We start from the raw sequence: 144,179 nt of genomic DNA on the forward strand, positions 1-144,179 counted from the left end.
CCTTGCCGACCTAGCAGGGTAGGTTGGGTGCCCCGGACATGAAGCTGTACGCTTTTCGTGCACAGGCGCAATTCTTGCAATATTGGGTGCACCAGACGCCATTTCAGCCTCACGTAGCTGTGGAAAAAGATGCGGTTGCACCTGTTCTGCTCAGGGTGGCAGTGTATCAGAAGTATAAATGTCCCACAGATTGCATAGACACTCCTGTCTGAAACTCTCAGATGGGCTTGGGATGGGCTACGTAGAAGAGCAGGTGCACAGATCTTATATGCACCTTCTATCCCCCTGGCGCAAAATCCCATGCTTCCCAATGTTAGAGATGAAATAAACAACAAGGTAGCGCGCAAGCAATGTCGCTTCATACTTTCGCTATCTTTATCGGGGGGGGGGGGGGGGGGGGGGGGTGTTTAGGGACCCTCCAAGCGCGGAGGAAGGCCAGAGGGTATCTTTTGGTGAGACGTTTTTATATCACAAAATCCGCGCAGCCTTCAGAGAGTTACATGCCGACTTCCCATCCCAGCCTCCCCCACTGGCTGCTCTAGAAAACTTGTTGAGTACACCATTGTCACGCAAGCTTATCACCAGACTTTATACTCATATGCAGAATGACGCACCCGTGACTACCTCCAGTGCTCGCCTTAAATGGGATACTGAGTTAGCTCCCCCTCTGACCAGTTGTTATATTGTTGTGCTCAAACGACTGAATTATCACCTAACTATAAACTTTGGCTAATACATTTCAAATGTATACATCGCTGCTATAGAACGCCCATTTCTTTATATAAAATGGGACTCAGAGACAATGACTGTTGTTGGCGGTGCGGGCGTCCGCTGACTCCTTCCTTCATATGGCATGGGAATGTCCAGTCATCACTGAGTATTGGTTTCAAATCTTTGAATCCTTAAACCACGTACTGGGTCTAGAGGTGCCCCCATCCCCGCTGTTGGGACTGCTAGGGTATGTCAGAGACACACATGTTAAAAAACGCAAACTACATGCACTATTATTGCTGTTCGCCAAATGGCAGATAGCTCTGCATTGGGGGAAAAAGAGGAAACCCACAACCAAAGACTGGGTGAAAGAGGTCTCGTATGGGCAGACTCAGCTAGCCACGTACTGGGAACTACTGCCACCCACCTCCAGGCCCAGGGAGATATGGGAACCATTTATTAATTGAGTTCGTGCAAGGTCTACTAGACCCGATGTTGCAGTGGATGCTGGAGCTAATGTTGGGCCTGTATGACTCACATATTACTGTACCTAACTGTGTGCATTCATTGGGAAATGGAGGAGCTATAATTGTGTGCGGTATCAGTGAGTATTGTGGAGGATCATCGTATATTACTGTCCAATTAAGAATCGTCATGGCCGTCTGTTTATCAGACGGCACCTGCTGTCTGTGTATACTGTGTTGTGCATCACTGGGCTCACTGCAATATTGTGTTTTAGAACATTGTTCTGTCTAATGATTAGATCATACAGATGGCTATTTATACACCACTGTTTCCTTTTTTGTTGTTGCCTGTTTCTTTTGATTTGAATTATAGCAATCTTGAAAATGAATAAATAATTTGTTTTTAAAAAAGAACTGTTCATGGACAATCAACTTCCTCCAGATACTCAAGGCCTGCTTCATAACTAATGCTCTACTATGGACATACTATACATGTGTCAAATCCATTACAGTCACTGAACTTACATTGAAAAATTAAGTGGGTATGAGAAGAAAAGAAGTGGGTACTGTTAACAGTGTTTAATCTATGGAGAACTCTGTGGACTCTACGCAGGCAGTGGAACTCTAACGAGAAATACACCACAGAGTATTAAAAAGTATCTACTATAGTGTACACTCTATGCAAAACATGTCCTAAGAGCGAATATTCACTTAAAATAACCAAGGTCTGAAGGTGTTGAAGATCATACTACCTGCAGCGGTACTAATGTAGTGAAAACTTTACAGATACCCCATCTTCTGAAGCATAAGAAGCACGTGTATGTAGCTTAGGGCCATATGTATCAAAATCAGCATTTGCGATTCTCAAATAGCGTTTTTTTGTGAATCGCTATTTGAGAATAGTAAAATGCAATGTATGTAGGATTTGCAAAAAATGTTGCAAGTCCTACTTATTCCTTAATTGCGAATCTCAAATTGCGATTCGCAATTAAGGAATACCTCCCCATTCATTCCTATGGGCCTAGAGGCCCATAGGAATGAATGGGAAGACATTATCAATTTGCGATTAGCAATTAGCGAATCGCAAATTGAGAATGCAATTTCAAGGGTGCAAGGGTGTCAAAGTATAGATGAGCAGTCAACTGGTCACCTGGATAAGTATTAAGATAAAGGTAACATGAAATATAAATGTACCGTTAGCTACAACAAACATGGATTTATCCCAATATTTTTAAAAACACCTTGTGATGTTATGTGTATATTTATTTTTTGTATTATACATTGATATTTATATATATATGTATATAATCGTATCTGCTTTTATATATTTATATATTCAGATAATGAAAGATGACCAAATATTACCTATGACTGGAATGTGGCAGTGCGCTCATTAATTGTATATACAACAGGGCCCCATGTGCTCTTTTATACATGTATTTCACAATAGTATTTTCATGTTAGGATTACTCTTGTGTGCGAGTATACTGACAACAGACTTAAAGGTGGAGTTTGATTGCACATGAGGAATTTCCCCTCCCAACAGATAAACATCCAATAGCCATCCATGGTTGGGAAATAGGAATGGCAACTGCCACACCGACAAGCAAAGTTTTGCAGCATTGCTTTAATCTGTTCAAGGAAATTTCAGATGATAATGGTTAGTCCTCTAGGCGCTACCATAACGTCACTACCCCAGCTCGAAAATTACAGGGAATTTTATTCTGTGCCGGCTGGAGGCCTGAAGGAGCTACCATTCTTTGACCTTTACCCTAACTCTCGGACCGTTCTTTTAACGTTTGTCAGTGATCAATATGGATGTGCTCTTGGTGTGGCTTGTCTTGGTCTTAAGGAGATGCATCAACGTCAGACAGACGTTGAGGAGTTAGTGGATGTTTGCCTGCCTTGTTGGTGTGGGAGGCTTGTATCCAGTTCCGCAGCCTAGCACACTTGACTGCAGTGTTTGTTACCAGGATCACTTTATAAGGGCCTCTCCAGCACTCCTTCAAGGACGATTTGCAAATGTGTTCTTGACATGAACCTAATTACCGGGCTTCAAATCCTACCCTGAAGATTCTCATGCAGCTGGAGTACTAGCATCAATCTGATGAGAGATAGAACACACCACATAAGATAATAACCAGGTCATCTGTGATATTCCCAAGAGCAGCTGCAGAAACAGATCTAATTGCATGGCTCTCCCCATTAGCACCTTATGAGGATACAATCCTGTTCGCTTACAGTGGGTACTTTGAATGCTCATTGGTACCAAAGGTAGAGAGTGTCAGGCCATTTGAGAGATTTGTGGGCACAGTCTTTAGCCAGTTTAGCTTTGATTGTTCCATTAAACCTTTCTACAATGCCTGACCCCTCAGGCTTGTACCTACAGTGGAATTTCTGTTCAATCCCTAAGGCTGTACACAGCAACTGCATTATCTCGCCCTTAAAATAAGTTCCTTGGTCCAATTTGAGAACTGTAATCCAGACTCACGGCATCAACTCCCGCAGCAATAATTTAGCAACTGTTAGGCTGTCACATTTCCTGGTGAGATATGCCTCCACCCATCGTGAAAACAAGAACGCAATGATGAGGATATACCTCAGTTGGTTACATCCGGGCATCTCCACAAAATTAATCTGGAGACTATTGAAGGGACCATCGGATTTCCCAATATGGCTTAAAACCACCACTATTCTTTTACCCGCATTCTATTTCTGGCAGATGGCACAACGCTGGCGCAAGCTTTCTGCATTGATCAGAAATGGAGATTGGACCAATAAAGCCTGAAAGTGGACACCATTCCATCTCTACCACCATGGGTTTGACCGTGCATGTGCTGCACCCTCATGGGCAAGGAGAATGGCTTCCCATCATCGGGGCACCCAAACGTCACTGCCATTCTCCACATACCCCATCCTTTCCTATTTGGTCTTCTCTAGCTCTGTGGCAGTATGTTGCAGTTCCCTAAGCTCATTTCATCTACATAACGTTTGCCTCTGGTGACAAAATCACTGCCACTCCTATATGCACCACACTTCACCAAAACACTTTCCCTTGACAATTACAAATCATCCAACAGATTTGAGACATACAGTCCATTTAAAAAGGGAGAACCAGCAGAAGTCATGAAACTTTGCTACAACCACAAATGACCAAAATCATGCACAACTCTGAACCCATACTGGCTGTCAATGTAAATGGTGACTTGTGAGCCTTCTGAAGTGCAACAGGCTCTGGTAAAGGCAATTAGTTCAGCTACATGCGCGGACGTTTCATAGGATGCTTCCACGGCTCCGCTCAGTGTGCACACATCATAAGTGGTTCTTAAAGACCACGTTGGTCTCTCAACCCGATCATTAAAAAGAGTATGGTTAGATTCAGGAAGGGATACATCCAGTATGTCGGGTCTCGGTTTTGTGCACAACTTGGTAACACTAACACAATCATGGTCAAATTCGCCCTAATCATATTCCTCTGGGGTTAGCAACAAAGAAGCAAGGTTCAGTGTGTTATATCTCCCAATGGACCCCTTTTCCACTGCCAAAATGATTCTCTTGAAGCAGGTTAAGCGTCTGTTTGTCACATGTTGAGTTCGAGTACGGGTCATAAGGTTCTTAATCGAGTAAGGTACCATCACAATTAGATGGTACCAATCACTATCCCCTCAGTTTGCTAAATTCTAATACTCACCGCTGTCCCTGCTTTGAGACAACCAGGCAATGCATTTGCCACTAGATTATACAGATCGAACAGATCGTACTAGATCGAAAAGTAGCTAAGAAGTATCTGATGGGGCGCTTAGTCTGCCCATAGGTTTGAGTTAGCACGGGCAGTGCATACCTATCTCTTTCATGACAATAGAGTACAAATTATTTCATATAGCCTGGAATTCCAACAGAGGGTGCCCCGCAAAGTAGGTTTTTTACCCTCCTAGATGACTTTCATGCTTTCATCATTCTTTGCTATCAGGAAATCTTAGCAAAGGCTTCGCCACAAGTTAGAAAAGGTTGGGTTCCATCTGTATTGCATAAGAAAGGAAAAGGACAAACGACCACTGGCACCTCTCTTACTAGGAGGCACTTGAGTGACTCTAGCTTCTCTGGTAGCTTAACTTCAGATCCCAGGAGAGGCTGCAGGTTTCCTCAAGGTTGTGGCACCTCTGCCGCTTCACTAAGTGAGTTGTCTGGAGGTGGTGTCGGCAGATGTACTGGATGAGAGGCAGGGGGTTCCAAGGGTAGGAAGCAGCATCAAGCTCAGACCGTTGCGTTGGCAGTAAAACCTAAAGTCACCCCAACACTCAACTCCTTCTTCAGAATTATGGCCATGAGTAATAAAAGCGCTACGGGGGACGAAATGAACACATTATTTTAGCCAAAGGCTTGGCCCAAGAAAGAGATATGAGCCCAGAGGGCATGACTCCATTAATGGAACAAAACAGAAATGACCAACCTGGAGAGTTGCAGAGTATAATGAGTTGACCCATGTAAAAGGAGGGCAGGCTCATACGGTGGACCCGTCAGGTGTCAGGTGTTCCTTACGGATCTGACCGGGCGATCCACAGAGAGAAAGTGTGTATGAAAGGTTAGCTTTTGCGGTCTCATTGCACAACATATATGAGACATTGGCAGGTCTGTCAGAACAAGATCTCAATGAGAAAACCACTCTAGTCCTGGAACACGTTTGGGTACCCAAGCAGATGTGGTTACCCCTCCTTAGCTGGAACTACCTCCCTCCCCCAGTACTGTGGAACCAATACTTTTGGATCTCCAGCAGGGGATGCAGAGGTGATTTGGGATATCGAAGACCAATCAAAAGGGTATTCAGGGTGTGTGTTAGGCATTGGAAACCAAATAGGGAGATGTTTTGGAGGGGACCACATATGGAGAGGATGGAAACTCCTCTAAACTAAGAAAACTCAAGCTGCAGAGCCAGAGCCTACAGGAGGGGCTGTAAAAGCTGGAAAACCATCCGTGAAAGAACAATTTAAGAATTCTGGATGCCACAGAGGGCAGAGCCTTGAAGGGTTATAATTCTTCTCTGGGAATGGGTCTTGAATGGTAAGACAGAGGTCGATCATGACAAGGAAATTCAAGGCGTCCACCGAGATCATGACAAGGAAATACAAGGTGTCCACTCAGATCCCTTGAACCAATCAGAGGGCCGGGAAAAGCCCAGAAAGATGTTAATGAACTTTTTGTCGTACAGCATAATAGAAATGATTGAGTTTTGCACTGAGAGAGGGGAATTCATAGGGAATTTACTTCCCCTATGCTATCAGTTCGGATATATGTCGGGCTACGGAACAAAGTCAGTGGGAGTTGGGCCAGAAAATAGTGGAACTGCAGAAGTTTGGGGACAGGGTGAAATTGGGGTTTCCGGCCATGCTCAATGTGATGTGGAACAATGAAATGCATAATATAAGCCATTGATCATATTGAGAGAATACAAAACTCGTCACATGGCAATAATGGGTAAGCCACACCTTCTGGGATAAAAGACGCTTTATTATTGCAGGATTAGTTTGTTTAAATCGAAATTATTCTTCCTCAGGTTGTTGCTGTTGGTTGAGGGCATGAGTGATGTACAGGCATTTGCACATTTAAATATATAACCTCTGAATTGGGTAGAGAAGAGGACATAGTGATCCTGACATGGAATGTGAATGGCTTCTGGACTAGGAGGAGACAAAGGTGGATCTGTCAGTATTAGCAGGATAGCCCTGCCCAGATTATAATCTTGAAAAAACTCACCTGCCTAATTTAGAGTTTAAGCCTCTTTTAGCAGTCAAAGATGGGTCCTTTAGGGGCTATTTTTAGAACAATTGTCAACAAAGGGAGTTGCCCTTATTGTTAAAATGAACACAAGTATAAATATGCTAGACTCTAGAACAGATTTTTCTGGGAGATGAGTAATAGGTAAGTTGTGCGTGTGGCTGATCATGTTTGCATATGTGTGGTTTTATGGACCTAATTGTGATGATGCATCTCCACATAGGAATTTGATTGAGAATTTGCTGGATTTTCTGTCACCGGTAGTCTCGGCTGTGGCACTGGGTGCAGTGGCTTTCCCATTGTATGTGGGTGATCTTATGCTTGGGAGCTCGTCCATGAAAGCATCTTTCTCCTCACCATCTGTTTCTGTCTCTCTTTCTGGTTTCTCCTTCTCTTTCTTTTTGTTCTCAATTAAGGGATATGTCCCAGTGGTCTCAAGTACTTCCTTTGTCCCTTTTCTCTGCCTGTCCTCATCTTGTGCGCTTCTCCATGCATGAGACCTACTGCAAATTTATTCACACTACTTTCTTTTCTTTTCACTTGCCATTTGCTCCCAAAGATTTAGGGGCAGATGTATGACCGTTTTTGCAGTGGCAAACGGGAATTCGTCCCATTTGCGGCTGCAAAATTGGGTCTGCCCCATGCACAAACCATATTTTGCGAGTCAGTAACCTATTACAGACTCGCAAAATATGTTTTGCGTATCTCTATCAGGAAGGGGCGTACCAAGGACATCCCTTCCTAATAGCGAGTCTCAATGCAATGTATGATTGTTTTGCGACCGCATTTGCGACCTCAAAACACTCGCAGTTTACCACCTACTACAAGTAGGTGGTAAACCACTCACAAAAGGGGAAGGTGTGCCCTGGGGTCCCCTTTCCCTTTGTGAGTTCTTGCAGAAATATTTTTACCTGCTTGCAGTGGTCCCAGGGACCACTGCCAGCCCTTAAAAAATGAAAATGAAAAGTTTCATTTTTCTTTTTAAATGCATCCAGTTTTCCTTTAAGGAAATGAGCTGCATTTAAAATAAAACTACTTTATTTAAAAAGCAGCCACAGACATGGTGGTCTGCTAACCCCAGCAGGCCACCATCCCTGGGAGTGCTAGCCAAAGTGCATGCCTCATTAATATTCAACCTCAATTTGCAAACCCATTGGGAATTCGCAAACAGTGTCTAACAGACTGTTGTACATTCCATTTTGCGAGTTGCAAATCGCGAGTCGCAATTCGACGCAATTTGCAACTCGCTAAATGGAATGGTCATACATCTGGCCCTTAGGGCTTTGAATTCTGTGGGCTTAGGCTGTAGTTTTAAGCCGTATATTCTCCTCTTCGAATTTTCAATGCAAGGGATATGGAGCTGCTCAATGCGAATCATAACTCCCCATCTTTGGATGTGTATTTGTGCCATTGGCTAAGCAACATGCATGAGTGCAACCCTTTATTGGCCACCATCGCCACCATCGCCAGAGCTGGGGTACCTTCAGGGGCATCATCAAAAATGCAATAACTACCGCTCCCACAAATCCAAAGGTCAAAGCCACAAAATAATTCCTCTCAAAATCCATACACTGTATTTCACCAAAATGCACTCACTACGGCTCCAAATATGCACTGTTCTGCAAGTGATTATTTTTTCGCATGCATGCAAATCTCTATTGATACTATTGCCGTTCTGCTTCAGCTTCCTCGTCTTCCTGGGACCAGGATCATATGGGGACTGGGTCAATTTAAATTTCAGCTAAAACCGTCTGGACCATGAAGGTGCAGTAATCAGTTCTATAGCCAATTGATTTGTCAATTACTGGTCGGCTCCAATCGGAACCATCCCCTTTTCTACCAGATCTGTCGGTGTGCAAACTTGTGCTAATTGATCACACTAAAAGCACACAACCCTCTAGGATCGAGAGATGTAGTGTTGATACAGACATTGGTACCCCCTGATTGGACCTGTCACTAATACAAATGAGATTAAGTTCAAAGATTAGTACTGAGGCATTCTCAATAAGAATGACAGACAAAGGTTGTTGTTTGAAATTTTTATATAAAGAGTTAATACTCAGGATACATGAAATATGCCATCAGTAAGTTAAACAGCAAAGCGTACAAATCATAAGTATAAAGAACCCAGTGCAGTTGTGTATACAATCCGGCATAGATTTGCCTTCTAAAGGCGGGGAATAGGGGGTTCTGGGGTACAGAAATTCATGAATCTCACCGCAGCTTTTGACTGCATGAGTCATTGTAAACTATAGGAGATAATGGAGACCATAGGGGTTGATCCACTAATTCTTACAGTTATTCGCAAGTTATATTCCCAGACGTCCTCATCTGTTCGGTATGGCAAGGAAGGGGAATGCACTCGTCCATTTCGAGTATTAATGGGGGGTTAGAAAAGGTTGGGTCCATTCCTGTTTTCATTATATACGAATGGGGTTGAGGCAGCAGGGGCAGGTATAACATCGAATATCCCGAAATTTGGCTCCTTTACCCTCCCACTGCTTGCCTATGCTGACGATACCGTCCTAATTGCCAGAACTGGTAGGGCCTTGCAATGTATGATAACGACCTATGCCTCTTTTATGACATCCCTGGACCTAAGGGTACATGAATCCAAACCCTTTATACTACTAGTAGACCCTATAGGGCACGGGAAAGCTCCTTCTTTTCATCTAGGGGCCCACAGATTAGAGGTAGTTGATTCATTCTCCTATCTAGGGGTCATGTTTGAAAAATGTCACACCTGGGTTAACATGGTTAAAAATAGGGCGCTAGTGACGGAAAGTAGCATGGCAGCAGTCACTAAATTTACTAAGAAATTGGGCACAAAACCCATAAAAGTTATAAAGAGTATATACAGTGCTAAGACAATCTCAGCTACTTTTTATGGAGCAGAAGTTTGGGGGTCGTGTCCAATTAAGCAGTTACAGAACCTTGCGGATACATTTTTTTAAACGGTTTGTTTCTTTTCCCGTATCATACTCCAGTTTTAACTGTCATGCGGAAGTGGATCATCCCTATGTTGGTGACTTAGTAAGGTTCACCCTAATAGCTTTATGGCACTCAATCTGGAGGAGGAACACGGTAGCTTTGACCCAGTCCATTATAAAGGAATGCCTCAAACTAGACAATGTGCACAAAATAGAATGGCTGCACCATGTAACATCAACTTTGAATTCTAGGGGCTTGGAGGACTTGTTTAGAAAGTCTCTTCTCTTTGGCATGTCCCTGCTGGAGCATGATAAAGTGCATGTGGTAATCTTTAATGTCATGCCGTGTGTGTTCATACCAAGAGTCCTGAAGTTCTAGGGTCCCATTCTCACAAGAAGGTCTTATTCTGATGAAGGAGCTGGCCTCTCCTGAGTATCTGTCCACAATAACCGATTATCGCTTCACTTGTTTTTTCCTACTGTGTGCGATACATAAAGGGTATAGGCGCACCTTTAAAAAAACTGACTAAGGATGGACATGATTTTCATTTGTCTCAATACAGCTAAGCAAGCTTTGAAGTCATCTGAAGCCAGATTGCCAAAGTCAGCAACATGGCATACTGTTATCCCTCTCACAGAACTGAAAGTGTTGTGTATGCCAGTTGTGTGGGCACTTTTGCCATCTTTGCACAGCATAAGCGTGACTCAGAGGCCCCACCTAGAATCATTGGATGCTAGTTACAGTTTGGCCAAATCCAAAACAGTATTCTCACAAACTGAGGAGGAGAATAGCAGTAGTCTGGGCGTATGAACATTTTTAATTTAGAGTAATGTTTACAGTTCTCACTAATCATCAAGAAAACACTTCTGATAACCCCCAAAGTAAACATGCCACCATGGAGAAGAGATGGAGTTCATGTCCTCAGAACTATTGTGTTTGAATATTCCACAAACCTGGAAAAGATCCCGGAAAAGATCACATCTCAGTTTATATTTTCTCACACTGTGCATTCCAGACCTCCTTCTCAAAGTAATTTATTGCTAAGGCATACCTTAAATATCTGGTGAAAGAAGGTAGACCCAAAGTTAAGAAGAAACACATTTTGGTCCACGTCACAGTACTGTGTGTGCCCTAGGAGATCCAGTTGTCACATAAAGCCACACACTTGACTCACAGGCACCACACTTCATGTGCGTCGGAGGTATGGCGGAAGTGGCAGATGGAGCCAGACACATGGAGCAAACAGACCAATGGTACTGGTAGCAAGTTGAAGTCAAGAGTCTGTGGGGTATGAGAATGGGTTAAGACACCCCCTATCAGTATCAAAGTGAAGAATGCAAACTATGTAGACATCTGTAAATGGCAACGCTAAGTTTGAGATGATGTCCCCCCGCAAGTGTTCAGACATTTGATTTGTATGGAAAAAAAATTGGGGCAAGCAACCACTCCCATAATACGTTTCTGGTCTATGGCAATAGTTATTTAAGGGGCTAAGATGGGGGGTAATGGCCGAATGGCAGAGCTGTACAGGTTAAGAGACAGTGTTGCTGAGACATCACTCTCTACCCCATGGATGTGCGCTAGCTGGTTACCTCTGTGCCACCGACTTGGTCCAGTGGTACGCCACCATCCACCATAGGCTAGTGGAGAGCGTGCTATGTGGCCCTGCCGATTGCACAAGCTGCCACGGCGGGACCTCAGACACTGTACGGTATGCATCCTTAAGCCGATGCTTCCTTGGGTGCAGTCTCCTTAGCTGGTTGCGGCAGTGGGCCTCTTCCCACCAGTGCTGGCCACATGCAACAACAAACATTGGCATAGCCAATAGGTCTCGCTTTTGGGACCTTCTAAGTATTTAGTTATGCAGCACAATATCCTTAGTACAACAACAGCAACTGTTGCATGGCTAAACACTTATAAGGTCCCAAAGGCGAGACCTATTGGCTATGCCAATGCTTGTTTTCCATGAAATTACTTAAAATAGGTTCTGTCAGTATCTTGAGTAACTTTTCTTCATTAAGGAATATCTTGCACATAAGTCAAACGAGATACCAGCAGAAGACTTATTCAAGGATTCAATGTCTTGTTCAAGGAGAAAATGTTGCGCTGTGAAACTTTTTTATTCGAAATAGATTCTCTTGTGCAAAAAATTCAGACAATATTTTACATTGCGCAGAATGGTGAAAATTTCACATTTAGTGTAATGAAAAAAGGCCTTGGCATACGAGACGTACAGCTCCTTTTAGCTGAGCCAAAACTAGGAAATTCTGGTTCGTCTAAGAATGTCCATACCTTAAGCGCCACTTCCAAGAACCGCGCAAGGACTTAGATTGCGTCCACTGTCGAAGCGTGGAAGATGCTTTGAAAATGGAGCTAGAAGGGCAGCACTGAAAACTGGAGGGAAATGTGCTACACTTCACACTGTAACCGTTTATCATCGTTACTGCAGACCCATGTAGCAGGTGGCGGCAACCATATCATGATTTATTTACTCATTGTTGCTGCGCTAATTGTTGTCAAAGACTTTGCAAAGTCAGCAATTTTTTCAAATCTATTTTACTAAATTGTATTTTGAACCAAAACGCTTTTTATGGAAACCCATTTTTCATATTCGAAAGAGTGATATAGGGCCATATGTATGAAGGCAATTTTGTGATCGCAAACGCCGAAATTCGCCAAATTTCGGCATTTGCGATCGCAAAATAGCTAAGTGGAATGTATGTAAGCAAAACAGCCTCGCAAAATAAGAAATCGCAAATTTGCGATTCCCTATTTTGCGATTGCATTTAAGGAATCGCAAATTGCGATTCCTTAAATGCAATATATGAGGCCCAGAAAAAGTGCAATTTGGCCACAAGGAATCGCAAATTACCACCAACTTCAAGTTGGTGGTAATTTGCGATTTGTTTGAAAAATGCTCTTTTTTGCACTTTTCAAAGTGCCATGTGGCACACATACATGCCCTTAGGGCATATATGTGTGCCACATGGGCACTCATACACATTTCAGGGGTACAACAGGCCTTTAGGCCCATAGGAATGAATGTGGAGGTATTCCTTAATTGCGAATTGCAATTTGCGATTCGCAATTAAGGAATATGTGGGATTCGCAAAATTATTTTCAAATCCTACATACATAGCATTTTGCGATTCTCAAATAGCGATTTTTTCTAAAAATCGCTATTTGAGAATCGCAAAATGTAACTTCCATACATATGGTCCTTAGTGTTGAGCCTACGCAGACCAGGAGTGTTCCTCGAGGAGCTGGCTCCATGCCAGGTTTGCTGGATGACCATGTAAGAAAAATTCACACTCAATCTAAATGTGAATAGTTTAGTACAGTCAGAGAAGTGTTAGAAATTAGTAAATGGAGCAGGAGACTTTAGTGGTTCAAAATAAAGTTTTATTTCATATAATTACACTTGATGAAGAGATCATTATATAGATGGGAGGGGGAGGGTGGTGTCAGTGTCTTTAGTATTCACAGTTCAGGGTGGAGGAGCATTAGCTCCACTCCCGTGTGAGGAGGCTGAAATCCAGAGCTGTCTTTAAAGCTGGGAGGGAGAGGCGGGAGAGGAAGAGGGTGACTCAAGCCTCAGCTGGGGTTGTGTCCAACGCAGATTAAAGGAGTCACATTGGGGTGGGTCATAGGGGTTTTGGGAAGGAAGTGATTAGCCAAGTGCAGAGAGTAAGTGTGAGGTTGTGTGATGGAGAAAAACAGCGAATTATATTGGAGATCAAAGTGAGGAGCTTGAACCAGGCTCTGCTGCTGGCAGGAAGCCATCTTGCCTGTTGCCAGTAACAGGAGGTGGGTGGTGCTGTGGGAGATTATAGAGGTCACGGTGTTGCAAGCTGATTACTTTCTCAACTTGGAGGAGTGCTTTGGGAGCTGACTAGCAGGCTTTCATATTAGACCACTCCCTCATGTCGTGTGTTGATGCGTAATTTTGTGTTATGGAATAGTTGCTAAGAGTGAACCTTTTTGACAGCATCTGTGCAGAGATGAATACGACATGAAGGCATCCTAGAATCAAATAGGTGCTTTGGTTTTTGCCTAAGGAAAACAGTAAAGACACCAGGAAAGAAAAAAAGATCTTCTGGCAAGGGTTGGAGCCCAAGAAAATAAAGTATCTGAGTGTTCAATACAGTGAGAAAGAGATTGGGGAAGAGGAAGCCCACACGGTGGAGCGCGGCAGGGCCCTAAAAGCCTTCCCTCTTAAAGAAGGATACCGAACAGGCCGCAGCCACACTTTTTACTCCTACGTCTATCTTTGACGACGCACTAGCCTGCAATGCCCCCCACACACACACAGGCGCACACACTTCCACTCTGAGTGAACCTGAGGGGGCTTGTTAGGGGTTCGGATGAATTGGTTCACTTTAGGTGTCCCGAGGGCTTTTTGCCGAGTTTTGAAATAGGAGCTGCACACCTCTTTTTGATTACTTCAGCTCATGCTCTTATCACCAGAGCGCGGTTAGGGTACCCATTTCATGCAGAGAACTGGTTTACTATTACAAAAGCCCCGCTTACGTACGACTAGGGACAGGAAACAACACGGCCTGCCCCTGGCACGAGACAGACAAGAAGGGATATGCAAAAGCATGACCTCAATAGGGAGTGAAAGGGGGAGGGAGGAAACGCGCGGGAGGAAAAGTGCATGCGAAAACTGAGGAGGGAGTGAAAGCAGAAGGGTGGTGAAGATGGCGGGAGAAGGAAAGTGAAAATATTAAAAGTAAATGGAAGGAGGGTAGATGAAAAGATGAGTAAAGAGAGAGGAAATGCGGTGTGAACTTACTTGAGCTCCAAAGACCCGGGCTCCGCAACCTCAAAGTCCCGACTTTCGCTGCTTCGTCAAAGTCCTCACGGTCCCAAGCTTTTCCCTCACCTGTTCAAACCGATGATTTTCTGATCCATCTCATTTTACTGCAATTCCTTGCTCAGAGAGCGATCAATGCGTTCAAGAAAACAAGATAAAAAGTTTTCTTTCCCAATAGGCATGCGAGTGAATTCCCTCACAAAAAACACAATCGGCACTTTCTCTGGTAATAGTAACCACTGCCAGTCTGCAGAAGGACGCTGTGCGTGCAAAGCGACGCTGCGAGGCTGTGTCCTAGTCCAGGGGCGGGGAATGGTTAACCTCGCGCGTGCGAATTATGGGATCAGGCCGGAATGTACAATTAGTGCACTTGTTTGGAGAGGAAACAGATTACAGAGAGAATGCCAAGTTTTGCGAGGGTGTGTACCACAATGGAAGACTTAGGACAGCGTTTAAAGTGAGTTAGCCAAATAACCAAAATTAACAAGCCCAGGAGTTGTGAGGAAACAGATTACAGAGAGAACACCAAGTTTTGCGAGGGTGTGTGCCGCAATGGAAGACAAAGGACAGTTTTTAAAGTGAGTTAGCCAAATAACCAAAATTAACACGCCCGGGAGTAAACGACAGCGTTTAAAGTGAGTTAGCCAAATAACCAAAATTAACAAGCCCGGGAGTTGTGAAAGTGATCGCCTGCTGCCGCCAGCGCGCACGCACTAAGCAGCAAAAGGACATTTTTAAAAAAGCACACGAGTGTTGCGCGCACATTAGTGATCGCGCTGGAAGGGAGACAGATGGCGGCTGCGCGCGTGCACGCGCGAGTAACCGCAAGATTGAGGCATGCGAGGTCTGGCAGCACTTTGAAAACACCAATACTAAATGTCTTGCAGAGCAGCGCATGCGCTGGTTCAGGCAAGACCTAAAAAGAGGGCCCCTAGGCACAACTGATAGGAGATAGGAAGAACAGGGAAACAAAATCAAAAAGACAAAGGACGAGTCTTCATACCTAAATATCTTTTTAGTCAGCGGAATCTCTCACCATCTCACAAATGCTCACAAAGAGTCCTTGAGGAGCCAAGAAACAAAAGCATCTATATATACAGCCATAATGTCTAGACATATATAGACCAAATGTACATCAACTTCTTTAAATCTTGTTTTTGTGATTTGTATTTGTAATATTTATGTAAAAAATATTTTTTGTATAGTTTTTTTTCACAAAACATACATTCTTGTATGTATAAAAAAAAACCTATACTGTGGAACCAGCACCAAAAGAAATATATACCTCTGGTCATGCAAATCTCACATACTCTCATTCATACCTCATTCATTACCCACTAAAACAGAAACATTGAATATAATGAACATCAACAGAACAAGGTGTATCTTGTATACGAATGGGCCTAAAGAGACAATCAGCTCTTTCGTTAGAGCAAAGATAGTATCTTTTCTCTAAATGTTGAAAGTAAAAATTTCTCCAATAGACCTATTTAAACATTCCAAACAATAACTGAGTATATTGGCCCTCTTGTTTTTTTTTTTTACGGAGTTTTATATAGCGCAAACTTGCCCCGGTATCGGGTATCAGAGCGCTTTACATAGCACCAGTTGCGTTACATTCATTTTTGATAGGCACAGGGAGATTGCGTGATTTGCCCAGAATCACAGGATGTTCAGCGTCATTTCCGAGACTCGAACCCGGATAGCCAGATTCGAGGTCGACCGCCCTAGCCGTTAGGCCAACACCTCTTCACCTCGTCCTGTCTTGTCTTCTTAGACTGTGCTGCAGCCTCTCCACTCCTGCTCTGGACACGGGATCCTGGCTCCTTCCCTCGTTTGCGATGGTGGACCTCTTCACACCACTGCTGGTGTGCGCTGCCTTAGCTCTGGATACTAGGGACGCTGGGTCCTGGTTCCCCTCTGGGATAATGGGAGCAGGGCTTCTTTCCACCAACGTTGGCCCCTCCACATCGTTTCGGCAGAACTCCGGGCCCTAGTGTCTGCGCTGCTGGTTTCTCCTTGTTGTGGACTTGTAGTCTTTTCCTGCATCAGAATACATCTCTGTCAGCATATCTTTCAATATACCTTTATGTAGTTTTCTGTTTCTATTTGCCTCTTTCACATCCAACTGTATATCTGTCGCTCCTTCTATTCTCTCGTTCTCTCACTCTCGCTCCCTTTGTAGCTCCTTGTGTATCTCACTCTCTGTCCTTCTCAGTATCTTAGAAACTCTCTCTGACCCTGTGTCTTATTTTCTCTTTCTACCCCTCCTCCTTCTATTTCACCCCCTGGCACAGTCTGTCTCAGTATGAGAGTATTCCGCTCTCAATCTTCCCAGGTACTGAGCAGATAGTACTGCGTTCTGGGAATAATCTGACCCTGCATCTTCAAGTACAGTAGTTGTGGCATAAAAAAATAACAAGCATTGCTAACACAAACAGGTCTGTTTTGGCCTTGTCAATGCTTGCTTTTGGTATTATTATTTTTTTTTTCTCGAAAACAATTGTTGTTTGGGAAGCTGTGGGGGCCTAGCCAATATAACCAAAACACTGTCTGAAAGCATAAATATTTGTGGTACCTAAAAAGCGCACATTCCTACAGTAATCCCTGACACTGAAGGGACTACCTTAACCCCGACACTGAAGGAACAGAACGCCGTGAAGTAACTCAATAGTTGAATGGGATGGCCCATTGCCTCATGCTGTATGCTGTATGCTGTAGTGCGTGGGAAGAAAGATGTGAATGACAGAACAACAGACCAATAGATGTAGGGGGCAGACTGAAAGCCTACATGTGTGTGTAAGTGTGATATATATGTATATATAAGTGTTAGTAAAATCAAAAGGTCTTAGCCAACACCAGCAAGATAATGTACCCTTCAAAAGTCTCAGGATCACTGTAGTAAGCATAAAGTGGGCCATTGGGTGCGGAGAGAAAACACATTTTGTTTACCTAGTATTCCATTATTAACAATCTCCAACACGCAGCATTACAAAATATCCCTTTGTTTGGTGACCTCAAGTCTACCACCATATGGTCAAAGGATCTCCAGGACAAAATGATCAAGAGAAGTCAGAAACCTAGTGGTCATCATGACTTCAGACCTATTCTTGATACCACATACTAACAATATCACAGAGTGCCTCCTACACAATGAAAACATAGCTACCCATATCTTGGATACCAATAGAAACTGCTAGCTATCCTCAAACGTATAATCTCCAAGCTGGACTATGCCAACAGCAACCTTGCCACACCCAGATTAAACATATACAAAATACAATTCATCCAAAATGCTGCTGCAAGACTTCTCTGCATTCACTCAAGAGAACACATGACTCTAATCATGCAGTCACTCCACTGGCTCCCTGTAGCTGAAAGGACAACGTTTCAGACACTCAGCATTGCCCACGGAGCCTCCCAAGGAAACGGACAACTGTACCTACAAGTTAAATCAAGCAATACAAACAAAATAGGACACTGCACTCAAGGCTTGCACCATATATCATCATACCACCTTACCACAGGAAATCCATGGAAGGCCCTGCTTTCTCAGCACAAGTCGCCAAGCTCTGAACTCACTACCAGCACACCGTTGAAGTATCCAAGAGCATATGCACCTCAGAAGGCAGTTTAAAAAATTGCTATTTCCAAGATAACTACATCATACCAATTCCTGGGGACTGAACCTGGAAAGACAATTGCATCTCCAAGTTCCATCTTTAGCTACCAACCCAACCAGCAAACTACTTCCTATATCCAGATAAGCTAAGAAGGGCTGACCTATCGTTTGCCTGTGTATTACATAGTTATGTCAAGTCATACATAACATTATTAGCCCACACTAATACCATAACACTCAGAGGTAAGCAGCCAACTGTATCTTAACCCTCTTACATTTATATAAAACATATATCTGCTATGACCGGTGTTCATCTCCAGTACTCTACTATCTAGTAAAGCAGCCATCCCCAAATGAACTGTCATGGAATAACTGAAGAGATCTGTCAATTCAATTCAATTCAATTCAAACGACCTTTATTCGGATTTTATAAAATTCATAAAAGTACATACAATAAAGACAGTCCCATTCTCTATGCAAATCTATTTACAGTAATCATAATCCTTAAAATGTATTACAGCTCTCGTGAATCTAATTTTTATGGGGTTTTCCATCATTTTGCGTACACGAATTATCAGTCTCAAGAAAGTACTAGTTCGAAAAGTTAATTCATCTGTATCCAAAGAAAGCAACATTAAATAAGACTCCCCTAAAGAAAGGGGTCTTCGTTTTCTAAAATATGGAGTTAAAAACCAGTTAATATACTTTAAATAAAATTTACAGAAAAATAGGAAGTGCAAATCATTCTGTGTGCTTATCCCATCACACGGACATGGGTTATAATGTGCTGTATGATGATAACCCAAAGGAAAGCCCAATAAAAATTTCACAGAGCCTGACCTTAGGCGGAATAACAGTGATCTTTCCCAGTTGGTCATGGGGAGAGTAAGATAGGGTGGGAGCGGTTGCCTACACAGTTCATTCCCCATGTATGTCACAACAGTAGATTTGAGTGATTCCCTTCCCATTCTTTCTGAGTTATAAAGTGCATACAGTGCTTGTTTGACCTCATTCTTATCTTTGGGCTCGATCTTGGATGGGTCGGAGAAAAGATCTCCCCTACCCACGGCATACAGTGTCTTTAAAACTCCCGCAAGCCAGGGGATAGCTAAGCCCTTTTCACATTCAAGACAATCGTTTATAATATCCTGTGTTAGGGCAGCTAAGTTGTTCCTCCAGATCCTAAGCCAGAATAGAGCTGGCCTTGTCCTAATAAAATCACATCTATAGGGGAGGTTTAATTTCTTGTGACAAATAAACTCAGAGGATGAGATTGGGGCACCCAGTATTTTTCTACAAAATCGTTTTTCTTCCTGTTGAATACTGGGACTTAAGCCCAAACCCCAAACCTCTGCCCCATATGTGGCTACTGGTATGCACTGTAAACTAAAACATTTTTAAATAGGTCTAGTGGCACCTATTTCTTTTGGGCGTGGCAAGCTCAAGACGGAATTGGTGGCTTTCGAGAACTTGCCCGTGGCGTGGGCCAAATGCCCACTCCACGAATCGTTCGCAGCGAAAACCAACCCTAGATATGGGAATGTATTCACAGATTCTAATTTATCTGTCCCTACATGTATGGTATTGAGCTTCCGTTTCCCTGGGCCACATGTCATGATAAAAGATTTTTTAAAATTCACACGCAAGTCTAGAGCCTCCATATATTGAACAAAAGTTTTAACAAGTTGGCGGAGGGCATTAGGTGTGCGGCCCATAAGGACTGCATCATCTGCGTATAAAAGAACCGGTAAGAGATCTGTCACATATTGATGGTCAATTTCAAGACTTTAATCTACTCCACTACTGCAGGTACAAAATAACTGTAAACTATGACTGCTTCATTACATCTCACAATGGCACTCAGATATGAGATGACACTAATGATCGGTCATTTGAGCAGAGGGAGTGGGCAGGCCATAAATACACCCACATACACACTCATACTCACCCATCTTCATGCACACTCACACCTACATATTCACAAGCATGCACACCCACCATTCGCAAGCATACACACACCCATTGACAGCACGCATGGACACTACACATTCATACACACATGCTGTTGTGTATTTTCTATAAACCCTATATAGCATCTGCACGTTTAGACAACATACACTGTAGGATTGGTGTTAGACTGATTCTAGACACCCCCACCGGGTATGTTGTCCAGTGTACCAGCTAGCTCACAGTGCCCCTAGAAACTCCTCTTATCAGGTAGAAAATAGTTCTTGGCAACCATCAAACATGACAACCCTGATCCCTCAGGACCGTGGAAACAGTGCACTACTTTTCGCTCAGTCACTTGTGCTCACTTATTCTCATAGAGTTACACAAAATAAAAGGTAGGGAGGTTTTTCAATAAGTATTTATTGAACAGTTGTTATTCGAGTGTAAAATAGGTGTGCTGTAACAACCATTAGACAGTAACAGATATAGATGATTAAAAGAACTAAGAAAGTAAAAGGATGGTAGATCCCTACCATTTTGCTATAACCATCAATATAGACAAGTACACAAAATACATGACAATAAAAATGCCCCATTACCTGAAGTGATAGACTGTGGGACCCTGTCTTGGTCTCGAGTTGGACACCCTGCAAGGGATGCTAGACCACTGCGAGCTGGAGTATCTGCATGCAGGATCCTTAGCGTCTCGCATCAGTGTGTGTGGGCAAGGAAGTCCTGATATCCTTTCTTTGTCTCAGCAAGATGTGTTTTTTTTATACCCAAAGGTCTCCCCAGAGGTTCTACCTTGCTGTGCCACTTGTCAGACTGAGGATGACATTGGGAATTAACTTTATAAATGATATTATACAGGAGATGGTAGTCCTGCTGAGCTCCCAAGAATCCTCATGCATAATGTATGACACCTTTACCAGGAAAAATCCTGCATTCTGTGCACAGTGTTGTATCTAGGTAAAAGGTCAGTCCCTAAGAACCGTTATGTATGTAATGTAAGGCAGAATATAGGTGATAGGTTAGGATGCTACCTGAGCCTCTATTGGGGTACCTATATTGAGTATAACAATGCAAGCACCAAACATTAAAATATAATACTAATAATTCTCAGGTGGGATAAGGAAGCCTCAGAAGATCCAGGAGGGTTGCAGCAGCCACCTGTTTGTGTTGGCTGATGAGGAGGCAGCAGTCCCTTTCTTGCCACAGAGTGGGATGGGGTCAGTGAGAGTTGCTGACCCCATCTGAGTCTGTGATGATTGTCACTCGGCCTCGGGCACTTCATTATCACCCAGGTCCGAGTGTATCAGTGATGTGACCCTTCGCCATGCAGAGGAGGTTCGTCAAGTGCTTTGCCAGGCTGAGGACCTCACTGTGATATGAAATCCACATGAAATCCAGTCTGGCAAAGCTCAACTCAGCCAACCAAGTGCCTGCACGTTTACTGCATGTACAACGCCTGGCTGCTTGACCTGAAAATGAAGAGTGTCCATCAGGGCGACCTCTGCGCAGTCTGACAGACACTCTTATTAGCAAAATATTTGCTCAGTCTGACAGACACTCTTATTAGCATAATATGAGGGGCTGGGCTCCTCATGGGGCAAGTTAGGCTATATATAACTTTCAATACAATGTTTAATTTTGAGAGCCACTGTGACATCGTTCACCGGATGGCTCCTGAAACTCTCTGAGATGTTCAATGAAGGGGTATTGTGCAGCTGCAGCGCCACCTAGCGAGCGGTCGGAAGCACTGTACCGTACCCTGTTATCTCCAGCCCCGGAGCAACCAGACCTGGCTTCATAAAAATCCCCACCCCCCACCCATCGTGAAAGGCGCCATCCTTTGAAACAGCAAACAGCAGTCTGTTTAACTACCCGTAGGACCAACAGCCTAAAGCTGTACGACTGGAACAAATGCACACGACGACAATGCAAATGAATGGAGAGGACACGGAAGTGAACTCAGCCAATAGCAGTGGAGGTTTACCCTGCCACTGGCCAACCAGAAAGTGGGGAGGGGGACGGCCAATAGCGACTGAGCCAAGGATATCTCCCGGCCGGCAAACCAGTCTCACTCTTTTGAGTCTGTGTCTAGGAGCGTGTCTTACTACCGTATGTAACTTCTCCGGGCATCGGCACCTCCAAGGTTTCATCTTCATTTTATTCACTTCTTCCTCCAGCTAGGATGCCGGCCGGGTCAGACAGCGCTTACTTCCGGCGGACCGGTGTGTTCTGGATGGTGCTCATCACCGCGTCCATGAGCTTCTTTGCAGTAAGTGCACACGCAGAGCGGCATTTACAGCTGATTCCGGGTTGGCTTGGCCCAAGAGATTTTTGCAACCTACGCCAGAGCCCTCAACTTTCCCACTTCCATACTAGAGGAGCTCAGCCATTCCCGGTATTGTCTTCGATTCCGGGACTTGTAATCCTGGGTTTACGAGACTACACATTATGGTGACCAGATTTTGAAAGCCAACGTCACATTTTTTTGCCAACTGTTCTAGCCTTGGCGTACAGCATGACTTTTGAAAAAGAGAAAACATGCCTTACGTGTTTGTCCGCGTCATCGTGTTGGTGAGCTCAGCAGGCATGCATACGCTTACAAAATTATGCAAGCGTTTTTTTTTTTCTGTCAGCCCATCGAAGGTGGATTGGTTAACCAAACAAAGCACGGGGGGGGGGGGGGGGTGTAGGGGGAGCAACACAGGAGAAAGTTAGATTAAGTTTAATAAACTTTTGCCTTTGATTTAATTTGCGAATTTGTAGTTGCCATCAAATTGTGACTAAAAAGACGTATGATTTTTCAGGTTTCGAAACCAACAAATGACAGAAAATGCCTTAAATGAAAATTACATTTGACAATTAAAGTCTGTGACTTCCAGCCTAATGGTCATTTCACATGAGATGTGACCCATATTAAAGGAATCTGCTCTGCAGTGTCTTACTGAGACTGCCTCGTGAGCAACAAATGACATGACACAAGTCGGTGACCTTTGGCCACTGCTTTTAGGCTTAACCTTATTAACCTGTCTATTCATCAGGAAATATACTTGCACTGGTGTTTCTTTGTAGATTCAGCACCAGCAGGCATTGCAAAGCACTGAGGGGTTTCGGAGTTTTGTGAATACATCATTCCTGCAAATGGTAGTGGCACTGACTTCTTAGCAAGTTTAATCTTCTTTTTCCCAAAAATGCAAGGTGACTCCAATATATCAGTAAGGTTGGTTGGTATGCAGCTTAACAAACATTTAGGGCTTAATTACTAGTCTGGCGGGACCCAGTGGTGGTGTTCTCCAGACCACCCTATTACAGTAAGGGTTGTTGGACCGCCAGTTAACCGCCTTTCCCTGATGGTGTTGCGGCGGTCAGGAGGCAGTAGTATACTTGGCAGGACAGCCGCGGTCCCGCCAAGCATATTACAAGTTTCCTCTCTATGGTTTTAATGGCGGTTCCACTGCCATGAAAACCGCAGCGGAGAGGAAACAAAGGGGGCCCTACAGGGCCACCTTGTGCCTCGGTGCCATGTGGATGTACACAGGGGGGCACAACATGTGCCCCTCTGTGTGCATGCCCACTAGTTCCTGCGCAGGATGGACTTTACAGTCCAGGAACTGTTTTGGGCATGCCCATTTTCAGGGCACTGCCATGGGATCGTCAAAACAAAAGCCTGGCAGACATATTTACACTCGTAATCTGGGGGACGGCCCGACCACATCTTTGGCGGTGGGGCAGACCCTGTGCCGCACCGCCAGTTGTATTCAGGCCCATTATGTGTATCATTGAACAGCGCATATGAATACACATATTTTGTAAGGGAAATTGTAATTTTTCAGAGAAATCCTTGAACTGTTCAAAACAATTGGAATTCGATGTGTTCAGATTTTAAACTCGTTTCCTAGATTGAAAGGCAGTTAAATAATTTACATATGAGTCTGTAAAACTGAATTGCATTATTATAAAGACAAATTTGAAGACACACGGAAAAGTATTTTGTTCAGAATGGTGAAACTGTATGTGTGTGTGCACATAAAAGATAATGCATACAAGAATGGTATTGATGATCTAATAGCCCTAACAGGATAGCAGTTTCACAAAGAGGTATCCAATGATCCATATTGAATTGAGGTTCCTTTTGATTAGCATCTCCAGAAAGGAGTTACTCTACTGCATTAATCACACAACTTTGTACACAGCACCTTATGATCCACTGATATGTCCTTTTGGTGACATCAAGTCCAATAAAAATATTGCTGTAAATCCAATATAAGTGAATTCATTAAACACCTTTATGTAACTGTTTAGGTCATATCTGGGTGTCAGTGCAAGAGCATCTTTGTAGAAATAGTTTTTTATAGGCTTGTGTGGCCTCAGTAAGTGTAAGGAAGGTGAGGGTTGATGGTCAACTGTCAGGAGAGTTGACATGCAGTGTGCGGTAGCAGGTGATGTTGGTCAGTCAAGTATTTATTAATGTGCAAATCAATTAACTTGGTGTGAGCGGGCACCAAGATGAACTCGATCCGTGTATTTTCGAGATGACCAGGAGTCAAGAATGGCATCTTCATGCTCTTAGTCAGTGCATCACTTCTGAAGGTGAAGTTGTCAAGGAAGATGGTGGTGTTATAGCCGATGGAGGGTACTGGGATGAGATCAGATATCTCATGGTTGGGTCCAGGGTTGCTGGTAGGTTGTCATACCAAGACCTCATTAATTTGGGCAGTGGTCGAATGAGGCAGGTTCCTTTAATAAACATGCACTGAGATTCTTAGCAGCTGTTGTGTCGTTTGTGTAGAACTGCTGATTCTGTGCTTTAGCAATCTGTGTGGCTAAGTAGAATGTTGAGGTGGTTCAGTGTGCTTCTTATTAGTGCGCTAGTGAATAGGTTGTTATATGGTGTGAAGGAGAAGCGCATGTTGAGGGTGTTTTACTGTGGAGCTTTGGCAAGTGTGAGATGTAGGTCTTTTACATACCTAAACAGGCGTCTCCCTCCTCTTTGTCTTTCTCTAGCTTAAAACTTCCTTGGAGATGCGAATGAAAGCGGAAGACGGGCTCGTAATGCAGCAACTGGCCCATGTGCATGACCGCCTGTGCTCCTGCATGCCCTTTTTGGCTCCTTCATAGGTAGGAACGGTGGGGGCAGCTTGAGGGGCTCATGCACCCCATAAATCCCAGATGAGATTCGCAAGTCTTCTTTGTGGGCCATCGCTGGATTTGAACGCTTACACTGGGTTTGGCTGCTCATATCAGCTCTCTGGGTGGTAGAGATGGGGTTAATGGATCATCCTCGGGTCCCACCATCCAAGTTCATAAAGTGAGCTTTAGTAATCTTTCAAATAATAAAGAATCTGCTGGATGAAAGTATGCAGAAGATGAAATATGTTATCTGATGATTGTTAGAGGTGTGTTTGAGAGTACTCGATTTTTCATACTGTACCCACACTTAATTCTCACGCCCTTTACTAAGTTCTTCCTCATGCTGTGGCTGGAAGTCTGTAAAGAGATGGGGGCGTAAAGTGGGGGCAATTACTGCCAGCAGTGGAATCCCTCTTGGTGACCGACTCACAGCAGATCTGTCTAGCTCAGAGATCACATAGCACACAACCTCAGAAATGATTGTTAGGCAGGAACCTCCAGTTATTTTACAATCGCAAGACTTATTAGAACTGCCATAAGGTAAGGGATTACATAACCTGCTTAAAGCACTACTCTGAAAAGAGTTGCTTTCGCTCTCATCCTGTCACCTTACGTTTAATTCAGGTGCGCTGTGCTTGGCAGGTCTCCAGTGATTCTATAACCACTATCTGGGTACAATAAAATGCTGGAATTAGCATTCTGGCGTTTGCTGGTTCTGCATGTAAGCGATTGTGTTTAAGATCATTGCTGCTCATTGCACTGCTTTCCACCAATGGCTGAGCTTCCTCATATCACTGACCTTTGTCCGTTTGCTGTGTGTGTGGAATAGCGGTTCAAAGTATCGATGTAAGTTTTTATGTAAGCAACTGTCTCCCAAAAATCATTTATGCAGTGCAATCGAGATGCAAAAGCGTAGTGTGTATTCAGCATTACTTATTTTACCGAAAAGTTGGAATCTTAGCAACTGTTTTCCAAAAAACCTTTAGGTAGTTAAATCCAGCTGAAAAAGCACGATCCTTTGTTGCTAGATTGCAGCTGGATGACCAAAGAATTTGCCACAGTATGAAATGAGATACACTGCAGTATGCTTGTAGTTCAAATCCCAACAAAGTTTACGGCTCACAGATTTTATTCCAGTATATTACTTTTTTAAGAGGTAGCTCTAAAATGAGTTTGAGACCCCAGTGTCGTGGTTTCTAGGTGCGGCTTTTTCGATCTTACTCGTGATCAATAGAAAAAGAGCTTATTGTTAAGAGAAGGACTTTGACTCCTCCTACATGGTGATTGTCTTGAGTACATAATTTGATTGGTCAGAAGTTGTATGCTTCCATTGAAAAGAATGCTTTTGTTGCATTTTTTTCTTTGTGAGAAATCTCGTGCTCTATACAGCAGGACTGTGCTGGTCAGAAGCTCTATACTTGATTGGTCAGAAGCTCTATACTTGCTTGGCCAGAAGCTCTATACTTGCTTGGCCAGAAGCTCTATACTTGCTTGGCCAGAAGCTCTATACTTGCTTTGCCAGAAGCTCTATACTTGCTTGGCCAGAAGCTCTATACTTGATTGGTCAGAAGCTCTATACTTGATTGGTCAAAAGCTCTATACTTGATTGGTCAGAAGCTCTATACTTGATTGGCCAGTAGCTCTATGCTTGATTGGTCAGAAGTTGTATGCTTCCAGTGAAAAGAGTGCTCGTATTGCATTTTTTTCCTTGTGAGAACTCTCATGCTCATACAGGAGGACTGTGTTGGTCAAGGTTGTATGAGTAGTCTGTTTGTTTATTATGAAAAGTTATAATAAAGTCGGTAGGCCTGATGTATTTATTGTGAAAGTTCTATGTTTGTCGCTAGGCATTTAAAGGTGGATTGCTATTACTCTTTGTTGGTAAAACTCTTATCATAAACCATGGGGATTGAGGATTTGCTTAATGGTAAATCTTGTTAGGCCCTCTCAAAAGAGCCAGTATTTTATTTCTACAACTGTAATTTTTTTAATGAAAAATATTTTTTTAATGTTATGACAGTACAATTGTGAAAGACAATGAGCCTTCAACGGTGCATTGTTAGTACACTGTTAAGATTGTAGACAGGTGTTTTGTTACATGAAATCTCGCAAGTTAATATCCAGCCATCACCAGCCTAAAACGTTCCTGTGTCTTTGATTGGTTCTGGGTGAAACTGCATGCTTATTGCTTTTATCAGTATCCTGGTTTGAGATCCTTTGATAAAGTGCTGCATGGGGCATTTGATGTGTGGTGGAACAGATACAGATTTCTAACTGTTCAAGAAACCATCAGTACTTTGCGATTTGAATGAGTCTGCAAAATATATTTATTGAAAAACTGTGATCACAGATAAATGTCTTACAGGTCTTCCAAGCAGCTGCCATGAAGATGAGCTTACAAAGGCAAGGCAAAGTCCAAATTTCTAGCAAACATTGGAAGTACTTAAAACAGTCCAATGATTTGTAAGATTAATACCTTTAGGAAACAGGTGTTTGAATGAGATCATGAGTGTCAGTGAACCTGTGTGCAAGTCCCCTTTAAATGCATCTGAACATGGAGCTCAGCTCCCCATCTTTCTGCACAGGGACACTTTTGAAATTCCAAGTCTGTGGTGCAAAGCGCAATACCTGATTTTTTTTCAGCGAGGCAAGGGCTTTTTGTTAGTTTGTGAATACTGCCTAATAAGTAATGATTCTTGCTGAGGGATTACTGACCCTTCCGCAATCCACCTAACCAGAAACAACATTGTAGGGGCACCAGGGAAGGTAGAAAGACTTCCCTTTTCTCAGGTGTCTGTCCTGCATGCCTGCAAAAAAGAGGTGGACAAAACTCTTTTGGAAGAATCTGCTCGCAGACTTGCTGCAAGAAAAGGGCTACCGGCGCTTCTGCGAGAACTTTCACATCATCAGCATTAGGGTGGCAACATAAATGCTTCTGATGCCATGTAAGGTGTGGTCATCTGTGGGTTTGTTAAGGTGCTTCACTTTCTCAGAGGGTGGGGGTTAGATGTGTTAGACACGTCCTTAGCTCATCAGAGGTTCATAGCTGCCAGCTTTTCAGACTGCTTACGTGTAATAACATATCCACGTCTTCTGAGTGCATAAGAGTGACATTCCAATGCCAAATGTGTGACACTTCGAGTGAGTTGTTAACACAACTAAACTAAGCCATTGAAGCCTATGCAAACGGACAAATATAATAAAGTATCCCTATTTGGGAGATATGAAGCTTTTGAAAATGCTGCCACACTCCTGCAATGGGAAGTCAACAACCTAGTTCCCTTTTCTAATATGATTTTGTACTGTTAACAAATATGACACCATTTTATAAAACAATAAAGTCTGTCTCTGACTGGGGATCATAAATGCACCTTGAGGACTTTTCAGAGTTGCTGGTGTACGGGGCATCCACGGACTCTCAAAATTACGTCATTCAGCTGCTGTAGAGCACCCAGAGGACTTTGCAGAAGGGACAGCCGTAGAAGGTAGGAACATGGCCCAGCCTTGGACGCAACTGTCACAGTGCACCATGAGATCTTCATTGAGAAGTCAGAGTGAACACAACCAACTTCCACTCTCACTGGGGACAGTCTCTGTACCCCGAAGCCGCAATAATCTGGTGTCTGCTTAGCGTGTGCCATCCCATTGGTTTGTGTTACTTCCCCAGACACGCACTTCCCCAGACATGCACTATCATGGAACCCATCTCCCTTCTGAGCCCTCTACTAACAAGTGGTCACTGATGTCCACTGTCTGCTGCCTTTCATTGGATTTTCATAATGCCCTCTTCCCTCCGCGTCACTTCTGCCCCACCCAAAAGCTTCTGCCCAGTCATGCTCATAATAAGGCTGAGATTTTATGAATATGCTGCGCACACTGAGAGTTGTTAGTGACTGGCTGATTGCGCACTGACTTACAGTGAGCTACTGTAATTAAGCTTACTTCTGCAAGGAGGTGGGAAGTCAGCGAAGGCTTGAGCCACGACCGAGCCATCTGACTAGCTGTGGCTCAGCTCAACTTCGTCCTGGACCCACAAGCTCAAAACAAGCAGAGTTTCCAAGTGAATTTTGCCTGCCCCCACGTTGTAACCTCAAGCCCCGAATTAAAGACAAAACATGAAACTTTGTCGTAAAATAGGAGAGAGAGAAGGAGATACCCATTAAGTGGATGAATTGCACAATGAGAAACGAGAAACCCTGGGATCAGTCAAAGCTGACTGCTGGAAGCCAATCTCCATGAAGGATCCCAGTAGGGTAACATCCAGCAGGCATAGAGTACAGGCTTCTCATTTGCACTAAGGCCAAAGGAGTCTGAATTGTTTGTGAATTCCTGTAGCCAGTGACAAGTATCGATAAAGTGTGGAGGGAGAGGCAGTGTCCAAATCCTAGCCACCACCACATGTCATGACAATTTGTCAATATATGCATGACAACCTCTATTTTTTATGACCCGGTAGGGTCTTCTTGTATAGCCCGTCAGAACCAGCTATAGTTTTGTATCGTCGCCTGTGTACCCAGCAGCTACAGGCTCACAGCTAACACTTGGTAACACACAGCAGCACGGAGAGAACCTCAAGCAATTCTGAGGGGCACAGAGGAGTTTTAAATGCGTGACTAATGCATTTCAGCGTAGTTCTGCTGGAACCAGCATTGACATGGGTTAGTCTCACCTGGGTTGAATGTCACATGGTTGGGGTGGGGGCTGTGCTAGCAGATGTCAGGCACATTGCTCCCAAGGTGTTATGGGCGCCATGTAAAAATGAACACATAAATTAGAGGTCTCCATGTTAAAAGTCGCAAAAGTGCACTCACTGTTTCTACAACTTTGCAAAACTTAATATTTGTAGGACGCAAGATCTCAGAAGCCTTTACAGAAGCAGATCTGGAAACTTCCGTATGGGCACGATTAAATATACATTTGTGCATTTGCTGTTATAAAACCTGCTGAGCAAGTGCAAAATCAGTTATTTAAAAAATATATATATTCTCCAGTTGGAAAATATATTCCTCCATGTGGAAATTCCTTTCCCTTCTCCCTCACCTTATGTTTTTTGCGGTGGGTGGTCCATTCCCACCCTTCAAAAAGTTTTACTCCAGCGCTTGTCATTTCGACAGGAGGGAATTTCTGACGTTTCCTCAGTGAAATTGGGTTGGAGAGGGCTCTAATGTCATTCTAGCCCTCAAACTGTCGCTTCCTGCTTGCTTTTAGCCTTTTGAGAAGATCTGCTCGCTCCAACCTCTTCATGCGAATTAATCATTTTACGGGTGTAAAACACACTTTTGAACTTGTAAGCCATGCTTACATGCATAAATCACCTCGACTATCTGGCCCATAACATTTTGACCTTGGCAAGACTCAGGAGGGTTCACTTTCTTGTAAAATAGAGACCAGAAATTGATCTGTAGCTTGGCGTATGTTCATGGTTATGTCTCACATGGGGAATAAGGCACAGTGAGATGAAGTAATGTGAACAAAAACCACAGTAGGTGCTGACTGGAGAAGGTAAGCCTGTGAACTGTCTCATTGATCCTCAGTTTGCAACCCCGGCACAGGACCACAGGCATCTGGGTTTATTTACAGTAAAATTGGTGCAATCAAGTGAATGCTTTACATTTGCCAAAGCGATTCACTATTACTTCATCAGAAACTGAAGTAATAAAGAGCAGTGGTACAGTTAGAACACTGGTGTGTACTAAACTCTCCTCTAATCAGAACTCTGCAAATTAAAGGTGTTCGCGTATTCGAAGTCCTACTGGGATAAAGAGAATCTGTCCTTAATAGAGGCCATTCGTAAATGGGATAAGTGAATACTAAAATATTTGACAAAAATACAACTCTGATATGCTCAGCACTTGTTATAATCAGAAATGTGGCATAATCAGATCCCTGATGAAATCTAAACCCTGACATAACGTAAAATGAGCCCTGGCATAACCATAGAGGGTACTATCAGAGCTCTGGAATGAGAATGTTGGCATACTTTTTCACATTACTGCATGCCATTATATGGGACAAGTGGGGTTTTATACAGGGAAAACAAATTATGAAGAATTACTTTACTTGGACATGCATATATTGTATACAATTCCACACCCCTGACTTGTTTTATATTTGGCTTCTGTACTACAGGGGTGCTGTTCCATAACTCTGTATACATCTGCTACAATTCCACACCCCTGACTTGTTTTATATTTGGCTTCTGTACTACAGTGGTGCTGTTCCATAACTCTGTATACATCTGCTGTTGCTATTTTTCAGTGCTGCAGTACGGAACTTACTGAGGATCAAAGGCGGAGTTTGCTCTGCTGGGGGTTAAACATGTGACCTGCTGTGTGCAAGATGACCATTAGGCTGTCCATTGTTTACTAAAATACAGTGATGCATAGAAATTCCTTTGTCTGTACTCATAATGGCACGTGTTCAAGGACTTAACTTACCTGTTGCATTGCGCTTTACTTTAGGCCGTGACCCCCTTTTGACCTCGATCATGGTCTTTTCCTTCTGTGGATGACCAGCTCTAGGGGGCTTAGGGTCTCTAGGACTTCAGTTGTAACTGTAAAAGCTTTCTTTGGTTGTATACTGGCTCAACATTTCTAAGTTCCTAACTGTATGTAAATTATTTGCAGTTCAAAAACTAGAAACACTCATGAGAGGAATGGTTGCTAACCACTGCTAATCACTCGATTAGCATTCCAATCCATCGTTTTTTTTTGTGTGGCTTTTTTTTTTTGGACCACCTCAGTTCAGACAAAATGCAACCTTGAGAAGTTACCAGTGGTTAGATAACTTGCAACTATTCCTCCCCTCTTGTGTGTGAGAGTTCAAAAACAATTCCAAGTCCAATTTGCTTGTTAATCAAGCATTATTGACTGCAGTGGGGGTTTTAATAGAACCGTAATGTAATGTTATTTTTAGGCTTTAGTGAGTAGCTTCGCTGCAACATATGCACTGAGGGGTGCAGTGGTGCATTTACATAGGGCTGCGAGAACACTATTTTGGCCGTCCAGATGCGAAAGCACTAACACGTGCACAGCAGCTCTGAAGTCTGATGGTGGAATGGAGGGTTTTGGTTTCCTCAATAGGGGGAGTTGATAGTAAACTCTTTTAGTGAGTCTGGGGATATGTTCCCAACGTGTTCTCATTTTGGGTGATTATCAATCCAAGATATTTGGTGTATTTGAGAGGATGTGACCTAACGGCTAGAGCGGTCGACCTCGAAGCTGGGGAACCAGGTTTGAGTCTCGGCAGGGACGTGCAACATCGTGTGATTTTTGGGAAATCATTTAATTTCCCTCTGCCTAACAAAAATGAATGTATCCGTCTGTAACACACCTGGTGCTCATGTAAAGCGCTCTGATACCTTTGGGTTGGGAAACAGCCTTAACAACAAGGTTTTTACCTCGTTGTACCTTTACCACGCATTTTTTAGCATGCGTATTTTTACCGAAGATATGCATTCACAACGCATGCCAATACCACGCATTTATGGTAAGTTGGGGAGGAGGTCTATATATTGTTTTAAAATCTAAAAACCATGTGTGGTATTGGCATGCGTTGTAAATGCATATTCGTTGTAAAAATATGCATGCTAAAAATGTGTGGCAAAGGCATACATTGTATTTACCTGCGTTGTACCGTCATACAAGCCTTTGGGTTGTGTTTGCGCTATATAAAATAAAAAAAATAAAGGTATTAGAGAAGAAGTTGTACCCAGAAAATAGAGGGTTTTTAGCCATTTTTGCGCTGTTTACCTAATCAAATGCTACCCCTTTCCCATCCTGACATCGTTCCTATATTATCCTCTTGAACTATAACCACTTCATTATAAGCACACATTATCTGTAAACTCTCTCCTCTAAACTGACTAGCATAAAGGTTTTTTCTGCACGCAGTGCACTCCTCTTCGCACTAGCTAAGATACCAGGGAACGACAGAGTATTTCCCTTGAAATAAAGACCTACTGAGCTACTGTAGTTTGTGCTTCTGAAAGTATTCCGGCCCAGTCTCTTATTCGAGGCCAGTAGGCTTGCTTGGGACTTTATTTATTTATTTATTTATTTATGTATCTGGTTTTTTTAATCATGTACTTTACCCAGAGGTGTCGGAGCGCTTTGCAATAGAACAAAGTCCATTAGGTCAGACATTATAGATAACATGGTAGAGGTGACAAGACGTATAACTACTAGACGTATGCACGAGTGATGGTTACATATTTACAAAATAGAGAAACAATAAAAATGACACATTGAAAACTAAAGTTGGAGACAGATAACTTGTGCAAGGACGTATAACTAATATAATTATGCAGAGGGATGGTTACATATTTACAAAATACAGATTCACTGAAAATTACACATTACAAACTACAGTTAGAGTGATTAGGATTTCAAATCTACATATTCCACAGTTGAAGTGGAAGGACGAGCTAGTTCTCCAGGAGCGTGAAACAGTCAGCGTCAGAGAATTATTTGTAACAGTGCCTTTGGAAGAGAATGGTTTTAAGGTTCTTTTTGAAGATGCGGAAAGAGGTGGTAGTGCAGAGGTATGGAGGAAGTGACTTCCAGATTCTGGTCGCACTACCGGAGAAAGATTGCGCCATAAGTCTTACCCTTTTGAAAGTCGGAGGTTCGAGCAGTAGGGTTTCAACATTGCGTGAGGGTCTGGATCCATCTGACATTTTGAGTTTGTTAGCTAGATAGCAAGGGGTGGAAGTATGAATGGCTTTATGGGTTTTACAAGCATTCTTGTAAATTGACCTGGGATCAATAGGAAGCCATCGAAGAGTTATCAGGATGGCGTTATATGGTTGTTTCTTTTGTCCCCGTAGACGAAGCTTGCCGCTGAATGAAGAATTGATTTTAAAGGAGAAAGGTGGATCTTGGGGAGGCCTGCTGGGAGTGAATGACAACAGTCTAGTCTGGAGAGTACCAAAGGTTGAACAATGTTTTTCAGGTCTTGGTCGGGAATGAAACATCAGATACCCATGAGAAGGCGTAGTTGGTAGCGTGTATTTTACGCCATGGTGTTGAATTAGGAATGAAGGTTAAGTCTCTTGTCCAGGATAACTCCTAGGGATTTAGCACTATCAACTATGGTAGGTTTGCATTAGAGAATGTTCAGATTATCTATCCAAGATTGTACAGAAGGTGGGGAGTTTGAGATAAGAAGGAACTCTGTTTTTAAAGGATTTAGTTTTAGGTGGTGAGATGTCATCCATTCTTTGATAGAGTTTGGGTTGGTGGCGTGGAGTGAAATGTCATGTGCAGAAAACACCTTGTTGTAGAGTTGCGAATCGTTCGCATAGAGGTGATAATGGATGCCAGACTTTAGTAGTAGTTCTCCTAGAGATTCCATGTACAGATTGAATAGCGTGGGAGCAAGGATGGAACCTTGAGGGGCACCATGATCATCAGCCTTTGATTTTGAGGGGTTCTAATTTTGATCTGAGATCTGCCTGTGAGGTATGATTCAAGCCATTTATGAACTACGATTTCAAGTCCCATTCGATGTTTAGAGTGTTGAGAAGTGTGTAATGGTTTACAGTGCCAAAGGCTGCAGAGAGGTCAACCGGGATCAAGAGGTAAGAGTTACCGGAGTCAAGTACACAGAGGGCATCTTCGATGACCTGTCTGTGCTGCAGCCTTGATTGAAGCCAGATTGAAGTTCATCGAGGAGTTTCTTATCCTTGATGTGTTTGATGAGTTGCTCTGTTACACATCTTTCAGTGTATTTATTAAGGAAAGGGAGGTTGGTGATAGGGTAGTAGGTATTAAGGCCGTTCACATAGGCACATGGTTTCTCTAGGAGTGGGGTAATCTGACCCATATTGAGTACATCAGGAAAGGAACCTTATCTGAGAAAGAGGTTAATCAGAAAAGGCCAAAAGGGGAGCGTGTGGGTGTTAAGGTATATTGAGAGGTCGCTTGGATAGGGTCCAGAGAGTGGTTCAAGGGTTTTGTTTTTAAAATGTTCTTGAGGATGGTGTCGAAAGTAATGATGTCAAAGCTGTGCAAGGAACCTTTGGATTTGCATTCCTCATGTGGGATTGGATGTGAAGTATGGTCAAGGAGCGAATTAACTTTTGTATCCAAGAATTGAAGACATTCTTTTGCTTTCTTGGTAGGGTCATCAAATTTTATGTTGGATGTATTGATGGTAGTTCTGATTACATTGAAAAGTTTCTTCGGTGTTTTCTTGACAGAGTCAAGGAGGGTTCTGAAGCAATTCAAATTTTTCGCAGAAATTGTATGTGATAGCGTGATCTAGCATATCGGAGATTAGAAAGATTAATAGTACAGAGTAACTGTCTTCATTTCTTCTCCAGGTATCTTAGATGTTTTCTTTCATCATAGAGGGACTTATTGATCCTTGGGGCAGAGGGCATGGGCCTTTTCCTTTTGCTTTGAAGTGGACCAAAATTGTCTATCAAGACAGAAAGGTTGGTGAGACTTTAGGTAGTCACGTCGTTAACGTCGGAGTTGGTGCTGAAGTCTGGAAGTGCCATTTTAGCTGAATTGCTGAGAGTGTTAACATTGATGTTTTTTGTGTTGCGAAACCAGGTAGAGGTGCTTTGGGTTTGACCTAGAGTAGCAACATGAGAGAGGTGGAGTGAGAAGGGAATGAGAAAATGGTCAGAGCCAGTCTACTGGTTATAGGATCGTCTACTGTTATCAGGTGAACTTTGGAGATAAGGTCAAGAGTAGAGCCCTTGGAATGTGTTGATTTAGAATTGTGCTGCGCAAGGTCTTTTCTGGAGAGAAATTAGGAGAGCTGGTTGGCGTCCGAATCAGTTGAGATACCCCAATGTAGATTAAAGGCACCTAGATAGATCAGTCTATCTATTTGTGAGTATTGGTCATTTGCAAAGTCGATAAAGTCCTCATTGAAGGTGGAGCAGTCACCTGGTGGATGATAAATGGCGTACATCCTCATGGGGGAGCTGTGCTGACCGAGAAGTTCAAAAGTAAGGTATTCAAATGTAGAGAAAGACTTACTGGGTAGTTCTCTGAATTGAAGAGAATTTCTGAATATGATTGCGACACCTCCCCTTATTTTTGCCAAGGCTGTCAATCCTGAAAATGGAATAGTAAAGGGGGAGCAGAAGATTGAAGAAAGTGTGGGAAGTTTATTAAACCATATCTCAGTGAGAATGATTAGATCAAGTTTGTATTGTGTGATGGTGTCTGAGATTTCCAACTTGTGTTTTGTTGCAGATCTGAAGTTGTGAAGCATACTACGCATCTCTGGGGTGGCTGTTTTAGCAATAGGGGTGTGTGGGCTTTTAGTAATGATGGGAATGAGGTTTCTATGGGTTGGTGTCTGGGTTCTAAATGGTTGGTGTTTGGTTTGGACCAGGGAGATGATAGATATAGTGCGTTGATTTGTGTTGTCTGGAGAAGAAATTTTGGGGGAGTAGGAGGTATTATAGCTAGCAAGTAGATTGGTAATTTCAATTGGGGATAGATTATGCACAGCTCTTTTTGGGCGAAGAGCAAACTTCTTGGAGTTACATTTATGGAGTATTGTGTTTTCACCAAGGGAGTAAGGAATCAAGTACAGTGGGCATTTTAGAGCTTTAGTGGAAGATAGTGGAATTGAAGAGGCCTAATTTATTGAAAAAGGAGTGCAGAACAGTGTACGTAATGTTAAGCTGCTTAGCAGAGGCAACTTAGAGTGCATGCTGCTGTGTAGAGAGAGATTCTCAGGGCATTCTTTGAAAGAGTAGGCCTACTGTGTAATAGTTAGGCAGAGGTAGGGAAAAAGCTGTGATCGGAAGAAGGTATGTGGGCTAAAAGGGAGGGATGGGAAGAGAAGAGGGGCACAGGGTCTGAGTAGTAGGGAGTTAAGAAAATGGGTAAGGTGGCAGCACACAAGCCAGTCATACGTGCATTAAACGGGTGTCACTCTCAAGCTTAAGTCTACTACTTTTATAGCTTGGGTCATTTTCCGAGTGAGGACTGGGGTCTATTTCTGCCTGCTAAAGCTGTGCACTATTGTCAACAACTCTCACTTGCTAGTGCGTGCCCTTTTGCTCAACACACATTGACCTGCTGAGCCAGATGAGATCTAGAACCAGCAAAGACTGTTAAATGTCTTGGTGTGAAGTTTGACAGCCCGCTGTCAAGTCAAGTCAAGATAGCTTTATTCGGTATTATAAAAAGACCATAAAAGCACATATAAAATTCATACCACATAAGTAATACAGTTAAACATTAAAAGTGCTAAAAAACGTGTATAAAAAACATTATAAAAAGGAGATCAGAGGAAATCAGTTCATTGAATATACTATTAGCTACATATATGTATAAGGTCAACACTAGTATTAAGTCATAGTGCCCCTAGTTCTAACCACGTATTTCAGGTATTTAGCAGCTGTATCCACAGTAAGTTCGTCATGTAACATATACAGTCTAATTAAAGCAGGTCTGCATTGGCGCAGGCCCCACATCCTTAGTAGGGGTAACAAAATTCTCTTTCTCCCCCACTCATAATATTTACAAAAAAAGATGCTGTGGATGTTAGACTGAATCGAGATATCATCACATGGACACTTTATCAGTAACAGCGACCAGTCATTTGGAGTCGGGAATGTTATCAACCTGTAAAAGCAGTCGGTTCTCATCCTAGTTAAAAGCATTCTTGTATAACTGGAATTTTCCGGAGCCAGATATGGATGTAAGCCAGGTCCGTGTAGAATGCGGCGATGAGAGATGATTGTTGACTTGTTACCATCCAGGTGCCACCGTCTATCTTCCAACAATTCAAGGCAAATGTCTTTTAAAGATTTTTTCGATATTAATGAGCATGTGCTCGGGGTTGCGAAGAGTTCAGGATGCCCAATGGAGGTCATAAAACTTTTAATATATTGAAGCCAAGAGATTTTCTTAACCGCTGATTGATTCATACAGTCCTGAATCACATCCCTGCTGAAGGCTGTCTCCTCCGAGGACCAGATCTTGTGCCATAACATGACAGGGGTACCCTTTATTAAATCTGTAATGTGCACTCGATTTAACTCTTTATGGCAAATGGTGGTAGAAACAGATCTTGGAACAGCTAGCAAGTATCTGAAAAAGGCATTTTCTGCCAGTTGAATTTGTGAGCAATCGGCCGTCCCCCATATGCCGGCGCCATAGGTTGCAGTTGATACGCAATTAGCTGCATACATTTTAATCAAAGTATCTATGGGTTTCCCACCCAGGCGTTTGGCAAATTGTTTTACTGCTCCAATAGTACGGGTGAAGGCCAAATTTCGTGAGGCTATCGCTGTTGACCAGGTTCCTCTGTTGTTAAAAGTAATGCCTAGATATGAAAAAGTTTTGGTCAAGCTTATCTTAGACTGATTAACGAAGGTTTTGCAGTCTATTTTAAAATTTCTCTTAGGGGTACAGCACATGGTAAAAGTTTTTCCCACGTTAATCTTCAAACCTCTGGACCCCATAAAAGTTGAAAAACCTGTTAGTGCCTTTTGAAGGCCCATCTGAGTTCGGGATATTATTGCAGCATCGTCGGCGTATAAAAGTATTGGCACCGGCGAGCCATTTATTTTAGGATAGTCAACTTCTAGGTTAGTTAAAAAGTCTGCCACTTCGTTGATGTAAAGATTAAAAAGAAAGGGTGCCAGGATGCATCCTTGCCTGCCCCCTTTTTCTATGGGAAATTTCCTGGTGCATTCGCCGTTTTTGCCATAGCGGACCATTGCTCCTGCACCTCTATAGAGTTCCTTGATAAAATTCAGAATGGGGGGATCTAAACCTAACTTAGTTAAAGTTGACCATAACAATTTGTGATCCAAGCAGTCAAAGGCCGAGCTTAGATCAACAAATGTCATGAACAAATTGCCTTTTTTTGCCATCGTATATTTACTGGTTATTAATGCCAGATTCAGGCCCTGCTCAACTGTGCCCAAACCTCTCTTGAAACCGTACTGAAATTTTGATAGAACCCTCTCGTCGTTGGCCCAGGATTGTAATCTAGTCAATAATACTCTCCCTGCCACTTTCATCAGGGAATCAAGCAGGGAGATAGGCCTATAGCATTTAGGATCCTGCCTATTGCCTTTTTTAAAAATCGGAATTACAATGGCTTCTTGCCACGTAACAGGAAAACCTACTTGACTATAGGCATTTAAAACATTTGTGAGAAGCGGAGCCCAGAGATCCAAGCTGTCTTTAAATACATCGATGGGAATGCCATCTGGGCCTGGAGCTTTTGAGTTTGCGCTCTCACAAATAGCCAGCTCGACTTCTGCAGACGAAAAAGCTATATTCAAAGGGAAGGTATCTACGGGGTAAGTTACCTCTGGCTGTGGGTCAATAAGATTGTTTACAGGGATTTCACGATGATTCATTTCCAATAGATCATTCTTTTTATATAGTACCGTGAAATAGTTGACCCAAGCGTCCTCGGCTATCGCAATATCGAGGGAGTCAATCCTACTTTCTATGAAAAACGGGGCATTGACTTCTCTCCAAAAGGAGATGTTATCACGCAGGGTGCTAGCTCTAATTAGTGCTTCCCATGCATGCTTTTTGAGTTCATTTTTCCTATTTAAGAGAGCCTGTTTGTACGCTAACCTCGCTTCTCTCACTAGCTTAATATCCTTTGGGAGTGTCTTAATGGCCTGTAATAGAGATGTATGGGCTTTGGTACAGGCAGAATTGAACCAACGGTTCAGTTTCATCGTTTCCCCGTCTTTACATTTCCTAATCAATTTACCCTTTATGGTGTCCGCTATCTTACTGTAGGCCAGCTTGACCATCTCAGGGGAGGGATCTTGTTCCAAGCACGTCATAAAGTGCTCCTGGTCTTTTATAATTATTTCTTTTAGAAAGTTTATGGGATCAACTTTCGCCCACTTCACAGCATAACCATTTCTTTTGGAGAAAGAAATGGAGTGACAGTATAATTTATCAGGAAGACTCAGAGCGTGACCATCATCATGCAGGGCCATGTGCAAACTGATACTTATTGGGAAATGATCGCTAATTGCTAAATTTTCAATATTAAATCCCTGAACATGTCCCTGTCTATTATTAGATATCAGCATAAAATCAATAATGGTCCCCGCCCCATGCCCATGAAAAGTTGTTTGAAAATCAACTGCTGGCTCACATAGTTCATTTGCGTATCCGAGATCCCATTGGTGCATGAGTTGGTTTAACATATTGCCAAAAGTGGAATGCTCAAAATGAGAGCTCGGTTCACCCTTGACATCAGTTATACCACAGATATCCACGCCACTATGGGGGCATAAGTGGCAATTGAAGTCACCCATGATAAGGATACAATCCGCCTTTCCTGATCCCAAATTCAAGATATTAGTTAGGTCCTCAATGATGTCTTTCGGTTCTTCTTGCCAGATGTTATTATAAAGGTTTATTAGAAGGAGATTCATCCCCTCACCTACAACCGAGAGGCCTTGCAGGGATTTACATACTCTATCATTTGGCCCTTCCCAGACTACTTTCTTCACTGTGACTTTCACCAGATTGGAGACATAAATGCATAGCCCCCCAGAGCCCCTGCCTCGATTTCCCTGCGTAGAAGGTGTAAAGATGGTAGTGAAACCCTCTATGTGCGACTCCTCCTGATCCCAACACCCTTGAAGACAAACAATGTCATATTTACTTACAAAGGATAGAAATATCTGATCGTTCAATTTCTTGTGTAGGCCCGCGACATTCCATGAGGTTAAAGCCAAATTAGCTTTCCTCCGTGTTTTTGAAGGTACTATTTCAGAGTGTTGTGGGCTCAAACATTTATCTACATTGGGCCCTGACGGGTCTAAAGAACCTTTGTTTATTGTTTCTGGTATGAAAGTTTCAGATGGCTCGTTAGGTGATGGGCAGAGAGGGTCAAATTCCAAAGTAGTCAGGGTTGAAGTAGTGAAGGGCAGCTTCAGTTTGCACAAATCGGGTTTATTACCTAAGGTTGGGAAGCTGGACACAGTACCACACTCCTTATTAGACCTTACATAATACCCTAGTGGTCAATCAACCATATCAAGACAATCAAACCTATTTCTCAGGGGGATGCCCCTCCATCCATCCAGGTTGTACTGATTTCTCCTTGGCAACCAAGGTCTAGGTTCCCAATCTCTCGATCTGTATCTATTTCCATTCCAGTGGCCCACTTGATTCCAAGACCAGCACATTCCCTCCTCCCAGAATTGGGATTCTGCGTTGTTGTATGCGTTCATTGGTGGATAAAAAAGGAGAGACGATGCGCATCAATCCCCCCCCTTTTTTTCTAAGTCAGGCCAGGAGCAAATGTAATCCGCCGTGGCAGAATCACCACAGCTGACTATAACGCAGTCGCCCTGTATATTTTTTCTAGAATCCCCAATCCATGCTACTCTTCGGACTGAGGTAATTCTACTAGAATATGGGGCTTGGAGAGGTCTGTTTGTACCTAACCACTGAAGGACCTTGTTACGGAGGGACCAAGAAGGTTCATCCGTATTATCCATCAGCTCAGGGACCCCCGTGAGGATAACTGTGTAAGGCGTCGCCTCAGGGGGAAGATGTACCGGCCACCTAGGCCTAGCTCCCTTCTTATTCTCTTCTCCCCTTGGTTGTGTGACCTGCACTTTTGGAGTAGGGTGTAATGTAGAATTTGGCTTAGCTGCCACGGCAGAGACCTTCGTTGAGGCTGCAATGGGCCTATAGGGCTTAGAGGTGACTTGGATTGTATTGGGCTTTTCCTTTACTACCCCTGCAGTGGTATCAGTGATGTCATGTGCAGGTATATGCACGATCTGTACGTCTGTAGGTTTTATAGATTCTACAATTGGAAATCGGGTATCAGTTTGAACTGATTTAAAAGGTATACCCGGGGCGTTAGATTTAACCCCCCTGGGTGCGTAGAGGCCAAGGTTTTCTAGTTGAAGGGTAGAATATTCAACTTCGCCAGCTGTTTTTCGATCTTCATTAGGCTTTTTTCTACTGGATGTAAATAACGTTTAAAAAGCTCCCCCACGCTATTTAGTAGTTGGGCATTTGAGGCACATGTATCACAGGTACCACTGGCCAACCGCGTGCTAATAGAGTTCACAGAAATATCACGAATATTAGGTAGGGAAATGTTGTTATCATTTTGTGGGCATTGTGCAGAATGAGTTGCATCGGAAGCCTGAGTATTTGCAGAAGATATAGGTGGAATAGGATTAAGCTTGGTTCCGTTTGTCTTCTTTATCTTCTCTTTCTGTTTGGCTATAGCGCCTTCCCTCTTCCCTTTATCCTTTATCTTTTTCTCAGATGACACCACGTGGGTTTGGCATTGGGATAAGTCTGGTGTTTTTTCTAAGTATCGGATAAGCATGAATCAAGGGACAGCTGGGTGGCGGATAAGTCGACAGTGCTAGGAACAGTGTAGATCTCTGCAACGATTTTATTTTGCATTGCAGGAGAGGTGGTCGGCCTTAACTGTGTAGGAGTTTGAGCAAAAGCGAGAGGACCTAAAGAGGACCTCCTCGCTATTTCCAACTCTTGCGAGACCCTCCGCTCTAACAAAGATATACTTTGATTGATCGCCTCGTTGGTTCTGGTAATAAAAAGATCTATAGGACCAGTTATTAGGGCAGTATTCTGCGCAGTTTTACTTCTTGATCCTCTTATGGAAGTCATTTCCTAGCAGGAAGGAGAATCAGCGCACGAAGTCTGGTCGTCGTTATCAATCAGTATGGGTGACAGTTAGGTGAGACCAATTACACGGTGCAATTAGATGACACAGTTTAAGTGAAGATTGCACATAACATGGCCCAGTCCAGTCTTACCCGGTCTTGAACGGGCTAAAACTAGCCCTCCCTTGGCCCGGCGTCCCGCGAGGCGGGACTGATGCGATTTAAATGCGCCGCCTGGTGCTCCCCGGTGACACGGACCCCAGCAAGGGCTTCTGGGGGATGTAGTTGGCCCCTCGCCGGTCTCCTCTCAGCTGCCCCGCTCTAGCTGGAATCAGAGCGGTCAGGCTGCGGGAGACAGGCGGGCGGGTCCGTGAAGGCAGTTAGGGGTCTGGAGAGCTCCGCAGTACACTTAGAGCAAGACTTGGCAAAAACAGGAAGGGCAGCAGAGATTCCCCTGTCTATATCAGCGCATGTTTCTGCTGCAGTTTCAGCTTTCACCTACCACATCAAAATGCTGAGAAAAGTTCTATCTTCTCAGTTCTTTGATGGTTAACACTTGGAAGATGCTGCCCTGATAGGTTCACAACTAGACTAATCCCTGTACCTCTGCCTGGAGTTGCTTCATTTTTTTATCAATAAATGTTGGAGCAGAAATGTCCTTTGCATGTTATACAGTTGTGTCCCTTGTCCGAAGTACTTACCTTTGAGTATCTGGTACTCTGGTTTTAGAATTTTTGCTAACCTGGTGTGTACATGAAGGGCTACACCTGCTTTTGTCATGAGACTGGCCCTAGACTTGCCTTGCCCTAGAGGAGCACAGTAAGAAAGTCCTCAGTAGCGACAAGGACTCCTGTCCCTGTCACCTTTTTCTACATATAGCAGGATTGTGACAGTATACCACATTTTTACTGATCTTAGCAAAACCAGGCCTTTTTACCTGTTTAAAGAGAGGTGAAGCGTGCTAGCCCACGTGTGTAAATTTCCACTACTAACAGCAAACCCGGAACCCTAGTGTAGTGGATTACACATTGCATGAGTGAATGAGGGGACTAGAGTAACACATACCCTGTGGGTTCCATTTTGGAAGTCCCTGGCCTGTTCATGTTTACAAGATGTCCGGGAGCTTACCTTCCCAGATGGTGGGAGCGCAATGCTGACATTCCTGTGACAGGGAGGAGGGATACGTGAAAGAGGAGACTGTCTTCCTTTCTGAACTTCAATCAGATCTTTTTAATGAAAAGGGCTGCTGATTAGTCTTCCTGAATCTGCAATTTGTTGGAAGGTGCAGTAAAAGGTGGGAATAGTTCCTGTTGTCCAGGTGTAAAGGGTCATTTAAAAGAAGTGGCCAGCCTATTGTTTCTCTTCCTGGTCACTCTCTGGTATGGTGGCTGATAGTCAGGTGCATACTGCTCACACCTCTTTGTGCCTATGTTGTGGGTGTTCCAGCCTGGAGACAACCCTTCTAAGAAGTGCATCACTCAATATGAAGCCTGAGTCTGAAAGGCAGCCTGAGAAGGACTACTGAGCAACCAGAGCTGCCTAACATCCAGCTTCCCAAGCGTGAAGGGACATACCCAGGATCTTGATCTGGTGGAAGAACTGCCTGTCTTTTCCTGGAAACCTGAGGTGTCCTGCCTGAGCAAGAGAGAAAGAGCGAGCCAGCCCTGCAGGAGGAGCTGACAAAGAATGTGGACAGAAGCAGTTGACCCTGTGGCTATTGCCCGTCTACCAGAGACTCTCTACTAGCATGAGTGAGGCTCTAAACTAATTGTGGGAACCACAGGACCTCTAAATCATGACAGAGGGGCTCCTACCATCATTCTTGGCATCGCTGCGGTGGCACTTGGCTGAGCGGCCTGATTGGCCTATTCTACTGAAGCAGGGATTGACATGCCTTACGGAACTTGTTTTGTGCCTGTGATTATGGTCAGTGTGACTGAGGCACAGTCAACCCATGACTGAGTGGTCACTTCCACCAACAAAGAATCCAGCAAACCTATGATGCCCCCACCCATGGGTGCCCTGCTGACTAACTCCGTTGTTAGCCTGGTACTGACTCAGAGTGTGCTTAGTAGACTACGCGGCTCTGAATGTACAGCTGCTGCCTCGAGGCACGCTGTGCCAAAGCACTGATTGGCTGACAGTTACTATGCCACTGTCTTAGGACTTTGCAGCTCGGCTTAGCCCACCTAGCCAAAGTCTCTCTTCTGCGTGACTGGACCACGGCCCAGCACAACTCCATGAACACAGAATGAGAACAGAAGGTTCGCCGCAGCGTCTTCTTCCCAGAGAATGGGTGAGAGATGATGCGGCTGCTCCAGCTTTGGGAACCGCATAATGCATGGAAGAGCTTAAATGTTGTGACTTGAATTGTTACTATTCATGCTTGCTCTTAGTTACCTGTTCCTGCTGCTCAGCCAGTATGGATGTGATGTAATGGAATGCTGGAGTGCCTGGTGTGATTGAGAGAGTGCCATTTGGAGTGTGTGGGATGAGCAGCAAGGAGGCTGCTCCTGGTGGGGCTCTCTGCTACTTACTTACCATTTTAATAATCCAGTACCTAAATCTTAATAAACTTTATTCTACAATCTACTCTATGGCTACCTGGACTTTAATCCATTACAACATTTATCTGTAGTAGCTAACATGCCAGGAGACTGTAGGCTACCTGAAGGGGGATAGGTGTGAGAGTGCTAACCTGCTAGCTTAGTGGACTTGAACTGTCCATTGAGTTTTGGATACATTTTGTGTTGTGAGTAGTAGTTTGCCTTATAGTCAGGGCCCCTGAAATTACGCCATTTGGTGGCTGCACCATTTTCTACATAATTATGGATTCGCCACATAAGCCTTTATCTGCTGCATAATGGGCAATTTTCAATCAAAAACATTTGCTGTGGCACGTGTTGCCACACAGTGGAAGGCCCTTTGCAAAGGTTGATTGCTCACCTTAATGTTGATCGTTTCTATAATTGGCTGCCAAAGTGGTACTAGTTAGTTGAAGCCTTTGTCCAGATAATCTCAACATGTGTAAAACCTTCAAAATAATGAGGTAATACTAACACAGAACGAGCATCATTATGCAGCAAAATTTGGTTTTTCATGCTATTTACAAAACCTCTCGGCATAATTTGTCCCTCCCCTGCCGCATAATTCCAGTGGCCCTGCTTATAGTGGAATAAAGTGATTTCCATAAAGAGAAGCTCTTGGCTGAGAAATTAAATGATTGTGCTCATAGGTGTTGTGTTGAGATTTGAGTTTTGTGCGCCCACGCTAGCCTCCCTAAAGCCTGTGCTGGCTCGCCATCACTACCACTCAGAACCAAGTGCTGAAGGGGGTGTTCTTGGCCAAGATTTTCAGAGACATATTAGGATGGGTCCCAGGATAGTAGAGGCAAACAATGCCTGCCAATGGCTCCCAGAATCGGATCTAACAATAAATTGCATTTTCAGCACTTTATAAGGTGAATGGCTGAATTGTCTCCTACCTCTGTCACATCACCCATTTTTATGTTTGTGAGTTATAGGTTACACAGGTTTATGGTACAGGCACTAAAAATCACTGAACTATTTCAAAGTTAATAGATGTACTTCGACAGGATGTAGTTGTAAAAAATGGAGAAACAATTTAGGATTCAGATTACCAGAATCAATGCGTATCGATCATGGATACTACACCGAAAAAGCATGAATGATTGAGTGGTTCAGCATTCTGAAAAGCTTTTTGTCTGCTGTTTGTGCATTAACTCACAATTTAGGTTGGTACCACAGCCCTGCCCAGGTTACCTACTAGAGATGCAACTGCTTACCGCATTCTGTCACCCAGCTACAACTTTTTTGCTCTTTTTTTTTTCAGTGGACAGTATTTTGGCCTGAACACGTGCCGTACCAGCAGCTCGGCCCTCTAGGGTCCTTCGTCAAGTACCTGGTGAGAAGCCACTACCCGTGGCTATATTATGGGTAAGTCGGATCATACAAATAATCACAACACATTGTGTGGCTTCTGTAGTTAGAAAAGTGTTTCAACTTGTGGAAATGGTCAGCTGGTTGTAATTATCTCAGATGGTAATTTGTGCAAATAGTATCAATACAAAAATGTTGTTTTTTGACCTTCCCTTTTCCCGCTCTGAAATTTGAGGTACACCATTTAAGCAGTGTGAAATCGTGAGGCAGGAAATGGGTGTCTCACCGTTTTAGCCTAACCTTCTCACCCAATAGCTTTAGGCTGCATATCTGCCCATGCAGCACACCTTGTAAAGGTCTTAAGTAATGAACATTAATACGTGGAGCTGAGTGATGGCTCTAATCATCCCTTCAAAATGTTTTATTGCGAGCTGTGTGGTGAACTGATCTACCAAGTCTAGTGATGAGTCTTGACAGTCTCAGGAACCCTATTTGTTTTTCAATTTAATTTGCTAAATGAGTCAGCTGAGTAATCTACCGGTCCAAATTGCAATTTTCAATATCTATTGGCTAATTCCAAAGGTTTTACGTGCTCTTATGAAAAGCAATCCTTAAAATATATGGGTATTTCAATGGCTAGTATAGACCGTGGAGCATTATTACTCTTCAGCATTCACACTGAATTTTAGGTTGGGTTAAAGTGTTATTAAACGCAAAACGTTCACGCGGAGATTAAGGCGTTTGAAATTAGCATTTTATGGGGAAAATAATTTTTGTCATAAGAAATGATTTACTTCCTCCCGGAGGGATGCTTTCCGGAAAGGGTGCGCTAAAGATTTCATTGCAAATTTCTGACTTGTGACCACCGGCTGCCATCATTTCGGCAGGTGACCATCCAACAATGAGTCGGCAGTCCCACCTGCCCGATTAGGATAGGTCCGCAGTGCAGGCAGTTGTAAAATGCCTTTTTCTACTGCCGTTTGTGCTGCGCCCCAGGAAAAAGGCACTTTGTGCACATCCATGCACCATGTGTCAGGCACCATGCCTTGGCGAGGTTTTTGAGTGTTTCAACACCGTCATGATAATGGGGACCAGAGAGTACAATGACTGGAGAGAGTAGGGGAGAAGTTGTATTTAGACAGTCAGTGCTCGTGCATACTCAAAAGAAATCCACTTCCTAGCAGCACAACGTGCAGTTTGAAAACTCTGACCCTCACGATTATGGCCGAACACTCTCCGAAATACACACAGGCTATGGTGTATTGTGGGAGAGGAGCAGTACCCAAGACATGTCTCCTCTGGAGTTCTTGCATTAAGCATGAGGGACTATTTTAAATCCCAAAAGTACACTGAATTTCAGACGTTCAATTCGTTGTCATTTTGGATAGAATGTATGAACGGGGATGAGGCTACCAACCCTGGCATTACAGGAGTGGTCGGGGTTAATTAAGTGGTATATAGGGGATCCATGGGGTATTGAGGCCTATATCTATGCACATGCCACTTTAAGGCTCTGTTTAGACGATAAGAGATTTAAAGGTTTTGCGACAGTTAATATGTGCACTTCAGTGTCTTTCAAGCACTTTTATCCCAGGAGAGTTCAATTCCGTTGCACTACCATGCTGCTAGTATACTGTTTTGTTATCATTGTACTGTACATTTTTTACCTCAACCTCTCTTACTGTATGTTCTGATTTTTAGATTTTTTTTAATGGATCATGTTATATCTAATCTTTAAGGTGTCCTGTATCGAAATATGTGATGAAATTTGATAATTTATTGCCTCTGTATATTTCTGTTAACAAAATTGTGAATGAACTGTTACCCACACCTTGGAAATTATAAAAATAATAATAAAAAAAAATAAAAAAAATGCTATTCTTTGTAATTGCAATTTGTGCTGGGATGTTATGGTGCTAATCCGTAAAACCAGAACCAGTGGCAATGAGACCCAATGAGAAGTTAATAGACTAGTCTCACCAACACGATAGTTTAGGAATAACCAGGTTTTCGAAGATTTCTTAAACCTTAAAAGTTTTCACATTTTCCAAAGACACAGCAGAAGCACATTCCAACATTAGTTCGTCACCATAGCTCAGCGAAGACCACTGAAATCAGGGAACCGTTGGAAAGGCCTTGTCGCTCGATCTTTAAAAGCGCAACAGGTGATACCGTGCAGAACGATTAGTCAAAACAGAACCACTATTCGATAAACATCTCGACTTTTCAAATTTCACTATACTAGATCACCACTAATCCTTTATGGGTTCTAGAGTAGGGTGCTGTTCACCGAAATAGTGCTCAACACCTCATCAGGGGTAGCAAACACTATATAAATGCAAACCTTGTTTCCCTCTTCTATCCCCGAACTACCCTTCTCTCTCCAAATAACTGAATAACACACCCACCACTCAAATGACTTTCATATTTCACTATACTAATTCAACATTAATCCTTTATGGGTTCCGGAGTAGCATGCTACTCACCGAAAAAGCGCTTTGACACCTCGTAAGAGGTAGTAAGCGCTATATAAATGCAATTACAATACAATAATCGTCTGTAACTCAGTTTACATTGAGAAATTCCCATAAATATTAATTTAGCACCATCGACATCTAGTGGTTCTAGCACATAAGTAGAAATATTTCTAATTTTAGATTTCTCAAATTCTACTGCACTGTCAGAGACTGCGCTTGTTATTTAGGAAGGCGCTTGAAACTCATGCACAGTCCTCTGCACAGGCTCCCTTTTTCAAGAGATAATAGCTATCCTAGAGTTTTGCTGTCAAGTAAGTACCGGTGCCACGTGAGGAATATACCAGGTTTCGTAAGCACCTCCTTTATATATGTTACTGTATGTACTATAATTTATTGGCCCAGCTGTAATCAATCAATCAATCAATCAAAGCATTTATATAGCGCACTACTCACCCGGGGGGTCTCAAGGCGCTGGGGGGGGGGGTCCGCTACTGCTCGAACAGCCAGGTCTTGAGCTGCTTCCTGAAGGCGAGGTGGTCTTGGGTCCGGCCAAGACCAGGTCCGGTCGTGCGATAGTTTTGATTTGGGTTCTTTTTGTCTGCCAAATGTGAATCCTCTAACTCTTCTTTCTTGGATGTTTCCAGGTTTTGGGTAGCTTGGGCAGTTCATCTCCTAGAGGGCTTGTACACCCTCTCACTATGCAGGTAATTATCCATTCACTCAGTAAACTCCAGTTCACTTAACTTGACATTTATGCTGTTCATGTAAATAGTTAAGAATTTGTAAAGTGTGTTTCTCGAAATAAGACTAATGGTTATAGTAAAACAAGCAATTGTATTCGACCATTTTGACTGGTCTAACTTTTAAAGTTTTCAGCATGAAAATGAAAGCCAGGAAGGGTGAACCATCCATGGGCTTTTTGGCAACTCATAGAAGCGAATCACAAATTAAATAGCTCCTGTCTAAATTCTACCGGAAACACCGAGGTGGAAACAGCATTCTGCTAGGATTTCTCAGACAAACTTATCCTTGAATTTGTCACATGGGTTCTTATATACATGCCAACAACCCGATTTTTTAAAGTAAAAATTGGCTTTGTTGTGGCTGTCTACTACCTGAAATGGTCTCTATCCTAATAGAAGTCAATGGGGAAAATTCATTCCACCGGTATGTTCTATCAAAACCTTCCACTTTACTGCTCTAAAATGTTGTCATCGTGTATTCGGGTCTGATAGGTTGTTACACATTAATTGCTAAAACATGGTTCATTGTTTATCCATCAGTCTACGTAACAGCTTGTATTGCCAGGATTGTGGGGGCACCTCCACCCCAAAAAAAAGATTCTCTGGGAGAGCAGGGTGGCAAAAAACATACGAGCATTTCATAAGTTGCTGCAAAAAATATGTAATGACATTTTTTGAAGCAGCATCTTAGCAGCACCACAAAGTACAGGTAAAACGTATGTACCTATTTCAGGTACTGATGAAGACCCCTAGGATTAACTAATGAGAAGCTTGAAATCTGTAAACAACATCCAAGATGACTGGAAAAATACGTGATGGATTAAATAAATAAAATGAGGAGATGCTACCTATACCACAGGCTGGCACGTCTGTAGCTTCCTCTCCCTGCGATAGGATGTTAAGTCTCTAACCCAGACCAGCATTATTGTTGCCCCTTCCTTTCCTCAAGTACAGTTATAGGACGGGTTTACTAAAGGGACCACTACTCTTGAAATACAATTGTTGAAATCTTTTCATAAATGATGTTGTACACTCAAGGTGTGTGCACTTTCCTTGGTGATGCTCATAGTGCAGTATGTAGTACTTATTTGTATTTGCTTTCCTTCTGACTGCCTTTTGAAGTTTTTGTATGTAAAATATCAGCTGAAAATGTCAAAAGACGTATGAACTGGTGTTTCTCTTCTTCTGCTTGAATGTTACTAGTTGGACTATCTTTTTACAAAAATGTCTACATTTGCAATTGTGCTTTACACGGGCAGACGCTTCTGCATACCTAAATACAGTAATGGAAGGTGTTGCGGAACTGGGCACCTTTCTTGTATCTGGCTTTTTAACCCGCCCATACTTCCACAGCTCTTCAAACACAGTACATGCAACCATCCATCCCCAGATTGCTGAGGCCATAACACAGACAGGGTTTGGCATTCAGAGAGGGGGGGTCACTTTAACAAACGCATTGGTTTGTGCAGCAAGGATGAGAACGGTTCTACGTTGGTCCAGTTAACTTCTGTGCTTTTGGACATTTGAGTAATCTCTGAGAGAGGCTGGCTGTGTTGAAGCATTGGCCATCCTAAAAGCATAGCTGCCAAGGTTTCAGATAGCAATGTGTGACATTTTCATGACTTCAGTGTAATTTTGAGTGACATTTCAACGACTATGGGCCCGATTCCGCTAAGAAAGCCCTCCGTACGACTTGGATCCGTAGGGCTTTCCGAGCGAGACGTGCATTGGGAGTCTGAGCGAGCAAGTACGAAGCATTCGTATGCTTATGGACTCGGTTCGCACAGACTCCCATTGAACTCTGGGAGCATGTGTACCGACGCTTATACAGGCTCTCATAGCAAAAAGGGGTGGGTGGGGAAAAACGTACACCCTGTGGCTGGCACCCTATGGTGCCGTCTACACTGTGCGCGCATGGATTGGGGGGACCCATGGGCACCCCCCGCGACAGATTTGGAGGGCTCAGGGTGAAGGGGGCCTGCTACAGCCACCCGAAGTACGCTTCCGACAGCAGTTTCGTCTCGCTGAAACCGAGTCGATGCAGCTGTCCGAATCGTGCATCGTACTCACTCGGTCAGAATAGTACTCCATTGCGCGGCATGATTGGGCTACGAACGAGTCGTACGAACTGGATCGAGTCCAGAAACAATTCTGTCAGTGCGTACGCGATCTTCGCATTGTCCTTGGTCGTTCGGACTTGTGTACTATTCAGTTGGAAAAAAGGGCTACGATTCGGATCCAGAAAAGTCTAATCGTAGGCCTTTCGAACAACATCCGAATCGGGTCCTATGAGTGACACTTTCTTTCAAGCAATGACGACGAGGGAAACCTATATTAGAAAGTACTCCCATTTGAGCAATGAGATGGTCTTTAGACCATCGTGTTGAAATACACGTAGTTAAGCTAAATGGACCGCATTATAACAAATATAAGCCCATGTCCAACTTGTAGGGGGAAGGGATGAGGCGGATGGGATATCACAATGACCATGGCCCTGTGAACATCGCAATGTATAAATTCATGTGAGTTGGCAGGATTTCTTTACATAAAAGAAGGACTCATACGACAGAAGATGTAAACAAATAATGCTGAATCGGTAGTAAGCAACATCATAAATATGACCATAATACTTTTACGCTGTAGGTACATGACTGTAACAACTGTTTTATATGAGGAGTACATAGTTTCATGAGTCATTGAGCATAGTACTCTCCAGTAACGTTATTCACATTTCATGTCATCTAATTAAACAATCAACAAAAAGTAACGTTTTCACCAAAAAAAGCCAGTATTTTTTACCTTCATTTGTACACACTTTAACTGTAATTTTAAGAAGAAAACTTTAAAAAATATATTCAATCTGCATTAATTATCCTTGACTGATCAAGTAAACAAAGATAGGAAAGCCCATGTTAAAAATAAATTCAGATGATTCACACATTTCAATAGATCCGATTCAGATGGGAGACTCCCGATTTTTAAAGTCAAAAATTGCTTTATTTTGGCTGGTTCCCACCTGAAATGTGGAAAAGGTAATCTCAAATTACAACACACCTGGTATGCTTGTTTTTAGAAGTGAGGGTAAAAAAGGTCCCAATCCCTTACTAGCCAGAAATTGAGCGTAAATGTTCTTCTTCTTGGTTCTTGCCCTTGACAGGGGGAGTGATCCCTAGCCCCCTAAGATAAGCAGGATTGTTGCAGGTTTGTCTGGGCAAGATTTTTTTTTCTGAAATATTCTGGAAAGAATTCCAATTCCCCACTTGTTTTTTAAGGTGATTGTAGATTTATTTGTACTCTATTCATAAGTGCAGGTGGAAAGAAACAGCCAACATCAGGCATAATGCAAGGACGGGATGCGGTGTTCTGGTCATGTAGGTCTACACCTACGTGACCAGAACACCGCATCCCGTCCTGGCATTATGCCTGATATTTGAGAATCTTCAAGAAACTTTAGCTACTGACGACGCTGATAGATTTTATTAAACTTCCACTTGCCCTGAGGAAGCCCCAGGCCGGATGGCCATGTAACGGGGCGAAACACGTGTTGGCTGTTTCTTTCCACCTACTCTTATGAATAGAGTACAAATAAATCTACAATCACCTTAAAAAACAGCGCGGAATTGGAATTCTTTCCAGAATATTTCAGAGAAAAAAAATCTTGCCCAGACAAACCTGCAAAAACACCTGGAACGGTTGCCTGGACCTGGGCTGCTACTATACTCACATAGCAGGAACCCAAGTCATCTGTACATCAAAACAGCTCCCCTCACATGTATATTTTTCCACAAGCCCAAATACCAACAGAAACTAACAGCAATTGAGGAAGTGCTGCTATACATACTTACAAGTGTCAACACCAGGCTGTGTCCCCCGTGCTTGTGGTTTAACTGGGTTGCGTTTGGCATGCTGTAGACAGCCCGGAAGACGCTCTCTTTGAGCCTTGCAGCACTACTGTAAATCAGTCGACCTGGAACCGGACTTTCGTATAATTTTTAAAGGGCCTGAGGCCCGAGAAGGGGGACGCTCAATCTGCCTGACTCCCAAGAGTAAGGGAGGAGCTGTGCTGCTCCAGGTGCTTCTGAAACCGCCTGCTGCAGTCCACTCGGAACCCACGTGGAGTGCAGGTGAATATTGCCAATCTATCTGGCATGGGTGCCCGAGCCACGGCAATCGGCCTGGGAGGGAAAGGCTGCTGAGGCAGGCGGACGGTCAGTGGTCTTCAGGAGTTTCCAAAACTCAGTGCCAGTGAGCGAAACCTCTACGGCCATGCGTGGAGGAGGGGCTACTCTGGCAGCAGCGGGTTGGGCCTGCCCATTTACACAAATGTTTCGTAGGTGGCCTAAGGGCTCAGGAAAAATTACCTACTGTTAAGGAACGCAGTGGGTAGGTTATATTATTAAAGCTGGTCCCCTGCCAGAGCTCAGAGAAGGAGATAAAGAAAGACAACCCCAGAAAAGCCATAAAGCTCTAAGGAGGCGTGGCGATAATGTGCCAGCAGCGCCCTTCTGGCGTCATAGCTTTGCCAAAGGCCATTCCGGTCTAGCTAGTAATAAGCAGCTCAGCTGGCAGCCCCCAGAAAGTCTGCAAGCAGCGCACACTTTGCACAGCCTACCTGCCTGCGCAACTCAACTTTGCTTTTTTTCTAATAATTTAGTAGCCAATGCTCAGGCTGCAGCGGTTGAAGGGCACAGGCGCCAATATGCGTGACTAACCATTTCAGTGCGGTGATGCGGACCACCATACTGAAATGCGTTAGTCTGACCCCTGATGCGTGGTACTTGACAGGGCTGTAAAAGAGAAACCACAATAAACAATTTACTCCTTTAAAAGGTTTTATCTGCCTTCCTTATCAATGCTTCCTCCTTTAACCAGAGACGTGTAATATGTCAGGTTTTCTTATTTTCCAAAACTTGCTTCAAGGCCAAATAAAATGACAAGTGTGCTTTATTCACGGTGGCAGCAGCCTGCAGTACGTAATCGGCCTTGCCGCGACTGCATGAGATGCTGTTTGGTGAGAAGACAACTGTTCTTGTGACTAAATTGGTGACACTGGAACTGAAAACATGGAGGTTAATCTCACCTTAGATCCCAGGATAAAATTGTGCCGTTCGAGGCAGATCTCTTAACCCCTTCCATGCTGATGACGGCCCCTGTCCGTCATGCAACACGGTGGGCGTGTGCTGATGACGGCTGGGGGCCGTCATGATCCCGCCCACTCTTTAGAAGTGCTGCACGGGCGCAGAATCGCAGCCGCGCCCAAGGGGTTAATTTTGCCTTGCATGATGTAAATATTTAGTGCAAATATTATTAAACCCTGCTTACTAGACATGATCACCAACCATACTCCAAATCCTTATTGGGGTCAGAGCTACAAAATGGTTGCATACAAAAGATTGGTCGACATGTTTGACTTATCTTTCCCAAGTCCCTCAATCATTAATGCATCTAACCACTACCGGGATTGAGTGAGAAAATTTATGTGCCCCCTCTCAGGGTGCTGCTTGCTTCAAAGCTCTTCTCATAGGATAGAGACTTGGGATCAAAGAAAGCTTTTGCGCTCCCTTCAAAAACAGGCGTATTGAAGAGTAGCCATTTTTGGAGATATAGAAATACTCTCTGCTAGTTACTCTTTATTAGCAACACTTTTATGTCTTTGATTTGGGCAAGTAGCATCAGTATTGGATTGCTTTCTGTGTGCTCTGTTTCCTGCAAGGGATGGAGGGTAGAGTTGTAGACAAGCATTTTAATTGCTGCAGGCTTTTATGGAAAGAGCTGAGATGGACAAGTAAGTAAAATATGCCTTAAAGTCAATGGCACGGCTCAGATCACAAACCTAGCACTGCAGGGGTGAGCAGCACTGCCCATCAAGGCTAATTCAGTGTCCACTTCTGCCTTTTTTAAGGTATGCATTTTTATTTGCATAGTTAATTAAAACCATTGCAAAAGGCCAACATTATCAAAAGAAAAGAACACAATTTATATACATTTACAATGCATTCCTTCATAATTATTAATTTTAAAAGTTTCTAAAAAATAAAAATATATCATTTCTAAAATGAAGCAGCTTTAACAGCGAAATGTATAATTTCTGTCCAATTGCTGCCACAGCATTCCAGACCATCCAACCAAACTTTTTGCCGACCATTGACAAGTCCTTCTAACCTTGGCGAACCACCCCTCTCTTCCGTATGACATGCCTTCTGCCGAGTGGTCCTGCTCGAAGTGGTACAAAAGGGGGTGGTGATGGACGGAGCATCTGAACCAATCAAACACCCACACCCAGTCAACAGATCTAGGTTTAATCCATCACCGTTCTTTAGCCCACTCTGCCACCCCAGTTCAGACATGGCTATATGCAAACCAGTCTGACCCTGTGCCTCATGGGAACAGTCCAGCCCGAACTGCCAAGCCTGCTCGGACATGGTGCACTAAGGCAGAGTTATGAATAGAGCACAAAAGAACAACCCTGCCCATAAGATATTATGGTCCCGGAGGGGATCCAACCAATAATGAAGGGGTGATATGTCTAGGAGCCAGTACTGCACGTAACAAGAGGCAAGTCAGTCTAGATATACTCAGAGAGGATATATTTTTTTTTGTACATATATTTATTATTTTTCTTTGGTTTTATGTATCAAAAAGGTACAGAAATAATTTACATTGTTTGAGTCCACATTATATTTACAACATCAAATATACATGATGGGGGGAAAAAGATCAAATGGAGAGGAATAGTCCTAAGCCTGTAACATAGCCTACCCAGTAATGTACCATACAGCATTCATTCTCTCATGCTCACTCATTCCATTTCAATCAGTCTAGTGTTCTTTCATTCAACTTTCATTCACTTATATAGTCCTGGTATTTGCAACATGGAGATGTTAAGTTTGTTCCATGGATCTAAATATTGTTCCAGGGGGCAGACGACATAAGGGGAAATCCTGATGAATATGGATCAGTATGTCGTTGTCCTGGAAGTGCAAGCCGACGCGCGTTTCGGTGGTTGGCCAGAGGGGCCGCACCTTCGTCAGGGCTAGGAGTTGTTAGCTGGGAGGGGGACAGGTATAGGATACCGTGTTAGTAACAACACAGGAATAACTAGCAAGATTCGTGAGGGATTTCACACTCTACAAGGATGGACTATCTTGATAGACACATAGTTGTAGTCAAGTAGTCCATGGACAGGGTGGTAACACTATCTGGTTTCACTAGTGCGGTATAGTGCTTTCCTAGAGAGATTTCCGGTTGCTCTCCGGGAGCGATTTACAGTTATTGTAATTCCATAAGTAATGTTCGTAATTGCCGACTGGGGGACCGGAGTAAGGTTTCCGATTGCTCTCCAGAGGCGAAGTGCAGTAATAGCGGAACCATAAGCCGTGATAGTTGCTGTTGGCAGGGGTCCTTAGAGTGCTAAGTATTCGTCCTTCAGTGGGATTCCGTCGGCACAAACCGGCCGACCAACCGCAACGGGGGACAGGTACCTAACTAAGGCAGAGTTACCAGACCCTCTCCCGCAGTGCAGCTGAATGTCGTTATTGCAGCGTATGCAATTGACACCAATTGATGGGTTCACTTGAAGAAGAAAAAAATGCAGGTGAATCATTATTAATTCACTATTGCTCGGGATTGGTCTAAAAGGAGTTTGTGTAACAAAATGTGCAGCACTTGGCAGGAGAGTTGCCACTTCTGCTATATACGCACCATCTGCGTTGTCTGTTGAAGAATTAGAAAATGATTTAAAAAAATGTATTTAACCCCACAAAGCTAACTGTATTGGCTATTACCATTGTATGTTTGAATTTTTGGTCAGTTGTATAAGCCTGTGCACAATTTATATTGTGCTTGTGTAATTTACTAAATTTTTCATAAAGTGAATTGTGTTAAATTGAATCAGTTATAGAGGTGTGTGATTTTCACATGTTTAGTTTTACTGTGGGGACTGTTTCTATCATAAAAAATATTCAGCAATAGACTGGTTCGAGCTCAAAATGTCTTAATGGAGATATTTTCTACCTGAACCTGTCATCTCGCTAATATCGCAAATGAGTTTTGGTACCTGACATATGCCTGTGAATTCAATTTTCATTCTAAATTATATGTAATTTATGAATAATTTTCCTGAAATTTTGCGTTTTGTAAAATGTGTAGTTGTATTACTGTATTGTTGCAAGCATGGTAGCATGGTGCCGGTCCAGTCGGGGGGTGTTAAAACTAGGGAAGGCGGTGGTACTGTCGGTTTTTAAGTCGAGCCTAGGCAGTGAACATGCACGGTCTTTGGGACATGCTTTATTTACTAGATGGGCTTTCAGTCCACTAATAGGCTTGTGATTAGCTGGTTCCATTATCACTCTTGTGATCTTGCTTTCTATTTGTTATGGCATGCCTCTTTTAGTGTTTATCCCCCCTCAAGAGCAGCGAGCAAGTACACTGTCCCTCCATTAGTTAGCATTATACCATGTGTTTGTGGAACTTTTTTTTTTCTTTGTGGTTCCAAAAGGATTCATATGATCGCTTGTGTTTCTTCTTTTGATGTTTGGTGTTTGAGCTCTTAACACCGGAGCTGATATTATCAGCATGGCGCCGCTTTCATGTTTCACCATTGCGACTTTGATTATCAGCACGGTGCCCCACAGCTGGTCATTGACACATGGGCCCCCTGGGCTGCTGTTTACTGGACTTAGCACTAACATTAAAACATGTTAAATAAACAGCAATCATTTATTTAACCCCTCTACTGCGCCCGCGATTTTGCGGCACTTCTGCAAAACGGGCGGGGCCGCGTCAGCCATTGGCCGACGGCAGCACCAGCGAGGTAGCGTTGCCGCCGGTCGATGGCCGACGGCAGCATGGAAGGGGTTAAAGGTTCATTTCAGTCAAAGAAAGGAAGCAACTAGGGTGTACTGCTCCCCAGGTTGTCCAGTTCTGAATTGTGCAATTCAGTTCACCCACTAGATGTACATATTTCACTTCCCCTACACCCACTTTAGGACCACCCCCCCACCACCCTGCCAGTCGCTGATCCTGCAGGTGCGCGTGATAGGGCAGGGGCGGGGCGCGGATGAGTCGGTAGGCAACAGAATATGGAAAATACATTTTTGAAATCCTATTCCGTCCCGATACGCCCCGCCCCAAGAGCCGAGACTGCATCCTGCTGGCAATAGTGCGGCCCTCGGTCACACCAGACAAAACTTTTCAGTCCACAGGAAAATGTTTTTAAGTACCCATGGCATAAAGGGTCTTCTTGGATACTGAAAAGCATTGCGGTTCATCTGCTAGCATGAACTGGTGCGAAATGTTTACAGTAGCGGCTGCTATCAGATGGGTGTGTGGGGGTGGGGGGAGGAGAGAAATTAAATTTAGAAAAGGTTTAATTTTATGGGCCGTCCGCCGCCTCTGCACTGTCCTTGTTCTCTTCCTGTCCCAGCTAGCAGCAGGAAGCACCCGGGCAGACAGGCACCCCTGAGCCAATCACATCACTGCAATGTAGCGTGTTGATTGGTCACACTCAGACTGCATCAGAGAACCTGTGTATGTTTTGACCAGGCTGTGTAATGCAGCCTGTTAGGAACATGCAAAGTACGCATGACTGTTTGGCCCAAGAGGGCCCGCCAAACGGTTCATGCGCATTTAGGGACTGCAAATCACTCCTCCCCTGTCCAGCCCCGACCCACCTCGCCACTGGCTGCAATAGGGGAAAAAAATTATAATAACGATGTGTTATCATTTTATTTTCTCCTTTTCAGCAGTGGAGTGACGCTCCACCGCCTTAGCGGAGGATCCGCCTCTGCGGTAATTTCCTGTCAAAGGGATGCCACACTTTACCCTTTAACAAAACCGGACCGCTCACCACGAACAGCAGTGTTTTACGGTAATGAATACGCGGCCTCCAGGAACAACCTTTAAGTAGTGCCCTGTGCCGCCCGTCTCCTGTTGGCCACTGGCCTGAAGGCCCCGCCTAAAAAGCCTAACGAGAGACCAATTCCGCAAATTATTTACCCGAAGAATTGCGCTCTTTTAGGTGCAATACCATACAACCGCCACCAGAGAGCATCGCGAACTTACCAACCAGGAGATGCACACTATACGGCTCAGTATGAATGACTGCAAAAAGCACCTCCGGAGTGTAGCATTTTGCTACTGGCATTTGTGTGTTGTGCAGTGTTGCGGGTATTTTAGGCCTCGTCCTGCCAGCGACTACACAGACCGTCGCAGTTATGGTGTTTCCATTTCAGTACACAGCCCGAGTCATTCTGTGATTTGACAGGTCAGATATGAAAACCGATAGATGAGGATTGGAAGAAAATATTAAAACCAGTAACAAGCTATGAAAATTGTGTAAGTCTCAAATCTAGCAACATAATTTGTCATCCTGTAACCTGTAGTTCTGAATTTGCAATTATAAAAGAAAAGCTACATGTACTATAACGCCAAAAAAAAAAGAAACACTGGCATAGGCAATGGTTCCGGTTTTTGTATTGTTAAAAGGTGCTGCACAAAACAGGTGAGACGAGGGTTGGCCCGATCCAAGCTTCCCTGGTACAATGAAACTTACAGAATGAACGGCAGTAGAGCAAGTGTATGATGGGCCAGCAGTGCAGGATTCAAGCCCACGCAGGACCGATGCCCAAGGGCCTCAGCGATGCAAGCTGCCCCTGGGAACGGCACAGGAACTGCAGGCTGGTCTTGACACTGGACTTGGGGTGGACGATGCAGTCTGCCTAGAAAGTCGCAATTCATGCTTATGTTTTGTGGCGTTGCTTTAAGGTTCTTGGGTTTACGGCGCAGCCTAAGGGATGTGTTTTTAAGAGGGGTATCTGGCCAGCGTCGGATTGGTAACGTGGGCACTCGGGCAATTCCCGAGGGGCCGATGTCCGAGCTCTAGCTGTGGGCTGCTTATTTTTAGCAGCCTCGGGGGGGGGCTGATTTGGACAGTTTCTGCGGTGTTCGGTGCCACCAGCGGCCCAATGGGTGCCTGGGTGGCTTCTCTGGAGGTAGATGGGCGTCCATTACCTCCCTTTTATCAGCTGCAGAGGTGTCACTTTCCCTGGATGTGCCTGGCCCATTAATATATGCAGAGTGTGTGGGGGCAGGGAATCTGAGCAAAAGGGGCCTCACTTGTTTCCAAGTGGGTTTCACCGGTGTAAAGTAATCCGTGCATTATTTTAACGCCCCCACCTTTTTAATAACATTTCGCCGAAGCAGTGTTTTGCGGAAAGGTGATATGCAAATGTGGGCCACTTCTTTTTTTTTTTTAATGCGTGCACGGGCCGATTTTTAATCCCAATACAACCCTGGCGTATCTCATTGGGTAGGGTGTATAAGTAGCACTCACTAAAGCCTTTACAGAGGGGAGTGAGCAGATGGAGTAGGGGCAGGGCACGCCTGCAGAGATCTGCTGGTACGTATGACCAGGGTGTATTGTGTCTATACCGATGGTTATATTGACAGCTCTTCAATAGTTGGTATGTGTTGCTCTGAAGTTGGGGTGGCCTGGGCCGAGGACAGCGTGCTCTTCCTTTGATGGTGTTGTCCATGAGCTTTAGGTGATGGTTGGCACACGCTTTCCACAGAGGGAAAGGTGGACTAGAATTGACAGCAATGGGCAAGCAGGATTTCTCGAAGCAAAATGGAGGGATTGCATGCGTAGAATAAGGTCAGTGTCCTTTGAGGGATGGATAGTGGGAGTTTAACGAAACCTATTGGGATCCGGCTCCAGATGGTCGGTGGCAAAATACTCCATAGGGCATGGATCAGGTTATACATAAGATCAGGGCACAAGTCCTATGAAAAGAAGTGGGGGGACGGACAATATGCCAATGACCTCATGACGTCACGTGCTGAACGTGCCCCGGTGTCTGAAAATTACACCGGGACATGTTCAGCATATTTCTGTGGGGCCCAGCTTCTTGGCAGGGGGGATGGCGTCCACCCTGTGAAAAGAGTGGGGGGACGCCGTCCACCCGCGTGGACCCCCGACTCGAGCCCTGCATAAGATGAGTGGGACGATAACAGAATGGTTGATGGCAGTTTTGAGATTTGTGGGTATGGCAAAGGTGCAAGCGAAGGCAAGTTCAGGAAGTTGTTGGAAGAATTTGATTTAGGGGCAGTGGCTATCTGGGGGCAGCCTACATGTGGCCTTGGTTATAGTGGGAAGACTTAAGTCAGTAGATAACTGGATGTTGCAGGCAGGGGTTTTCGTGGGGGTTGTTTGGGAGGAGCTGGGCGTTGTTGGGGAGGAGCTGGGTGGTGTTGGGTTAACTGTTTTAGAAAGGTGTACGGCACGACAGGTGCAGAATAAATTATCTTAAGAGTCAAAGGGTTGGCGAAGGGAACTAGAGATGCTTACATGGCAGATGGATTAGTAGTGAAGTCAACTGCTTATACAAAAGGTTAGGCAGGACAGCAGATTTTTGTGCATTAAGAACAGATAGATCGCAAGGGCGAATTCCACCGGAGGTTTTTAGTGCACAAAAGGAACAGGTGAGATATTGCAGTGTTGGTAAAACCATTCAAAGAATTTGGTCATTAAATTTGACTATAACATAGTTAGTTGGTTTTGGGTTTCATGAAAGGGATGACATTTTGTAGGAACCAGCTATATTTGGCAGGATGGTGGGTATATTTCCACCCAGATGCAAGTATGGATGAGGATGGTGTTGGAGCATGCCATATTGGTTCACAATGGTGCATAAATATTGGAGAGTTTTATGATGCAACCTGGGTAATATGGCGACTACAGCAACACACTCTATGCCTGTGTCACCCAGAAGCTCATCAGGAAGCTACAAAACATTCAAAACGCCGCAGCCTGACTGTTCCTCAACATCCCCCGCCGCAGCCACATCACAGAACACCTTTGAGAACTCCATTGGCTCCCAGTCAACAAAAGAATCACTTTCAATATCCTCACACACACACCTACAAAGCCCAATACGATGCACGACCAGCATATCTGAACCACTGCCTCTCATTCCACAAACCCACCAGACACCTCAGCTCTGCCCATCTGACCCTGAACATCGTCCCACGGTTCCGCAAGACCAGAACCTGGAGAAGATCCTTCTCTTACTTTGCTGCCAAGACCTGGAAGACCCTGCCCCTCCACCTCAGGAAATCCTGGTAGCTGACCCAATTAGGAAGGATCTAAAGACCTGGCTTTTCGACTGAACCCCAGCATCCAGACTGGTCAGTACCCCCACCCACTTCTCCCCTCCTCAGTGCCTTGAGATCCTCACGAGTGAAGAGCTGAGTGTAACAAACCCTGATTGATTGATTGAATGTGGACTTTTTGGGTATGTTTTTATGCTTGTTTGTGTTTCTTACCCTGAACTCCGCCCTGAGGGCAGCAGTGCGTGGCGGACACTGGAAGGTCAAAGCATTACTATTCTAACTCCAGTCCTAGAATATTTGTAGAAAGGTTATACATTCCCCAAGTATTTTAAGGAACGGTTAAAAAATAGTAATCTTGAATGACAGAAAGTACCTCCCTGAGGGCACAGCTGTGGAAAAAAATAGGAAACCATGTTTTAATATATACACACACATACATATCGTTACCACCATATGACCTCTGATTACCAACAATTCATAGGGCGATATTTACCATATATCTCCACAAGAACAGTCCTGTTTCCCTTTCTGCCACAAAGGGAATCCACAGCACATGTACGGACCACAAAGGCACTCCCAATAACTTTTTAACAAAGTTCTCTCTTTATTCCACCATGAACACCACAGAGTGTAACGGACCTGTGTCCGCCTAGACGCTTTTCGATCGCACACGGCGATTTTGATCACTTGACGCTCTGGTGACGAATCACAGTTGATATTCTATGTGTGGCCAATCAAAACCTAAGATTGGTCACAAAGTGAGGACATAAATAACAGACTACAATTTGGAAAACAGTTTCACAGTTGATGGTCACTATCTAGAAAGAGTACAAACAATGGAGTGTAATATAAATAACAATAGATAAGAACAGTATACATGTATAAAAAACAGTAAATATTATGAAAAACTAGCCCACAATTAAAACATGTAAATCACGAGCACAAAAATAGATTCTAATACAATGGAGAGATATATCATACCTGTATATTCATAATTACATATCTTCATTATAGAGCATTATGTGCAATCATTACACAGTGATAACTATCACTGCTAAATAAAGTGCAAGTGCTGCAAGTACAGGTTGTTGTGTCTAAATCACAGAAACTCTCCCCATCTAGAAGTGCCATAACATGCAAAATGGGCAAAATATAAGCATACGGTTCATGAGATTTTTTAGCATCTAAACACTCTATAAGCACTGAAACCGATAGACCAATTAGATTGCAAGGTGAATCTAAATTGTGTGCAAAATGTGCAAGTGCAAAAACAAAACCCAAAACCTACAAATGTACACAAATATATATAATGTAAGAGAGGCTGTGCAAGGGCGCATATTGGCAATGAAACACAACCAACAGGTTGTGATAAAAGTGCAAGTGCCAAATTGTTAAAGTGCCTGTGTGACAAATATTATGAACCAAACAGTAATTCATTATACATAAAATTATTCAAGTAAAGTTCATGTAATGAATACCAATGAGTAGCAGAAAAATCCAGAAAGATATATAAATGTAAAACCCAATGCAAACAGAATGAAGAGACACTAGATCTAAAAAGAGCCCGGGCTGAAACGGAGTACTGGAAAAGTAAAAAGAGAGACCTACCAAGACTGACAATACTGCAAGAAGTTATGTAGGTCCTCACTTGGGTTGAGCCCATTGGGCATCTTTGTGTCAAGAGTCATAATAAAAAAATATTCAAGTTGTCGCAGCTTCCTCTCCCTGTGGCCCCCTCGCATAGAAATTGGGACCGCCCCAATGACTGAATATTTCTTGTCGTCAACTTTGTTCTGATGCACTGCCTTGAAATGGCGAGCCACTGGGTAATTAGGATCAGAATTAATAATGGCTCGCAAGTGCTACAAAATTCTATTGTGCTCTGCAAGTTTGGTGCTGCCGATGTATTTTAGATGGTAAGTGCATTCTAACATGTACACAGCATATTCGGTCCGACATGTATATTGCTCTTTGATGTGGACAGGGATAGTACTGAAAAGTGTCATATATTCAGTTAGGTTAACACCAAATTTGCAGGCTCGACATGATGTACATATGTAGAAACCTGATTTAGACAGCCAGGTAGTTTTGGATGTTAATTCTGCGCTGGATTTTACAAGAGCATCCTTCATAGAGGGCCCTCGTCTGAATGTGATGTCAGGAGTAGGTGGCAACATAGTTTTTAACATCAGATCCGTTAGGACAATAGGCCTTTGGGCATTTATGATCCTACGGATTTGATGTTTCTGTTTGCTGAAGTTTGTGATTAATCTAATATATTGATTTTCTCTACTCTCTTAATCAATTATGGGTCGAATTTCAGAGTTCAAAGTATGTTTATTTTTGGGTACTAGACACATGTTACGAGTTTAAATATTGGCTTTGTCCAAAGCCAATTGTAAATCACTGTCTTTGTAACCACGTCTTAGGAAGCGGTTAAAGCCCTCAAGCCGACAGTCTCTCAGATCCGATTTGAGACTACATATACGCGAAGAAATTCGCCATACGGTATGCTACATATCGGATGCAGAGGGTGCAGGCTGGTAGCATGGAGGGTTGAGTTCCCTGCCATACTCTTATTATGCTTTCTTTCTAACCTTTTTTAACTACTCGCGCACTCACTGCACCACCTAATATCTACACTACCACGGGCCAAACACCCCCACTTCATCATACGGCTAAGGAACAAAAGATCTCGGATAAAGAGCCCCTTCGCGGTTGCCCGTTGGACATTGCAGCGCCGGTCCAACGAGGAGCAGGTCCAAATGATGAAGCATTACCCCTAGCTTGCTGGATGTGTGAGGACCCTAGTTCCGCCAAAGCGGGATCCCCCATCCCACTTTCTCCGCCTTACTCCTCCCTATCACACCCAACCACCCACCACTAATTTTGACTGGTGGATGGTCCCGTTACTAGAGGAACAGCTCCCTACCTTTTTGTTGAGCAAGATTCAGGTGGGCACGGACCTTGGACCTCTCTAAAAAGCCCCCCCTTCTATCCCTCTTCTTTGTTGAGATATCAGGCCAGTATCTCATAGGTCAGTAATACTATAAGTGGGGCCTGGAGGCCCTTATGACTTTCACATGCAGCCGGTCCCCTGGCCAACCGTAGTAGCACTGTGCTACTGTTTACACGACTCAGCACTAATACTAAAAAGGTGTTCAATAAACAAGCAAACATTTATTGTTAATTGAAATGAAAGAAAGGAAATAACTAGGGTTGCCAGCATTGCCTAACTTTAGGAACACCTTCATTTTTAAAGACCTCTTGCACCAAACTTGTAAAAATATGATACATTCAAATAGTGTATTTCATGAATACGCAGAACCCTTTCACCTTAGTACATCAGATTCTATCAGTTCATTGAGAAGTATTTTTTTTAGTGACGGTATTCAAACATGAATTTAGAAACATTCATGCTTCTCCCCACCATGACAACAATGCCGATGCCGAACTAAAAGGCTAGTCAGTTGTTATGTGCACCTGGGTGGCCGGGGTTGCTATTATACATAAACAACATTGTAATTCATAAAATCAAACACAAGAGAAGGGCTAGTTTATTCTGCCCCTATTCTGAATTGATGTATGTTGTGGTCCTCTTTTGTGTAAAAATCCTGCCCGAGTGGCATCAATATGGCCCTCGGTACGTGTTTACGAGTACCCACGTCATAGATTAAAGATGCATTGGGTCGCCCTCTCCACCCGTGCTTCGTGGCGGCTGCTGTCATCGCGTGGATATATATCATGTCATGATAATTTTTGTCTTGGTTTCAAATTTTGCAAATATGAAGTAAAATATATATTCCAATGAGATTAATTTGTTCATTCTCTACTGTGTTCAAGTGCACGCGTTATTTCTATTACTTAATTTGCATTGTATATTGAAAACCACAAATAAAATGTTTGACCTGACAGAACTAAATGTTACTTTTGTAATTGCGTGGATGGCGTGTGAGTGGTCACGTTAGCAACGGTTACGTCAGTCTTTGCTCGTGCAGCAGAATGCCGACTGTAATGAGTTTCCCATGTGCAGCCCCACCCCTGGCCCCAGGATCCAGGCTGAACTGTTTAAACCGGTGTCGTCCTCATGGCAACACGACTTGTTTCCTGCACGGAATAATTGTTGTTTCTTGAGTCCGTTAAAAATCAGAAATCACCGCTGAAGTCATTGTTGTAAAATGCACACATGGCTGATGTCGCTGCCAGTTTCAAGGCCTCCAGTTTAATCCATTCCTGGTGTCCTGTTCCGAACAAGATCCCACATAGTGTTTCTACGCATTCATTCGTAAATTCATTTCAACCAAGGCACGTTGGCACCAACAAAATAAATTCAGATCTATGGAAGCGTAATCCCACCTAGGCCAATCATTAAATATTCACTGAAATTCATATACATATGCAGCATTCACCTGAGTCAATTAAACATGTACGAAGTGAGCGCGTTAATTAGAAACTACATTTGTACAGGAAAAATAAATAGCTGAAACGACACACACGCTCTACCAAGCAAATCTGAAAGAATACACCTTCAGAATGGACCATTTTGTACCTCGGGCTACATGACTGTACAGTCACTGTCATTCGTTCTCTTAATTTACACCTCTTATTGTGAGGTAAGGGTTCCACGGGTACAGACACAGCACTTCAAAGATACCAAAAAATCACCGAAGTAAACAATTTATCAGTATTTACACACACGTGCGCGCTATACAAAATGAATACACCACAATACATGCTATGACAATGCTATATTCGTGTTGAGGTATTTGTGTAGCACAAGGACTTCAGGGCCACTGGAATTAGGCAATGTTGCAACTGCAGCGTTTTTCTGCACAATTATGAATGTGACACATTTGCCACGCAATCCATCGCCTGCTGTATTGTCTGCAGAGTTTGACTAAAAAGTTTTAGCTAAAGTGGTTCAAAAGTTACTAAAAAGGTGATATTTGTCTTGCTGAGAAGTGGACGTTGATTTGCATAGGATGACTAGTTATTTTCTGTCACTTATTGCAGTGTTTGGATGTTAGACTGGTACTAATGAGGTGAAACCTTTGCCCAAACAATATCAGCATTATTTAAAAAATTCCAAAATAATAAAGTAATTCTATCAAAAAAGTACAGGATTACACAACATAATTAGAATCTTCTTGCTGCATAATTTAGGGCCCGATTACGATCGGTCTGCCATAGTTTCGTTTTTGGGACCGCTCGCCTGCAAGGTGGCGGTCCCACAGGGCAAATTAGGATTCAATCGGTACCATAGCGGTCGCATTGCCATGTTTTGTATTGCGGTGGGTTCTGGGCTCTGCAGCACCCGCCACAGTACAAAACAAATACCCCACACATATTCATGCACTACGTGAAAGGCACCATGCTGTGGCTGCCACATGGTGCAGGGATATGTTGGGGGCACACCAAAAGTCAAGGGGGGCCTTCTACGGGCCACCAAAGTCCCTTTCCACCAGCCTTTTCATGGCTGGTTAACCTCCATGAAAAGGCTGGTGGAAAGCGACATTGTAATCCCTACAACATTGCCTGGCATGCACCGCCAACATGGTAGGGACCACAAGCCCCTCCACTGCACTGGTGGGCTCAAGGAGCCCATCGGAAGCGTGGTGGTCGGACATATATTAGGGAGGGAAACATGTCTCTGATGGCGGGGAGACTGCCACCGACAGCCTGTCGTTGATGGTCTCCCCGCAATCATAATTAGGACCTTAGTCTTCCCTGCCACATAATTCCAGTGACCCTGCCTATTATTATATTGTGTAAAATTACAGAACATTCTTTGTTTAATCTGACTTCTGTAAGAGAGAAGAGAAGTCAGATTAAACAAAGAATGTTCTGCACCCACTCAGACTGACTCATCCACTCACAGATGCACTTAGAGACTTATGTACTCACTCGGATACACACTTATATTGTCATGCACTCACTCAGTGACCCATACAGACACCCAGTCACTCATAGACCCATTGATATTCTGATGCAGTAACTCACAGACTCACTGAGACACTCCTACACTCACTCAAAGACTCACTGAGACACTTAAGCACCCAGTCACAGACCCGGTCAGAGACTCATGCACCCAGTCACAGACCTAGTCGGACACTTATGCACCCACTCACTGACCCCCTCAGAGATTTACACACCCACTCACAGACCAACTCCGAGACTGATGCGTCCACTCACAGATCTACTCAGGCACTCACTCAGAGACTCATACAGACAGTCCAGCTGTCACTCACAGACCCTTTGATATTCTCACAAAGTCACTCACGGACCCACTCAGACACTCATATACCCACTTAAAGTCCCACTGAGAAACTCCTGCATTGACTCACGGACCCTGTCAGAGCCTTAGACACCCATTCACAGACCCACTCAGACACAGGTGCACTGACTCGCACCTACTCAAAGACTCATGTACCTAGTCATTCACCCACTTAGATTCAGACAGGCCCACCCAGGTTCACATACCCAGTCACAGGCCCTGTCAGACACTTATTCACCCAAAAACAGAACCACTCAGAGACTCATGCACCCACTCACAACCACCCTGAGAGATTCATGCACCCACTCATAGACCCACTCTGAGACTGGCGCATCCTCTCACAGATGAACTCATACACTCATGTACTCACTCAGAGACCCACTCCTAGTGTCATGCACTCACTGAGAGACCCATACATACTTTTGTGTAATCACTCACAGACCCATCAATATTCTGATGCATTAACACACACACTCAGATACTCACACACAGTCAGACCCACTCAGATTCACACATACAGTCACAGACTCACTCAGAGACTGATGCATCCACTCACAGACCCAGTCACAGACTCGTATAACGACTCACAGACCCAATGAGACTCACATTCACCCACTCACAGACCCACTCAGAGACTGATGCACCCACTCACAGGCTCACTCAGAAACGTATGCATCCACTCAGACAGTCCCGCACCCACTCACAGTACCACTTAGACACTTCTACAACTACTCGGAGAGTCACTGACACACTCGCGCACCCAGTCACATATCCCACTCAAACACTCATATAGACTGTCACAGACAAATTCAGAGTCATACATGTTTTATAGATTTATTTAGATAGTGATGTATCTAGAGTGATCGTTAGAACCAATTATATTGTTATATATTTTGAAAGTGTTGGTGGCTATTGAATGTCTGTTTCTGTTTCGCAATTTTGTGACGTATTAGTGAATATTGCAATGACGTCGCAAATATTAAAAAAATTAAAGAAAAAAGATATTTATTTAAAAAAAATAACAAATATTTTGGGCATCAGGGTAGCTCTAAGAAGAGCCTTTGTGTTCATTGTGTGTATATGACAGCTACACATAAGACCGAATGCAGAGTTTCAGGTTGCTAAGAAACACCATAATACCTTCATCTGTAAAGTGAACTTCATTACTTCTACAGCTTCCATACATGTCAAAACGCTGGTTGTTGTTGTAGATCGAGCCCATGTTATGATCTCTGAAGAATGCATAAACAGTTTTATTAACAGGTTTGACTGGCCTGACTGGTGCAGAAGCGGTCGCTCCCCCCCACGCTCCCTGGTATCGTAGCGCTTGACTGCTCACATAGCGCTATATTAACTCTTGCCTTATCGACCTCCTAGCGCTATATTGCATCGCATTGCCTGCCTTTTAAATTTGACTTGCTGACTCTTGCCTCCATTAACTCATAGCGCTACGCAGCATTGCTGCCATATTATTGTTGCCATTGTTGACTTCTTAGCGCATTGCCTGCCTTTTAAATTGTGCCAGTTTAACTTGTGCCCCAATCTCGCCTGTTTCGCTTTTGTCTCTACTGCCATTTTGTTGTTTGTTGTCGGTTTGCAGCCCGGCCCTCCACCCCGACCCCGCCTCCCAGCCGACCCCCCCTCCCACAGAGAGTATAGGAACGTCCTGCTCGCCCTAACTCTGTGACTGGCCTGACTGGTGCAGAAGCGGTCGCTCCCCACGCTCCCTGGTATCGTAGCGCTTGACTGCTCACATAGCGCTATATTAACTCTTGCCTTATCGACCTCCTAGCGCTATATCGCATCGCATTGCCTGCCTTTTAAATTTGACTTGCTGACTCTTGCCTCCATTAACTCATAGAACTACGCAGCATTGTTGCCATATTATTGTTGCCATTGTTGACTTCTTAGCGCATTGCCTGCCTTTTAAATTGTGCCAGTTTAACTTGTGCCCCAATCTCGCCTGTTTCGCTTTTGTCTCTACTGCCATTTTGTTGTTTGTTGTCGGTTTGCAGCCCGGCCCTCCACCCCGACCCCGCCTCCCAGCCGACCCCCCTCCCTCCGACCCCCTCCACTATCCATTTATGACCGATGCACCTACGCGCAGCGTCCACGCGGATGCGCCATATGCGCGCCGAAGGTGCGCCAACGGTAAGCCCGTCTACGCCCGTTCGCGCCTGGACCGCGCCCAGCGCCTGACCCCGTGGCCCCCGTCCTACCCACCCCACCCGCATCACATACGCCGCCTCCACCCTCCTAGCCCTTAACCCAGGCCGACTCCCCAACTGCGCACAAGCCGCCCCCGGACACACCCATGGACTCTTCACATGTAACTCCTGCAAGTTTGACGGCACCAAGACCAACTCCTCATCCACTAACACCAAACTGAGACCTGACACCAACCACCTTAAGTGCATCCTGCTCAACACCCGCTCGGTCCACAGACACGCCATCGACCTCTGGAATCTACTAGACACCATCTCTCCGGACGTCGCCTTCCTAACAGAAACATGGATGAACGCCTCCTCAGCCCCAGACATCACCATTGCCATCCCAGAAGGCTACAAGATCATCCGAAAAGACCGCACCAAGCAAACAGGAGGAGGCATCGCTATCGTCCATAAGAACTCCATCCGCATCTCAACCAGCTCAGACGTCAACCTCGCTAGCGCCGAGCACCTTCACTTCCAGATCCACACCGACCCCAAGACCACACTCAGAGGCACCCTCCTCTACAGGCCACCAGGACCCCGTGCTCAATTCAGTGAAGACATCACTGACTTTATCACCCCACACGCCCTCCCCTCCGAGGATTACATTCTTTTGGGAGACCTCAACTTTCACCTGGAAAAAAGCAACGACAGCAACACCACCACCCTGCTGGACAATCTCGCCAACCTCGGACTCAAACAACTTGTCAATACCCCCACTCACCAAGCAGGTCACACTCTCGACCCTATCTTCACCTCCAGCAAACATATCTCCTTCAGTCACACCACAGCTCTCCATTGGACGGACCACAGCTGCGTTCACTTTGTCTACAAAAAGACCACAACCCACAACCATCCTCAACCTACTCTGCGAAGAAACTGGAACAAAATCACCATCGATCAGATCTCCTCATCGCTTCTCCAAAACCCCCCTGCCCACTCTTCGAACCCCAACCATGCAGCCATTAACCTCACTCAATGGCTAACCAACAGCGCCGACAACCTAGCACCTCTGAAAAAACGTCACATCAAACTAGGCAGCAAAAACGCACCCTGGTTCAACGATGATCTTAAGAAATCCAAGAAACTCTGTCGCTCCCTTGAGAATGCATGGAAAAAAGACCCAAACACCAGCACCAGGGACGCCTTCAAAAACGCCACCCGCATACACCACCAACTAATCCGGACTGCCAAGAAAGCCGCATTCAAAGGCCGACTAGACAACAACGCCCACGTCCACAACAGCAAGAAATTATTCAACATCATCAAAGAATTTACCAACCCTACTGCCAACTCCAACGACATCCCTCCCTCTCAAACCCTCTGCGACTCCCTAGCTTCGTTGTTCCACGACAAAATCGCAGACATCCACAACAGCTTCGACAACTAACCAGGAGACCAACCCACCCAACCTTCTGCCGTACCTTCACCCCCCATGAACCTCCTTAATGACTGGAACCCAATCTCTACTGAGGACACCATCCGCCTGATGAACTCCATCCACTCAGGAGCCCCTACAGACCCTTGCCCTCACCACATCTTCAACAAAGCAAACTCCATCATAGCACCACACCTCCGAGACGTCATCAACTGCTCCCTCAACTCAGCCACCTTCCCGGAAAGCTGGAAACACGCCGAACTTAGCGCCCTTCTGAAAAAACCCACAGCTGACCCCAACGAACTCAAAAACTACCGTCCCATCTCGCTCCTTCCATTCCCTGCCAAAGTCATCGAGAAAGCTGTCAACAACCAACTCGCCGCCTTCCTCGAAACCAACAAATCCCTCGACCCCTCACAGTCCGGCTTCCGAGCCAAACACAGCACTGAGACCGCCCTCATCGCAGCAACAGACGACATTCGAACTCTACTGGACAATGGAGACACAGTCGCCCTCATCCTCCTTGATCTCTCCGCAGCCTTCGACACAGTCTGCCATAGCACCCTGTTACAACGCCTCAGAAACATCGGAATCCAAGGAAAAGCTCTGGAATGGATCACCTCGTTCCTTACAGGAAGAACTCAGAGAGTCCGCCTTCCACCATTCAAATCAGAGGCCACTGAAGTTATTTGCGGCGTTCCACAAGGATCTTCACTCAGCCCCACCCTCTTCAACATATACATGAGCCCCCTCGCGACCATCGCACGCCAACACAACCTCAACATCATCTCCTACGCTGATGACACTCAACTGATCCTCTCACTCACCAAAGACCCGAACACCGCCAAAACCAACCTACATGAAGGAATGAAAGAAGTAGCCGAGTGGATGAAGCTCAGCCGTCTGAAACTGAACTCAGACAAAACAGAAGTCCTTATCTTAGGCACCTCCCCCTCCGCCTGGGATGACTCCTGGTGGCCAGAGGCCCTTGGAAAAGCACCCATCCCGACGGACCACGCACGGAACCTGGGCGTCATCCTAGACTCCTCACTCTCGATGAACAGACAAGTCAACGCAGTTTCATCATCCTGCTTCAACATTCTTCGCATGCTCAAAAAAACATTTCGCTGGATCCCCACCGAAACTAGAAAAACGGTTACCCACGCACTGGTCACGAGCCGCCTGGACTACGGTAACACCCTATACGCCGGTACCACCGCAAAACTTCAGAAAAAACTCCAACGCATCCAGAACGCATCAGCCAGACTCATACTAGACATCCCGCGTAAAGACCACATCTCTAGTCACCTGAAAAACCTCCACTGGCTCCCCGTCAATAAGAGGATAACTTTTCGCCTCCTAACCCACGCACACAAAGCACTTTACGAACTTGGACCCGAATGCCTCAACACACGACTTTCCTTCTACACCCCCTCCCGCCAGCTACGCTCCTCCAACCAAGCCCTGGCCGCTGTACCTCGCATCAACAAAACCACAATGGGAGGACGATCCTTCTCCTACCTGGCAGCCAAAACTTGGAACTCACTTCCCACTCACCTCCGCCTCACTCAGAACCACCTATCATTCAGAAAGCAACTTAAAACATGGATATTCGACAAATAATTCCCTACCCTTCCTCAAGCGCCTTGAGACCCTCTGGGTATGTAGCGCGCTATATAAATGACTTGACTTGACTCGTTTCCTGGCTTCGTCAATTTCTGGACAGAATTGATTAGACCATTTACATTGTTTCCTTGGGCATATGTTGTAGTACACTAAGACAGTATGAGGGAAAAGTGTCATTAATTGTGAAAAGGTATCCTTTATTTGGATTTCCAGTCCTACCACAGTCAGTGTGCCTAGGTCATTGCCACCATAGTACACAATCATGAGGTCCGGATTTGGGAATAGTCACATGATCTTCATGAATACTGATATCATCTTCACTACCTCCATTTCCATAAAAACTGGAAATATAATTTAAAAGGGGATTTCGTTAAAAATGATTACAGATAGAGGTTTAAACAGTACGTTAGTAAACAGCTACTGTCAAACCATGTTTAAAATATGTGTATATATGTGTTTTAAACTTCCCCGCCGTGCCCCCTCACGTCCTTCTCTAGCAGCCCTCCACTGGTTACCAATCAGTAAGAGGATTGCTTTTAAAGCAATGCTATGGTGCCATAAAATAATTCATCACAGAGCGCCGGCATATATGTCTGATCTGGTGTCTGTGTACGAACCCAACAGATCTCTTAGATCCAAAGGAATGGGTCTACTTAAAACTACCTGCCCCAAAAAAGCGAAAATGGGTGGCAGATCATTCCGCACCTTAGCCGCCAGGCAATGGAACCTCCTGCCTCTAGAGATTAGGTTGGAGAGTAATGAATTAGTATTTAGGAAGAAGCTGAAAACTTGCCTCTTTGCTGTGTGAAATGGCTCTCTCTTTCCTTCCTCTGCTGCTGCTGTCTTTCTCTATAGCGCGGGGACACGCCGGGAGGTGTTACCATGCGCTCTACAAACTCCTTTAAACTAAACTAAACTAAATGAAAACAAAGCGGTCTACGCGAATTTTCCAAGAAACTGGAACATGCATATCACGATAATTCGCGACGAATAAAACATATAGGAAAAAAAACACAGTTAATTGTGCATTGAAACAAATGACAAGGAGTGATGCAGAGAAAAACAAAAATGGATGGTGCATTATGCAGGTGTAGTATATAATATGCAGTAGACATTTGTACAATGACAGTAAAGTAAGTAATTTTACAATACAAGGTAATGCAGGTGAGTACACATTTTCCACAAAACTATAGACTCTTCTTAAAAAATTGACTTTGCTATCAACTATTTTTCAAGCTATGCTAAAATGCTCTATGGCTCTCCATGGACAGCCAACTAGGGAATATAAAACCAAAAGCGTGACCTTTAAGCAGATAGAGGTGGAGGCGGGGATCGCTGGCCTAACCGGTAACAAGGCCCCGGGTCCGGATGGCATCCCTCCAGATCTCTACAAATCAGACCCATCTTTCTGGGCACCGATCCCAGTGGCTGTTCTCAAAGCTGCTGCCAGGGATGGTTTCCCAGAATCCTGGGCCACTTCCACCATTGTACCAGTGTTTAAAAAGGGGGATCACAACAGCACTTTCTGCTACAGGCCAATTGAGGTACTGGGTTTTTCAGAACCGGTACTGAACCGGCAACCCAGCGGTGCCAGGGTACACCCAGAGACCTCGGGTACTTTCCTGATTCAGACCACAGAAACTCAGAGTCTTCTAGGTGAAGTCAAGGATCTATTTTATTGGCTGCAACCAAGGTAACAAGAGTCATAGAAGTACAACACACGGGATGTATGTTCTCAGGAGACTGCTCGAATTCACAAAACCAGGCTTCTCTTTTTATACAAAATATTCAGCTTTAGGCAAACATTCTTGAATTTACAATACACTATTAACATTTTTCGATTACAAGGGAAAAGCAGAGTCATGATGACATGTCCATATTTCACTTCGTCCAGCCCAAAATAAATTACCCGGCAAGGTCCGGTATTTCCATCAGATATCAGTGGACCCCTAATAAAAACGGGCACCTCCCCATCATAAAGAAAGTGAGAGAAAAGATGTGAGCAAGATTCGGCAGGGTTTGTGTGCGATAGGAAGGTTTTATGGCTTGTTGAGCCTTGATGTTATCTTGATCGGCCACTGGAGAGGAACTGACCTAACAGGTTCGGCCTGGGGCAATGGTTCCAACTTGCACAGGTCATAGGAAAGTCGATTAAGGTGTACGTGTCCTTTTGGAATTGAATCTGGCTGGATTAAGGCCTATGTAATGGGCAACTCACAAAATGGCTGCCATACATAAAATGGAAGCCAAGGGTTCAGAACGAAAATGACGATTTCGAGGTGAAATCGTCACTCGAATATGCTGAAAATGCTTGTAGATGGTGTACTCGTCATTCTCGGTCTTTTGATACTAAATTCGTCATGTTATGATAAAGTTTTATTCTCGAGTCTGAATCACTACACGAGTTAAGAATTTTCAGAACCACAAACCCTCCTTTTGCCCTTACAAAGGCAATTAATCTATTCTCACGCTAATCTGAGTCCAGATCTATATTCCTAAAGTCATTGAGATGTTGCTGTAACATCATTCTAGTACTTAGTTCATCTCTTGATACAGGCTTCCTTACACATGATGTAACACAGAGGCCACATATTGCAGGAGCACTCTGTATGCACAGACAGAACAGGAAAAGAATGGCTAAGACCATCCCAATGACCATCAGAATTTTCCATCCCCAGGCGGATACCAGTTCCCAGAACCATCCCATCAACGACCAATCTCCTTTATCTACATGAATGGATTCGGAAATCTTATGCAGTTTAGAGATGGCCTGGTACACTGTTGGAGCGTTATCTGGGATGAAAACACAGCAACTCGATTGGATCAATCTACATACCCCACCTCGGTCTGCAAGTATGACATCTAAAGCGACCCTGTTCTGAAGGGTCATAAGTCGATCCGACTGGAGCTCAGCAGTCCTGTTACTAAGGGCACCAGCAGTTTCAATCACGGTGGACTCAACTACCCTTGTCAATTGCCTTATGTTCCTGCTGTTAGCCATGGATCCCCAGAACGGCAGAAAACCCTTTGCAAAGTCCCCAAATTCTTGACCTGCAGTGTCCTCTTCACTCAAGACACCTCTAACTACCCTTGTCTTGTGGTAATCTGCCGCTGCTGTGTAGGTGGGAGGCAACAGGAATGAAACAAAACATGAGCCCGAAAAATCAGGGGGCAACCATGTATAGGCTCTATCATGGCAGATGAAATAGGTACCCTTAGCTGCTAAAAACGAAGGGGAAGTCTGGGCTGCAAAAACATACGTTTTAGTGCAGATACTCTTCCCTAACTGAGCTCTGGGATTCGTGCCATTACCTTGCAGACACAGATGACCCTTATGGGGTACAATCCAAATCGGGGAAGATCTCTTAGCTTGCTGTTTCTCACTCAGAGTAGCTCCATATCCGGTTAAGTTCCATCCTATGTATACTAGTGTCTCATCTCTCGGGATAGTCTCATAAGAAATACTTTCCTTAATCATGTCTACTATACCCTTAACTAGAGCACTATTCTTAGGATTGTCTGTTACAGAACGTAGGGGGTAGACTTCATGCGCATATATGAACATTGTTCTGTATGCCCACACAGAACCGTTGTGACTGAATGGCAGGACCAGATAAGGAATACCTTTATCCGTTGTGTGAGGCATAAGACCACACACCCAACAGTTAGTTTTGTTCATTACTAGTTGGTGTTGGTGCAAAAGCTGAACAAAGGAGTTATTAATAAATTCTAATCTCCTAGCTGATTCGTGTTCAGGAAGGGGTTGAAAAGAGTGTGGGGAAACAGTAGAAGGAGGAGGTATGGGCGAGGTTGTGGTTGCAAATGTTACTCGAAAAGAGAATAACACATAACTTATCAAAAATATCATCACACTGAATAACATAAAAATGCGCAGTATCAAGAAGCTTTTCCTTGTCATAACATTACACATCCTATGTTTGAAGTCCATGTCCTTGGCAGGTCTCTCCATCTCGGAAAACTCCATCCTCTCTAAAGTGCTGCCCGCGACGGGAGGTTGATTCTGCTAAGAAATGCTTCTGTCAGTCCAGGGCAACTCCCTTAGACCAACCAGAACTGCCGACCTAATGTCGTCAGCTGCACCCCAAAGACTTTAAGCAATCACGGCCCTAGCAGCGGAACCCGGATGGCGGTTCGAAAAACAAAAATGAGCACGTTTTCTCAGATGGGAGAGCTGCGCCTAAAAAAATAGTACTTGGAGGGAAAAAGGAATTGCTTTATTTGTCCATAGGTCTCGGCCTCAAATTGTAACGTGTTCTTTCAGGTACTGTTTGATCCTGAAACAAAAGTTCAGGCTCCAAAGTGTTCAATCGCTTTGATGGTGGCACAGCTTCTTGCAAAATGTCTTCACTTTCACGTTCAGAGTTAGTTCCTTTTATACGTGCATCACTGAAAGGTAGGAAACGTGGCACGGTGTTTGTTTCTGAGTCAGCGACACCCTTCTGGACCCACTGGTCATACGGCAGAGGTAAAGGGATTCTTTTACAGTGGACCCCGTGGATCCAGTTGGCCTTCCCCTCCACTCGAACGGCGGATCTTGTGGAAAGAAGGACGAGGTGCGGTTCGGTCCACCTGGGCTGGTCGTTCTTCGTTCTCTGGAAGTTTTTGACCAACACCCAGGATCCAGGGTCGATACGATATCCTGGAGTCTCAGAGACCGGAGGCAGGGTGTCGTGAACCTGTTGATGCAAAACACGCAATTTAGCCATCAATTCATACAGATAATCAAGCAAAACAGGGTGTTCGAGTTCACTGAACTTAGTGGGTCTAGGCACTCCCCATATGTTGGCTGGGCGGCCAAAAACAATTTCGTAGGGGCTAAGCTTCACTCGTGAATGCACAGTCATTCTGGTGGACAGGAGTGCTAAGGGTAGAGCGTCAGGCCATTTAAGACCCGTGCTCGCTTGGATTTTGGCCAATTTAAGTTTCAAAGTGCCGTTGTAATTCTACTAATCCAGCTGATTGGGGGTGATTTGCAGCGTGAAACCTCTGTTGAATACCAAGCCCTTCACACACTCTCTTCATCACACGACCCACAAATTCACTTCCGTTATCGCTCCAGACCATTCTAGGCATTCCAAATCTGGGGAAGTACTCTTTCACAAGGGCTTTTGCTGTGGATAAGGCAGTATTGTCTTTTAAGGGGTATGCTTCCACCCATCTTGAGAAGGCACAAACAATAACGAGTACGTATTTTAAATTGTTGCACCTCTCCATGTGAATGAAATCTAGCTGCAAAACCTCGAACGGGTACGTAGGAGGTCAAAATGACCAGCTGGAGTTGGGGTTCCCCTACCAGGATTGTGTTCCAGACACACCATGCAATTCTTCACGACATTCTCTGCACACTTGGGAATTCCTGCATTTTGCCATACTGGAGCCAACAACTTAGAAATCCCTTTCACGCTGATATGGGCCATTCCATGAGCCATTGTAACCACTGCAAGCACATATGCATCGGGTAACAACCTTCTCTGATGCTCTGACAATTCAACCCAACAACCATTTGCATCCATTCTACCCGTACTTTCTCTCCACGTGCTCAACTCTTTCTCTGTGGCCTCAGCTTGAATGGACTTCACACTCTCTATCGTGTCTTCACACATTCCAACATCACCAACCCATCTTGCAGGGCCTGCAACATACATTCGGCTCATCACATTCCTTGCAGTTTCTTTTGCGATTTCGTCAGCAAATGCATTTCCACGACCAACATCATCAGTCACCTTCTTGTGAGCACTACATTTCACAATCTCCACTTGCAGAGGCAAGGTCAGTGATTCAAGAAACTCATTCACCAACTGACCATGCTGAATCTTAGCTCCATGCGAAGTCAGGAACCCACGTTCTCTCCACAATCGTCCAAAACTGTGAGCCACACCAAAAGCATACTGGCTGTCGGTATAGACAGTCCCTCTCATTCCTTTTGACAACACACATGCTCTCGTAAGTGCAATCAATTCTGCTGCTTGAGCTGAATTATGTGGAATACGTGCAGCTTCAACAATTGTATGCAAACTCGTGACAGCATACGCTGCAGTCGCGTCGCCATTCGGAAGCTTGAAGCATGAACCATCCACCCACAATGTACCATCACATTCAGCAAGAGGAGTATCTTGGAGGTCTATTCTCCCTTTCGTTTCTTCTTCTGTTCTAAGAAAACAATCATGCCGTTCTGAAGCATCTAATTCCTCTACAATTGGCAACAACGTAGCTGGGTTTAAAATGTTGCACCTTTTTATGTGCACATGACTCGCTAACAATGTTAATTCGTAACCTGACAATCGAGCACTAGTTAAGTGCTGTGTCTTTGTTCTATTTAACAACGTTTCTACTGCATGTGGGACCATCACGACTAGTGTATTGTTTATTACCAGACCAGCAGACTGTCGAATAGAAACAGCCGCTGCGGCTGTGGCTCTTAAACAACTTGGCAACGCTCTGGCTACTGGATCCAAAGTCGACGAAAAATATGCACATGGACGCTGTTTGTCCCCAAACAACTGAGTCAAAACTGACAATGCACACCCTTCCTTCTCATGGACATATAATGTAAAGGGCTTACTGTAGTTGGGGGTACCCAACACAGGAGCCGAACATAATGCTGTGTGCAATTCAGAAAAACTTTTCTGACACTCTTCAGACCAAGGAACGGGATTGGGTGTATCTTTACACGTTAATGCCACCAAAGGTTTGGCTAATAACGAAAAATTTGGTATCCACTGTCTACAGTACGATGTAATGCCCAAGAAAGCACGCACTTCTCTCTGTGTTTTTGGCACACTCAATTTCGCTATTGCCTGAATTCTTTCTGGGGTCAGTTTCCTTCCCTCCTTCGATAAGAGGTGACCTAAGTAGGTCACTTCTTGTCGGCAATATTGTAGTTTGGAAAGTGACACTTTGTGATTCAAATCACACAGATGACGCAACAATGACAACGTGGCTTTCTTACATATTTCCTCAGTATCTGCAGCAACAAGCAAATCGTCAACGTACTGTACAAGGGTAGCACCTTCAGGAAAAACAATGGTATCAAGCTGTGTCTTTAGAGCGTGACTATATATATTGATGGACTTTCACAGTAGCCCTGAGGAGCGCGTTTAAAGCGGAAGCTGCGTCCTCCTAAACTGAAGGAAAAAATATCCCTTCTCTCCTCGGCAATCGGGATGCTGAAGAAAGCATTCTTCAAGTCAATCACCGAAAACCAGGTGGCAGAAGCTGGAATCATGGTCAAGAGGGCAGTAATGTCGGGGACAACTGGAAATTGTGGCACAACTATTTTATTCACCTCTCTAAGATCAATCACAAATCTGTACACAGGTGGCTGAGAGGGATCAGTTCGTTTTAAAACAGGCAGAACAGGGCTATTGCAAACGTTGCCTCTTGTCTCTTCAATCACATCTTTGTCAATCAGTTCGTAAACGATCGCTAGCAAAGCTTTTTCACCTTCGCTAGAAATTCTATATTGGGGAATTCGTGGCATTCTAACATTGGCTTTCAATGTTACAACATATGGTGGTATTTCTAAAAGACCTACATCATTAGGACCAGTAGCCCAAAGATTATTAGGGAGAGATGACAATTCTGTTGGAAGTTTGTCTCTCGACAAATACATTGGAGAAACCACTTTCTTACCCAGTGTAAGTTGTACTCCAGAAGGAGAACAGTACAAAGTCGCATGCAATCTTTTTAGCAAATCTAATCCTAGCAAGTTTTCACCACAACCTGTTGTCAGAATAAGGGGTGCTTCGAATTCACAAGGTCCAACAGAAAGGGACAAAGGGTCAGAAATCGGGTTTCTAACTGGGGCGCCAGAAAAACCTACAGAAATGTTCATTTCGCCAGACAAAGGTGCGCCAGGGAGTTTGGAGTGCATAATAGAACTCTTTGTAGCACAAGTATCCAACAGAAAAGGCTCTGACACACCTGATGTAATCACCTCAACGTAAGGTCCACTCTGATCTACTGGAACTGAAACAACTCCCTCTCTTTGTCTATGGCTGTCCTAGCAATCATTACCTTCCCAATGCTCATCTTCTGTATAGTAATCATCAGTATAGTACTGAGCTGTCCTACCAGATGCGTTATTCTGCTGATCAAACCTATTCATCGAATTTTGAGGTGGAAGAGACTGGGTATTTTGGGGGAAATTTCCACGTCCTCTACCTCTAGAGGCTTGCTGAACACCTCGACCTCTTACACCAGAAGCACCATTTGCGCGCTGTAATAAAATAGGACAACTATACTTGAAATGACCCTCTTCCTTACAATATGAACACTGATTGGGGCCTACAGGGACACGTGGTTGAGTATACTCGACTCTTTGCGAGTTCCTCTAATACTGTTGAGGCTGCTGATAATTATTTTGATAGTTACTCTGACCATTATTATTTTGACCACCACTATTCTGGCAACCCACCCCACGTGGCCGATATGCTTGCTGTAACAAAACCTTCGTTTTCAACTCTTTAGTTTTCTTTTCTGCTCTGTCTTTCTCGTCTTTGTCTTGATTTTCGTAATACTGTGCAGTAACCAATATCTGTGCTGAGGAGGAAACTGCCCATGAACTCTCTGAATCTTTTAACTTTTTACACAACTCGGGAAGCCGATTGTGCACGAATTTATCGACGAACAAACGCTGACCACCTTCTGTGCTCATATCTTGACCACTGTGGTCGACAAAAGTCTCTTCAAACCTGGTGAAGAAATCTGAGACCGTTTCATCTTTCTTCTGCTTACATGCAGACAACTTATCCCAATTTACACGTATTGCAGGCATTATCGTTTTCATGTAATCAATTATTTTAGCAGGAAGTTTGGCTACTAAAGGCTCAGGCTTAGCACCACCAACTTGTCGGGCATCTGCAGCAGTAATATTAGCCCATGAGTCACCTAATTCCTGATCATGATCAACATGACGAATCTTACCCCATAAAGGCTGTGGAACAACATTCCCAAATAACATATCGATATCTGCTAAATTCATTATACATGACCCAGCAGTTTGTGACAACTCTTTGTAATACCCTGCAGGATTTTTACGGGGACCAGGTAATGTCTGTTTAAGGGCTAAAACTTCAGCTCGCCTCCATGGGACATGTACCCACACACGCTGAAAATGTGGCAGAACAGGTGGGTGAGCATTTGCGTCACCCTCTCTCCATTGTGGGGGAACCTCTCTCATGGGGTACTGTCGCGCCTTTTTCCTACCATGCTCGAATAGCGACTGAGAAGGGCCCACCTTACTCCGATATGACAACAATATCTCAACTGCTCTCTTGACATCGCGACCTACAATCATGCCCTCTGCGAAATTGAACCGCACACGACATAATTCTTGTGGGTTGTATTCCAGATCATTGTCTTCCAAATCCTCACAGAGAAAAACACACATCTGTTCAAAAACATATCTCTGCGTCGGTGCTTCCCATTGACGGAAGACTTCCATGACTGAGTCTACATCATACTTTACAGTGTCCATAACCATTTATGTGTTAAACGATTCAGTGAATCTCTCTCTTGATAGTCAGGCAGTTGACTTCGCAACTGTCTTCGTTCCATTTTAGGGGTCTTAGTAGGCGACCCGAAAAGAGGTGAAAAAAGATTAGTAACAGTGCTGGCCATTTTCTGCCGAATTGAAGGAGAAACTGAAGGAAGAACGGGTGGAAAAACAGGGTGGGATAAGGCAGGGGCAGAAGCAATAGCAGAGGGATCGTTAGGAAAAGTAGAAGGTGCACTAGGCAAAGTGGTAGAAAGCACAGGTGAAACAGATGTGATCGGTGGGCCTTGAGGAGGCTGCACCAAAGGAACAGGAGTCAGCTGAAGAACAGCTGGTGGGTGCTGTGGAGGAACAGGAGGCACAGGTTGCACGACTAAAGGTTGCGGAGGTACCGTGGCATTTTGCGCATAAGGGGGTGGCGAACTTAATAAATGCGACATTAACGGATCTTTTTCACGCTCTTTTGCTGCATCTTGCTGAAGAGACGGAAAAACTGGATAGCATTTATCTATTACCATTTTACGTTGCCTGTGCAACTGCTCACTCATCTGTTCTTCTTCATTGTCTTTAAACTGCATAGCAGCTTGCATTACCGAAATTCCTCCTTCTCTCTTATTTTTCTTTGCTAATTTAATTTCTTTGTTTGGCCTCCTTACGCCATAGGCGAAAAGAGTCAAACATCGCCGTCCGGGCTTTCTTTTTGAAAAGTTTAATTTCGAGGTTATCTAATATTTCTGTATCAAAGCTACCATATTGGGGCCATTTTAAAACACCATCTTTTCTGGTGTATTTGATCCACACTTCATTGTATGTGATGGGGCCTACCCCATGTTTCACATATAACTCGTAAGTTGGAGTTCCAACCGGAGGAACCGGACACGAGTCCTCCAATCGGGAGTCCCTATTATTACAACCAAGACAAAACAAATTTCCAAGTCTAAGACCAGGCATCTTCGCTCTCTAGTCTAGCTCCAAACTTCAAAGGATTTATCGATTACGATATTTCTCGTGAATACACGAGTCCTTCGGCTTTGGCACTTGCAAGTTCCAAATAGATCCCAAAGGGATACCCAAAACTAAGAACCAACTAAGGACTGGGGGACGCTCCACTTATACTTAACTGAGATATCGATGACGTCACCAGAAGACTCGTCTTAGTGTTTCGCTCTACCAAACTTCAAGGGTCCAAATCAGGGCGATAGCCAGGGCAGCAGTCCTTCGTAGCCGTCGGGAAGCGGGGAACCTCGCAGCAAAGACTTTCGGACCACGTCGACATGCAGGGGTCGATGAAGTGGCAGGCCTTCCTCCAGAATTTCCTCACGAAGCTCCTCACGAACCTATGGCTGGACTGGTATCGCTGGTATCGCCCCACGTTGGGCGCCAACCTGAGGTACTGGGTTTTTCAGAACCGGTACTGAACCGGCAACCCAGCGGTGCCAGGGTACACCCAGAGACCTTGGGTACTTTCCTGATTCAGACCACAGAAACTCAGAGTCTTCTAGGTGAAGTCAAGGATCGATTTTATTGGCTGCAACCAAGGTAACAAGAGTCATAGAAGTACAACACACGGGATGTATGTTCTCAGGAGACTGCTCGAATTCACAAAACCAGGCTTCTCTTTTTATACAAAATATTCAGCTTTAGGCAAACATTCTTGAATTTACAATACACTATTAACATTTTTCGATTACAAGGGAAAAGCAGAGTCATGATGACATGTCCATATTTCACTTCGTCCAGCCCAAAATAAATTACCCGGCAAGGTCCGGTATTTCCATCAGATATCAGTGGACCCCTAATAAAAACGGGCACCTCCCCATCATAAAGCAAGTGAGAGAAATGAGCAGGAAAAGATGTGAGCAAGATTCGGCAGGGTGTGTGTGCGATAGGAAGGTTTTATGGCTTGTTGAGCCTTGATGTTATCTTGTTCGGCCACTGGAGAGGAACTGATCTAACAGGTTCGGCCTGGGGCAATGGTTCCAACTTGCACAGGTCATAGGAAAGTCGATTAAGGTGTACGTGTCCTTTTGGAATTGAATCTGGCTGGATTAAGGCCTATGTAAAGGGCAACTCACAAAATGGCTGCCATACATAAAATGGAAGCCAAGGGTTCAGAACGAAAATGACGATTTTGAGGTGAAATAGTCACTCGAATATGCTGAAAATGCTTGTACATGGTGTACTCGTCATTCTCGGTCTTTTGATACTAAATTCGTCATGTTATGATAAAGTTTTATTCTCGAGTCTGAATCACTACACGAGTTCAGAATTTTCAGAACCACAAAATCTCCCTTATCGATTCAGTAGTAAAAGTGGTGGGAGGAGTGCTATTAGAAAGATTATCTTCCTAGGCAGAGGAGCATAACATCATCTCCGACATCCAATATAGGTTTCGCCCAGGGCGGTCGACAGTGGCCCAATGTCTAAACCTTTGCTTGATTCTCGGTAAATACACGATGGCTTGCCCAGGTACAATCTACCTGGCCTTCACGGACCTTTCATCAGCGATTGACTGTGTCAACCGAGCCAAGCTGTGGCAGTCCATTAGGGCCATGGGGGTGGAAGATAACATTGTGAACTTCCTAGTGTATCTACATAGGGACACCAAGGCGAACGTTCAATATGCCCAAGATCTCCGGATGTCCAGGGATTTTAAAATCGAAAGAGGGGTACGGCAAGGTTGCATTTTGGCCCCTTTTCTGTTTAATTTTTACATAAATGAGCTTGGATGGAGCCTTTGTGGCCACAGGGGCAGACTTCCCGCATGTAGGGCGACGGGGTCTCCCCGTCCTATTACATGCGGATGATGCGGTCCTCATAGCCAGAACAGCCAGGGGACTCCAAACTTTGTTAGACACCTTTATAAAATTCATGGGGTCTCGAGATCTGGCAATTAATAATGGCAAATCCTATATTTTGCAGGTAGGGCAACGGCTGATGAAAAGTATCCTTTTACAGTAGGTTCAGGGAAGGTCCCTTTGATGACAGTGTTTTCATACCTGGGGATCTTATTGGACAACCGCCTGAAGTAGGGGCCTCTTATTCAGAAGAAGAAGGGGTAGTTCATCAGAATAACTGCTGCTATTTTTAACTTTGCTGCAAAGATTGGCAAGCGCGCGATTGCAGCCATGTTGAAAATTTACCAGGCTAAAGGTGTAGCAACTGCCTGCTACGTCAGTGAAATCTGGGGATACACCACTACAGACGTATTACAGGTGGTTGAGAATAATTTCCTAAAACGTTTGCTGGTTGTGCCAAACGGGTCATCAAACTTGGTAGTCCATGAGGAATTGGTGGTACCTTTCATATGTGACACCCTAGCTTTGCGCCCTCTAGTGTTTTGGCTAAAGTGCTGGCTGAACAAAGAATTAGCTCTCAGCCATCAGATTATAACTGATTGTCTGAGCCTCGACCATATGTCCCAGATTCCATGGCTGAAATACATTAGAGGTTGCTTTACAGAGTTGGGATGCTCTGAACCTTTAAAAAATCCTGACATCATTGCAAAAAAAAAGGATGTGGAGTTTGTCAAGAAAGCCTTTATCTGTATTAGGAAGTTAAAAAGAGACGAGTTGGAACTGCGAAAACCCAGCGTTCTGAAAATTTTGGCGCTGAAAACCAACCCATCGATAGAGCCTTACCTCCAGCGTTCGCTGTCCACATATGAGCGGTTTTTATTGTCCAGGTTTCGTTTGGATCTTTTTCATTTGTAACTTGGCGCTCCAAAAGGATTTAGCAGAGGACAGGTGTTAGCACCCTGTGGCTGCGACGGTGTGTCTCCACAGGATCTGCTACACTTTATGTTACTCTGTAAATTTTACGAAGTACCACGGAGACATTTTTCATTTCCCTTTTAAAGAAGTTGAATTTTAGCCAAGTCCGCCCAGCACTTTTGTACATGTAATTGTTGATGCCAGACTGTATATTTTATAATTGTAGGCTACTTGAAATCTACAATAAGAAAATGGGCCTGCCTGAAATTTTAGTTATTTTAATGGGAGAGGGCACCTCTTGTTTGAATACTTGGCAATGGGATGTTTTCTTATATAGATCCATCTGCTCCATATTTATTGACATGAACTGTAATGTTAATGTATTTAGTTTTAAATGAGATGTGGTTGTTTTGTAACTTTGATAGTTTTCTTTTTGTAAATCCGAATAAAGTTGTTTTGATTGATTGATTTTTCTATCAGAACACCATGTTTTTCTTTAGAAAAAATAAACCTCAACAAGAAATAATTTGAAATATAAGCATGTCACATGCCTCAGCTAAAGCTCCACTTGAGAAAAATGGAAATAATAAGTGTCGCAGCAGTTGAATTAACGTACGGTAATTAAATATTATTTATATTAATAAAAAAATACCAAGAAATTCATTGAAAGAACCAAGCTTACAAGGACGATATAGTTAGGTAATAGAATTTAAAAAAAACTTAGAAATCCACTGAAAAAACGTAAGGTTACAGGGACGTTATAGGTAGGCTCAGATTACCCTCATACAAAACCATAAAAATTCAGCAGTTATAGTCACTTGTGCTAACTATAACTTATGCCCCCGCAATACACTGCTTATGACCTCACATATTACATCACTCATGACATGGTCAGTGACATTACTGAGGCCTTTTTAAATGTCATCACTGATGACATCATCCACCGAACCGCTCACTCGCACCCCTATCGAACCTCGCATACACCCAAACACTCACATACCCATTCACAAACTTATATAAGTACTCGCACACACACACACTCCTTGATCCATAGAACCACTCACACACTGAGTCAGTCACCCATACAGCTACTCACACACCTACTCACTCAGTCACTTATATACCCACTCACTCACCCAATCAGTTACTCGTATAGATACTAACACATGTGCTGGCTGACACATTCACTCACTCACTAATACACCCACTCAGTCACCCATACAGCACTTATGAGTAAGTCACTCACCCATACAGCCACTCCGACATCCCATCACTCACCTATACAGTCTCTCACATACCCACTCACACACCACTGATGCACCCACTCACTCACACATCCACACACACAGTCAATAATTCTCTTATACAGCCACTCACACAGCCACTCACTCATACAACCACTCACACACCCATAGAGCCTCTCCAAAACCTACTCACACATGGATGAATACAGTCACACAGCCTCTCACATATGTGTTACAAATAGTATCACTCAGTAGTACACAAACTATACTCATTTAACTTTTGTAGTATCTTCGTATATATGTTTAACACTCAAAACCTTTAGGAAACACTCACAATCATTGGATGATGTAATCAGTGATTTTATTTGAGAGATCATCGGTGATGTCACTGACTATTTGTGAGTGATGTAATATGTGAAATCATAAGCAATGCAATGCGGGGGCGTAAGTTATAGTTAGCTCGGGTAACTATAACTGCTGAATTTCTATGTTTTTGCATGAGTGAAATCTGAGCCTAAATATAATGTCCCTGTAACCTTTGTTTTTCCAGTGAATATATATCTGTATATATTTATTCAATTGCCCAGTGGTGGTCATTGGGTAGTTATACTTAGATCTGCGTTTCTGTAGGAAAGACCTTTTTAGTTTTTTATTCAATTTGGCTCAGTTTGATGAATCTTCACAAAACATTCCAGAAAAAAGTCTCATCCACCCTAGCTTCTTCCTGGAAAGTTTTGGCGTGATTTGTCAAGCGGGGACCGAGAAAAGTGGGGGGCAAACGTTTTTCCACCATTCATATTTCAGTAGGAAAATTTAACAGTGATAAAGCAAAAACTGCTAAATGGAATTACACCACATTTGGTAGACAGCTAGATTCTAGTCCAGAAGGCGTGCTTTTTGTGATTTGGTGTAAATCCGTTTACTAGTTTCTGAGCAATTCAGGCTCAAAAACTCTGTATATTTCATGCCGCTGAGGATCCGGGGACCCACAGATCTCCAGAGATCTGAATGGCTGCCACCACATCAACTAGGATTTGGCGGCCTCCATCATAGGTCTTGCAACTCAGTGCAAAGTCCTTGAAAACATGTTAAAAATAGATAGATATAAGGGACCAGGATAGGGATAACCTGCCTCCCCTAGGCCTGATGGGGTAGTCCAGGGGGCCAAAATCGTAAAAAAATAATAATTTGCAATGAATATGCGGAGCTCCTGAGCTACAAAAGAAACTGGGAACGACCTAATTAGATGTTATGGGGTGTTGCACGTGGCTCCATCCCCAAGCATCTTGGAGGCCCTGGGGACCTCATCCATGGGGCAGACATGGTAACAAAGGGAATGGGTGTGCGGTTTACATCCCAGAGCATGGATAAAGCCCCAAGACGCCCTACCCGAGCCTGGAAATACCCCAAGGACCCCATCCCCTGGGGCCAATATTAAAGGGAGGGGAGGGGGCGCTTGGCCCTCTTCCTTGAGCCTGAAAAGTCCCTGGGACCCAATGCGCCAGAGCCGGTTCACTGTGTCCTGGGGAGCCTACCCCCAGTAGTTTCCCTGAGTGTGGTCAGGGAAAGCATGTTTGCTTCCACCCAGTGAGAGCTTAGAAAAATCTCCCAGGTGGGGCAGGCATGTGTTTCCCAGCTCTTGTGAGCAGGGAAACGCAGATTGATCTTACTTAGCAGGAGCAGTGATAAACAGCTGCTCCAGGCGTAATCAATGCTGGCTCCTGATACACCCAGGATGGGCACATGCGGGGAGCCAGCTGGGCTGTGAGGGGCCTGCTTCCCTCCCCACAATCCCCAGTACAGAGTTTATTAGGTGCACGGTTGGGCATCAGGGCACCCACAGAAGGCCTTGGGGGGGCCTCCAGTGCCCTGGGAAGGGGGACCGAATGTCCCCTTCAAATATGCTTTGCCCTGGGAAAGGGGGGCTGCAAGGCCAGTATTGGCTCATGAAGGAGGGCCTCGTGTTCCCCTCCCATATAACAAAATAAAAAGCTGCCGCCGGGAGATCGTAATCTGTAGAGGCATGGGGAAGCGGGGCGGTGCACCCTGCTTCCACTTAATTAAAGAAAGTGGCCCGGGGATGTGGTCTTCGGGGCCCTAAAGGCTCGGGATGGGGGCCTCGCGCTCCCTCCCCAATACTATTTTTTTAATTGCCGGCTTCCGGCACCCCCATGATAGGTGCTGGGAGCTTCCAAGCCAGGTCCTCCCTGGACCCAGAAACAAGCATCCTGGGACCCGTTTCTGGATATCGCCCCTCATCAGCCAGGCTAGCTTGAATCCAGTGGCTCAGTGAGCAAGGGACCCGCTGACTGGATTCAAGCAAGCCTGGCTGATGAGGGGTTATACTCCGAAACCGGTCCCTGGATGCTAGTTTCCGGTCCAGGGAGGACGTGGCTAAGCAGTTCAGGCTGGACTGTTCCCACGTAGAGCAGGGTCAAGACTGATTTACATATGGCTGGGTCCATACTGAAGTGACGTGGCTAGCAAAATAACAATGGATTAAATCCAGAACTGTGACTGGGATGAGTCTTTGAAAAGTTTCAAGCCTCCAGCCATCATTTTAGTTTGTGGTGTTATAGTATCGTGGAGATATGCCGGTACTTTTTTGTCGTCCTGCACAAAAAGCGCCTCCTTCCATGAAACAGCACAATATCCAACAGCATGCTGTGGAAAGAGCATTGAGTTCACCTTCAACACAACTTAGATGTTCCATGTATTTGAGTATCTTTGAGTTCAAAACAGTACCAACTATAATGGTAACTAAACACTCATGACCTGTATAAGAACAACCTGTTAGTCAGTACAACACATATGTGTGGCACAACTCACGGTCACCATCAAACTAGACCTTAAGAGACCTCACACCACCATCCTGTTCTTCATAAAACAATATGTCACTCACAACACACTAACCCAGCACCCTCTGGCTAGTCTGATTTATACGGATGCCTTTGACACCCACCCACTCTTAATTGCCTCTGACATTTTAAGCTAGCCTGTACACATACCTACCCTCCTATATGACACATACCCAAATGGATAAAGACCCCTAGCTACACAAACCAAACAACTCTAACCACTTTATAAATAAATATAAATACAAAATAAAAATTCTCAGTAGCAGAACAGCGGTGATTCATCCTTCAAAATGTGATCCCAAATTTTTTTGAAAAGTGGTATTCTCTAGAAGGAAACAACGACACTAGCTATGTGTTCTCCTGTGGGGCAACGTTTTCATGCAGGTAGCAGAACCACTCCGCTGTGAGGTAGCACACACTCTATAAGGGATGAAAGGGAGGGTAGGGTGAAGTTCAGATGCGGCTTTCATCTGCCTACAATGGCATACGCAGTCTACAGTTGCCTCTGTCTGCATGTACGTTTTGTGCCTTAACTAGGCTTCAGCAGACATTTTAATTGAGCTGGTGGAATCAAAGGAAGTTTGGTAATGCTGCATTACTTGTAACGCGGAATTACTGATAAATGTAAATTCTGCTGGCAGAATTAAATTATGCAGTGGTTTCCAAAGTTTAGAAACCACTGGATTTGACTCGGCACCCTTACATACTCTGCAGTTTTAATCACTGCAGAGTATGCAAGGGCGCAGAGTGGTATTTGGCTGCTCTGTTTTCTCAAGGAAAATACATCCTCTTTTTGATTTTATTTTTTTGGATGCGAGGGTGCATTGTGCACTAAGAAAATAGCACCAAATGCCCACTCTGCCCTTTCGCGAAATCCAGCAGAATTTTTATGTAATTCAACGGAATCCAACTCCGCCCACCCCCAGCCTTAACCCCATGCTTCCGACTGCCTGCGTTATTTTTTTTTTCTGCCATCTTGCCTGAAAGCATTTCGCTCAATCCATCTTTGTTTTATACTTGTATGTCAGAATATCATTAGCAAAAGTATAATTTACAGAAACATTATCCTATTGGCTGAAGATTTTCGATTATTTCCGAAGGGTTGATATTTTTGTAACCAATATTTTAGGGCACAATATTTCTTTCAGACAATATTTTGGTTCAATATGGTGGTAGCACGCTGCATGTATATGTTTGTTTCTGCATTTATTCACGGCCATGCTGTTATGCATACTGCTAATGTAAACTGACCTGTTCGGTCCATTGCACCAGGTGTGTATCTGCGGTACCCCGATTAGAAGGATCTTGTTTTTGGATCGTATCCATAGTTGACTCTAAACTTGCCTGTATTTTTTTTGTCTCCATGCAGCACGAAGGGAATCACAAATGGATGGGCTCGTGCCCAGTGGCTGATACAAACAGTGCTGTTTGGTATGGCCTCCCTGTCCCTCCTGTTGGCCTACAAACCCGGGCAGCAGAAGAAACATAAATAACTCGGAACTTGTGAAGAATTTGCAATGATACAAGCTTCTACCAGACTCCGCGAGCGAAGGACCGCGCCGCTGTTGAAAATTCGCCCCACTCTGCCCTGTATGTTTGGTATTCACAAAAACCTAACTGGGTTTAGCTCCATCCCTTGTGCCTAGGCGAGACGAGTGTTCCAATTTAGGACCAATGAAATACTGGATGAACTGAGCAAATAGGATACTTTTAGATTTGAAGCTCAGTTTTTGAATCTCAGTAGGTTTGGCACCTGATCCAATTTGAGAACTATATCAACGGTTAGATTAGATTAATTTTAAACCATTACTATAGACCCATTTTTTCTCAGCAGTGGGACCAAAATTGAACTATCTACTGCAATACACTGTACAAAATAGATTTCAACAAGCTGACCACACCCACCTGGAACGCCATGGCATTTTCAGTCCTCTTCTATAGTGGTCCCTCCAGCACACCCTTACCCTTTCAGTGTCTTACTCTGCCCCAAAGGTAATCCACGTGTCCTCACAGGCAAATCAATTTAAAATTTGAATTTAATAGAGCTAGGAATGGCCAGATTACTAGTCCATCTCTGACTCGGGGGGGGGGGGGGCAGGATTAAAGTAGGTGGGTAATGCAGATCAGCAAAGAAAAGAAAATATTTGCATATATAAAAAGCTGTAACCACTTAAGAGTAAAACCTGTCAGTATCACACATTCCACGCTTAATTATAAAAACTAATGTTCCTGAAGAAAACACTAAAGTTGGGGCAGTTATTTCATTACTTATTGGGGTGAGTTGGCTGTAGAATGCGTTCTTATACAGTGTTTTTATTGTGGGTGCTAACTTTGACTGAGACACCTACGTCTGGAAATGTGTGGTTGGAAACGTGGTGTTTGTTTTTTTATTTATTAAACACATTTAACACAACATTTTGTATCTGTAAATGCCTGACAGCACACACAGTGGTGTTTTTATAATTTATTGAACAAAATGTGGTTTGGTAACAGTACGACCTGCTAATGGGATGTCATTGCCGATCAAACATCATCCCATTATCCCTGCAGAACCTGCTTGCTCACAGGAAAATATCAGCCAATAGGTATTTATCGTGTGGCTAGATTTACCCCATTTCCTGACCACCGCTCATGACAAGTATTCAGCCATTATCCAATAGGTAGGACTTTGTAGTAAACCAGCTCAAAACTGGTTAAGCTTGAAAGAGGTTTATTCCTTCGCTACATGGTTGTGGAGCCAGGGAACATCACAGCTCCACCCGATCCATCCAAACCTCCACTCAATACATTTCCATGTCCTTGGCAACAAGTGACATTCTAGATAATGTCGCTTGCCAACCAGTAACCTTGCAGATTCTGGACGCAAACAAATCATTTATTTTGGGGAGAGGATGTGAATACACCCAATCTCCTTGTTAAGTGAACTCAAATCAACACAACTCCTAAGCTGGCCACATCTCTTGCGGGCAACAACCAAGGGAGAGAGCCACAGAGAGGATTCTGTGGGCTCAATGATACCCTTCATACAAAGGTCTTTCAATTTTTTCTCCAAATCATCTCTGACACTATAGGGTACTTCCTTGAGCCAAAGCTGAGCAAAAGCCTTACTGGAAATACTGCACTGGCTACCGATCCAAGCCAGGATCAAATTTAAATCTTTATGCATAGCCCACAAAGGCATGAACAGCAAGGGTCCTGCCCAACTGAGAACTCTTGTGACGCCATATGTTCCTGGTAGGTCTCTGAGATCCTCATCAGATCTACTCACGAAGACACCCAGAATAAAGAGATCTAGATGGGGAGGAGGATCTTTTTCGCACTTAGTTCCCAGTCTGTGGAACTCCTTACCCAAAGAAATGCGACTGTTAAGAGATGAACTAATTTTTAGGGAAAGATTAAAAACTTGGCTCTTCCCCCGATAACTCCCTTTTTCTTTTACAGCACCTTCTCCACAGCGCTGGGAAGCCTCTGGGCAGCCATGCGCTCTATAAATCCATAAACAAAAACATGTCTGATCGGGATCGCCCTTCTTTTACAATGATTTTGTGCTTGAAACCTTGGATTTTACCCAAGTCACTCCCAAACACTGATGGGAACTTGTCATTCCAACCTTGTCCATCCCCAACACTGCTCACAATTAAAACTTGTTAGTTGGCACCTGCCTTAAAAATCATCCTGAACAACCCCTGATTAAACCATCCCAGGACGTTTAACCCTTTTACCGCTACATAGACCTTTCCCTTGATTCTCCTTCCATTGAATCTCGTCTCATCTTTAAAAAAAATGTTTTATCTATCTTGCAACCTTCATCGGACACAGGAGACCGATCAGGCGGGGACAAAGGTTGAGAACCACGCCAGGTCTCTTCAAACACCCTCTGTGTGGTCATGGTTATCCTAGCCCCCGTGTCAACAAGAAGTTTGACAGTCTTATTCCACACCTCAATATCTACAGTAGGATCAACACTAGATGCGGGATCGCCTTCAACAAGATCTTGAACAGAGACATTCTTGACCATGTGTTCATTCTCAGTACAGTCAACATTTCTCCTGTCCTCCGATATAATTTCGGAATCAGGCTCTTCATCCGACTCAACAACACACACAATAGGTTTGTTGTAACTTTTCTTCTTTAGACAGGCTTTGGCAAAGTGGTCCATTTTCTTGCAGTAATTACACATTATGTTCATAGCCGGACACCTAGCTCCCTTAGAATGCGGAGGATTGGCACCCCTGGAAAACAAATGCTTGCGCCATTGGTACTCACAGCTTCGGTCTTAGTGAGTTTGGAAACAACATTTTTAAAACCACCTCCTGATTTTGCTTGCAACTTCTTGACATTGCTAACATGCACGACATTAAATGGATCAATCACCCTGTCATCCAATTCCTTTAAGAAACCAACAAAATTTCTATGCTCTTGGCTACCTTAATTGACTCTTCTAATGATGGGTCACCGATGCTTAAGATTTTCTGTCTTATATTTTTGTCCTTGCAATGGCATACAAACTGATCCCTCATCATTTGGTCAGTAAAGATCTGTATCCTCTTAAAAAACTTATGTCTGAGAACCGTAAGACTGGGTTGCTTATCAAACCTGTTTTTGAGTTTAAGGACTGTCTCTCGATATTCCTCAATCCCATCCGTCACTTCTTGTGAGAGATGCGGTAGATGTTTGACGATAGACCTACCTTTAAACCCTAAAGAGTGTAATAACAAACATTTCTTCCTATCCGCTCTAAATGTTGACGCACCTGTTGCTCCTAGGTATGTTTTAAAATCATTGTGCCATATCTCCCACCTTACCGGTTGTTCTCCTGGGGTATCTAAGTAGGCGGGTGGTGGTTTTACAGTTTGCATTGTACACATTTTATGAGATTTTTTAAACTAAAAAAATAATATTTGAGAAAATACAGTGGTAAAGCAAATATACAATAGTTTGGAGATCACGGTCTAAATATCCTTGTAGCCTTCTAGGTTCTGGGATTGGATATTTGAGATGTAGTGTGCATATCACCGAGTGACACACACTAAATTGCAGGAACCAGGAAAACTATTGTTTCCGAACGGAGTACAAATCTTCTTGTCGGGTGGGCATATAACTGCGTTGTGCACATGATACACACTAAATTGCATGAAGTAAGAAAATGATGTGGAGGTGTGTGTGTGTCACTGCATTACTGTTAACATTTACAAACGTTGGAGAAATCTTCTTTTGTCAGGGGTGCACATCACCGTGTCTCGTAGAGCACAGATGATGAGCACTGAAAGAGGCCTTTCCTGGACTGAACTGCTGAAATGCCATGCACTATGAAGGAAAAGGAAGAAGATCCCAAGGAGTTAAGATGGCCGCTGAGTCGGCAGGCTGCGTGGCGTGCTAAGTCAGCTGGGCACTTGCTGAAGCACTAGAATGCCATGGACCATGAAGGAAAAAGAAGATCCCAAAGAGTTAAGATGGCCGCTGCATTGGTGTGCTGCGTGGCCTGCTAAGTCAGCTGGGCACTTGCTGTGACATAGGGTGAAATGCACGTCAGAACAAAGAGATGCCTCAAAGAAGTAAACAGAATGTTGGTACTGAGTTGCGAGGAACTTGGCTGTGAGGTATCTGCACAGGAGCATGAGGCATGGTATGGCGGTTAAAAGTAATTACGCAACTGCCTCAGCGAATACGCAACATGTATGTAGGCAGTTTTGAACACACTAAGTAAAATAATACCTTGTAAATGCCAGTAGAGTACTTGTCTGCTTGAAAAGTCACCAAGGAAGTTACACTTCAATAGGGGGAAGCCAAAAAGGCCACCGGACCTGGGTCAATTTCAGTACAAATTACAGGCGGTCACAGTAGAAAGCCTGGTAAACAAAACATCACATCACTGATATAAAGAATTAAGAGAAACAATTTTGAAAGTTCAAGTCTTTTTTTTTTTTACACAGGTGCTCCAGGTGGGATAGTGCTCAAGGAAGTGCTCGTCTTGAGGGTTTGGAAGTGTGGAAAAGGGTGTTTTTACAATATTTACAGTGTCTTTTAAAAGAAGACCAGTCTGGTAGCCTGCACCACCAAAATCTATTGGAAATACAATCATATAATAGAGACAGTAAAACAATTACGGTTATCGAAGTTGTGCAAAATAAACAGTATATCCATTATGGTATTAGGAAGACATCCACATAATTGGTTACTGGTTCCAGGAGAGCCCCCTTTGCAGAGATTATTGGTCTGCACCGGGCAGACCAATAATCTCTGCAAATCTGCCTCATTACTACATACTCCACAGAAGCTAAGCAAATCAATAAAAACCTACGGAAAAATTGGTGCATCTTACATTTGGATTCCACAGTATCCCAAATTATGGGTAAACATCCGAGCATTACGTTAGGAAGAGCGAGAAACATCAAGGATCAGTTAGTCCACAGCCAATTTTGGAATGAAAATAAATCAGGTGGGTGGCTAAAACCAAAAGGCTTTTTCAAGTGTAAAAACTGTAAAGTTTGCCAAATCACTAAGAACACAAAAGAGATTAGAATGGCAAACCATAAAATCCGTAGAATTAATCAACTGAAAACTTGTAAAAGCCAATTTATAATCGATTGTTTTGCACGAGTGAAATCTGAGCCTAACTAGAACGTCTCTGTAACCTTTGTTTTTCCCCCAGTGAATTCAAATGTTTTTTAAATGCTAATTTTGAACTATTACATCCTGGTAACCGTTGTGCTTTTTCAGTGAATTTTTATATACATATATATATATATATGTGTATATATATATATATATATATATATATATATATATATATATATATTCCAACACTTCTTTCGTTTTCACCAAAGAATTTGGGCGCACACCTTCTGGATTTCCACAATAGGGTTTTATTGCGATCTTATTTGCATGAAAGCGGATGATCTACGCGTTTCGATGCCACAAGCATCTTGCTCACGATCGTGAGCAAGATGCTTGTAGCATCGAAACGCGTACAGGCAGTAAGAGCAAAAGGAGCGCTTCTGTATATAGTAATGAGGGAGAGTGGAAGTAGAGTCTGGCTTTCAGACGAGCCTATGAAGCCCCAAGGATCTCCAAGGAGTTTTTTATCTGAGGAGTTAATTTCTGTTTTGCAATTTGTTCTTTGTGAAGAAATATGAGGGCTGAAGGATCTCTTCATACTTTTGGCCTGCCCACGCGTCCAGTTACCTGTGACGCGCCTTCGTAACCCAAGGATCCAACGATTCCTCCAGTCGAGTCCTGCTGCTGGGTTCACCCTTGATGCCTTCTATCTCTCTTAAACCTGCTTCAGTGCCAACTTTCATTCTGGCATCACTCTCTGTGTCGGTTCCGTTGACATCGATGCTAGTGTCGCTGGCACTGGAGGATGATTCATCACGCATAGAGGTTTTCAACTCCAGCCTTGTGTTGACTTCAGTGTAGGAGTATTCTGATCCCTCAGAGGGCAGCCTTTCTGACTCTGGCACATTTCCTTTACCTCATGGCAGAGCTCAAACATTACACTAGTTCTTTGGCTCAGAATCAAATAATGGCAATTATGATGAAGGGGTCGAATTTGTTCCACAGTATGATTAGGACAATTGGTATGAGAAACTGCAGGATGCCAGTGGTCTAGACACCTCACCAGGCACTGGAATTGTCTATCCCTTGATCCTGCCACAAAGGAAAGTGCTTCTTTTCCATTGTTGTGTGAAGCACCATCACATAATAATTGGGTCACCTAAACGGGCATTGGACCGGGTACAAATTTGTACATACAACACATGGTCCACACGGATATTTAGGAAAAGCCTAATATATAAGCCAATCCTGTAAAAGAAAAAATATATAATTTCAAATCCAACAAAAAACAGTTAATGTTATGTCAGTAGAGGGAAGATCACATAGAGAGATTACATCACACCAAATAATACACTTGAATGCACATCAAGAATAAATCGTATTTAAGAAATATCAATATACATGCAAAGCTATATATACACAATGGGTGTTCCAATAAGCGCAACAGGGAGCTCAAAGGAAATGCTTGTGTAAAGGTTTTGTAGATAAGAAACAAGGCAGTAAAATCTATTCAATTTAATTCCAAAATACCTACTGTTCAGTCAACATTATAAAACAGCACAGTGCTGTTCAATTATCTACAGGTGACAGCTTCAATCAATATTACCTCTCTGTGGATGGTTACTGTGATCAAGGCTGTAGAAAAATGGTGACGTTTTGACCCGAAGAAAAAGGTGGGGGCCTAGTTAGAGCCTCATGTGCAGCTCTTCATAAGGACAGGGTGAATAACGGAATAATGGGAGCAACCTATAGAACAAATAACGAATTTGAAACTTTAAAAACCTAACTTTCAAAACTGTGTGTGTTTATGTATACAAGCTCTCCCTCTGCTGCCGGATCTTTTTTTTGTTGTTGTTAACTTTTTATTAAGGAAAAGAACTTATACACAAGGCAATAAGACAATACATTCGTACATGTGTTCAAGGCAGAGGGAGACTGCAGTACAATCAAATACAGAAGATCATGATACGAAGGGGGGGGCAGCGAGGAAACAAAATCTGTGATCATAAAAGCTGCACAATTCGTGGAATGCCGGATCAGGGGGAAAGGGGAACTTCAGGAGTCTCCACAAATGGGGGCGTGCATGTATTTCCACGGTAGGAGTTCCACTGGCTCCAGATTTTTTTCCATTACCTGGGTCTACCCCGCTCCACATACACTGTCTTCTCTCTAAACATACACCAGTCCATGGTCTCCTTCCATGCCGAGACCGTGGGTGGCCGCTGGGAGCCCCACAATTGCGCGATGTCCCTTTTAGCAATCATATTACCAAGGGTCATCCACGTGCCTTCATAACCCAAGGATCCAACGATTCCTCCTGTCGAGTCCTGCCGCTGGGTTCACCCTCGATGCCTTCTATCTCTCTTAAACCTGCTTCAGTGCCAACTTTCATTCTGGCATCACTCTCTGTGTCGGTTCCGTTGACATCGATGCTAGTGTCGCTGGCACTGGAGGATGATTCATCATGCATAGAGGTTTTCAACTCCAGCCTTGTGTTGACTTTGGTGTAGGAGTATAATGATCCCTCAGAGTGCAGCCTTTCTGACTCTGGCACATTTCCTTTACCTCATGGCAGAGCTCATACATTACACTAGTTCTTTGGCTCAGAGTCAAATAATGGCAATTATGATGAAGGGGTCGAATTTGTTCCACAGTATGATTAGGACAATTGGTATGAGAAACTGCAGGATGCCAGTGGTCTAGACACCTCACCAGGCACTGGAATTGTCTATCCCTTGATCCTGCCACAAAGGAAAGTGCTTCTTTTTCCATTGTTGTGTGAAGCACCATCACATAATAATTGGGTCACCTAAACGGGCATAGGACCTGGTACAAATTTGTATATACAACACATGGTCCACACGGATATTTAGGAAAAGCCTAATATATAAGCCAATCCTGTAAAAGAAAAAATATATAATTTCAAATCCAACAAAAAACAGTTAATGTTATGTCAGTAGAGGGAAGATCACCTAGAGAGATTACATCGCACCAAATAATACACTTGAATGCACATCAAGAATAAATCGTATTTAAGAAATATTAATATACATGCAAAGCTATTTATACACAATGGGTGTTCCAATAAGTGCAACAGGGTGCTCAAAGGAAATGCTTGTGTAAAGGTTTTGTAGATAAGAGACAAGGCAGCAAAATCTATTCAATTTAATTCCAAAATACCTACTGTTCAGTCAACATTATAAAACAGTACAGTGAGAGGGGCGGAGCTAGCAGCCGCGGAAAATGGCCGCATAGTCCCGGAGCTCCGTCGACACCATCTCTCTATCCTTCACTATCCTGCAGCAACCCACGATCTACGACCCCCCTTCCCCCCCGCAGTGTCGCGGAACACCTGGGGGCCTGGCTGCCCGACTTGAAACGGATCCATTCAGCTCCGGCGGAGCGGGCGGGCTGCCCCCGCTGGGACTCCTGGAAGGCCCGTGATCCGCGGCCTCAAGTTGCAACGTGCCCGCGTTGCGTGCGGTGACGTGCGGCAGAGTCTGGGCAGCAGCACCGCCAGTTGTCGGGACCCTCCGCCGGGCTCGGAGAGGTGTCAGAGGCGTGGCCGCGGGGAGCGCGGCCATCATCACCTACACAGCGGACCCGGCCCTCGCTTTACCCTACGGTGAGAAGTCGGGTGGGGACGGGGCGCAGGTGCGGCCTTCCGCGGTCCGGGGGCGCCAGGGGCACACTCAGCAGTCGTCGCGGACTTTGTCTGCGGAGGGGGGAGTGAAGGAACTTGCTGTCTCCCCCCCTCCTACCCACCCAGGGTGCCTTGGACAGCTTGCACGGCCCGAGATCGGCCCATCTCCTGGGGCCTGCGCACCTCCCCCGCTCTCCTGCTGCTTATCCACCGCGAGGCCTGGGCCCCACAGCATTGCCAGCGGCGGTTGGACTATCTGGTGGTTGCGGACCTGCTGCCTCGCCGAACAAGCGATACCAAGCTGGTCTGGGTGCCCATATCCGGCGCCGGACGATCTCCTGAAACTCCCAGTAGGGCTGCTCTTGTGGCTTGCAGGCGGCGGACTTTTGCTTGGTGGCCAGCTTCCCCTTCGCGCAAAGGCGGGGGCATAACAGGAACAAACGCGGCATGGGGAAGGGAGACAGGACCCAGAGCAAACTCCCCTTTTCGCAGCGGAGGGTCCAGGTGCTGAGCCCACAGGCGCATCAGGATGAGGTCTTGCCCGCGGGTGAACGCCCAGAGGACAATTCGGAGATAAAATCGATGCTCCGCTCCATGGAATTGAATATCCAAACAAACATCACGGCGCTGGGGACCAAGATGGACGCCATGTCATATAGGATGGACCGCATGGCGGAGCGTCTCGACAAACACACAGAGAGGCACGACATGGCGGAAAGGCGCATCACGGAGGTGGAGGAGGCCCAGACAGACTTGGATACCGCGAGACGCCGGGCGGAAACGTTGATCAAGACTCTGCAAGACAAGACGGAGGATTTAGAGGCACGGTCACGTCGTTGCAACCTTCGCATCCTTGGCCTGCCGGAGACCACTCAGACCGGGAGAATGGAGCTGTTTGTGGAAACCCTGCTTACTAACCTGCTCGGAGAAGGAGTGTTCTCGTCCATGTTTGTGGTCGAACGTGCTCATCGGTCGCTAGGCCCACGTCCTAACCCGGGTCTCCCTCCGCGGCCAATTATTGCGAAGCTGTTGAATTACAGAGACAGGGACACGGCACTTCGGTTGGCACGTTCCAAGGGTGTTCTACACTTCGAGGGCTCAGTGATTTCCATCTTCCCCGACTTCACGGCCCGGGTACAGGAGGCGCGCAAACACTTTGCGCCACACAAGAAACGGCTCAGAGATATGGGCCTTGATTACGCCATGCTGTACCCAGCCAAGCTGCGTGTGAATAGGCAGGGCCACTCGCACATCTTCACTGATCCTGCGGAGTTGCAAAAAGCATTGAAGAAATGGGCTCGAGACAAGCCGGAAGAGCAGGCGGATAATCAGGAAGAAGACGGTCAGCAACGTGGGGACAATCAGGAGTGACCTGGCGATGGCCGCACTGTGGTACTGTGTTCTACCACCTGATCCTTTTTGAGGTTGTGTTTGCTTGGAGTGATCTGGATCCGGAGGGACTATTCACTGCCGAGATGTCACAGATAAGAGGGCGTGGGAGGCGGGGACGATTATTGCTCACTGTTGTGTATAGACTGCACCCACTGTGACTGTTGCTCTCTCTGCTCATTATTGTTGGATGGGTGATGGTTGCGACGTTGGGGGCGTGGGTGGGGGGGAGGGGGAGTTGTCCCCGGCGTAGCCGGGGGATATGTAGAAGTTATATCTGCGGTTTGATGGGGTGATCCATACTTGATGGTGTACGGCGGGGGGTGGGGACTCAGGACAACAGCGTTGAGACTTCCTAGGTAAGCCTGTAGTGGCTGGCTACCTTTTGCCCACGAGCCGTCGGCTATGGGGTTTCTGGACTGGTGGCTGGGGAGGGGCGGGTGGGATGGGGACCTGAGTGACCGAGTTGGGGGGGTCAGCTGTGGGAGGAGGGTGGAATGTTGGGGTTTGTTTTTGTACTTGTACTGTTCTTTTTGTTACTGATTGAAAATGTGCTTTGCCAATCTGTGCGGGGACCTCCCAATATGCAAGCAGCCGTTGCTCCCCTTCCGTTTCTCCTGCTTGACTGTGTAGCCGCAGTAAATGCAAATCTATTCCGCAACTTTATTATCTTCTGCCATGGCGGGTGGGACTGATACTTCCGAGCTCACGGCACTGAGGGAGCCGGAACCTACACACTTAAGAGTCTTGACTTGGAATGTACGGGGATTAAATGACTTCAGGAAGCTTCGTAAAGTCCTCAGCTACCTGCGCAGACATCACATAGATCTTGCACTGTTACAGGAAACACACTTGCCTTTGACCAGCAAAATGCTTCTTCACAAGGGTCTGGTGGATTGCAGTGTAGCTTCTGGGTTCACAACACACTCTAGGGGAACTCTCATTTGGGTTAGCCCTGGCTCCAAACTAACACTGACGCCCCTGGAAGCTGACACTGAGGGCAGGTATGTACTCTGCAGATGTCAGGGCAGAGGTCTTGATTGCATGGTGGTGAATGTGTATGGCCCAAACTTTGACTCCCCGGAGTTCTATACGACATTGGCTCAGAAATGCGAGCTGTATGAATGTACAGGGATGCTCTGGGGTGGGGATTTCAATCTGGTTCTTGACCCGATGTTGGACAGGTCAGCGGGACCGCATAGGAGTCCGTCGGCAGCGGCAGAGGTGCTACAGACTGCAATGGCGCGTCTGGATTTACTTGACGTTTGGCGGAATAGGCACCAAACCAGAGGGGGCTACACGCACTATTCCTCATACCACGAAATACACACAAGAATTGATTACTGGCTAGCGTCGCGGCCTCTGGCTAGCAGAGTAAGGGACTGTATGATTCTGCCCCGCACACTTTCAGATCATTCTCCTCTCCTCATGCTTCTCGAACTGCCGACGCCTCGTCTCCCCCCATTCACGTGGCGCTTTCCCCCATATTCTTTACTAGACGAAGTGTTTAGGGGCGAACTCGCAGAGGAGATCCAGAACTTCTTTGACATCAACTTGGGCTCTGTGGATGACTTCCAAACGCTGTGGGAGACATTCAAGGTATATGTGCGCGGTGTTGCTATGGCCAAACACTCCAGCGTCCTTAAGTCCATTAGGCAGCGGCTTCAACACCTGGAGTCGCGCCTGGCAGAGCTGGAGCAGAAGCTGCAGGCTGGCCCTGACGGGGACACACTAGTTACTATTAAACAGCTAGTAACAGAATACAATGTGGAAGCTGATAGGGAGGTCCAACACATGGGCAAATATGCTACAGCACGCACTTATGGCGAAGGTGGGAGACCTGGATCCCTACTGGCCAACATGGTTCGCAGCGAAAGGCGACAGCTTGTAGTTGGCGAATTGGTGTCGAGTACGGGAGAGCTCCTGACCGACGAAGAGCGAATTCTAGAAGAGTTTCGACTGTTCTACTCCACTCTTTATGAGGCTAAATCTACCGGCATGGAAGGGGCAATAGATGATTATTTAGACTTTATTGAAATGCCACAGCTATCAAACGCACAGAGGGAGTTCCTGATGATGCCTATTCAGAGGGAAGAGATAGTTGATGCCCTGAACAGCATGAGCGCGGGCAGTGCTCCGGGAGCCGACGGGCTGACGGTTGGCTTCTACAAGGCCTTCGGGGACCAGTTGGTTCCCTACCTGTCGACTCTGTTCGACGGCATATGTCAGGATGGCTGTATGCCGCCGACCATGCGAGAGGCACTCATTATTACTCTCCTTAAGCCGGGAAAGCCCCCGACAGAACGGAGTTCATACCGGCCACTCTCGTTAATAAACGTCGATGCCAAACTATACGCCAAAGTCCTGGCGACACGTCTGGCTCTCTTAACCCCGGAACTGGTCGCTCCGGAGCAGGCTGGCTTCATCCCTACCAGGAGCCTTACCTACAACATACGCACAGTGCTGGGGACAATGCAACATGTTAAACCGGAGTGTAAGGCGCTAGCTGTATTTCTGGACATGGAAAAGGCGTTCGACTCCGTCGAGTGGCCCTTCATGTCCAGAGTGCTACGGAAGCTGGGCCTGGGAGAACCCTTCCTGCAGATGATAGGTGCGTTATATTATGAACCATCGGCTAGAATTCGCCTGGGCAACAGAGTGTCGGACGCCTTCGCAATATGCAGGGGCACCAGGCAGGGCTGCCCTCTCTCGCCGCTGCTGTATGCGCTCGTGGCTGAACCTCTGGCGTGCGCGCTGAGAGAATACCATAGTCTCGAGGGAATCAGTTTCCCTACGTACAAGATCTGCATATCCACGTATGCTGACGATACCCTCCTCTATGTTAGAGACCCAGAGCTCAATCTCTCCTCTGTGCTGCGGGAAGTAGTGCAGTTTGGAGCGTTATCAGGACTGAAAGTAAACTGGAGCAAATCCGTCGCGTTCCCGCTGACCCCGGCAACGAGTAAGTTTGAGATGGATTATCTGCTACAGTGGTCGGACGACCCGGTTCGGTATCTGGGCATACAGTTGCACCCGGACCCAGACGTTCTGGTGAGGGAGAACTATGGGGTGGCCTATTCCAGACTGTCCGATGACATTGACAGGTGGTGCAGGTTGCCGTTCTCCCTATCAGATCGCATTGCCCTGATGAAAATGATTGTCCTGCCCCGGTTCCTGTTTTTGTTCAACACCATCCCGGTGACTTTACCGAAGGCTTTCTTCAAGACGCTGACCCAGGCTCTCACGCGGTTGGCCTGGGGGGGCAAGCAACCGAGGATACAGTGGCAAATCCTAACGCTCCCATATGAGCAAGGAGGATTAGGGGCACCCGACTTAGAGAGATACTACAGGGTTGCGCAAGCAACACATTTGCATACATGGACTCACGGGGATCGCAACATCCCCCACGTGATACTTGAAACCCTTTTCGCCGCCCCTCTCCCCCCGCCGGCCACGGTGTTTGAACCGGCCTCGCGTCGGGTTGGTACATTGGACTCCATAACGGCGACTAATCATGCGTGGCATTCTTTGGCTCGGAGACACGGACAGGACCTATTGTATTCCCCACTAGTCCCTATAGACTGGGCTGTGTGGCTCTCACCGCTACGGGGGTCCTGTGTGCGCTTCGACAATTGGGCATACTCAAGCTGGGAGACCTATTCAAAGAGGGTACAGCGATCACCTGGACACAGCTGGCACAATCCAGGCCGTCTGCCACGCTAATGCAGCGCTTCCATTTCCACAGGATCCGCGCGGCGTTACGGGACTCGTTGGGCGCGACCATGCAGGAGCCTCCTGAAACCCCGGAACTGACGTACGTTATCAAGACGCCATCCCCTAGCCACCTTGTATCCCGGTTGTATCGGATAGGCCAGCGTAGCGGCCAACACACTATCTCCAAAGCTCGATCGGCATGGCAACGGGATCTGCAGGCAGAAATAAGCGATTCTATGTGGGAATACTGCTGCCGCAATACTAGAAGGGTTTCCATTAATGCTCGACATAGACTCATCCATTTTAAATTCCTGCAAAGAGTGTATTACACCCCTGAACGCCTACATAGGTATGGCCTCCGACAATCAGCGGAGTGCGAGCGCTGCCACTCTCCAGTGGCGGATTCCATGCATCTTGCGTGGACATGCCCGGGCATCAACAGATTCTGGGCGGACATTTTTGAGGAGCTGGGCTCCATACTGGAGACCGAGTTACCGGTTGACCCGGCGCTGGCGCTCCTGGGACACTCCAGAATTCTCCCACCGGCGATGCGTCGCCTTGCAGACCTGGGACTCATAATGGCCCGACGGTTGGTGGCGCGATGTTGGATGCGAGGTCCTCTCCCGACCAAAGATGGATGGTCCAGAGATATGCTATATGGGTGCACTCAGTCGCAGCTCTATAGCGAGCTTCTACCCCCTCGCAGCAGACCGAAAAATTTCTGGGACCAGTACCTGACGTATGCTACCAAAAAGTCTGACACGGATTCGGGGCATGAGGAAGAGGAGAACCAGATCGGGGAGGAGGACACTGAGGCTCGGGGCTCTATTCTTTTGGATTAAGTGCTTAGTGGAGGCCTGGGTGCGTCACTGGATGAGTCTCCAGGGGTGGTGGGAAGTATGTGATAGCATGTCCTTTGACCGCTATTTCCAGTGTGTTACTTGCAGGGCGGGTCGTCACAGTACACAGGGGGCACTGAGATTTGGAGTGGGTGGAGGGTAGGTCACGGATTGGGAGGACGGGTAGGGAGGAGGCATAGGTTTGGGACTCACGCAGAGGCAAGCACGGGGGTAGTTAAGGGGGGGAAGGGGGTAAGTTCGAGAGGGGTGGTTGTAAGAGAGGTTATAAGCTGGGTTTCAGGGGATAGACAGACATTCCACACCAACACACAGAACCACACAGTGGGGCTGGGTGGGCACCAAAAGGGGGGGGCGAGGTTAGGATGGGTAGGCCATGGAACCTAGGGTATGTGTGCTCAACAGTGGAGAAGGGGCAGGACGTCCACTGTTCCCTGTGGGGCTCCCGCTCCGTAGATCTGCCGGTCCTACCATGATGATCTTGAAGTTCACTTACATTGCTGCCGGCCTCAGGGTTGTAGGCATAGAGCTGTGTGTATGTACTGTCACTGAATAAAAGTTTATAACCAAAAAAAAAAAAAAAAATAATAAAACAGTACAGTGCTGTTCAATTATCTACAGGTGACCGCTTCAATCAATATTACCTCTCTGTGGATGGTTACTGTGATCAAGGCTGTAGAAAAATGCTGACGTTTTGACCCGAAGAAAAAGGTGGGGGACCAGTTAGAGCCTCATGTGCAGCTCTTCATAAGGACAGGTTGAACAACGGAATAATGGGAGTAAACTATAGAACAAATAACAAATTTGAAACTTTAAAAACCTAACTTACAAAACTGTGTGTGTTTATGTATACAAGCTCTCCCTCTGCTGCTGGATCTTTTTTTTTTGTTAACTTTTTATTAAGGAAAAAGAACTTATACACAAGGCAATAAGACAATACATTCGTACATGTGTTCAAGGCGGAGGGAGACTGCAGGACAATCAAATACAGAAGATCATTGATACGAAGGGGGGGGGCAGCGAGGAAACAAAATCTGTGATCCTAAAAGCTGCACAATTCGTGGAATGCCGGATCAGGGGGAAAGGGGAACTTCAGGAGTCTCCACAAATGGGGGCATGCATGTATTTCCACGGTAGGAGTTCCACTGGTTTCAGATTTTATTTCATTTCCTGGGTTTACCCCGTGTCACATACACTGTCTTCTCTCTAAACATACACCTGTCCATGTTCTCCTTCCATGCCGAGACCCTGGGTGGCCGCTGGGAGCCCCACAATTGCGCGATGTCCCTTTTAGCAATCATATTACCAAGGGTCACCCACTGCGTCTGTGCCACATCGCAATCATTCGGTTCCCAGACATTCAGCAGGCAACGCCTAGCTTCGGGCAAGAAAGCTACCCCGTGACCCTTTCCATCACAGCGTGTACACGATTCCAAAACACCACCACATCCGGACACTCCCAAAATATATGTAGGAAGGTGCCAACCAGTCCACATCCACGCTTACATAACCCATCCACGGAATAACCCATACGAATCAAGCGCGGGCCAGTAACATATATCCGATGTAGGATTTTGAGTTGAACGAGTCGGAGACGGGCCGGAATCACGACCTCCCTAGGCGAGGATAGCGCCGCTTGCCAGTCCTCGTCATCCAACTCTAGACCGTCACTGGTGCAGACCTCCCTGAGCCGCACCAACAGGTCAGTTCGGTTATTAATCAATTTCTTATATATCAGAGAAATAGTGCTGTCGGGCACGGAGCCGTCAAGCACCCGATCTTCTAGCGGGGAAGATTCGGGGATATAAGTACCCTCAGGAAAAACCGAACTTAATGCGTGGCGAATCTGTGCATAACAGAAGAATTCCCTGTCACTCTGCTCATACTCTACCTTCAACACCTCGAAGGTCTTGATTGTACCCTTGACCCAAAGATCACTCACCCTACTAATACCAATCATATCCCACTTTTCAAATCCTTTCGTCTTCCACAAGCAACCTAATCTATCAGACGCATAAAGCGGAGTCGCACGGGTAAGTCAATCCCTCCATCCCGTTGCCGCATTCGCATCATGCCACACTCGTACCGCTATCTTGGTGGGGACCGATAGTTTCCTTCCCGCTGCTTTGGAATAAAGCGCCCTGTTGTAGTCTCCGCCCGGTAACAAGTACTTATCCATCTCGAATGCAGGGTTAGAGGCTGGTCCATACATTCCATGATTAATCGCTCCCAGCTGAGAGGCCCAATAATATCGCCTAATATCCGGGAGTGCTATTCCGCCGTCGTACCAGGGAAGCGTGAGCTTGGAAAGGGCAATACGTGAGCGTCCATTCCAGATCAATTGTCCCTGCAGACTCTCCAACTCCCGAAAGTAACTCGCCGGAACAACATCAAATGTATTCTGAAGCGCGTATAGAAATCGCGGAAGGGACATAATTTTGAAAAAAGCTGCACGCCCAGTGGTTTAAGCGGTAGCCTGCGCCAGCCTACCATGTCAGATTTTAACCTCTGAAGAGGAGGGAGCAGATTGCGATCATAACGAGCTACGGGATCTAAAGTTATAAAAATCCCCAAGTACTTAAATCCCGTCTGCGACACCTGGATGGGGCATCCACGCGGTAAAGGGGGGGTTTCACCCGAAAGCACGTACACACAGGACTTTGTGCAATTGATCACAAGGCCGGAGTTCCTTCCAAACGAGGTGAGCACATCAAACAACACATTCAACGACTTTTGAGGGGACGTGAGATACAACAAGATATCATCCGTATAGAGCGATATGCGATCTTCAAACTCCGGGGTCCACTGAATACCTTTCATCGAAGGCTCCCATCGCAGCCAGGCAGCCAGAGGCTGCAGGGCGAGAGCGAAAAGAAGTGGGGACAACGGGCAGCCCTGCCGCGTACCCCTCCCAAACACAAAAGACTTAGACACTCGAACGTTCACTACCACCTGTGCCAATGGCTCCTCGTACAAAAGTTTCACCCAGCCAATGAAACCGGGATCAAAACCAAATTTCGCAAGAGCGGCCCAGAGGTACGGCCACTCCACCGTATCAAAGGCCATCGTAGTGTCCAAAGAAGCCAAAATGGCCGGCTCACGCAGTGACTCCGCCCTAGCGAGAATGCCGTGCAAGCACCTCCGGTTGAGTGCTGTATTACGGTGTGGGATAAAACCGGATTGATCCGGGTGAATCAAATCACTAATTACTTTTATCAAACGGTCCGTGGTTTCCCCTCCTTATGAATCACCACGATGGTGGCCAAACGCTGATCACAAGGAAGGGAGCCGACGTCTTGCGACTCTTGAAACATATCACGGAGATACGGCGCCATTTTATCAGGACGCAACTTGTAGAGCTCGATGGGAAGACCATTAGGGCCCATTGCTTTGCCCGAACGCACAGAGCGAATGGCGAGGGCCACTTCGTCAACCGAGAGTGCTGTGTCCATTAGATCCCTATCTGAATCAGACAGGCAAGGCAAGGCAATGTCACGCAGCAACAGATGGGAATCCTCCTCTGGTCTATCGGAGACTGGGGAATACACAGTTCGGAAATGTTCCGCGAAACACTCAACAATCTCAATCGGGTCAGTCACGCACTCCATCAGATTTCTCAAGCACAGGAACCACCCGACTCGCTCTCTCCCTTTTATCCAGCCAAGCAATCAGTTTCCCTGCCTTATCTCCCACATCATACAGTCTGCCCTGTTGCTCTCTGCTCATGAGTTTAGCGGAATCCGTCACCAGGGCCCTATAATCCAATTGTTTGAGGCTGAGGGCATGAAGCTTGTTACGAGTCACACCTAGTTCCAAATCCCTTCCTAGCGCAGCTATTTCAGTCTCTAAACGGAGCACCTCCTCATTTTTACTTTTCTTGGCACTAGCGATTAACGATAATGCCTGTCCACGGATGACCGTCTTAAATTCCTCCCACAGTGATACAGAAGAGGACACGGACCCCACATTTTCAGCAAAGTACTGATCCAGGGACTTAATCAACTCAGCACGGGTTTTGGGATTGCAAAGATACCAGGGGTTAATCGGGCAACCCGTCCCTCGAGACCCACGCTAGTGTCCATCTGGAACCACAGTGGGGAGTGATCTGATATACCCCGGGCCAAATGTCTAATCTCCCTGACAGAGGAGGCCTGTGCTGCCGGCGTCAAAACATAATCAATTCTAGAGAGACTGCCGTGGGCCCCGGAGTGGAAGGTGTATTGTACCTGTCCCGGATGCATCAACCTCCAACAATCTACCAAACCCAGTGTCTCTAAAAACCCACTCAACCAAGACTGTGACCTAGTGAGTTCTCTGGGGGGGTAGCGATCTACACTACCGGAGACAACCGAGTTGAAATCTCCGCCTATCACCAGGATACCATCCGGAAGCCCCAGTATCACACGCCCAAGGTCAGCGAAAGTCGAGGTCTGTAGACCAGGCGCTACATACACAGAAATCAGCGAGACAGTTCTCCCCTCCCACCTCCCAGTGAGACCAGCGTAGCGTCCCCTGTCATCAAGGATCATATCATCTATTTCCAAGGGGAGAGAGTTCTTGACTAAGATGCCCACGCCCCTAGAACCAGTAGTAAACCCAGAGTGTGCAGCAAGACGATATCCTCGCCTGTTCATGGCGTGACAAGTATTTCCAATCAAGTGTGTCTCCTGCAACAACACAACATCAGGGGAGAGGCGTCTCAACAATTGCAAAACTACTCCCTGCTTTATCCTATCTCCCAACCCATTGACATTCCAACACAGTAGTCTCAACCAACTACCCCCCATCCCGGTAACGAGTGCAGAATCCACACCATAGCGAGCACAGTACCCAGATCCAAGAATAAAACAATAAGTTGCCTTGAGAGAAGAAGAAACACACCCAAACTCCCCCTCCACCCCCCAACATGGACCTGTTACAATACCCCCCACCCTGCACCCCTGCGTTAGACTCAAAAGCCACCCCAACTTGCAGTGTGCCTGTCGCCCTAACATTAAACTAGTCTACAAAAAGAAACCCGGAGGAGGAAAGAGTCCCATTCCCCCCGCCACCCTCGGGTATGCCACCTTAAATCACATGTATGAAAATCCTCAAACCGAGCTATGTGGTGAGTTAATTGTTCGGAAATCAGGAACCACATTGTCATTCTTGCTCTGGCACGCCACCCGTTGCTCCACCTGAGTGTTCCATTCGATCGCTCCGCGTTGGTAATGTATCTAGCCAGTCACTCACTCTCTCAGGACGATCAAAGAAAGGTGTCCGGTCCTCATATTCGACACGGAGCCTGGTTGGGAATAGCATCGCATATTTCAAGTCCATGTCTCTCAACCGTCGCTTCACCCCCTGAAACCCCATCCTTTGCCTCTGAACGAACTGGGTGAAGTCCGGGTAGAAGCTCACCGTTGTGTTTTCAAACTTCACGGGGCCGTCCACCCGCGACGCCTGCAGGATAGCGTCTCTGTCTCTAAAGTTGAATATTCTGGCGATGATTGGCCTCGGAGGGGCACCAAGCTTCGGCTTCCCACCCGGCACTCGGTGCGCACGCTCTACGGCAAAGAACTTACTTAGGCTTTTGGGGGCAAGATGATTTAAAATGAGGTCCTCCACAAGGAGGTCTGCAGCGGAATTTTCCGATTTTTCCGGGACCCCAATAATACGTACATTATTGCGTCTGGCCCTATTTTCAAAATCCTCCAGTCGACGAGTCATGAGATCATTGGAGGATCGCAGGTTGCCGACCTCCGTCTGTAAGTCGGACACATCGGTCGTGAGGCTGGAGGTCTTCAGATCTAAGGATTTGACCTTCTCATTAGTCTTCGATAAGTCCGCTCTAATCTAATTGACGTCAATGGCTACGGTGTCAAGCTTAAGGGCGAGAGCCTCATATTGCTGGCCAATGGAAGTTTTCATACTAGCAATGGCCCCCATGACATCCTGTAGAGTCAATTCAGCTGACGCAACCGGGCCCTCTCTTGCCTCTTCCTGAGTACCACTCGTGCCACCAAGGGACGCCTTGGGATGGGTATATCGATCCATGACATTCGTCTCAATAGTTCCCCCCCAGAGAGGCGTCTTGGTTTTTCGCTTCTCGTTGTCGGGCCTGCCCGCCATGTTGGGCAGTGCGCCCCGAGGGGCCTGTGAGACCTGGTGAAAATGGCCCTTCGCGATCAAACCACCGGAGTCCTCAAAAGCGGGCACCAGCAGCTGTAGCTCAGCGCACAGACACTTGCGACCGTTGGCACATGGTGGATTCACAGAATTCGGCCAGACCTCGGGCAACCAGAGCGATCTTAAGATGTGATAAGGCCAAAGACCCAAAAACGAAACCGAAAGTTAACTCCAAGGCTATGAGCGGAGCCCCGCAGGCCGTTGTTGTTCAACTACTTCTCGGGCGTCTTGACAACTCGAGCCCCAGGCGTCGCCATTGGGTGGGCCTCAAAAGTACAGATTGTCGTTGTAGCTGTTCCCGAAGTCCAAATCAATTTTCGAAAGCAGAAGATATCAGCTGGGTGTCATCTCCAATAACCCGTCTCCGTAATCAGGATATCTTTCAGGATATATGCGGAGGGCGGCGATGGTCTCGGGAGCTCTGTGCTCACGCGGCCATCATGGATGCGCGCGAAGCGCCTCCTGCTGCCGGATCTTACCTGGGTTCCAGCAGCGATCATTGCCAAAACTGACTGATGAAATGCAGAAAAAGCAAAGGCCCTCCGGCTCGTTGATTGGGGAAAATTCCCTACAACAATTGAAAAACATCATCAATAATATGGCTCTGTGAGATTAACACTGACTCCACTATTAACCTTCCAAAACCGCTCACCTCAAATTGTGAACATGCGAAGTATACCAAGAAAATGCCCTCCCGGTCAATTTCGAATTTCAATAACCCTGAAAAGAAAATGCAAAAAATGGATACCTCTGAATACACCAATACTGAAATAATTAATTTAAAACCAAACAGAGTACAAACTGCTCACCAACACAAAACCAATCTTTACATCTTATAAAGGGACCATGTGATTCAATCACCACTACAGCCCTAAAACTTATGTTTTTCGATTGTTGTAGGGAGTTTTCCCCAATCAGATGAGGAGCCAGTGAGCCTTCACATTTTCCACATTTCATCAGTTAGCTTCTGAGTGTAGTGCTGAGGGGGACAGGAGGGAGAGGATGACCTTCAGACTATCCAAGGGAGCTCCAGGGAGCTCCTTTTTATTTGAGTTACCTGCTGTTTTGAAATGTGGTCTTCATGAAGCCGTAGAGGACCGAAGGAGCTCCTCGTGCCATTGGCCTGCCCAGGACCACATTGCTCCTCTTGACAGTGATCGAACGTAGACATTGGCTTATCCAAGTCATTAGCTATAATACCAGCCTGCAGAAGCTCTGCGAGGAGCATAGCCTCTTTAAATGCCATGGCCGGAAAACTTACCAACGCCTAGTGCATCACAAATGGCTGTTACACGTGGAGGTGATACAAAGCGTTTTTACCAATGTGAAAAGCCTGGCTATATCTTATTCTTTTTGCCATCGCAGAGAACGTGCAATGTTAGCGTTTATGCACACTAGAGTTCCCAAGACACTGTCTCTCTCAGACACATTCTGCATGGAGTGGAGATTGGGACTCATTTATGCCTTTCCTTCGAGCTTGCGTTGTAAAGAAGATTAAGATTGAGTGCTTCTGGATTGGGCCAGGCGATTGTGGTATCCAGAACTCCTGGGCATGAGCATCTGTCCTTCGATCAAGCTGCAGCTTCAGTAGAATATAATTTTGCAGTAACTGGTCAGGGTCCTGCACCCAGGCCTTCTCAATCTGTACCTCCATTCAAGTGTACTGAGCTGCGGCAGCTAGTTTTCCTTTGATCTTCCTCCTGAAGTCATTGATGTTATTCTGGCAGCCAGCGGGCTATTTACAAAATCAATGTGCCATGGGCGCTTGGATTAGGTTGTGGCTTGGTGTAACTCCTGTCGGTTTGTTTTGTCGTTTGCCCAGTTTGGTTTTACATTGGGTGCAGTTAAAGACTATTTGTCAGCTTTTTTGGCTTGTTTATGGTTATCTGATCAACCTTCTTTGTTTAAATCACCTGTTGTGATGAGGTTCCTCAGAGGTTTGAAGCAGTTCTTTATATGCTACAGTGGGATTTAATTCTGGTCCTCGTATGCACCACTTTTGAGCCAATTTACATTTTCTGACATTACAAACGTTCTTTTTAATTGCTTTTATATTGACCCAGCATGTGAGCAAGCCGGAGGCGCTCTCAGTCTAACCTCTTCACACAGCATCATTTGCTGAAACCTGTGATGAAAAGAGCTGCATTCCAGCCTAAAGAAGTAGCACCCTTTCATGTCAGACACACTATTATCATTTCTGCCTTGTTTACCTCACCCCTCCAAAGAAGAGAAGAGGCTCCATTGTTTTGTTGCGAAGTGAGTCCTTCGGTTCTACTTTGATCATATCCAAGCACATCTGGCCTACTGTGGAGCAAAGAAATAAAGGCAGTGGAGAAAAGAATCACCTCTAGGAATAGTCCTCTCCATTAAAACCTGCAACACGCTAGTTAGGAAGCAGCCACCTGAAGATTAAAGGGTCATTCAATTTGAGCCATGGCTGCTGCTACTGCACTGGCACGTGGAGCGCACATCTTGGATATCTGTCAGCCTGCTGCCTGGGCATCAGTACACACATTCATGAACCACTAGTGCCTTGGCAGTCACATGTGTCCGCATGCACATGTTTCCTGTTTGGTCCTACAGAACTTTTTGGTCTGAACCATTTCACAGACACACTACCTTTGGAGGTTCTGCTTTGGTGTTGAGAAATTGATTTGAGGAATTTGCAGTTATAAGTATTCATCAAAATAAAAAATATTTACCTTCAGTAACCTCTTTTTGGTGCATTCTCTATGTAACTACTGATTCCTCACCAGCACTTCCACCTCTCACTTCTGTGAATAGGACTCTTTTCTCCCATGTTAAAAGGGTCCCCAACTGGAAGTCTGCACACTGGTCAAGCCAATTTGCCAATGGGTTCTGTGCCTGAAAGCCAGACAAGCCTTCAAAAGCAACTGACATGAGCCCCAGTCGTCACATCCAGAGTGGAGTGACGTCAGGGCAGAGGGGCACTACACCACCTACTGGCACAACGGTGTACTGCTTTTGAGTTTACGGATCCAGTCTGATGCCAGAGGAATTATTCACAAGGACAGGAATCTGTTGTTAGATGGAGTATCACAAAGTGTTAGTAAAGGGAAGTAACTTGTGCAGCGGTGCAGCGAACAAAAGATGTGTTGAGGACTCTTTATGGTTCACCACAATAGGAACTGTGCAATGCTGTTGAAGGTGGAAAGTTAAAGCTTGACTACTAACATCCACTCAAAAGATAGAAGTCCCACTGTTTAGTTTTAAAGCTTTTTGGGGAATTGTCTTTCATGTAAACAATTTATGTATAAAACTAAAAACATATATTCTGAGAATTATAAATAGGGTGACCGGTTTTATGATGTTCCCATTTGTTTTTACCCATATTTATTTTTTGATCATTTTACTTACATTGATCAATATTTATTTTGGGTTTTGGGCAAACATTAAGCTGAAACTAGTATATTTCTACATGTATTTAGCCAATAAATGTTCACTCATACTTGAACACCTGACAGATTTCAATGATATTAATATGCACAAATTATTAATCAATACACTGCTATGAAAACATGTATGTTTAGTATCAACTTTCTACACATCTGCAGCTGTTTAAGCCACCTTAAGGAAAGTTCTCTCTATTTTGAGTCCCTTAATCCTCAGAACTATTGCCCTGACAGTCATGACCAACACAATATTTACTCACTTAAAACACAGCCTAATTTCAGTTTCTGTCCATATTTGAAAAAGAATATACACAGGAAATGTGTCTGTATTTATTTGTAAATATCAGTAAAAACAGACAACTGGGAGCCTCATTTATAAAGCAGCATTTCTGTGTTGCATAGTTTGCCAGGAAATGCAAGTTACAGTACATAAAAACAAAAAAAGAAGTGCATTTATCAAGCAGGGAAGGAGAAGATAAGAGTGGGAGATGGTGCACATTAAGTTTAAAATATTTGTCAAGCGCAACGTACACCTAGACGGTTTCTTGGCGCTAATGTAGCAGGCAGCCAGCTGAGCAAGAACAGTCGCTAGGACATCAACTGGAGAGGCAGACAGGGCTTATGAGAGAAAAGCCAGAGAAAATAAAAAGGTCTTCAGTACCTAGCTTGCCACTTTCCTCCATTTCCTGCTTGATCCACCCTGATCCAGTTGCCACCTTTTTGACCAAGTGACACCACCACTGCCCTGGTTTTCCTGCATAGGTTTTTACCACTTACCGTTCTTCAACAGAAGCCCCGTCCAGCCCGGCACCGACTTAATGGAGGCCACAACGCGACCTCACAGCAGACGCGCCAAAGGCAAGTCCATCTGCGCTCGTCCGTGCCTGGACCACGACCCAAGTGCCTGGAAGCCTGGCCTGACCATCCAACTCTACACCACAACCACAGCCACCATCTGAGCCAGCAAACGCTGCCACTACTCTTCTGCCATCCTCCGTGACCTCAACAACAGAAGACAAAAAACACACTGCTGCCATACATAGCCTAGCACCACGGTAGGACCTTTCTCTTGCACCCATTGCGATTTCACCTGCGACACTTCAGACGCCGACACCATCTCCTCCAAATAACTGATACATGCTGCCACCACCAACACCAAATGACCACCATGCTCCTCAACGTCCAATCCCTCGAGAAACTCCACCGAAATCTGGGACATCCTCAACAGCAACACACCCGACCTTCTCTTCCCGACAGAAACATGGCTCTACCCAGCCTCCAACCCGGACATTGCCACAGCCATCCCGCCCGCTTACAAAATCTTTGGTCTGCATCCCAGGCAAGAGCACACCTCCCTTGCATCAAGAAAACCAGAAGCGGAGGATGCTCCTTCTCAGACCTCGCAGCCAAGATCTGGAACAACCTCCTGAAACACCTCAGAACCTCCCCCTTCCTCATGGACTTCTGATGGAACCTCAAGACATGGTTCTTCCAGAGGAAACAGACATAATCTCCTCCTCCCCCCTCAGCCTGCCCTACTCAGTGCCAGGTTACCCTGACAGGTGATTAGCAGCGCTCTACAAATTCACATAACATAACAAGGTGTGTAATTGAAGTGCTTTTAAATGTTGTACTTCTGGTACATTCTAGCTCAGTCTTGTGTGTCATGGTTGCCTACGTTCTCTCTGCCTAAGCTTGATGTCAGTAGAGGTCTAGGATATGGCAGGGATTTTTCTTGCTGTTTAAATGTCTAGGTGTCAATTTCTGTGTGCTCGTGGGATTTTGCTTTGAGAAGTGTTTGCTGTTAGAATACCAAGGTTCAGATCTTGTTCTTTAACACTGGTAATTATAGCCTAACCCACCCACTGATGACGTCTCCTGGTTCTTGGCACCAAGGCGAAGGGTCCAGAACAGCTGGCGAAGAATACAGGTAACCCTTTCATCTCCAGCGCAACACGTCAGGTATATGCTTTCTGGAAAAAAATAAGTATAACCTTTTTTTCAAAAGTGAGATTAGCGCTGCAAATTTCTGCTTTGGGAGCAGGAGACACAGATGGCTGCAGTTCTGAGTCAGGTTTAATTCTTATCAGAGCGTCCGCACCAAAGCATTATCACTTTACACACATAGCATTTGTTTTGTTATTGCAAAACAACCATTTTGACTGTGCTAATAATGAGCAGTTTTAAAATATTGTCACCTTGGGTAATTTAAAAGCTCAGTCTGTAGAAAAGATGCATTTGGTGCAAGATGAGGCGAAGTTACGTTTTTAATGATTTTCGCAGGTCTCTGTGTGATAGCCCTTCATGTGGTGGAATGACGTCACTGCTTATATTAGTTGGACCTGCACTTGGCCTCCATGATGAGCGTTGTGTTGTAACCGCACCCCTGCGGAGCACTTGGCTGGGCCCCACCACTAATTTGGCTTCGGGGTCTGATGTCGGGATATTTACAACCCCTTCTCTGTGCACGCTTTGTGCTGTGTTGGGCCGCCTCTTCACTCTTCTGGGCCTCTCTTAATTTAATTTTCAAGGCTTACTGGGTGGATTGTTTGGTCGACTTGGATATCCTTGCAGAGGAGAAAGGAGCGATATTCGGTTTCATTGCCTGAGGGTCTCTCGCGTGTGTGCTTACTGCCAGCATGGGGGAGTAGTGAAAGACACGATATAGACGTTCTTTAACGTCATTGTTGTTTCAGAGCTAATGTTTGGAGTGGCCTTCATACAACCGAACCCTGTATTGCTCACTCCAAGATGGAGACGGTCTCTATTTAAAGAGACACCAGCCCACATGTGGCAGGGGCCTGAGCTATCTTTGCCTCGTAGCTCCTGGATCGAAGATGTTCGGCCACGGTATGTTTTTTATGATTGACACGTTTCAGCTTGCACCCCTTATCCACTTCTCTTGCTTTTATTCACTCATCCCTGGAGCGAGATAAATCACTCTATCTGCAGTTCTTTTATCACAGCTTGAATGACCGGGTCACTTCCATGGCCTGCCCTCTTCGACCAAAAGGATCTCAGCATCTGGGACTTCCTGGGTTTTCAGGTGTGCTCTGTTAGACTTGTGCCTCTGCTGTGTACTATTGGGAGCTATCAGCTTTAAGCGGGGCTTTAAGTGAGATGGAAAAAGTGGAGGGCCTCTAAAAAGGGCATAGCCTATATAAATAAGGTTGTGGTTTAAACACGGAAACTAAACTTAATATAGTGTGCCACCATTGCTCTGTGCACTCTGCAGAGAGGTCAAGGATTGGATGAACATGTATTTGAACACCTGTTTGACCTACTGAGAGAACCTTGGGCTGTTTACAACCAAAGCACGGCGACTCAGTTCAAAATATGCATTACACAAAAGTAATATGCTACATGAAAAAAGTACTGTAGCACTACATCTTGTCATTAAACACTCTTATGGAATGCAAGATTAAGTACATTGATTACTGAAAGAAGCATTTTCTTATATAGGGCTTTGTGGTACACAAACAAAGATGTGTAGTCCAGGTGTAGTTGTAGATCCCTCTTTATTAGCAGGTAGATAGGTGGCAGGTTACAAGGTAAGAAGATACAAGGAGAAAACCCCACCAGGAGCGAGCTACCAGCTCCTCAGCCTGAGATGACCAACTGACACTCTAGCCACAGTAAGGCACTCAAACATTCTATGATGCCACAGGACATTCTGATAGAGTGGCAGAGAGGGAAAAGATAAAGAAAGCATTTACCACACATCCTCTTCCGTTATTGAACAACAGCAAATAATAAGTTAAAACAGAGCAGAGGAATCCAGAGGAGACTGTAGACATAAGAGCAAGTCAAAGAGACAGTTTGAAAAGCAAGAAACACAAGCCTGGAAGTAGAAACATAGGAAAATTAAAAGAGGCATGTAGAGAGATATTCAAAAGATGCACAAATGGTCATGGTTGAACAAAACACAAGAATGCAAATTATATAACATGCCCATCCACCCTCCTTAATAAAACAAGGTAGCGATCCCGGTAAACTAAGTAGGGTGTAACAACTGAATGACAAAATGTGTGCAGATGGAAGAAAGCACAATAAAATGAACTAGCAACCTACACAGAAAAAGGAAAGCCTTGCAATTAAGACTAGTGCATGACGTGCACTAACAACCTCCCCTTCAAGGGTACACTAAGAAAAGCAACCTTTAAACTGTGGAACAAAACAACTCCCCAGGAAAGGGTACACCAGAGGATACTAACTCCCCTGGACCAAAGAACACAGTAGCCACAACCTGACAACTGTGACGCAACTACACCAAGAGGTAGCGCTGACAACGCACCCCGCCTACCCAATAAGAGTGATGCAACTTAGACAATCACAGACAACCTCCCCTAACAAAAAGGGTACACAACGGAACAATGTAAAAGTTGTTCAACGCCATTTGGGTACACCAAAGGAAACTAATCCTTGAAACTTCAAACATAGTAGTTACATGCTGACAACCTCCCCTAATGAAAGGGTACACCACGTTAAAAGTGAGCAACGTAACTTCTCCAGAGGGTTACAACATGACCCTAGGAAACAAAATTTTGGTACTGACTGGCATCAAAACTTCCCCACAACCTCCCTTAAGTAAGGGTACACCATAGGGTAATAACTCTTAGAACATGAATGGGGCAATAATTAGACACAAACGCCCTAGCTGACCAAGCAGGGTGAAACACAGGATACACACACTGTGAGACCAAGACTACAACGTCCCCTATATAAATATATAGGGTACCCCATAAGGTACAACATCGCCCTAGTTCCAAAATAAGGCATTGACTAGCCCCACACCCTCCCCTAAATAAGGGTACACCGTAAGGTTAAGATGTCGCCTTAGGAAACCAAACTCCCCACAGAAGGGATGAACATAAAATACTAGACCACTTAGAGAGAGTTCTGTGTAACTCTAGGTGTACGTCCAAGCAACCACCACGACAAGAGACACAATATACAAAATACACAATGGGAAAAACACATGACGAACTTCCCAAAAGTAAGATGGAACAATCCATTATGCTCAACATACACACCAACCCACAACAAACACTGAAATACAAATAAGATGAAGCATAAGCAGATTAGAAAAATAATTGTTTAGCTCCGGTGAGCGATTTCTCACCCGAGATCTTCTTAGCCAGGATAGTCCGTAAGCTCCGATGAGAGAGGTGACGTGCAGACAACCTCCAACCAAAACAAGAAGACAGCTGCAGGAGTTCGTCAAAAGTTGAGAGATCCACAGTCCCTGCGCCAATATTGGAGAGGAAGAGAAACTTAGTCAAAGGCAACGACTCCATAGTGACTCCAGCAGTCCCAGAACAGGCACCTACGAACTTTCGAGACTGCATGACGCTTGAAACTTTATTGAAAATTACACTGTGGTTGGGAACGCTCGTGCGGGAGAAACTGCATAGAAAGCTGCCGCAAACTGACAAGGGTGATGCAATCCCAAGATGGCGGTACGTCCGCACGATGCACACCGGGTGGCTCAAAGCACATTGCTGCGTGAAGACTATTGAGGGCAGCCAAGACAAGACCGACGTCATAGAGAAATGACAAGGTGCTGCTCGTGAAAAGGTAAGATGTACGCAGTTCATGCACATTTTGAAATTTAAACATGTCAGCTCAACGGTGATGGGGGGGGGGCGGCCACTCACGCCTTCAAAGTTGTATGTGCGCCCCATTTCCACTTTGAAAGATGCCAGCACAAGTCCCAACGACACTCTGAAAAGGTCAATAACACAGAAATGTCACAAACTCACCGTGAAAATACCATCAGAATAAAAGAAAGTCTAACGTGGGCTCACGCTGAGTAAAGCTCATCTCGAAATCCAAAACGATGGTGGGAAGAAAGGAAAAGCCTCACGTAGGTAGAGCTTGTAGAGCTTGACGACACAGATGGTGGGTGGCTGTTGTGAAATAGAAAAGACGTGACCTCACAAATGATGTTAGCTGTTATTGAGAGTGAACTGCTAGCGCCAGGGCACCTCCAAAGCCCACACTGTGTGAAAACACCTTACACACACAGTGATTATATTCAAAGCGAACTGTCATTGCACACAAGGAAACCGAAAGGCACAACAGGGTGATCAGGCCCGCTGAGGCAGTGGCTCTTGTAGCTGGAAACAGACAGACTTCAGATGACAGCGAAAAGGCAGTTAGCTCACTCACAACACAGACGCCCAGGGTGCAGGCTGTCCCAGTTGGAAAGGACACTGGTGGGGTTAGCTGGGCGTTACCTTAAAGTTTAAGTTCAGGTTCCTTCTTTTAGAGTTGAATAGTTCTTGGTAGACACTTGTTCTTATTCCACACAGTCGTAGATACATCAGCTTCAAAACGTCGCCAAAATTGTGGTACACAAGGAATGATGCGTGATGACCAACTGACTCTCTAGCCACAGTAAGGCACTCAAACATTCTATGATGTCACAGGACATTCTGATAGAGTGGCAGAGAGGGAAAAGATAAAGAAAGCATTTACCACAGGCTTATTTACAAGAAACTGACGCATCTCTGTGTTAGAGCAGAGATGCGTCAGTTTCCTTGTGCCGGTTCAAAGAAACCCTTGTGCCTGGTAAAAAAAACCCTTGCGCCTGGTAAAAAAAACCTTACGCCACCATGGATGCATCTTATTTACAATACAGCGCACCATGGCGCAAGGATTGACAGAAGCGTCAGAAATTCTGACGCATCTGTCGGTGCAAAAGTCATGCATTGCTGGAGTTGTGTCGCAAGCGTGACGTTACTCCAGTAATGCTTAAGGGAGGCCTATACTTAATACACTGCGTCACTCCTTACACCCGCTCCAAACAGGCGTAAGGTTTTGACGCAGTGGCATCCTAGAAGTGGCGCAGTGAAATCTTGTAGAATTTACTGTGTCACTTCTACGAGGCTTTCCTGCGTGAAAGCACCCACCCTGCATACATTATACCTGACGCAGGCATAATATGACACAGGGCTTTACACAGTGATGCATCTCCCTAGATGCGTCACGTTGTAAATTGGCCGCAAGCTGGTGCGTTGTTTACGCTGCCAATGCGTCACAAAAAGTGACACACTGGTGGCACAAAAGTATCACAAGGGGCTTATAAATCTGCCCCTCATTGTTTAGTCCATTTTTAATTACTACTGGGTTTGAGACCCGGGGTTACCCGACTCACTTAAAGCCCTGGTTTCATATATTGCCATTGAGTAGGATCTAGAAACTCCAGGGCTCTTCCACTGCAGTTTTATGGTGTCAGAGTATCTGCTAATCCCAAGTTTCACTGACGTATGGGAAGGCCACCGACACCTGTGTCATTCTGAAAAATGGTATTGATATTGAAGAGCAGGTGACTGTTCACTGATTTAAAGAACCGTTTAATGCCTTTGGGTGCAATTTCTCTTTTTTTCATACTTGTTATTGTAGGTTTATCTTATTTCAACATATAGGTATACTGAGCAGTACTTGCATGTCCCTTTATCTAATATCAGCGTCAGAACAAGAAGAGAGAGTGTTTCCAAGTCACACAATATTCCATCGAAAGATCCAAGCCGCTGACTCAATGGACACCTATTGCAATGACAGTCGGGATCCAACCGTCGATAGAAACGCAGTATGAAATTGAGAAGTATGTTATGCACATATCGGGATTTATCAGTCATTAGCTATGGGTTAGACGGCCTCTGTATATTGGGCCTGATTCAAGTGGGCCAGTAATGCTCCTGTAATTTTCCCCTTGTAAATTTGAGCAAGTCAAACCTTGCGAAATTTACTGGATGAAATACTTGTAAAATATTCTCATACATGTAGGACTTGTGGCGGACATCATTAATTTCAATTGTTAATCCTTCTTTTCTTGAGGAAACTCTGAATACGAGGTATTTACCACACCATGCTAAAACCTTCCTGAGGGAAACTCTGAACCGCGCTATCAGTATTTACCTGGTGTTGTAAATACCACACCAATTCCTTTTTTGTTGTCCTCATTTCTATAAAAAAATGCATATAGGGGCTCGGTTAGACAGATCAAACAGGCAACCATGTTTCCCTCTCCTTACTAACAAGGGAGTGACCTTCAGCAATGTTGCACTGTGTGTCAGCTCCATTACCTCTTTAGCAATTTATCTGAGGTGAATATTTGGGATTAGATTCTTTGGGCCCACGTATCCAGACTCCCTTATTTTTACTATTGATTTGTTAATCATATGACCTGTTTCTCTTTAATCCCAACGTTGCCTCCCTCTAAAGCCTCATAGCTTTTTGGGGTTTGTTGCCAGACATCCCAAATCCATCAAAAATGTACTCATTTAAATGGTGAAATCCTGCGGTTAGAAGATTTACCTTCTGAACAGATAATATCCAGTCGATTCTTGTTGGGCTGTTTGGCAATACCCATTTTAAACATATCTCCCTTCTTGCCAATAATATCAACACAAACAATAGAGATTTTTGTTTCTTAAGTAGATTTACCGGTTTATGGCCCCATCTACTACTCCAAATATCACCATTGCCAGGCTTACCTTGATTTATTTGCCTAATACTTCAGTGATCACCTTACTCACATCTTGCCAGAAGATATCTATCAGAGGGCACCGCCAGAAATATGAATGTCGTTCACCTTCTCTTCTCTACATCTGGGGCCCTTTCTCACCTCCTATGTCCCCAGCTTTGACAACTTCTTCAGTGTCCACTACGCCTTGTGTACTGTGAAGAGATGATTCTTCCTGAGAGGTGCAGATTTTATAGTTGACCAAAAAGATGTCATCGATACTTGCCATAAGTCTTCTATCTCCACATTCCACAGGTCCCTCTTCCAGATCTCCACCAGCATAGAATAGGGTTATCTCTCTGCCTCTATCAACATCCAGTACCATTTTGCAATTTCCTTCTCCTGAAGGGATCTTATTTGTAGTTTTGCTTCACAATCGATACTTTCTTCCCCCACTTTCCCCTGTTTTCTTGCCCATCTTGTGAGTTGATAATATTTGAACCTTGAAAGACGCCCTGTTGTGGTCCTCATTAAAGTTTCCCATGAGACTAAAGCATTTTCCTGCAGAATTTGTCCCCACTTATGTATGCCTGCTTTGGCCAGGGGCACTGCCAACTTATCTAGAAGACATACTGGAGTTCCTGGGGACTTCCAAATGGGGGCAGACGTACAATAATATGATATCCCAAGGGTCTGTCTTATTTGATATGTTTTGCAAGCAGTCCTCACAGTCTTTAGCCTGACCTTTATAAAATATTTGGGGCGGCCAAATTTAAATATAAAGAAGTCAGCCATCTTGGAGAAATCCCTTGTCAATTCAATTCATGAAGCTTTATTCGGTTCATATTATACAATGACCATAAAAGCACATAAGCAAAATGCATAGAACAATACAATACAATTAAAAAGTGCATGATAAAAACAATACAGGTTAAAAGAAATAAATATTTAAAACATTATGCTATTTCTCATCTGGATTGATTTGGAGATAAAAGTGGCAATATAAAAACATTTATCCGGAGAATTCATATTATAAACTAACTTCATCGCATCCTCCACATTTCCAACACCATATTTTACAAAAATCGGTTTCAGGTAGGCCACCCTAACATTCAAGAAGAGAGTACAAGTTAACATAAAGTGCAAAGTTCTTTGCTTGGAATGCCCATCGCATGGGCACGGCCCAACAGGTTGCTTCTTTGGTTGGGGAAAGGCAACCAAAACGTGAGCCGTACCGAATCTTAGTCTGGTTAGGACAAACCTATGAGCAGGTCTAGTTACCATGCTCAAGTATAGCTGTGGTAAATCGCCTTCAATGTATTTATTGTAAAGACGGACAGTGGTAAGGCGACAATTAGCTTCCAGGCGTTTCTGTGCTCTGTACTGCAGAAAGGTGTTTTTCATGTCTACTTTAGGGATATTCCCTGCAGAACATGGTTCAGCTAGTACATTGAGCCCAAAAATATCCCTGAAGCTGTCTAGAACATACTTAAGCCAGGGTATCTTGGTATAATTGTCTAGATCAAGCCAATCCTTGATGACGCTTTGGTTAAAGGCCGTTTCATCTTTCCCCCAGATCGCACGCTATATCATCAGGGGTCTCAACGAGATGAGGTCGCCTAAATAGGCGACATCCAGTTCTCTATGAATCAGTTCATTTGGGGGCTGATGTAGGTAGACAAAGAAGTCTTTTGAGGAAGTTATTTTCTTCTCTTTGTACAACATCTACATTAGTATAACCCCATATCCCAGCACCGTATAATGCGATTGAGACACTCCTGGCCTTGTAAATTGACATCATATCTCTGATCCGTCTATCGCCGATCTTAGATGCGAACTTAAAGATACCGTGGGCACTCTTTACCATTTTTGACCTAACATTTGAAAGTTCTTCTGACCAGCTATTTTTGTGCGTAAAGGTGACACCCAGGTAACAAAACGTTTCCACCTGCTGCACTTTAACCCCTTCAATAAAAAAGGCGTTCCTTTTATTACATTTGGCCCCACAAGTCATGACAAGAGTTTTACTCTTATTGATCAACAGCTTTCTTTCACTGATGAAATCAGAGAACTTGTCCATCAAGCGCTGTAGACCTATAGGGGTCCTTGAGCGAAGCACAGCGTCATCTGCGTAAAGCAGTACTGACACGCCTAATCTGTTGACCCGTGGGGAATCTGCTTGGACTTTATTCAGAACAGCATCCATAGCGTTAACAAAAAGGGTAAACAACAGGGGAGCAAGAACGCAACCCTGTCGAATACCACGTTTTACGTTAAAATTAGGGGTACACTCTCCGTTTATCCCATAGCGCACACACGTTTGCATCTTTTCATAAAGTCTGGCTAAGAAAAAGATAATGGGTTCCGCTGCACCCATTTCTAATAAGACTGGCCACAGGATTGAATGGTCAACTAGATCAAAAGCGCTACTCAAGTCGGCAAAGCAAAGGTACAAAGTACCCTGCTTTGCCGAGGTGTACTTGCCAATTAGGAGTTCTAAATTAAGGCACTGATCTATTGTCCCTCAGCCCTTCCTAAAGCCATACTGTGAGCTTGCGAGGATCCCTTCATCCTCAGCCCAAGCTTCCAACCTGGACAGTAACACTCTGCTCATAACCTTCACCGATGAGTCTAACAGACTGATCGGGCGATAGCTACTAGCTACTGACCTATCTCCCTTTTTGTAAATAGGGACGATAATAGAGTCTGCCCAGGTGGGTGGAATCATAGTTACTGCAGCCGCATTAAGAACCAGGGTGAGGATAGGTCCCCACATTAGCGGAACGGGCCTATACATATCAATGGGGACTCCATCAGGCCCTTGTGCCTTGCCCCCCTTGCTGGCCCTGATACTACCTTCAACTTCTCCCAATGAGATATCCAATGGGAGTATAGGCCAACGGTTTTGTTCTTCTACAGTGGAGCCGTTGGCATTAAATATAGCCGAAAAGTGAGACACCCAGGCCTCACTACTGACATTAGATGCAAGGTGTGGGGCTTTGTCCTCCTTTAAAAAAGGTGAATTGTCGGTTGACCAAAACAAGCAACTATCAGAGGTTTCTGCAGCACGGGATAAATTATCCCATGCTTCCTGTTGCAGCTCCCTCTTCCTTTTGGAAAGAGCCATTTTATAGTCCTTTCTCAGGAGTGAACCTTCATTATGATCCCTCGGTCTAAATGATAAGGCACGTTTGAGTTGTACAAGGAGTGCCGTACATACGTAGTCAAACCAGCCCTTATTGCGTATGGTATTTACTGTTCTACGTCCTGTAAATATAATATTAATAATTTTACTGATATTAACAAAATTATTTATAATGGCAACAGGCGCACTACCTGCCGCCAAAATATCCTCAATATCAGTCAAAGATTTCGAAATAATTACAGGTAAAACTGCACTGGATTTTTCGCCTCTCCATCTCAACCTTAGCCCGTTGGGTCTGTGCGGCTCAATGTTAACTAAAGTTCTTAGCACATCCTGACTTCTGCATTGGAGGGATTCAATTCGTAATACAATACAATTGTGGTCGCTTAAACTAGAATCCTCAATTACCAGAGTACTACAGTGTGATATGATGTTTGAAGAGACCATAACATGGTCTATGTTAGAATTAGAGGTCCTTCCGGTAAAATAAGGTATAATATGGCCACTATTATTCAGCACTGGCTCTATTAGCTCCAAATCAAAGGTCGCCATAATATTGTTAATGGTCGCCCCGTAGGTATTATGTGGGAAGTGATATGTATTTTCGCCATTATTATTTAACATCCCACATGCCCTAGTGGACGATAATAGACAGGTAGGGGAATTAAAATCACCTAACCAGATGAGGGTAAAAATGCATTTGGCTTCATTTACAAGCTTCATGAGAGTGTTACCCAGTTCCTCAATAACCTTGTGCCGTGAGTTATCAAAAATGTTGTTATAAAAATTAATCAAAAGCAAATCTAAGCCTTCTTTTGGATGTATCCATAGAATTTGGGAATGATTTCCTACGGTTATATGTTTGACAACAGTCAACAATAAGTCCACAGATAATAGTAAGAGCAGGCCACCCTTTGCCCGACCATGCCGTGACTCTAGAGCGTCTAAGCTATAACACACAAAGCCATCTAGGTTGGGTTTGGTAGTACACCAGGTTTCTTGGAAACACAATATATCGTATTTCCTGATCAAGTCCAACCAACTCCACTTTTCATCTTTAGAGGCCCAGCCGGCTATATTCCAACTAATAATAGATGTACCCTCTATAGAACAGCTAATCGGTAGATCCAAAGCATTACCAAGATTGTCAGCAGCTAAACGGGGTACAGCCACATCTGGTCCAGCATTAGTAACCTCAATACATTCAAGTAACTGGACATTCGCCATACTCTTTACAACAACTGTAGATTCAACCTTGTTACAAAAATCCGTGTCGCCATTAGCTGTTCGTACCTCCTCACATAACCTTTTTCCGATAAAGTTATCATCCTGGTTAATTACCGTTAAACACGGACAAGGCCTATCACCCTTAGGCAGTCAATCCTTTAGATCCAGTATACTTGGTGTACCAGAAACCTGATATCTGTTCTGAGTCGGGATTTCAAAAGTTGGAATACTTGATATACCCAGAACCTGATATCTATTTTGACCTGAGGTTTCGGGGAGTGTACAGTTATTAGTGTTGGGGACGCCACTATGGTTAACAGAGTGAGGCCCCTTACTAAGATGGTTGTAAAAATAACCCAAAGGGTGCACACGTACACCATTCTCCCCTGGTATTAAGGAGGCTGCTCTAAGTAACACGGTTGCGACATGTTGAGGGTACTTAAAATTAACAATGACGCAATCTCCCGTACAAGTTTTCCTTGCATTTCCTATCCAGGATACCCTTCTAGTTGAAAGTATTTGATCGGAATAGCTTGTAGGGAACCCGCAATACCTGTTTAACCAAGAGACAGTTTTGTTTTTAAGGGAGTCATGTGACTCCTGAGGGGAATAGATAGAATTAGTTTCCAGAGGCGGAACATTAGAGAGGACAACAACATAGGGTAAACAGTCTGGTGGGAGATTAATGGAACGAGTTCTTCTAGATGGTAAGACTCAACCATGGGCTGAGGCTAGGGGTGGGGGTAGAGCTGGTCCCCCCACTACCATAGCTGCTGGGACTGCTTTATCTTTAACTTGCTGTCCACCCAGTGAGTGCGATCCACCGGAATCGCAAATGTCAGACCCTCCCTCAGACTGCTTCTGTACAGTGCTGCCAGATGGTACACCCCTCTCTATTACCCTAATGCTCTCGTTACTGCAGGTAAGAGTACCCAATAGGCCGCTTAATCTGGACACTTCAGCTGCCAATAATTCTATCTTGTCTACTAAAGGCTTAACAACCGTTTTAAACTTATCTTCTATCATATTGGCTAATTAATCATAGTGTTCTAAGTATATATTAGCTCCGGTGTTACTAGACGTAGTCACAGTCTCCTTATGTGGTGCCAGGCTCTTAGATGCAGTTTAAAGTCTTTTCTTATGAAAAGTCCCCCCCGCTTGGTCTGAGCCTTTCTACAGGTCCTTACAGCTCTCTTGGCTGGAGAACTCCGTATTGAAGTATCAGAAGGGACATCAACCGAATCCATTGTTAGTACATCCTGGGGTGGGGCCAATACAACCGGTAAATCCTCCGCTAGAACATCAGTTACGCAGGGGGTGTCCAGAGACGTTACAGGACAGTCAACAGGCTGCGCAAGTAGTGGTAGCGGAGGGCTATCCAGGCCCAAAGACTTCCTTCGATCATTGTTGATTTTACTTACAACTTTGACAAGGTAATTGTCCATAATGGATTTCTTTTTGGACATTGTTAAAGTTCTTCGAGTAATAGCAGTGGGCAAAGGTACAAGCAACTAACTCAGGCTTATTGATTAGTCTCAACACAAGGCATACGTCACCCAGGTAACTTGAACGTTAAAATCATATGTAATCAGAATGGCTTACTCAGAGAGTAGGATTGCAGCAATCAAGGGGAGCTGCCCGCCCCGTCCCTGGTCATCCCCGGACGGCCCGCCCTCTGCCCGGGCTCCGCTCGGTCTCCGCACGCGTCCCGTGACGCAGGAGGGAGTGCTCGTCTTTAGCCCCCTCAGGGCGGAAGTGGCTGGCGTGAGTCGGCGTCCGGTGCTGGCAAAGGACGCTGGGGGATGTGGTCCTGTAGTCCAGTCCCCTCACAGCGGCCGCAAATCCCTTGTCATGGCTTTATAGAGTAGAGTATATGAATATTATCTAAAAAGAGAGATCTAAAAGTCTTGAATTGGAGAGCCCGACAAGACAGGAGAAAATCAGGACTTGCAATCCGTCCATGTATTTTCCTCTGGCGCAACTTCTTCCAAGCAATTCTTCCCCCTTTAGCGGATATTGTGTGAAAAATAAACGTAAGCTTTGGTAGTATGGACATTTTAAATAGATTCGATCTTCCTAACAAAAAGAGCGGGAGGTTACTCCAAGCCTTTAATAACTTCTTCGTTTCGGCTCCTGCCTTATTAAAATTTCTTTGGGCCTGTTTGTCAAGATCTTGTACCACTTGAATCCCTAAATATCTCATCTCGTGTTTCACTAATGAGCTAGAGCATTGCGTATTCCACTCCATAATTTTGGTCTTTTGTTGATTAACAGAATGCCCTGAAACTGTCCCAAACTACTCTAGGGTAGTCAAGATTTCTGGGAGGGATCTTTCCATTTAGCTAGTGTATATAATTGAATCGTCAGCATACGGAGCCACCTTTTTCTCCCAACCTTTACATTTGAATGGGCTGATATTTAAGTTTGTTCTTATTTTGCATGCCAGACCTTCTATGCATACATTAAAAAGCAAGGGTTAACATAGGACAACCCTGACGTGTCCCTCTTCTGATTTTTATTTGATCTGTAAGGCTGCCATTTACTAGAATCATAGCAGTAGGATTTGTATAAATAGCTATGACAGCTCTAGAAAATTCCTCCCCCATGTTGTGTTGCTTAATAGCCCATTGTTGGAAGGACCAGCTAATCCTATCAAACGCTGTAGCTGCATCAAAAGTGAGAACTGTCAGGGGAGTTTTTTCATTGATGGCCATGTCTATTGCTCCTATCAACTCATGTGTAAGATCATGTAATTGTCTCCCTCTAATGAAACCTTTTTGATCTATATGCATGAGAGGCCCAATAATACTCTCCAACCACTTTGCTAAAATCTGTGTATAAATCAAGGGTGGGCAGAGAACTCTGCTCCACCAGTGGAGTGGGTGGAGTTTTGCCTACTCCGCTGAGAACTCAGAGTTATAGGCAAAACTCCGACTCCGCAGCGGAGTTAGCTAGCACCCTGACAAAAAAAGGCTCCCCTCCTCCACCCCTAATAAAAAAATATTAAAACATACATTTAAAAAGAAAAAAGACACTTACCTATACTGTGACGTCTCTGGACTGCCGTCCTCCACCTTGCCGTAGTCTCTTTCTCGCAAACCCCTGTGTCCGATGTACATCTTGCGAGAATTGCACATGCATGCCAGGAGACACCACTGTACAAGTAAGTGCCTTTTTTCTTTTTAAATGTATGTTTTAATATTTTTTATTAGGGGGGGCGGGAAGCAGAATGGAGTAGATTTCCCTGGAGTTTTTTCCCAACTCCGTGGAACTCCGCGTAGTGGCACTACGCCAATTCCGCCCGGGGTTAGTATAAATCTTGTAATCGCAGTTTAAAAGAGATATCGGTCTATTCGATTCACTTATCTTGGGGTTCTTGTTTGGTTTTAAAATGATACTGATCGTGGCCTCCTCCCAAGATTGAGGAAGTTCTTTGCCTTCTTAAGAGGCTGCTTTTATCATCTCACTTAAAAATGGAGCCAATTCCCCTATTAAAGCCCTTTATAATTCATTTGAGAGAATGTCAGGACCTGCAACCTTCCCTTTTTTCAATTTACTAATTCTCATTCTCACTTCTTCTATGCTTATATCAGAGCAGATAATTGCTTTTTAGGTTAATGTTAAGATTGGAGTGTTTTTTCCCACTAAAGTAACTGTTAGAAATGGGTGTCTAGTTGGCAATGGTTTGCATCTTTGTCCAAATAGGGACCCTTTCTTCCAGTCAGGATAAGGGGGGATACATTATTGAAATAACTCCTGCTCACACACCTTGGTAGCTCGGCACGAGCAGGTAGGCTTATCTCAGAAGCAGTGTGTGAAGCATTTGCACATAACATACAGTAACGCAGTGAAACACTACAAAAGGACACCACACCAGTTTTAGAAAAATAACCAATATTTACCTGTTCGAACAAGACAAAAACGATAAGACCAACACACAGTAATCAAAAATATGCACTTTGCAAGAGTAACTTTAAAATGCAAATCCTTAAACCTGGTAGCTCCGTCCTGGACTACCGCAGTGCTGAAAACAACAGACTCCAATAGTTCTTACTGACCACGTCGGTGCAGACCAGTATTATTGTCAGCAGACTCGTAAACAGTACCTTTGGTTCTGGCCGACCATGTCAGTGCAGGCAGGTCGTGGCAACTGTTACGGTTGTGATGTGAAGCTTAGTGGTGCGGCGTGCGGTGCCCTCATGTCGCAGTGCAGGTAACGGCTCGATGACGGTCGTCCAGCGGCGTCGGTGAGACCTGGGCTACGGTGTGGAGTGAGGCCTTTCTCTGGGAAACATCCTTTACAACGCAACTTTTACAACGCAGTGCCTTTACGACGCAACTTTTACAACGCAAACCATTACAACGCATTGCGCTGGGGGGCGCTCTAGGATAGGGAATAGGTTTAATTTACTATCCAACACCTTCCCTACTATCCACGGGGACTGGAGTTGGAATAGTAAATTAAACTATTCACTATCCAGCGCCCCAAAGCACTATGCGTTGTAAAGTCATGCGTTGTGAAAACAGCGTTGTAAAGGCATGCGATGTAAAAGCATGCGTTGTAATGTCATACATCCCCTTTCTCTTTGGGGTGCTGACAGGTCATGGTGCAAGCGACAGTGCCAGTTGATGGGAGCTGGCATTGGTCGGCCCAGACCGGTGTGGGACAGGGTGGTTTGTTGTGTGAATTACGAGCAGTGCCCTCAAACCACTGTGCAGTAATGGGTGTCGAGGTCAGTTGGCAGCGACGTTGGGGAGACCAGGGCGGCAGGGAATGCAGCGGCATGGTGGTGGTGGTCGTCGTCAGTGAGACCAGGGTTGTGGTGAGAAGTGTGGTGGTGCCCTCTGCATTGCATTCAGGACAGGGAGCCAGCAGCGGTTCGATGACGGTGTCAGCTGCTTTCTCCCTCTGTGGCAACTGAAACCTATGGCCATGAGGCGGTACCCAGATGTAAATGAAGTCTTTGCTGTCCCTAAGGCTTCGTGAACAGGAGGCAAGCTCTATTTCAAGCTCTTGGAGATACTCAGCAACAAGTGTAGAAAGTTCAACCCAGTCCTTTCACTGTCCAAGGCAGAAGCAACAACTGAAGGCCAACCCAGCAAAGCAACAACACAGCAAAGGGACAGTACTACTTCTGGCAATTCTTTCAGCTCTTCTTCTAGGCAGGTTCCTTGATCCAAGTGAGTTCTAAAGTTCAGGGTTCTGGGGCCCAATATTTATGCTTAGTTTTTCTTCGTTCTCTTGGGCAGAGAGTGTCTGTGCTCAGCCCAAACCAGTTTGGTCCTCTCTGGCCCAGCTTCCCGGCAGTAGGTAGAGACAGCATTGTCCAAGGCAGACCAGGCCCATTCATGTGCAGGGAAATCGTCTCCCACTACTCTAAATGCAGCCCATGTCTACTCAGCCCTGACTCATCAAGGAAAGGCAGGACACCCCTTGACCCACTAGTGGCTGTCTGAAGAGAATGCACCTCCCCAACCCCTGTTACTCCAAAGCCAGACAGTCAATCCACAATCCAGCAGAGGCACACAGGATGGCTAAGCAAGAAAATGCCTACTTTCTAAAAGTAGTATTTTCAAACACAGAACATAAAAATAATCTTACCAAAAGATGCATTTTGACATTCTGAGTCTAGGCATACTAAACTTCAGTTCACCATCTTGCCCCAATGGGAATATATACTCCTAAAATGTTTACAAAGTATTCCTAATTTTATCCTATCTGCCAGATAGTCTTTCAATAGTGAAAAAAGAATTCCAATGTTGCTCACTATCAGGACATGTTACACATTCCAGGACATGTCTTACCTTTCACATACACTGCACCCTGCCCATAGAAGTACCCTGGGCCTACCTTAGGGGTGACTCACATGTAATAAAAGGGAATGTTTGGGCTTGGAAAGTGGGTACACTTGCCAAGTTGATTTGGCAGTAAAAACTGGGCACAGACACTGCAATAGCAGGTCTGAGAACACTTTGAACGGCTGCTTGTGTGGGTGGCACAATCAGTGCTGCAAGCCCACTAGCAGCATTTGATTTACAGGCCCTGGCACTCTCAGTGCACTTTACTAAGGACTTACCAGTAAATCAAATATGTCAATCATGGAAACACCAATCCATAATCCAGTTTACAATAGGAGCATTTGCACTTTACCACTGAACAGCAGTGACACTAAACCAGCAAAAACAGAGTCAAGACCTGGAGGTCAGAAGGCAAAAAGACTGGGGAAACACGCCAAAAGATGGCAGGTCTAGTAGTAGCTTTGTAACTGTTCCCTGGTCGCTACAGTATCCTCAGTATACAGATTTCAGAAAAAAATGCACAAACGCCCATTCCATTTCCACATCTTCCTTGCATAGTTTGCAAGTTCCTGGGTCTTGAATTTCTACCATATTATTTCTAGTAAATTCTGTTTTGGTTTTCCATGCCAACAATTTACCCCATCACTCACCATACTTATAGTGAGATAACTTACTGGCCTCCCATTTATTTCTAATTTCATCTTCCAAGAAACTTGCCAAGCTTTATTTTGCTTTCTTCAAATTACCTTGAATTATTTAGGGAATGTTCTAGTTCCTTTGAGAGCTTCGTTATTTTAGACTCGAGTACCACAATCTTGTCTTTTCACTCCCTGCTTTGTCTGAAGGAGAGACAAGTTATACTTCCCTTATAAATGCTTTGTAGTTGTCTCAAGCAATATGCAATGGAGCAGAGAACTTATTGATTTGGAAGAATTCATTTGTTTCTTTTCTTAAATGTCAATTATTTCCATCTCAGATAATAAGGCTCAATTTAAGGTCCATCTCTTTTGTGTCAGTATCTGAGCTAAGCTAATCTCCAGACTCATGGCTCAATGATTCGATAAATGCTCCACAATATGCCCAACTTATGGGATTTTATTTGTGATCCTGCAATTCAAAAGAAAATAATCTATTCTGGATGAGTGCCCATATTTATTGATCTGAAAGGTGAATATATTATCCTTACTTCTTTTTTCCCTCCAAATATATATCAAGCCCATTTCCTCCATTATTCATTTTATAAGAACACTCATTTTATTGGTATTAACTATATTTCTAGAGGAGGATTCATCCAAGACCGGACCAATCAAGACTTTTAAATCACCTCTTAGTATAGTAGGGAAGTTAACATCCAGGAGAAGGTTACATAACTCCTGAAGAGGAGCCGGATCGTCAATGTTTAAGATGTAATAGCCCGTCATAGCAAACCAATTTCCGAACAACTTAATCTTAAATATGACCCATCTCCCCTTTTTGTCTACAATGCATTCCCCCAAAGTTGCTCCAATAGATTTTTTAAAGAGAACTGCCACCCCTTTTACACAATACTCCTGTTTTTACACACATAATGTTCAACCCATTTTTGCTTCTTTAAAAGACTTGCCCGTTCATCTTTTAACGAATGCATTTCTTGTAATATTATTATTTCACTACTTGATAGTTTTCAATACTCCAAGTTTTTTTTTTGCATTCTAACAACTCTAAGGCCGTCACCATTCCATGCTCGGATCCTAAGGGACCACACTCTAGATGGTTCTATCATGATTCTATCCTAGGGTGTAAAGGGGAGAGTAAGAATAACCTACCTAGATCCTTATGAATCCTACAAAGAATCTCCAAGTCAAAGAGGACTTGAATTTTTTCTATTTTCTCCCACATGCTTCCACACCCAGTGCTAAAATTGAACAAAATGTCCTTTGTGATTGTTACCCACCCACCCCGCCCTGTTGAACCCTCCCACATGTCATAGGGAGTTTTGCTAAGAAACTACCCATTTCAGCTCTCCTTTCCATCCGGTATCCTTTAAATAAATTATGTTTGGTGTGCTTTAATTTGCTCAATCATAGTCTCCACTTCTTCCTGGTCCTTAATTTTTTGCATTTTGTTATTCCACATTATTCTCAATGTGGCAGGGAAGCGCATCTGGGCTGTGACACCTAATGATCTTAATTCTTGAATGTATTTACCCAGCTCCCACGGCCTAGCTTGGGTGGCTCTGGCGATATCTGATCTGATTTGAAAAGACCACTCTCCCTTTTGTAAGTACCACCTTTAATAGCCTCAGCTAGTACTTTCTCTTTGAATACATATGTTTTAAAGTTAATCAAAATGTTTCTGGGTACCTTCCTGGCTGGGGAGTTATTAAAGGGATCTCCATTAATACGTTGTATGTCCTCCTTGAGAATACCAACCTCAGGATTTGGGCTAAATTCTTTCAGTAGACCTATCATGGACCTCTTTATGCTATTCCCCTTGAAACCTCCTGGGACATTTAGAATTCTAATATTGTTTCTTCTGGTGCTATTTTCAAGCACTTCAATCTTTTCACGTAGTTCTTTTTCACCCATTTTAGGAGAGAAGATTTCCATTTGATTTATTTCAACCTCCCTGTTAAAACTTTCCACAGAGACTTCTATTTCAACCAATCTTTCCAATAAGGAGTTTATCTTGATCTCCAAGGCATCACACACTTCTTGAATCTTCTCCTGATTTTTCTCTGATGTATTAAACCGTTCCCTCATTTCACTGAATAAGGATGTTATAATTTTTTCCATCTCTGGGTGTACGCCCTTTTCTGCCTCATGGGAGGCCTCTGGCTTTACCGTGAGTTCCTGACCCTGAGGTTGTTCCTCCATCTCATTATCAGCCAAAACCTGAACTCTATTTGAGGTCTCCGAAATTCCCTTTGTGTGTAAGTCTCAATCACTCCCCACTGTGTCAGCCATGCCTACCTGGTTATGCTGACCCTCTGACACCCTTATTTGAGGTCGATAGTGGTACTGATTTCTGATGGTCTCCCCTGAGAGCTTGTCCTTAGAATAAAGACCAAAGGGAAGGGTGTATTTTTACACATTCCACTGCCTTTACTCCTTTCCGCTATTCCTCATTCGATATTCTCCGATTTTGTGGTGGGTTAGTTAACCTATTTACTGGAGGCAGTGAAATGGGTGTATTGTGGTGAGGCAATACTTTTAATGGTTGAACTGTACCTTCAGGAATCTCTATGATATGTTTGTTCCTTAAAGTGTATCTGTTTACCTGACCCCCCTCCAATATCCACCTCTGAGCTCCTTACCTCTATGTCAGGTTTAATTTTTCCTGTTTTCCATGGTCTTCTCCCTGCTGTGGGGGACTGTGAATTGGCCCCTACATGTCTCATTCCACCTTTCTTCCTTGTTGTATTCATATGCAGCTCCATTCATTTAACTTGTTTTGCCCTGCATGGAATGGAGTGGTGTGGCTCACTGGTTAGAGGCGGCAGACCCGGAAGCAGAGAACGGCCCGGGACCAGGGTTCAATTCCCGACGCGGCAGGGTCGTGGACCAGGGTCAGCGGACTCGATAATTCTCGCCTCGGTGCCTACTCTAACCAGGGATCACACTCGGCAACTCTGGGCATTAGCTTGCCTCATCTCTACAACGGGCCCCCACATTCGCCGGGGATGCCTGGTTTCACCTTGGAGATACCCAGTAGGGACCATCTCACAGGGATAGCCAGGACGGGTTCCCCAGCGGTCTACAGCGCCACGACGCCTCAGGGCAGCAGTGCGCTTTACAAGACACATACATACATACACCTGCTCCATCCTGCCTAGAAAGATTATGTTTCCCAGAGTAATACTCCTGAAACAGCTCAGAACTGACCGGCTCAGGACAGGGGGGCTGGAGTCGGGGTAGTTTTTGGCAGGGGGCAGGGTTTTAGGCCTTAGGGCAGAGGAAGGAGAAGGGGTAGTATTGAGGGCAGGACGGGGATGATTTTAGGGCTCAGGGTCTCGGGTAGTTTTTGGGGGCACGGGCCGAGTGTTGGGGCTTAGGGTGAAGTCAGAGTAGTTTTAAGGGCTGAGGCAGGGTGGATTACAGTGCTGGGGTATCGGGTGTTAGGGCGCAGGGCAGGTGGGATGGATATTCAATTTACCATGCATACCCCTTTGGCAAACATGCCCTTACAATGAAATTCATTGTAAAGGCATGCGTTTTAAATGCATGTGTGGTAAAGAGGTGGTCGTAGTTCAGACCGCGTTGTTAAGGTGTTCGTGGTTTAGTCATGCGTGTTTATATCACACAACCCATGCTACAACATTAACTCAAGCCAACATTTGTGCGATGGGGTTTTTCACTTTTTTACCTCCTAACATATTGACGGCTCTTTCTTGCTTTCGTTAGCCTATTTTCATTTGCTGGTCTCAGGTGAGCTTTTCCAGGATTGTGACCCTCAAGTAAGAGAATTAATTTACCTTTTCCGCTCACAGAACTCTCATGTCTCACAAGTACACGAGTAATAGTAGCATATTTAGTCTAGATTTTTTGCCTTACCTTATTGGCTTCTAGCCCACGTATCCTATTGTAAAATCCAGACTCCAAGGGCCAGCATGTAAAGAAAACCACCTAGGTTGGTTGAGCTACTCAGTGTGAGAGCTCTGAAGCAGTGGCGTAGGAAGGGGGTGCGGTGGGTGCACGTCTCCCGGGTGTCATCACTGAGGGGGTGACAAAATGGCAACATTATTTGTTTTAACCACATATTTTTGCCATTTTGCCAAGCCTGGGGTGACAAGAAATTTTCCGCACCGGGTTCCACCTGACCTTGCTACGCCACTGCTATGAAGTCCTTCTAGAACCTTGCAGTCAGAGCCACTTTCCGAGCTTTGTTGCATTTCTCTCTGCACCGCATGATCTTAGATTGTGTTATATTTAGGTCCAGTTTGTTTTATTGCCAATAGGTACGTGTTGTATTAACTTGGTTTTGTAGCGTTTTGGAAGTTTTAGCAATTGGAATCGGTTCAAATTGTTACTGTTTTGCTGCGTTGTGATTAATGCTAACTGGCCTGTAGGCAGCAGAGCCACTGAAGTTCAGTAGCAGCGGAGGCCCAAATTATACAACATTGTTGTCAAAATTATTCAGCAAGAAAAAACTAATTATGTGGTGAATTTTGTGATATTAGGTCATTAATTTGTACACATATTACCACTGCCCGTGCAAAGAGTCATGTCATTAGTATAAGTTTAACAAACAAAGGTAGTGTTTGTAAATACCTGCAGTGTAAACAAACCACAAATGACACACATTGAAGTCAAAACAACATAGATACCACAAGCAACACGGATCTCCAATTTTATTCTTTCTCCTTAATGTTGGTTGTGGAATATTAAAAAAGTGAGTGTGGTTACTACTTATCCAACCATACTCCACTTGCCGACATGTTTCATTGCCACTTAACTTTTTGGCAATTTCTTCAGGGCACTACGTTTTTTAAGTGCCTGGGGTATAGGTTCTTCTTTTTTTGAAAAGTTTATGAGTGGAGGGCGACCTACGACCCCAATTCCCTCTTAGCTCCTTGTTGTCAGACAAGGAATTTATTTTAACAAATGCCTTTTTTAATTATTTTTTTAAAAATAAGGAATTAGCTGATTGAGTTACAGTGCCAGATCATTGTCGTATTGTTTTTTAATATCAAAAATGAGGGGGAGATAGAGGGACAGAGAGGTTCATCCTCCTACCGATAAGTAACCAAAATATAGTGAGCCACTTAGTTTGCTGTAATATAACCCTCCACAAGGTGAAAAAGACGCACTTGTTTTTTTTATATTACCCTCACCCACCAGAGTCGTCCCTTGGTCACATTCTTCATCTTCCGGTCCATCCTGTTCCACTGCACAACGAGGTGTGCTGCAACCTACGAATTACATGCAAGCAATTATAGATGTATTAATATGGTTAGAGTGATGATAATAGGAGTATGGGTTATTTAATGAAGAAAGAAAACCTTAAAAACATCTGGCTAGTAGGTAAACTATTATTTATTCTGGCCTTTAGTTGGTATGATGAAAAATGGGGGAGAGAAAGGGTGGAATACTATGTTGTTGCGTTCCTAAGGGTCGCCATGTTTCGAGCCATCCCCTTGGCTTTTCATCAGGACCTAGGATCTAGCTCCTTGATACCACTCCTGTAGTATTGTTGGCGCTAATTGCACTCAAATATGCTGCATGCCACACAAAAGAATTGATTATACCTATTTAATGGTCACTGTTTTGAAATCTGCAATGTATAATCATGAGGGGGTTAGTCTGCCAAAGGTTTGGCAGGAAACATACTTCAACCAACACAGATCTATTGAAGTACTACAAATGCAAGCAGTTTATATACATTCTGAACACTACCTATTAGTGTCATGGTATGCAGATAAAATATCGAAATTTAAATATCGATATACAATAATATCAATGTTTAAATATCGAAGGGACATAATATAGAAGGTAAGTAATATCGATAGATATGAATATCGAAATTATTAATATCGAAGTTTTAAATATCGATGTTAGTAATATCGATGTTAGTAATTTCGATGTTACTAATATCGATTTTTATATTATTTTTTGTATATTATTATGTGTTTATTATGTTTTTAATGTATTTTTTATGTAATTTAATTAATTTATGTATTTTAGTACTGTAGCGGGTTGTGGGTTTATAGGGGAGTAGGGTGGGAAGTAATTTAATTATATTCTATTAATTATTAATTAATAGGAATTATAAATTAATTTTAATTAATTTGTAATTATTTTAATTAATTGGTAATTAATTTTTATTAATTGATTAATTGATAATTATATTCTGTAGCGGGTTGTGGGTTTATAGGGGAATAGGGTGGGAAGTAATTTAATTATATTCTATTAATATTAATTAATAGGAATTATAAATTAATTTTAATTAATTTTAATTACTTGGTAATTAAATTGTATTAATTGATTAATTGATAATTATGTTCTGTAGCGGGTTGTGGGTTTATAGGGGAATAGGGTGGGAAGTATTTAAATTATACAAAATTAATTATTAATTATTAGGAAATATAAATTAATTTTAATTAATTGGTAAATAATTTTAATTAGTTGGTAATTAAATTTTATTAATTGATTAATTGATAATTATGTTCTGTAGTGGGTTGTGGGGTTATAGGAGAATAGGGTGGGAAGTAATTTAAATGCAATTAAGTAATAATGTTTTTCAATTAATTATTTTGTTAATTATATAATTGTTTATTAATTATTAATTGGTAATTAAATATTATTAAATGGAATTTTTTAATAATAGTTTTAGTTAAATATTTATTGCTAATCATGTTTTTAATAAGTATGTATTGGTATTTGTAAATTGTTTATATTTATTTAATAGTTACATTTTTTATTAATTAAAAACTGTTTTTTATTTATAAGTATGTTATTTTTACCTCTACGCTATCCAACACTTTCCCTACTGTTGCACTCTTTGGAGTGGGAATAGTAATTTTTACCCCTACGCTATCCAACACTTTCCCTACTGTTGCACTCTCTGGAGTGGGAATAGTAATTTTTACCCCTACGCTATCCAACACTTTCCCTACTGTTGCACTCTCTGGAGTTGGAATAGTAATTGTTACCCCTACGCTATCCAACACTTTCCCTACTGTTGCACTCTCTGGAGTGGGAATAGTAATTGTTACCTCTACGCTATCCAACACTTTCCCTA

The 144,179-nt window shown here is 44.5% G+C and overlaps 1 protein-coding gene across 1 annotated transcript; it reads left to right on the forward strand.

Moving 5' to 3' along the window:
* The first annotated feature begins 22,281 nt into the window (after positions 1–22,281).
* Positions 22,282–94,490, forward strand: TMEM254 (transmembrane protein 254). Its single transcript, XM_078642947.1, has 4 exons — positions 22,282–22,547; positions 46,881–46,984; positions 50,049–50,108; positions 93,447–94,490. The coding sequence occupies exons 1-4, from the start codon at positions 22,461–22,463 to the stop codon at positions 93,568–93,570; spliced, it is 375 nt and encodes a 124-aa protein (XP_078499073.1). The 5' UTR covers positions 22,282–22,460; the 3' UTR covers positions 93,571–94,490.
* Positions 94,491–144,179: the final 49,689 nt, after the last annotated feature.

Source organism: Lissotriton helveticus, chromosome 5_1, assembly GCF_964261635.1.
Source record: "Lissotriton helveticus chromosome 5_1, aLisHel1.1, whole genome shotgun sequence".
NCBI lineage: Eukaryota > Metazoa > Chordata > Amphibia > Caudata > Salamandridae > Lissotriton > Lissotriton helveticus.

What these genes read in the sequence shown, in the direction of transcription:
- TMEM254 (XM_078642947.1), top strand. Translation starts at nt 22,461, where the DNA reads ATGCCGGCCGGGTCAGACAGCGCTTACTTCCGGCGGACCGGTGTGTTC. An exon ending in TACCCGTGGCTATATTATGG is followed by an intron (nt 46,985 to 50,048) that starts GTAAGTCGGATC and finishes GGATGTTTCCAG; the next exon opens with GTTTTGGGTAGCTTGGGCAG. An exon ending in TACACCCTCTCACTATGCAG is followed by an intron (nt 50,109 to 93,446) that starts GTAATTATCCAT and finishes GTCTCCATGCAG; the next exon opens with CACGAAGGGAATCACAAATG.